At 42.1% G+C, this 144179-nt stretch overlaps 1 pseudogene; it reads left to right on the top strand.

Moving 5' to 3' along the window:
• The first annotated feature begins 18714 nt into the window (after nt 1-18714).
• LOC115326244 lies at nt 18715-100633 on the top strand (annotated as a pseudogene).
• Nucleotides 100634-144179: the final 43546 nt, after the last annotated feature.

Genomic DNA, 144179 nt, shown 5'->3' on the forward strand with positions numbered 1-144179 from the left:
AATTAAGCCTTGTAGCCACTACAGGTACCCTGCGGCGAAACTGCGATAGAATCAATAGACCCCTTCAGGGTCCTAATAAAAAAAACCAAGTCCGCCTTCTCTCGGCGACGATACAGAAAAAGTAGTTTGATAGGTCGCAACAGAGCCTCGTAATTCAAAGAACGATCATCACTTGTCAAGCACCGGTGTTTAAAAATAGAAATATTTTTTGTTGTATACCTTCTATTCGAAGTTATTTCATTTTACAGCTGCTATTCCACACTACCGACACACATTCTAGCTGAGCACAGCTGAGTGAACATTAAAGGTTAATAAAAATGCATGGATTGGTGAATTATCTCATCTCGCGACACAGAACTTACAAAGCTCGCAAGGATGCGCTAATCATTTTCCACACACGAACATCAAAACGCAGGTTTCATTCAAATACAACAACGAGATCTCTTATTTCTGTTACACGGGACAATAATTCTCCGTCAATGCGATAAGGGAAGCACACGTTTTGCATTTTGCGTGAAGATGTCATTACGCTTGCTTTTGAACCAGTAAGATGAAGCTTGTTTTCTTTCCACCAAACGTTGAATGATTTGACGTCGGTCTGTAGCCTTGCGCAGTCGTGGGTAGTTTGAAGTTCTCGGTATATTTTAATATCATCTGCATAATGCAGGAATAACAAATATAACAATATTAATATCAATAACTCGATCTCCTTCTTTCCTGGAAGGAAGCAATGGGTCCTCTTCACGAACTCCACCCTAAGATCGACTCTTTAATATTACTAAAGGAAACGGTCGACTCTAGGCAAACCACCACCAATGAGATGCAGACGTCTCTTAATTTCTATTCGAATGAAAATGATACAATTGTGAACTTCCCTCAATCACAAGACAAACTCATCAAAGATCTGCAGAGTAAAATTACCTCATTACGAGCTATCGTAACAGGGGCTTAGCATTGAAAGGATGTCCAGCTCACCTTTATGTTTCCTACAGATATGCCTTTTCACCGTCGAAGCGTGCTTTTCGCCTTCACCTTCGGAAGCCATGCCGATATCTTCACCAGCTTCGACAGCGGACCGGGAAAGCAATTTCTCGGATTTCACTCGGCTACGCTTTCAGCAGATCGGCATCTGGCAACAAGGGACGCCTGACGCAACAGTATGGCTACAAGAGCAACAACCGCCCTCGCATCACTCGGGGCTTGAAACTGGAAGGATGTCGAGCTCACATTTATGTTTTCTGCAGGTTAGTTACTTATCATGTTCAAAATACCGATTTAGAAAAGTTTCATTGAAGTGCCATGCACCATGGTCTTGCATACTGTACTCTGCTTTGTGTTTCATAATACGTCGAGTGTTCTTGCTGTTATTCAATCACTTTTAATGAGCGAGGGAGATATTGAAGCCAATCCCGGCCCCGACGGGGTTGAAACGTCATATGTTGCTACCTCGAGTAGGGTACCAGGAGCAGACAGCGAAGTTGTGGCTTTTTTTACTAGACTAGAAGCCGGGCAGAAGACGCTTCTGCAGGCTACTCAAGACATTCAGTTAAAACAAAAGAAAGCTGATGACGCGCTCGCCACGATTGGCACAAGGATGGCTGAGATAGAAGAGGAACTTGTGATGGTGCATGAGCTAAAATCTGACGTGGAACAACTTAAAGTTGCTGCGAGTGAAAGTTCGGCACTTACGACCCCGATTTCCAGATCTCAAGATGGCCTTGAGAACAAACTACAAAGAAATAATTTGCTCTTTTGTGGCTTGGCCGATAAGCCAACAGAAACATGGCATGAGTCTGAACTTGCGGTACTGAAGCTCGTTTCTGAGTCACTGCAAGTACCATTAGAGCCGAGTTTGATCGACAGGGCGCACCGTTTAGGTAAATTCCAAAATGGGAAGCAAAGCCCGATTATAGTATACTTCAACCAATTCAAAGTAAAGGAGGCGATTCTTTTAAGTGTTTCTAAGCTAAAAGGACAAACATTTTCTATCAGCGAGGACTACACCCGAAATGTAGTCTGGGCTCGAAAGCGCCCGATTGAGTATGCAAAAAATACGTATGCCACGTTCAGGCTGCGCTTCGACAAGATGCTTGATGGGAACAAGTGCTTTATTTATGATGATGTCAGCAACAGTGTAATAGAGTGTACGCGATGACAGACCAAAACTGCATCTCATCCATATCGGCCTTCTGACTGTCATCGAAATAAAACGATATCTCTTAATTCTACTTCTAACTTTTCGTTTTTACTGTGTAATTTTCGTAGTAAATTGTCTAAACAAGATGACGTTTGTTTAATCATTGACACGTGTAGTCCGCATATAATCATTGGAACCGAAACCTTGTTATCAGAGGACATAGATAATGAGGGACTTGCTTTTTCTGGTGAATACAATCTCTTCCGTAGATACAGAATTCATTCGAGGGGCGGCGGGGTCATGATCGCAGTAGGAAATGTCCTCTCATCTGACATCCTTAAAATCGCATCTGAACTAGAGATAATTTGAATTTGTGTGAAATTAGTATGCTCCTACATTATCATTGGAGTGTAATATCGACCACCATTATTCTCTGGCCAGTTCAGTGAGAAAGTTAACGAGTGCATAAACTGCGTAGTCAGTAGTTATCCGAGATGCCCAGTAGTGTTGGCCGGGGACTTTAACTATTCAGAGATCAGCTGGAGTGACTGTTCGATTCGCGCAGGCTGCCGTGATTCATCTGAGTGTTGAGAGTGTTTGGCAGTCACTCAGTCGTACAACCTTACTGAAATTGTTTTAAATTCTACACGAGGTGATTCTGTTAAGTAATAGATCCTTCAGACAGCGCGGTTGGAACAGAATAACCGTTTATTTCCGTATGAGCGTTTATATGCACTGCACATGTTATGATAAGCGAACGCGGCTTGCGTTGGTGATAGGCACTGATAGCGATAACAACGAATATACATTGTCACTAGATGAGCCTCCTTTCTGCTACGATTAGAAGCACAAAACAATAAAGAACGCTTGCTTAATCATTAATGCCATTGCGTACAACAGGTTGTCGATTGCGTGTTGATCTTCGTGGTGGAGTCGGAGCTTGCGTTGCTGACTCCGGGTTCGCCTCCAACCGCTGCGAGGGTCCCGCTGTGGGTGGGAGCCTGACGTGGTAGTCCACCCTTGTGCTGGCGTCCCCTTGAGGCGCCGTCCAGGCTCGTCTCAGCTGGTTCCGGTGTCTGTGATGGCGCTCCCCGTTGTCCAGTTGGACCGTGTACAACACCGGGCCTCGCACTTCTACCATGGTAGCTCCTTTCCACCGGGGTGCTGGATTGAAAATCTTTGCGTAGACTGCGTCACCCACAGCAGAACACTTTGTTGGCGACGCCTGAACCCCAGCTTCATGCTGACGATCTGGGTGAAATCTGTCCAAGGCTGTCCTCAACCTTCGCGCCATCATCAATTCTGCCGGTGACTTTCCCCGGACAGAATGCTGCATGGTGTGTTGTTTAAACAAGAACCGCGGAATCTTGCACTGAGTCGTGCCTTCCTGCTGTTTCTTCAGAGCTTCCTTGACTTCTCTTACCATCCGTTCGTCCCCCCTGCCATTACTGTCAGGATGATAAGGAGCTGCGAACACCGTTTCATTTCAAGAACGTTTGTAATTCAGCACCAATGAATGCTGCCATTGTCAGAGACGATTACGTCTGGCACCCTGTGAGTCGCAAACATTTTCCTTAAGCTAAAAACGACAGCTGAAGACTTCATTGATGGCATAATGTCTACCTTTGCCCAGTTGCTGTACGCATCAACTACAATTAGAAACACTTCTCCCTTGACTGGCCCCGTGAAGTCTATGTGTAAACGACTCCATGGTTGATCTGGCTTGACCCAGAAATGCACTGGAGCCTTGGGGTCGCCTTGGCGGTTAGTTTGACACGGCTGACAGTACCGCACAAATTCTTCAATCTGGTTGTCTATCTTTGGCCATCACATAAGCCCTCTTGCTGAAGCTTTCATGGGACTCATTCTCGGGTGGTTTGCATGCAGCAACTGAAGTACCCTCTCTCTTGCTACTTGCGGTATGACCACACGGTTTCCCCACAGTATACAATCATGATGTAACGAAAACTCGGACTTGCTTACCTCGTAAGGCGCGAACGCATTGTCCGGTTGCCTTGACGGCCAGCCACTGAGGATCCAATCCTTGACCTTGGATAAGATGCAGTCTTCCTTGGTCATCCTTGCGAGGTCTGCCGCCTGGAGTGGAGCATACTCGACAGCTTCAAGCAGGAGCACGTCCCCCCGTGGTTGTGGCTCGTCTTCGTCTCCCACGATTGGCAGACGACTGAGTGTATCATTGTTGGAGTTGTCTTCGCCTCGCCTGTACTGAATGCGATAGTTATACGTCCCCAACAACAAAATCCAGCGAAGCATCCTGGGCGACAGCACTTTTGGCACCCGCTTCTCAGTGTTGAACAACCCCAACAGCGGCTTATGATCCGTTACCACGGTAAAGTCTCTTCCGGCCAGGTACTGGTGAAATCTTTTCACTCCCATCCTCGTAGCCAATGTAATAGATCCTTCAGACAGCGCGGTTGGAACAGAACAGCGGTTATTTCCGTATGAGCGTTTATATACATCTGCACATGTTATGATAAGCGAACGCGGCTTGCGTTGGTGATAGGCACTGATAGCGATAACAACGAATATACATTGTCACTACATGACATGTTCTTGATTTGCTCTTTTCATCACACCCTGAATGTATTTCTGCCTGCCATATATTAGAAACCATTAGCGACTATAACGCTGTTCTTATCAACTCTACATTCTTTCCGGCTAAGCTGAATATCATTAGAAAAATATCCCTAACCTTTTCCAAGGTGAACGCCAATAAGCTGCAATGCTCTTTTGACTCTTTCTCAAGCCAGTATCTACAATTCTTCGACACTCGTTGCGTATCTGAGAACTGGACGCTGCTGAAGGATAAAATAACCGAAATTGTTAAGGAGTGTGTTCCGCTGGTTTTCATTATTAAGAACTTAAAGAGTCCTTGTTAATATAAGTACCATAAAAAGTTAAACAGGAAGAAACGGTTATTTTCTTTAGCCACGTCAAGGGACACTCCTGACTTGTGGTCTAAATATGACGAAAGCACAAAAACTTACAAGTTAGAGATAAATGAAAGTCGATTGAAATTTTTAAATCGCGACCTGGCTAACATGGTGCTTACTAATGCAAGGAAGTTCTGGCAAGCGGTCTCGCCTAGCAAACATAATCTCTCACCCATTCTTTAGAACAGTAGTGGAACCATTTTGTCATCTCATAATTCATCAACCATATTTAATTCGTTCTTTATTTCAGTGTTCATGGACGAGTAATTTCCATTACCACAGACGTTGTGCCTTGCCAGCACGAGCATGGATGACACAACATTTACACCATACGGAGTAGTAGACGTCATCGAACGTTTGCATGCAAATTCGGCTTGAGGGGACGATAACATCAACTCAAATGTTCTCAAAATAACCAAAGAAAAAATACCAAGTATTTTGTGCCACCTTTTTCAAGCTTCACTTGATTTGTCAGAATTACTGCCAGATTAGAAAGTTCCAAAAGTCATCCCTGTACATAAGGATGGAAACCGCAACGACCCTTCAAATTACAGACCCATCTCTCTGACAAGCATTCCAGGTAAAATATTCGAACATGTCATCTACTCTCAAGTCATGGACTATATTAACAACTTTAGCTATCTTCACCCTCACCCACACGGCTTTCGCAAACGTCATTGAATTCGTAACAGATCTCCACGATAACTTTAACGACTCTTATACTACGGACGCGATTTTCATTGATTTCGCTAAATCCTTTGATACTGTCCCTCATCAACGCTTACTTCTAAAGCTTTCTCAATTAAACATAAATGATCAAATCATCAGCCGGATCTCATCATTTCCCACCAATCGTAAGCAATATGTATGTATAGGTGACACGTCCTCGCCCGCCATTACAGTTAAATACGGAGTTCCACAGGGCAGCTTCTTAGGTCCACTTTTGTTTCTTATCTATATAAACAACTTACTTCACTACTCTCGTCATCAGTGAGGCTTTTTGCTGATGACTGTGTACTGTACCGCCGAATTTCTCATCCTAGCGGTTCGGAGCTCCTTCAACGTGACATTGACATCTTGGGTGTATGGTGCTTAACATAACAAATGAACCTCAATGTTACTAAAACCAAGCTTATTTTTTTAAATTCCTCAAAACACCACGCTCCCTCGTACTAAATTTTTTGCGATCCTATTTTATCCACTTAGTCATACAAGTACCTAGGCATACTTTCACCGAAGGTCTAACCTGCAATGCCCATATCGAAAACATCGTTAACACATTATTAAGAACTCTTGGATTTCTGAGAAGGCATTTATACCTTGCTCAACAGGACGTGAAACTTACTGCATATAAAACCCTCGTTAGATCGAAACTTGAATTTTCTAGCACCTAATGGGCTCCTCATCAATTTTACCTAATTAATAGGCTAGAATCAATTCAGAAAAAGCCGTTCGCTTCATTCATCGAGACTACAGTACGAAAACCAGTGTCTCCCAACTAAAGGTTCTTTCTAATTTAACTTCTTTTGAATCACGTCGGACATTCGCTCGCCTTACTCTTTTTCATAAGTTTCATTACAACATGCCATCATTCATGCTCACTCACTGTAAGCCTGCCTCATACATTTCTTTGGGTCATGATCATTCCTTAAAAAGTGCACCTATCTTCGGTCGCCACTAATAGATACAAATACTCTCCTCTTGCTCTGTTGATTAAAAATTGGAATTCTCCCCCAAACGACATAGTCACTGAACAGAACGAAATAATATTCCGCAAAAAATTTTCGGCTTTGGCACTATGATATGTATTCAGCGCCACGTCTGCTTCTGTTTGCTATAAATTGCGCACTGTGTCCCCAGTTCTGTTGTGCCCGGTTTGTGTAAACTTTGTGTAAACTTTGTTCTGAATTCTGTATAGTTCGTTTCTAGTTTTTATTTTTAACCTTAGTTCTTTGATTGCCATTGTATCATAGCATTTGTTTGTATTTTTCTATCCCCCCCCCCCCCCCGTCATGCAATACGTTAGAACGAACGTCTTTGAGGCGAATAAAACTTGAACTAGAGAACATTTTAATAAAATCCAACGATTAAAATTCGACCAAAATGAATCCGAACAAGTACACCGTCTCTCTAACTTAGAGATACAGGGTAAACCGGTTTCGACTCGCGAGAACATTGTACATATTATGACTCACCTAGCCGAACAGCTAAGTGTTGAGAGCTTCGAGCTCGCACAAGTAGTGGCAGCTCACCCCCTCCCGATTAAGCCTGGCGCTGTGCCTCGTATCCTGGTTCGGTTCAGTTCAGTCCCGCACAAGGAAAGCTGGATTACTTGTCGCAAACGCCTGGGCTTGTTACCTACTGAAGATTTTCATTTAAGGATATACGCCAATAACAATCTCACAGGAGCAAACCGGAAGATTTTCTGGATGGCAGAATTAAGGAGAAAAGAAAGGGGTTGAAAATTCGTATGGCTCGGACACGGTAAAATCTTTGCAATACAAAGCCAGGGCTCTCAACTCATTCGCATCCCTGACGTTGGTGCATTGGATAAAATCGCTTTGGCCACGATGACTAATTTTTTCCAGCTAAAAAACTTAGATTCCTGTATAGAAACATTCAAGCCCACCTCGTCTCATACTTTTACTTTATTCCACGTAATTTTTAGAAGTATTCGGAAGCACTGGGATGAATTTCAACTTGCTATTATTTCTGTCCTTCCAAATGCTGATATTTTTGTTCTGACAGAGATTAATATTCATCAAGACAAAGTAGGGCAATTCACTTTACCAGGCTTCAAAGTGCATTCTACACCAGCGAAAATAAGCGCGGAGGTGGTATTGCGATATTCCTTAAGAACAAGATATCTTTTACGAAAGATCACTTAACATTCCACTCAGCTGAGTCAAAAGCTTGGCATATAATTGCTTCTGCCTAAGGTCTCTGTGAACTTACATTTTATAGACCACCTTCGGAGAAAGCTGCAGATTTTCTTTGTGACCTGCAGAAAGTCTGGAAACTTTGCCTACAACTGCTTCTTTATGTCTCATCGGGGACATTAATATTAACTTACTGAAGCCTTCAATGGTTCCAGTTTGTGAATATCTGACACATCTAGCAGATCATGGCATTGAACCAGCATTCTTTGTCCTAGCAAGCGAGGAACTTTTAGGAAACTAACTTGTAATCGCGTCTATTGACGCCATCAAACTGAGATCGGCACTGCTCAAAACAAAAGCAGCGGTCATTACTCACAAATTATCAGACCACTATTTTGTAGCATGCCATCTAGAATTCCCCCATGATACGCCGACTACAGCTTCTAACAAGATTCATCGGGTTGAAATTGTTAATCAACAAATGTTTGACAACTTTGTCTCTAATACGTCCGGAATGCTTTTCAGCCATCTGTTACACCTTCAGAAGTTTTCCCCCGTTTTGTGCAGCGGTATAAGCGATTTTCAGAGCCCCCAAAGAAAGTTATTTTTCTCAAACAACCAAATTTAAATTTACGTTGGTTAAATAAGGATATATTACCTGCTATACAGCTTAAAGAAATAGCCTGGAGACGAAGCCGGTGCTCACCTCATAACTCTAGCATTCAAGCTGGATTCCAAACTGTTCGGAACAGAGCAAGCGCACTTATTCGCTCGGCTAAGCGTCAACATTTTCAAAAGCTATTCTCCACTTAAAAGTTAAACTTTGCTAGATCTTGCTCGCTGATTTAATTAACTACGCGGACTCGCAAATTTAGTGGATCCGATTCCCTCACTACGGCGAACACCTTCAATACCTTCTTCGCCATATTTTCGGGCAAACCAAGACGAAGTCCAACACCGCCCAGTCTTTTGTCACACTCCAAATTAGCTTCTGAATTTTTCTACTCATGACAATGATCAAGCTGGACTCTATAATATCGAGTCTCAAACCTAGAAAATCACAAGGGTATGATAGAACTCACCTCTACGACCTCCGAAAACATTTTAGGCACATACATGACACACTTCTACTCATGTTTAACGGAATAATAGAGTCATGTGTTATTCCTTCAGGATTAAAAACCTCTATTGTTAAACCTCTTTTCAAGGAAGGCAAACGTGACCGGGTTGATAACTACCGACCAATATCTATTCTCCCGCGTCTTGCTCAAATCTTGAAAAAAATATGGTTATATAATTATGTCTTATTAAAAAAAAAAACACATAATATAGCAATCCCATTATGATTTGTGCCGGGACGTGGGACACAACCTCTTTTTGAAGCACTATCAGACGATTTAAATTATGTTTTGATCACAAGTTTTTTATCTGCGCATGTTTTCTAGAACTCAGGAAGGCGTTTGACACGGTGGGCTATTCTATTTTGCTTTAAAAACATTTCTCTATCGGTTTCTTTGAACCATTAATTCTTATCTCTGGTAAACAATTTTCTACAAGGTCGATCGCAGCTTGTTTGCATGAATGGGATGCAGAGCATCAAAGTTTCCTAAAAAGCGGGGGTTCCACAAGGTTCAGTTCTTTCACCATTAATTTCCAATATTTATGTGAATGACACGGGTTCATCTGTTTCAAACTGTACCATCTATCAATACGCGAACCATACTCTTTTGCTGACGAGCCCTATCTCATATGCCAGAGCAATGGGTTTGCTCCAAGACTGTGCCTCAGAGCTAATGAACTGGTTTGCGAATAATCTAATTAATGTAAATATTTCTAAAACTAAGCTCGTCTGTTTTCACAGTAACCCTTAAAGTTGTTGACCTAAATATACCTCTGTTACAGCATACATCTCACTGTGTCCCATGCCAATGTGTCCCTATTTTTTGTTCACACACTGTGAAGTACCTAGGAATCACGTTTTATTCAGATCTCTCCTGGAACTTGCACCTATCAAAACTATTTTTCAAATTAAGAAGTGTTTCCTGCTTACTATATCATATCAAACATTTCTAACTTTTAATATCAAAAATATTATAGCCCACACATAATCTTGTGGTACCCTTCGATATGGCGTAACAGTCTTTGGCAAATGCTCTGGAGTGTGGCAGGCCAAGATAAATACAATGCTAAAAGGAATCTTACGGAATGTTCAGTATACACCTGCATCCTCAGATCACGATCTTTTTAAGGCTTTGTTCATGCCAGATCTGCAATCTTTGCGTCTTGAATGAGTCGTACTTGAACACTACTGGAAGGAGCATCTTAAAACTCTTCGTCCGAATATGAGGCAAGTACGAAAATTATCGAAGTTTCTTGTTCCCGGTTACCCGTTACCGTACACAGTGTGGTAAGAACGTGCGTCGAAGCGCTGAGCGCTTCGACGTTTTGATATGACCGACCAACCCTTGTGAATATTTCATAATCAGTTTTATTCCCGGCATTTTTGCGACAATAAGCGTGTTTTTTGTCTGTTTTAGTTTGCTTTATGAGTGAGTTTTTTTTTATTATTATATGGGAACAAAGGAAGTCATCGAGATCTTCCGTGTCGAAAGAACTGGACAACATTTTCTGCTACTTTCAATGGCGAAAAGTAACTCCAGCGCCTTGGGTGTGTGTGTTTTTTTAGAATAACTTTCTGACCAAGAAGAATTTTTCTTTTTTTTTTTTTGGGGGGGGGGGGGGGATATGCAGTTGGAACTGTTGTAAAAATTTGGTGAAATTTCAGCTTTTTTTTTTGGGGGGGGGAGTATGCAGTTGGAACTGCTGTAAAAATTTTGTGATATTTCAGCTTTTTTATTTAAAAGTGATGCTCTCATTTTTATGCAATTACATAGCTGGTTCTGCCGCACACGCCCATGATGGCTGTGGCGAACCTGTACTGTGCCTTGATTATGCTATTCTTTCACAAATAAATTTAAAATATATAAATATATATATTTATATATATATATATCGTTATGCTGAACGGCTTCATTCATTCTGACAGCATACCTGATGAGTTCAAGGCTGCTATTGTACGGCCACTTTTGAAAGGAGGAGAACGATCCAATGTTGCCAATTATCGCCCTATTTCGATTCTACTTATTTTAGGGCAAATTCTCGAGAAACCCCTCTTTCTGACAATGAACAGTTTTTTTAGATAAGAACAAAATATTTTCTTCTACTCACTACAGATTCATTGCTTAGAAAGGCACGCCACCGACCCTTGATGATTTTTCTGCTTCCATATATTCAACATTCGAAAGTAATATGTTGGCATGCGCCCTCTTTCTTGATATGTCCAAGGCTTTCGACACTGTCAGCCATCAGTTTTTCTTAGCAAAATTATATCGCTTGGGTTTTCGCGGCCCATTTTATTCCTTACTGGAAAACTTTCTATTTAAAAGGTCCCAGTTTGTCCTAAATGGAAACTTTAAAAGTTCTCGGCTTTCTTTACTGACGGGAGTGCACCAGGGCTCTGTTTTTTTTCCTCTACTTTTCAATATTTTTGTGAACGACATGACCCAGTTAATATTATAATAAAGTTAATTATTTATTTAAAGGAATCCTGACAAGCGTTTCATATTATTCTAACTTTTCCAGCAAGAGTGATATTTTTCGAAGTTTTCAATTGTCTAATCTGCGTTCTCTTTTTATACAAACGGTAGTGCTTCGTAGCTTTTGGAAAAATGAGTTTAAAACACCATTCAGTCGCCCCGAATACTTCGTCGCGTTCTTCCTTTTGTAGCGCCAATTTGTTCGACAAGATACGGTAAATGCACTAGGGATTACTACGTTTCGTGTTTGTTCAACGCCCTTCCTGACGCTTTCATTGATATTACATAACTGAAACAACTGAAAAAGGAACTCAAGTGCACCAACTTCGATTTCATCTAGCAACTCTTTGCTGTGTCTGCATGCTTAGAGCTTGAACTGTAATTAGCTAAGCTAATTTTAACTTAATTTTTCTTTTTCTTTTTTTCCCTCTGTTTTTTAACGATTTTCGTGCTTTTTGTTGCTTTTTTTTATTCGTGCTTTTTTGTGTTTTATAGTTCGAGTTTCTGTCTTACATTGTGGAATCACAATAACAGTCTCGAAGTTTTTATGGGCGTCATCATACTAGCCCTCTGCAGGCATTGATACGACCGTTTTTAATACTTAAATTCCAATGTGTGTAAAAATAAAATTTATTATTATTATTATATCAATATTGTTAATATTATATCGTCATCGTCCCCGAAAGCGGTTGTCCCTTTTCGACAGCTCTGCTCTGATTTGAACCTGTACTCGCTTCCTTTTGAAACATAAGGCGCCAGCCAGCTCTCTGTGACTCAGGAAGTCCCCGGCATCACCGCAAGCACAAGCCTTGGTCAGAATCAGGTGACCTAACTCTTCACTGGCCGGCTCGCACTAAGTAGGCCTAAGCGGCTTCACGGCTTCACCAGACGTCCCTTCAGGGCCCGTTTGCTCGAAGCGCTAACCGCGGCTAAAGTTAGCCGCAGTACCTAGGAGAGGGATTTTGAGATCACGTGACTGGCTCGGTAGGGATGCGGGGAAACATGGCGGTGCCCAAGTGAGTGAGCGCCGGTCGCTTTGGAACTAATATGTCGTTGTAGCTGCAATATCGGGCGCGTTAGTCAGCAACGAATAAGGCAGGAGGCTTTCGCTTTGCCGTACCTAACTTAAACTGCAAAGCATGGGCAATGACATCGCCGCATTTTTTAGATAGTGTTTCGATTCTGGACATTCCTAAGCCTAAATCAACGCAATAATTGTCGGCATGACAACGTCTTTGGAAAGCGGACTGTTGATAGCACACAATAGCAGACAGCGTCCCGACAGACTTTTTATAAATTATCCAAGCATCAAGAGGAGAACGCTAGAAGTGTAATTCTACGGTTCACGCGCGCTGGCCTTCCTCTTATAAAAGATTTGAAGTAAAAAATCATAATAAGGCTTTAACGAACACGCGTGCAAGGCAAAAATTGTTTTATACTTTTTGCTTTAGAACGGCTACAACTGCAGACGCCAGCACGTGCGACGCGTGCAACTGCAGTCGTAGCACGCACCTCGGTGCTTGGATAATTTAGAAAAAAGGTCTGTTGGGACGCCGTCTGCTTTTGTGTGCTATCAACAATCCGCTTTCCAAAGACGTTGCCATGCCGACAATTATCGCGTTCATATAGGCTTAGTAATGCCCAGAATCGAAACACTATCCAAAAAATGCGGCGATGTCATTACCCATGCTTTGCGGTTTAAGTGAGTAAGGCAAAGCGAAAGCCTCCTGCACCATTCGTTGCTGACTAACGCGCCCGATATTGCAACCACAACGACATATTAGTTCCAAAGCGAGCGGCGCTCACTCACTGGGGCACCGCCATGTTTCCCCGCATCCCTACAGAGCCAGTTACGTGATCTCAAAATCCCTCTGCTAGGTACTGCGGCTTACTTTAGCCGCGGTTAGTGCTTTGAGCAAACGGGCCCTGGAACGCTCGTCCTGCGCGAGCTCGCCTGGAACGACGATCTGCACGGTGAGCGAGCAGCTCGCGCCGCCCTGCTCAACGCCTCAGTCCAACTCAAGTGACACGGACGCGCTGAGCTGCATACCGACTCCTACGCTTCTACAATGTCCCCTCCACTCCAGTGGGGGGATCGGTGGCCGAGTGGTCTAGCGCACACCAGCTCGGAGCACGTGGAGCGAAAGCTCGCGCTGCAGAACCCAGGGATCCTGGGCTCGAGCCCCACCCCTGCCCGTTTCGATCTGGATGAGCATCGTACCGGCGTGCGGTCGTGTATCACTACTGCGTGATGCACGTTAAAGACCCCAGGCTAGCGGCTGTACCGCACTGGCTAAATTTCTCATCTACAGCTGGGAGACTCGTCGCCCCTGTGAGGCAGACCAAGTTCTAGGCTGTATAAACACACACACACAACCCCCCTCCACTCCAGTGCGCGCAATGCAAGGAGAAGATTATGAACGACGGTCGGCACATGTCCTGCGCCGACTGTGGAGCATTATACCATCTGGGGAAGCTTTGCTCCGGTAATGCAGACAGTACATTCAAGACCATGGGCGCTGGAAAACGAAAGGCATGGCGTTGCCGCGTATGCAGACAACAGCAAAGCGGAGATGGGTCTCGTAGTGAGGCAGATTTGTCGCAATGCGCATCTCCTGCCACTACGGAACATTTTCAATCTCTTGAAGCTAGGCTGGAGTGCCTTACTTTACTCAAGGCCAACGTTGACACCCTCCTTGAGTTGCCAACCCAAATGAACCAACTGCTAACGCTGAAGCCGGTAGTTGGGAGCCTGAAATCTGCAGTAACGGAGGTTCAGGAGTCCATCGCCTTTCTCTCGGCTAATAACGACTCTGTGCTGTGGACAGCCACGAACAACGCAGCAGCTATAAACGAACTGCGCAGCGAAACCACATCACTGAAAACAGTGGTAACGGAGCAATCTCAGATAATCGAGCACCTGCAAGAAGAGCTCAATGACGGTGAACAGTACAGTCGTCTCTCAAACATCGAGATACATGGACTTCCTCAATCCCCAACTGAAAATTTAGTCTCCTTTGTCAGTGAGTTGGCGTGTAAGCTAGGCCTTGGTGACTTTCGGCCAAACGACATAGTGGCAGTGCATCGTCTGCGTTCTCGACGCGATGGCCCTCCAGTTGTCCTGGTTAGATTGGCATCCGTGTCACTAAGAGAGCAGTGGCTTGTCACACGAGGTAAGCTGCGTACCTTGGCGGCAGACAGTTCGTTGCCAAAACTCTACCTGAACGAGAATCTAACGCGAAGGAACAGGGAACTCTTTCGGATGGTGCGTGAGAGTTCAAGGGTCAAGCAGTATAAGTTCACTTGGGTGAAAACTGGGAAGCTATTTGCGAAGAAGTCAGAAAGCTCGCCTGTAGTGCGCATCTATCGGATGGTCGACTTGGAAAAGATTGTCTAATTTTTTTTGTTTCTTAATGGCTTGAAAATAAGGCGAGATAAGTACCACTTCGAAAAATGGAAGTACAGTTTCATCGATGTTCAGATTTTTCTTCTTTTCAACGTCTCTTGAGCCCAGTCAACGATACTGCCCTTGGCTTATTACATGTAAATATTAGGAGTATTCGTAAATATTGGGACCAGTTTGTAATAACTATCAACAGTGTGATGTCAATAATTGATGTTTTTGTGCTAACAGAGATCAGTGTTAAAGAAGAGTTTTGTAGTGCCTTTCAGATACCGGGATATTAATCATTTTTTCTTACACGACCAATTGGTCGAGGAGGAGGAATTGCGATATTCGTTAAAGATTCATGGTGTACTGAAAACTTTGATGTAGACTTTTTTCATTGCGAGTCTTTGTCATTAAGGTTATGGAATTCTGAGTGGTCGTTGTTGTTATTGGCACTGTACAGACCTCCGTCATCTAATGCTTTAAACTTTTTGGAAGAACTCAGAGATACACTTGGTAAATTTCAGTCCGTCGACATCTGTATGATAGGTGATTTTAATATTGGCACCCTTCAGCCCATTAACTTCCTTGTTTGTGACTATCTGAATTTATTAGCGGAGTTAGGTCTAGAAGAACTGATTCTAGCTCCGACTCGAGAGGAACTTCTGGATGATCATCTCGTTGCTTCATGTCTTGACCATATTAGCGTACGCGCCGCAAATCTCGTTGCGTAGTCAGCTGTAATAGAACAAAAACTAGCGGACCATTACTTTGTTGCGTGTCAACTTACATCAAAACTTAGCGTGAAAACAAAAACAGAAACAACAAAAAGACTTGAAATAATAGATAAAGTAAGGTTTGATAAGTTAGTTAAGGCCTATAATTGGGATAGTTTGTTGTCCATTAAAGACTTCGTTGAAATTTACAGTACGTTTAGAAATCAATTCGGCTGTTTCAGGGAGCAATCCAAAAAGATTATTACTGTCAGGCGGCGTCAAAATGCACAAATGTGGTTAACAGGGGATATCTTGTCATGCATTAAGTATAAAGATGCTTTATGGGCTAAATGCCGACGTTCTCCTAAAAATGTTCAGTTAAAAATAGAATTCCGCGCTACGCGAAATCGTGTAAATGCGCTTATCCGGTGCGCTAAAAGGAAATACTTCCGAGAGAGATTTTTTAAGGTAAGGTCAAATATTCGTGAAACTTGGCGTTTACTAAATCAGTTGCGTGGCTCGGGTGTTAGGAGATCCATTGATGATTCACTTGAGAAAGTATTTGATCTTAATACGACAGTGGCTGAGGATTTCAACAAGTTTTTTGCTAAATTTTCTGGAGTAGCGCCTAACGATGCTACGTTCTCTACATAATATCTAGAGTCTAATGTTTCCTCGGCTTTCCTTCCTCAAACGACCGAGCTTGATCTACGAACTCGGCTTTTCAGTTTCAAAACAAACAAGGCGCCTGGCATAGATGGCATCAGTGCAGAAGACCTGCAACGCAATTATAATTCTGTAAAACACGTGCTTCTTTATATGTTAAATGGTTTTATTTCTTCAGGGATTATCCCAGATGATTTAAAAACTGCGCTTGTAAAGCCTTTATTTAAAGGAGGAGAGCGCAAGAAGCTTGACAATTACCGCCCAATTTCTATTTTACCCTGTATAGTACAGATCTTAGAAAAACATATCCTTGAATCTATGACGGGGTTTCTTGACCGCTTTAACATTCTATCTCCAACTCAATATGGGTTTGTCAGTGGACGTGGGACCCAGCCACTTCTAGAAGACTTTGCTGATGAATTGAATCATACCTTTGAGAAGCATCAGGTTGCTTGCGCACTTTTTATTGATGTGGCAAAGGCATTCGATACCGTGAGTCATAATATTTTACTAACTAAATTGCAAAACATTGGATTCCGCGGCCCATTCCTTTCACTACTTCAGAACTTTTTGTCGGGAAGGACACAACTAGTTTCCATAGCGAATATCCGAGGCTCCAAAGTTAGCTTAAAAGCTGGGGTTCCTCAGGGATCCGTTTTGTCACTTCTCCTTTTTAACATCTTTGTAAAAGATATGTCCAGGGCAGTTTCCTCATGTAAATTATTTCAATACGCTGATGACACGGTATTGCTATCGCAACACCTTGATTATGTTGCAGGAATCACTTTACTCCAAGATGACACTTGTCACCTACATGACTGATTTAGAGCTAATTGTCTCACGATCAATATACATAAAACTAAGCTTGTTTGCTTTCATAACCCACTTAAACTTATAACTACCGATTATCCACTTTATATGCATACATCTCGGTGTACACCTTGCGACTGTCGTCCTGTGTCTTATGTTGATCAAGTTATTTATCTAGGAATACAATTTGAGAGTGACTTGTCGTGGAAAGCCCATTTATCACAACTTTGTAGAAAACTGCGAAAAGTATCTGTTTTCTGTATAATGCCAAATCTCTAATACCCATTTCAACCAAAAAGACAATAACTCACGCTTTAGCATACAGTGTATTACGCTACGGAATAACTATTTTTGGTCACAGCCCAGGACTATGGGGCAAAAAAATTGACTCAGTTTTAAAAGGAATATTTAAAAGCATAATGTACGGTGCAACGTCACAAACTCAAGAAGAAATGCTAACATGCTTGGGTTTGCCTTTTTTTTTATCCTTTACTTGTACACACGGTTGTTCTAAAATACATCTGGAGCGATACTTTTAAGGTACCTCGTGTCTTATGTAGACCTCTTCGGCGTGTTGAGCGGTTTGAAGTGCCTTTCGTAGAAACAAAGTACGGAAAAAGAGTGCGAAATTTTTACGTTCCATTTATTTTCAACAATTTACCAGATGATATCTATGCTGTGGACTCTCTAAAAAAATTGAAAGAATCACTTCAAGGTATTAGGGAGAAGTTGTGACTGCATGTTTCTGTTTGCATATGTTGGAATGACCATCATCACCTACATTGTTCTGCATCTGTAGTTGAATTTGAGCTGTGAACTTCTTGTTTCTTTCAAGCATGAATTGTAGGGTTCTGTCCCACAAGCCGCTTCTGGCTTTGACAGGCCCGTGTATCTGCCTTGTTAAATGCGTGTTTCAATAAAAATTTATTATTATTATTATTATTATTATTATTATTATTATTATTATTATTATTATTATTATTATTATTATTATTATGATTATTAAGGGCAAAGCAGTCCCGCGTTTCCTGGACTTGGGGCGCGTCATCTTCGCACCCGGACAGTACCAGATGAAGTGGACCTGACGCAGCTTTTCGTCGACTACGCTGTTGCTGCCACGTGGTGAGCCGTCATCCGGGAAACTGGATCCGACGCTACAAGAACAGCTCCCACGGCTTCCTTCGGCGCAGTCGGCGGCCCGTCATCGGCTCGATACTAACTGTGTCGTTTTCGGCAGGTGAGAATCTGTATTTGTAACCATGCTTCATTAGTTTTTATCTTCAACTTTGCCGTCGACTGCAACAAGTGCGTTTTGTATCTCTGTATCTTTATTTTTTGTGTTATCAAATTTTGCAGCTGAACGAGCCATGTCTGAGTCAAGTGACACTGATTGTATTGTGTGCTTTAAATCAGTGCCGGGTGATGGAAGTTTCATGAAATGCTATTCCTGCAGTCATGTTTACCATCTTGAGGCGTGCGCTGGAATCGCGGACAGAACTTTCAAATCAATGGGCACCGCCAAACGCGAAAAATGGAACTGCCGTACGTGCAGGCATCGTGAAATCAGGATGAGTGCCGGAGGTTCCAGTGAACTTTTGACACCAGCTGCTAGCGAAATAGTCCCTACGACGCTAGCCGAAATAAACGCCAAGCTCGAAATTCATCATTCACTAAAGGCAAACGTTGATCGACTCTCAGATCTTCCTGCCACTGTAGAAGAGCTCCTTGCCCTGAAGCCATCAGTAGATGCGATGAAAGAAACAATCAGGAGCCTCCAAGAATCTGTGAAGAAGTATGAATCTACCATGAAACTTGTGACAGAAAATGATAAAGAAGTTAAACTACTGAGAACCGAAGTTGGAGCTCTATAGGCCACCGTGTCTGAGCAAACCGTTATGATCGATCAAGTACAAACAAACATAAACTCGACGGAACAGTATAGCCGACGATGCAATATGGAAATATATGGTATTTCTTACGTGAATGAGGAAGACTTGGGGGCCACCATCATCGACCTTGCACACAAACTGAACATCGCGGATTTTAACCCCGCCGATGTGGTAGTCTGTCACCGCTTGCGCTCTAGGCGCGAGGGGGCCCCTCCCATACTGGTTCAGTTCACCTCGGTTCCCTCGAAGGACCGCTGGATGAATGCGCGTAAGAAGTTGGCAATGCTACCTCGGTCAGAGTTCCGTTCAAAGATTTATTTCAACGACAACTTGACAAGAACAAACAAGGACCTGTTCTGGCAAGCCAGAACCAAAGGCAGGGACAAATCCTACAAATTTGTTTGGGTGAAGAACGCTACTATCTTTGGAAAAAAGGACGAAAACTCGACGGCAGTGCGCATATCTAGCACTAGGGATTTACAAAAAATAGTATGATAATGGAAAACCCAGTAGTACTTTCTGGCTTTCCTTCGTTTCTTGACCTTTTCCCGCCTAGTGCTAGTGCGCTCACTGTACTACATGTTAACCTAAGAAGCATTAGAAAATATTGGGATGAATTTCAGTTGATTGCTCGAGCAGTCGAGAATTCTGTCGACGTTTTCGTTTTAACCGAAATAAATGTTCGGGAGGTTTTCGTTTCACAGGATCAGTTTTCTTTACCGGGATTTGACAGCTTCTTTTTGACGCGTGACGCAGGGAGGGGAGGAGGAATAGCCGTGTATGTAAACAAAACATGGTCAGTAGTAGATTTAGTGGTCTCCTTTAATCATGCCGAGTGTCTCTCGCTGAAGTTAAATAAAAATAATTTCGAAATATTTCTATTTTCGGTTTATAGGCCACCTTCAGAAAATGTGAACAAATTTCTAGAGGAGTTAAATACTAATTTAGAAAGTATAGCGTCTACCAGTAAACTTTACATCGTGGGTGACCTAAATATTGACGTAATGAAGCCTTCAAGATCATTCGTATGTGACTATTTAAATATTCTCGCTAACTACGGCATCGAATGCATAATAAATGTACCGACACGAGAGGAACACCTGTCCGATAAATTGGTTTCGTCTTGCCTTGATCATATGAACGTTAGAAACTCTGGTATACCTGTAACATCGGCAGTAATCTTGCGAAAATTGGCGGACCATTACTTCGTAGCGTGTCGCATTAACTTTTGTGGTATTTCAGAAAAACCTATACAACAGCAAAAAGAAACAACAATCGTGGATTCCCGTCAGTTTGATAGATTAATTTCTTCTTATAATTGGAATATACTTATTGAAAATTTTAATCACCAGGATGCGTATCTTAAGCTAATTGATATTTTTTCGGATTTCAAATCCATGAGCGTAAAAACAATAACTGTAAGAAAACGCAGGCAGAATCAACCTTGGCTTACCACAGACGTCTTATCTGCGATCAAAGAGAAAGATATGTTATGGGCACGATGTCGCCGGTTCCCGAACGATAAAGAATTGCTTTTGCAATGCCAAAGTTGTAGAAATCGTGTAAATGCCATAATTCGCTGCAAAAAACGTCAGCACTTTCAAAATAAGTTTCATAGATCACGTTTTGATATTTATAAAACCTGGGCTTTGGTAAATGAAGTTAAAGGAGTTTCAAACAAGTCTTCGATAGACGACGCAATTACCAAGCATTTCGGAACCGACTGACACTTTTAATTGCTTCTTTGCTTCCGTGTCAGGTGAATCAAACGACGAAAATATCACTCCTATTAACTTGAACCGCTCTTGCTCGGCCTCAGCGTTCTTGCCAAGCATGACACCGCAGGATCTGCGTAATCTTGTATTTAGTTTTAAGCTTAACAAGGCTCCCGGAGCAGATAATATTCGCATCAGCGACTTACGGCGAAATTTCGACGTTTTGTCTGGTGTTCTGCTTTACGTAATGAATGGGATTATCGGCTCAGGGGTCATTCCAGTTGGGCTAAAAAGTGCCATTGTCAGACCGCTTTACAAAGGAGGAAAGCATGATAGCGTAGAAAGTTACAGACCAATATCTATTCTCTCGTGTTTATCTTTGATACTTGAGAAGCACCTTTTAAAAGCAATGACGGCGTTCCTGGAAAAGTTTGATCTTTTTTCGCCGTCTCAGCACGGTTTTATCCCGGGACGTGGCACGGATTCACTTCTCGAAGATTTTGTGGATAAGGTACACGACACTTTGGAAAACAACAAATATGCCTGCGCTCTTTTTTTAGATGTTTCTAAGGCGTTCGATTCCATTAGTCACAAAATATTAATCAAAAAGTTATTTGACTACGGGTTTAGGGGTCCTTTCTTTAATATACTTGAAGACTTTCTGACGAACCGGACCCAGCGGGTTTCTGTTAACAATACCCAGAGCGCCAAAGTATTTCTTAAAGCCGGAGCTCCTCAAGGTTCTGTGTTGTCTCCTCTACTGTTTAATCTGTATGTGAACGATCTTGCTAAGGCGATGTCAGGTGGTGACATCTTTCAATACGCAGATGATACTTTGTTACTTTCCCGCCATATAAATTTGCACAGTGCACTTAACCTGTTACAAGTTAACGCTACAAAGGTAATGGACTGGTTTCAAACGAATCTTATCAAAATTAACGTTCAAAAAACAAAACTGATGTGTTTCTGCAGTCCATTGAAACATAAATGCCTTGATTTTCCATTTGTGCTCCACACGTCAAAGTGTGCTAGCTGCAGCTGCTCACCTATTGAATATGTTTTCACAGCGAAATACTTGGGGTTATATTTTGATAGTGACATGTCCTGGAACTCGCATCTTAGCTATGTTGCTAAAAGGCTCCGAAGTGTATCATGCATGTTATATTCCACAAAATCCTTTCTTCCTTTTTCTGTTCGAAAGATGGTGGTCAACTCTTTAGCCTATGGTGTTTTACGTTACGGTATCACAGTCTACGCAAACTGTTCGATGATTTGGCAAAATAAAATTGATAGCATATTGAGGGGAATTCTGAGGGGCGTAGCTTACGCTCCTCTCGATACTCCAAGTGACGAACTGTTTTTATCTTTGTGCTTGCCGCGTTTTTCAGCTATTTTTAAAAGAAGTGTCATTATAAAGCATTATTGGATTACCACCTTTAAGACCCCCCGTGTTTCCGAGCGTATTCTAAGGAACTGTGAACGCTTTATCGTTCCTCGTGTTTATACCAAGTACGGAAAACGATTACGCTCGTTTTATGTGCCTGAACTTTTTAATGCCCTACCCGATTCCTTTTTAGAGTTGAACTCAAAACGTCAGTTAAAGAGACAGCTAAAAGCAATATGCTAAACTTTTAAATACTTATTTTTGTCCCTATATTAGCTCCTTCAAGTGACTGTTAAGTACTATTTTTTTTTTGTCGTGTTTCTGCTTTTTTGATTGACCCTGTCTTTGTAGCTCCAAGACATTCTAGATGATGTACGGTTTTCTTTATTTGTATCATTCAGTATTGTAGTGTTATAGTTGTTCTTTCAGTGTTATAGTGACCTTGTTTCTTTTTAAGAGATCCTTCTTGGTGTTCGGTTTTCTTCGCTTGTATTCTTTTTTTTTTTTTCAGATTTTTTAATATTTTTTTTCTTTTTTGCATTTCAAATAATTCATGGCTTTTGTTTTGTTTTCATGTGAATAGTTTTGGTATTTTCTACGCCGCTGCCGGGTCCAGTCCCACAAGCCGCTATTGGCTTTTGACGGACCCGCATTTGTATATATTGTATTTATATTTGTGCAATAAAATTATTCTTATTATTCTTATTATTATTATTATTATTTTTAATATTATTACAAGTTAAATGCAATTAAAATGATTTATATATCATGTTCATCCGGCTTCTTGAGTAGATATTCCTTCGTTAGTTTCGTTGAGATGCGCTCACGCCTGTTTCTTCTATATTGTTTTGTTAATATTTAGGAGAGGCGCGATGATGAAGGGCAGATAGTTAGAGAAAGTCTGTAAGTAAGGAACGACGATTCTGTATATGGCAGTTCTGACACCCTCAGGCGCTGACGTTTTAATGGGTTTGCTAATATTCTTCCAAACGTTTTTTATCCCTATCCGGACGCGATCAGCCTCGCAGGACAACGGTAAGTACACGAGTGCAAATTTTGAACAAATAAAGAATAAGAACCGCCATCTACCGCTAGGCCGGCCTCAAACAGCAGACATTCCAGCGTAGTCGGTATCCGTGTGCATTAGTGTTCGACCACAGGGCGATGCGTGAACTGTCCCACGGTGGCAGGAGCGAAAGCTACGAAGCGAACCCCGACCGCCCTCAGGTGGTTTGATACAAATCAAAAAAGCTCTACCCCGCAATGTAAAAAAAAAAAAAAATTAAAGAACAGCAATATGGACGTTTGTTGCTCTTTAGGAACCAAGCGTTTCGGTGAATCCCAGTCCTCGCAGTGCCCTCACAGAGCCCTCGTGTCCCATACATGCTCAGCGTACCTGCCCAACCAAGGGTGGACTCTGATAAAGGGCGGAGCGGCCTCAAGGTGGCGCGCAGCTTTTAAAAGGACCTATTAAGCCTCGTGGTCGACTAGATGTTTCTGCACGCATTATGTATCGCCAAGAAGGCAATTCAGAATTCTAAAAAGGTTGCCTTACCCTGGGGATTTTTTTTTATTTACAGAAAAAAACCTGCTTCGCCGTGAGGCATTATTGCAGGGGGTGGGTTTCATACAAACACTTTTGTTCTAGAACATAAGTAATACACAAACAAAAAAAGCAAAACACTTTCTATGGATCAATAATGAAATTAAATAAAAACATACTGTCTATAAAAACACTACACAATTGAAAATTCAAAAAACCAAATTTGCCGGAAGCACATCTTTCGGCAACCTATTCCACTCTTCAATGGTTTTCGGAAAGAAGGAAAAAGCAAAGGTGTCGGTGCGGCAAGAGTACGGTCTAATCTTCTTGGGGTGATCTGCTCTTTCGGACACATAAAACGGTTCATGTAAAAAGGCATCTCTGTTAATTAATAGTCTATTGTTGTAGATATCATCTAAAAATTTCATCCTAAACAATTTTCTACGCTCACTGAGTTTCTCCCAATGTAAGGCATGTTTCATGTTAGTGACACTCGCTCCAAGGTCGTAATAGTTTAGTACAAATCTAGCACATTGATATTGTATCTTTTCAAGTTTGTCTATTAAATAATTTTGGCGTGGGTCCCAGGCAACTGAGGCGTATTCCATACACGGACGGGTATATGTAAAGTATAAAATTTCTCTAATGTTCCTCGGGGCTTGCCGAAAATTTCTCCGTACAAAATTAAGCATTCGTATTGCCCTTAGGGCTATCATTTCAACATGTCCCGTCCACGTTAAATCATTAGATAACATAACACCTAGGTATTTTACATTCGAGCTAGGTTTAATTATTTCATTATTTATCATGTACACGGAAGTAGTGGGATTTTTTTTCTTAGTAAATTTAACATGCCCGCACTTTTTAACATTTAGGTTCATTCTCCAATTTTTACACGATACAGAAATTTTATCTAGATCACTCTGTGAAGTATTAATATCGTTAGAATCATTAATTAATCTATAAATAACACAGTCGTCCGCAAATAATCGAATATACGATTGCATGCCAGAAATAATGTCGTTTATATAGATCAGAAAGAGCAGAGGACCCAGTACCGAGCCCTGGGGGACACCAGACTCGACTTTTACATACTCAGATTTTCCCCACCGAGCACGACACATTGCCCCCGTCCACTTAGGTAATCTTTAATCCAAGCCAGTACGTTGCTATGCAGTGACAGTAAGCTAAGTTTATAAAATAACAAATCATGATCTACAAGGTCAAATGCCTTTCAAAAATCCAAAAACAAACAATCCACTTCGTCTCTAGCGTCAATGGCTCCAGAAAGAAAATGAAAGACATCAATAAGTACTGTGTTACAGGATGCTCCAGTACGAAATCCGTGTTGATCTTGAATAAGAAACTTTTCGACGTTTAGATGAGCAATGAGATTACTATGAATGACATGTTCCATTAGCTTGCAGCAAATGCACGTCAAAGAAATAGGTCTATAGTGAGGTGTATTGAATATTCTATTTAAATTAAAGGGAATACGAGAGAAAAAAAATGAAAGCTGCTTACAACTCCCTGTAACGCCGAATTAGAGCGCAGCTCTTGAGGAGGAGGAGGGAAGGGCACTGGAAGGGGGGGGGGGTTAAACTAACCAGGGGGGTCACGTGACCTTGGGGGTCACGTGACCCCCAATGCCGATAATGTCATCACTGACGTCACTGATGACGTCATCAGTGACGATGACGATGCGGGTACCGCTGACGTCATTAGTGACGTCACTGCTGACTTCACCAGTGATGATGACGATGACGATGCGAATGTCGGTGACGTCATCAGTGACGTCACTGATGACGTCATCAGTGATGATGACGGTGACGATGCGGATGTCGGTAACGTCATCAGTGATGATGACGATGCGGATGCCGGTGACGTCATCAGGATGATGACGATGACGATGCGGATGCCGGTGACGTCATCAGTGACGATGACGATGAGGATGTGGATGCCGGTGGCGACATCAGTGACGTCACTGATGACGTCAACAGTGATGATGACGATGCGGATGTCGGTAACGTCATCAGTGATGATGACGATGACGATGCGGATGCCGGTGACGTCATCAGTGATAATGACGATGACAATGTGGATGCCGGTGACGTCATCAGTGATGATGACGATGACGATGTGGATGCCGGTGACGTCATCCGTGATGATGACGTCATCAGTGATGATGACGATGGCGATGTGGATGCCGGTGACGTCATCAGTGACGATGACGTCTGGGGGTCACGCAACATCGGCGGGGGTCACGTGACTTCAGGGGAGTCACGTGACCGGGGGGTCACGTGACCTCGGGGGTCACGTGCCCCCACGAGGTCACGTGACCCCGGTGGGGGGCTGGCGCGGTGCATTATAGGACATTTCCCATAATGCACCGGGGTCACGTGACCTCGGGGGGGTCACGTGCCCCCCCACGAGGTCACGTGACCCCGGTGGGGGGCTCGCGCGGTGCATTATGGGACATTTCCCATGATGCACCGCGCGGTTACGCCGACGCCGACGCCGACGCCGACGCCAACGCCGACGCCGACGCCGACGCCGCTCAAGCCGGAAACGGGCCCCTAAGAGCTGCGCTCTAAAAAGTGGCGTTGGCTAATTTTATATTGCGGTCCCATGCGAAGCATACTTCCGACTAGAAATCTCGCCGTATGCCTTTCTATGCGCGGAGGCGACGTATCCCAGCTCGGTCTAGTTTTTTTTTTTTTTTTTTTTGCAACATGATGACCGTGTTTGCACGAGTAGTCGGCGGCACAACAGTGCGTCATCTTGTACTCGATTTTTATACCCGTCTTCGTTGCGACCAATGGTGGGCCGGTCATGGGGGAAGTCTACCCGTCGGCGGCCACAATGACACCTGCGTGTGTGTGTGTCTCCTTCAGTGTGGCCACTTTTTTTGCCTTACACCACGCTTAATAACCTTCACCAACTAGCCCGATTACAAGTTATTGTACAAAAGACCGAGTAAATGTCTCCCAGGTGACTCCCAGGGAGATCAAATTAGAATAAACTTCTATTTATGCAACTCAAATCGTTCTAATTCAGGTCGTAGACGCATATTCTCGCCAGTTCCAGCGTTTTACACGCACCAAACACGACGCCAATAAGTAACCGTATGCATGTAAACGAATAGCGGAAGTAGAGTATGCTGTTCATCAACATGGGATCGCCCTATAACACTTTTTTATCTCGCGTGATTACACTGTTAGGACACCACAAGAACGTTCCTATAACGAGGATGGATCCTAAAGGGCTATTGACTACAAAGATCATTGCTGTTCTTTTTTTCAATTTTCTTTTTTTAATGCAGAAAAATCTTAGTGGTTATGTCTAACAAGCCAGGACAGGAAACAAATGGACCCGGTAAAAGATGAACCTAGAAGGAACACTCGGACATTTTTACTATTTATATGATCATTGATTTGCTTTGAAATTGTTGCAACGCGTCAATACATTTGCCTGAGCTAGGGATTTCGATATCAAATAAAAATAACCTTGTTTTCTCAAGGTAGCGAATATACTTTCAGTTTTGGTCCTAATTCTTTGTTTCACCGCAAATCTGTGCTGGCGACACTGAGAAGGTGGCGCCAGCGGCAGCCACACCTCTACAGTTTGGGAAAAATAACTTGCTCAAAAGCGGACACGAAATCTGGCCCTGCTTGTTGGTAAATACGGATATCATTTCGGTTTGTAAAATAGCTGCAAGACGGATTCTTAGGTGACGTAACCGGCTCCGTGGGCAGAAATAACCTAGCTTTCTAGCCGATCGATTCCGCTCAACACAGGTACGCCTTTCCTGCCGTATTCTTTTATTCTCGCTTGACATGACATCCCCTCAGAAATAAACTTACACGCCGCTTCGAGAGTACAGAGATCTATGCCAATTACCATTTCGAGCCTCCTTCACTCCCTCTCTCTCTCTCTTTCTGCGCGCGAAACCGGACTTGAGAATTCGAGGCGAACGCAGACTTAAGGCAGCCATTTTCCTGGAGAGCAAGGTACCTTTTTTTTCTTGTCCCCGCGGAGCCGCTCAATTGACCTCAAAAGTTTACTTGTAGCAACTTTAACCGCCGGGAGAAGCGCCCATATTCACCAGCAAAGTGGCCTCGGTGTGCATTGAATGCTGTTCGACAACTCAACTTTCTGACTTCCGGCCACAGCGGTGGCGCTGCTGTCGGCAACGCGCATGCGTACACTGCATCCCGTGCAAACACGGGCTTGTTTGTAAACAACGTGACAACGTGTTGGTGTTTAGAAGCTTCCTTTAGCACTTGCGCTGCTACGACGAAATAAAACGCATGATATTGTTATTTTAGACTGCCTACTGTTTTCGCCAGTGACGTTGAACCACCGAAAAATACTGAAAAAAAATCCAATGTTGATTTTTGTGGTGAAAGTTACTTTCCGCCTTAAAAAAGTATTTTGAAATTTAGAAGCTTTATAAAGAGCAAGCTGAGATCAGTAAGGCTCGGATATTTAAAGCAATTAGGTTAGCTTTGGTAGTTATAAAACAGTCGGCAGAGTACCACTTTAAGAAAATATGAGCCCTTTGTGCAAGATAGCTCGCGGCAGCTTCCCGTGATATAAAAGAACCTGGTAGTGAAACAAGAAAAAATGCGTAACTCTACGAATGAAGGGACATAGAACAGATAAAGGCAGACATAGTCGGAAATTTGTCTGTTGTTGTCTGGCGTAATTTTAGCTGGATGAAGTGTTGAATCATTTCTATCACAAACCTAAGCATAACATTATTTTACAACACAGTAATTTACATTCCAGTCATTTCATTCTACAGCGTGACTGCACTTCTGTTTAAGCGATCAAATATGAACGAATATGTGGAACTCGTAAACACTTTTAGAAATGTCGTCCTAGTTTAAGTGACTGCTAATTAGTGTAATCGATGGTTATATTGTATTCTTAGTAATGGTGGCCTATCTGCGATACTTGCTCTGGTGACTGATGATATGGCCAAAAACCAGGTTTAGTTCGAGATTTTTTTTCTTTTCTTTCTAAGTCATAATTCTTTTAATGGTACATGGTTTTTTAGGCCTAAAACAATCTACACAAGATTCATCACGCTGAAAAAGACTGTGGGGCATGGAATGTATCCAGCACAAACCACCTATCCGAATTACCTCACAAAAATTGAAGTCACATGACTTGAGAATACATAACGCGGTCACGTCACGTGACATCAATTTTCCCGCAAAATTTAGTTGTGAATTAAACGTCACGGGGCTTTCGATCACATGACATACTCCCACGTCTTCCATTTCCCCGCTCAAATTGTCGAGAAAATTGACGTGATGGTCCTTCATGACGCTTCCTCGGGACGGTTTTCTCAAGCAATTCAGCTGATAAAACGCGTTCTGTACTAAATAGCAACGCGCAAATAAAAACATGTAAGGATTTCGATGTCGTAACATCGTAACGACGCAACTATCAGAGTTATGTGTGCAAGCCAAGAACGTTCAAGATCTCAATTTTGCGAGTTCTTTGCCGTACAAACGTCATTACTTTAGCTGGCACGAAATCGCTAACCGAGTAAAAGCTGCGCAAGCATTCCCTATCAAATGAGGTTGGCCGCGTTCTTCTCGCTAACGTAGCTTTAGGTTAATGGCAGCCATCTCGCGAAGCAGCAAGAAATAAAATTAAGAAAATACGTTCAGTGAATAAATGAAGGTGTGGAGACGTGATTAGAATGGAGAACTTCGAATCGAGTCTATGGTCATTTGGATACTACATACGTAGCATTTTAGGAATGGTGATTACGTTCATGTAGCAGAGAGGAATGTATTGCGAAATGGGGATTTCCGTCCTTTTAACTTTAATAGGCGTATTTTTATTTCGGGGAAGTTGTTTTACCGAAACTACTAAAGGGGTGAAGGAATTTGTGTCAAACTTATAACGAAATAAAGTCTTTCCACGCGCACACAATTCTGACGCAAAAATTTAAACGTGTTTGTTTTAATTATAACTTCGAATGTAATAAACAGAGTGATATTAACAAGAGTAGTTTCCGGCGGAACATAATATCCCTATTGTATAAAATGTATTCGCGTATCTGAACATAGTTGAATAGCGTCCTTTTTCCAGGTTTTACTATTTGTTTAAAAAGAAAGTCGTGCGAGCTATACACATACGGCCTGGGCAGGTTAGTTAAACGGCCATGGAGAAATAATATAGCAGGTGAATCGGCATGACGAGTCGGATCTGAAAGTTGGGAAATGGCTTTTGTATTGGTTAAAAAATGACATGGTTCCAAATATACAATTGCTGAGCGCCGCCAAAACATCACTAAGTAGTAAATTAGTGAAAGATTTGGAGCGTGTGCGAAGCTCGGTGTTGGGCTAAAGCAACGTTACTTAAAAACTCAGTTGGGAAACTGCCATCGAGATTGCTCTGCGAAAGTGGCCCCGATCTGTCCTCCAGAACCGAGCTAATGGCGAACACAACGCTACCATTTCTCCCGCAGCGGCCAATCGAGGAACTGCACGTTACTTCTATTTTGGCTTTAATCGGCCATTTTGGCGTCGAAACAGATACAGTGGAAGAGGTCACAGGGGTGCCACCCCCGTCTCCCCAGCGGACGCGCCGCAACTTACTATCGAAGTTAAAATGCACCTAGGTCGGGACGCGCTACCTAAAAGCACCGCGGAGGCGTGGTTGTATAAAAGCAATATTAATTGTGCCGCAAAACCCTGCAAACCAAAGATTTTAAAAACATCACGCGCCCATTATTTTGTACTAAACTCCAACTAATTTCATACAAAAAGAGTCTTTTCTGTTTGTTTTTACTCAAAAACATGCTTTGTAAAAGCTCAAGGTGACCACAGTACAGCCAAATGATAAAGAGTGGCGCTGTTGTCGTATTTAGCTCGGTCTCGGTGGACGCCAGCGGCCCAAGTTTCGACGGCGAGTTTCCCAACTGAGTGTTTTAGTAACATTGGGCTAAAGTCATACTCCTTCAGCAGGCGCAAGGTGGCGGTGCAAAAGTGCAGGTGATTAAATTTACTTGATTGCGGTATTGATAATAAAAAGCTAGGGACTCGCCAAGCCCCCAGTTTTTTTTAAGCTGTCAGTGACCGCAGTAAACAAAAAGACTTACAAACCAAAATCAAAATAAAATTGCGAAACCTAATAAAATAGATGTTGAACGGTCCAGCCACCTCACCGTTTAAAAAATAAAAGAGCATGTGTATGTCAAGATTGAATATCTACGTGTGCTTTGAAGCAGGATTTTCACAACAAAAAGTATACTTGTTCTGTATCTACGAAGTTAATCTGCAAACATTTTGGAAGACATTTTTTTATTTTGAAATCCGCACTTTTACCCGCGGTAGTCATCCTCGGCCATTCTGAACTACTGCCTTTGTTTAATGGCGGCAGCGTTTGTATGGCAACGGTCTTCAGACACACCTACACTGACGCATCCGGCAACCTGACGTCTCTGGAGATTTGTGCTGGGCGCCCACACTTGTTGGTGCAATGAGTATATCCACGATGCTTAACTATAGGGCAGTTTCTACGAACTATATCGTTCACAGTGACATAATCCTGATATTAGGCCTAGTTATTGCTGTTTCACGCGGGCAAGTACAAAATGAAGACTCTAGTTAGTTACAGGTTAAAAAAAGGTTTCGAGGGAAGGACGTCTGGGGAGGAGGAAGCAGACGGAACGCTGGAAAGAGGAGGAGGTTTCCTCCTCTCCTCTCCAGCATTCCGTTTGCTTCCTCCTCTCAAGCCCTCTTTTCCCTCCAAAATATTCTTTTAAACCTGTAACTGGCTATGGTATGCACTGCCATTCGAAAAGGTGGTTAGCAGATTGTTTTATGGTTATCCTGGAGGGACGCTCTTTATTTGACGAATGAGCGTGAGGCTGAACGGCATCAGTATATACGTTCATGGTCATCCTTCGTGTTTGTACGATGCTCTTTATAAAATTAAAATAAATCGGCTTGTTTTTGCACTCAAAAAATGTATGGCTCTTATTCTTGATGTTCACTGTGTTTGAATAAAAATATAAAAGATGGGCTACATATAATTTAATCGTTCTCTCCGACCAGTAGAACATGGAGCCTAGACCTGGGGTAAGTATAGCGGCTGCAATTCCCATAGCCTGAGAGCGAGGGGGCGGGGTGAGGGCTATAGAATTTACCTATTTCCCCAAGTTCGTAGTTTGAATGCTCTAGGTTAGAAATGTATGTGCATTAGGATTTATCATAAAAACTCCAGAGACGTACTAGGCTGCTAGAGTTCAAAATTGTATTAACACGCGGTAATTTGAGTCACCAAATAAAAAAATATTCTCACGAATTTGTTTTGAAATGACCGTAATCACTTTTTAATTGCTGAAAAAACAAATATGCGTTTTAAAACGTTTGATTTCCAAATTTTATATTCTGAGCAAGTTTATTTGCAATCTTCTTGATTTTATTTTGAAATCTCGAGTCATTTATTATCGGTTATCTAAAGAATTATATTGTTTCTGTAATAATAAAAGAATAATAATAGTAATATTTTTGAAAAAAAACAACATAAATACAAAAGAAAGCGAGTCCGTTAAATGACAAAAGCGGCTTGTAGCACTAGACTCGGCATCGACGTAAAGGAAAAACAGTTATATATAAATATAACATAACAGCAAACACAAGTTACAATAATTGCAGTTAACCCTAAAAAAGAAAGAAAAAACGCAAAAAATAGCATATACCACCACGCATAATGGCATGGAAAATCAACAACGACATAGGCAGAAAACACAATACAGAACATCGCATGAAAAAAATTTTTATTTCAAGTTTACGTTTTTAATTTAATCTAAAAATGACATTGGAGAGGCCGTTAAAAAGTCCAGGGACATAAAACGAGCGCAGTAGTTATTTATATTTGGTATAAACACTTTTGAAGCTTTTTAGCTGCGTAACTAAGGTGAAAGTGTCTGGACCATATCACATAAAGATAAATTCCTAAATACGTATTCGAATTAACATATTCGAAAGGGTTACATCTGCAGCTCGTACGGTTTGACGAGTGTAGCACAAAATGAACGTGGGAAATGATACGTCTTAAGGGACTATTGAAACACATCCGTTTTGTTTTATGAATGTTAATTTTAATAAGATTCTCGTCAAACCAGTTTATCACCGGGGTAGTATTGGCTTGCAATATGTTAATCGCACCGTTATAATTTGTGTGCGTTGACATTAACAGCGTATCATCTGCTTATTGAGATATTTGCCATTCTGAGACAGATTTCGCGAGCTCGTTTACGCAAAAATTGAACAAAAGTGGGGATCAAATACAACCCAGTTGGACTCCTGCTTTCAAGGAAATTTTGGCAATCATGGTATTGCAAACTGAAACATGCTACGTCCGGTTTGCTGGAAAATCTTGAAGTTGAAAAAAGGACCTCTGAAACCGCAGACAAAAAGCTTCTTCAGAACATGGTGGGGAAAACAGCTAAAAAAAAGACGGACTACGAAGAGAATACACAACAGGACAATGCTGTACTCGGAACTGAAGAATATTAATAAAGAAAACAAAGATAGAAAAAAACATACACAGTATCTTTAAAGATCGCACACAAATACAGGACCACTCTCCCCAACCGTGAAGCGTGTCAGTTGCGAGTACAGCATTGTCCTGTCATGCATGTTCCTCTTCATAGTCCGTGTTCTCTGAGCTGCTATCCCCATCATGTGCAACGTCAACTAACTGGTCCAGTTCACTGTCTTATTAATTTTTCAGAAGTATTTTATGATTGATAGAGCCCAACGTCTTAGCAACGTATACAAACAGAGCGTAGGCATATTTGTTTTTTTCAAACGTGCTACGTAATGAATCTACCAGGTATTTCAGTAAACATTCGTTGCCACATCCCGCAATAAAACCATACTGCGACGGAGCTAATAAATTAAACTTACCGAAGAAAATTGTCAGAGTTTTCCAAAGTGTGTTTTTCAAGTTGTAATGCTACTAAGCACGGAAGAATGGAGATCGTCTTGTAGCTTTCTACGTTGTTTTACGTGCCCCCTTTGTAAACTGGTCTTACGAAAGCACTTTTAAGCCCAATAGAAATGATCCCTGAACTGAAAATACACTCTCAGAAAAAAAAAAAAGGTATATTCTGACAGCCACGACACCCCAAATTTTCAGTTCGACCTTCAGCGCACTAACGTCGAACAGACGACGCCAACTTTTACGAGCGGCTTGAGAACGGTGATATATTTTTTTATTAAACAGATGAAGTACGTATCAGAGACTACAACAAGAAAGAAACACTGACGTTTTGCAGTAGGGCCAAGAAACTGTGTTACTCTTTTTCATAGTCAGCGACACGTACATTATCTATTTTAATAAGTTGTACCAGTCGGTTATCAAGCCGCTTGTGAAAGTTGGTACCGTCGGTTCGACGTCAGCCCGTTGTACGTCGAACTGATGTTTTGGGGTGTCGTATATAGGAAAAGAGGTGTAAGAATATACAATTTGTTTCATAGAGTGTACCGTTTAAAATATATAATAAAATATTACTCATAGCATCAAAATTACACCGTAAGTCGCGAGGACGAATATTGTCCGCTTCAGGTGCCTTGTTGGGCTTAAAGCTGAATAAAATATACTTAAAACTTCCACAGTTATTTTGGGCCGAAAGGCGAATGACAAATGGAATATTGCAAATTAATGGCCGTGATAAGATCGTCGGGTGACACACCCCCAACCGAAGCAAAGATGCGATCAAAAGTATTCGCGATTGCCGACGTATCGAAGGAAATATTTTTGTTGGAAATGTTAGCGTTTCTTTGAACGCCAGAGTCACAGAAATCGCGCATTTGTACAATTTATATGACTCTGAAATTGTAATTTTAACTCTGTTCTGTGGAAAATGACGGCATCTCGCCCATAAAACGTATTTTACTCTAACACTGAGAGAATGTCAGCGGTTAACCAAGGTTAATTTTGTTTGACATTTTTGATCCTAATAGTTTTCGTGCTAATTTCCTTAACATTTACGATTAGATCAACTAACTTGGCATAGGCACCATAATATTCGGAATTTTCGATACGCTTATTTTAGTCATACTTAGAAATTAAGATATCAAGTCGACTCGAATCGAATATTGCTGCTGCATGACTCCCATGTTCAGGAGTGTCTGAAATGACATCGAAGAAAATTCGACATCCCACAAGGTATTTGTCTCCCTTTTCGCGCAATTGCCGCTGACATTACTGAAACTCCTGAATTCCTAATGTTTACGTGATGAATGCAAGATATAACTAGATTGTCAGATGAGTATTCTTACCTAGAGGAAGCGTTAATAATACTTTCAACACCGTAGTCTGCCAGGATATTTAAATAATCCCACACAATAGATTTTGAAGGCTTGAGAAGGTCAATATTTAGGTCTCCCACAAAGGAAAGCTGATCAGTAGACCAAACATTTCCTAAACTCCTGCGCAGCTCATTTAAAAACGAAGATACATTTTCTGAAGGTGGTCTATAAAACGACAAGGAGGGATCTTATAAAATTAGATTTACAGATTAATAATAATAATAATAATAATAATAAATTTATTTGAACACGGATTTAACAAGGCAGATACACGGGCCTGTCAAAGCCAGAAGAGGTTTGTAGGACAGCACCCTACAGTTCATGCTTAAACGAGTGCCCACAAACAAGAAGTTCAAAACTCAAACGCAACTACAGATGCAGAACAATGTTGGTGATGATGGCGATTCCAACATATGCACTCAGAAATATACAGTCACAGCTTCTCCCTGATACATTTATAATATTAATTAATTATTAAATATTTAATTCGAAGTAAATAATCATTAATTGCTTGATAGTAATATTAATAATAATAATAATAATTTTAATCAATCAAGCAATCATTCCTTATTCTAGTGTCCGGGAGCAACCTCGTGGTCTTGATGGTACACTTCAAATTACAAACTAATAGAAAACACAAAAACACAATTTTACGCAAGACCCAACAAATGCAGAATGGTAACGAAGTTAAGTATTCTTCTGGTGAGAGTCTTGCGTGCAAGGGAAGGTTGAAGCGTTCAAAGTAAACGCGAAGGAACGAGAAATCTGCAGCAAACCCATATTGTAAAAACAATAAATTTCACACAGTGAGACATTCAGTACTATTCAGTCCTACTAAAGCTGAGCAGGTTTACACTAAATTGATGTAAAGCCCTATAGCATGAGTTAAATATATCAAGCGCTTTCGAGTGACAATTCTAACTTTCAGAAAACATGAGGATTGGGACTAGTTCATAAAACATTCGAGAAATATAAAAAGGTCCCTGAAGACGTGTAGGTGAGCGTGAAACCCTAAAACTTACTAGAGACAAGATGTGCGGTAAATCGGTTAGTCGTCCTCGACCTTAAACAAAAAAAAAACAATTCTGCTTTCTCCCCACGCCGATTCAGGTTAAGTAATTTGATAAGTTTTAGCTCATCTTTGAAATTCTTACGAGGTACATCCACCTCTTGATCGCAATGTTTCGTACTAGAAATGAACGTCTTTTTAACACTCCCAATCCTAACAAAAGAAGTTCTTGAAATTCCATTCCACACAACAGAGGCGTACTCCAGCTGTGACCTTACCAGAGAAGAGTAGAATCTGAGAAACTCAGGCGGGTTTTTAAACTCTTTCATTTCAGGATATGCGGCGCTCAAAGTGCGGAGTGGCGAGTTGACCACATTGGTTACATGTCTATTGAATCTCATATATAAGTCAAGCATGACACCGATATCTTTCATTTCATGGACACGAGACAAGATTTCGTCGTGGATGTCATATAAACAAGACGTATTATGCGTCTTACGAGAGAAAAGTCGTGACTTTAGTTTTAGAACGGTTCATACAAAGATCATTATCTCAGCACAACCCGACGAGGGCCCATGAGTCCTCCTGAAGCTTAGTGCAATCCCCTAGCGTCACTAGTTTCTTGTAGATTTTTATATAATCCGAGTACTGAAGAAACATGAAATCTGAAATTACACGAGAGACATCATTTACAAAAATTGAAAACAAAAGGCGACATAAGAAGATCCCTCAGAAACACCAGAAGATGGCCCATTGTTGACACGGACGTATGCGTTTCTGCTGCACAAATAGCTTTTGAACCACTCAAAGTCAGCTTAGGCTGGAACGAGGCCACGTCCTGTTCTTTGTCCTCTCGTTTTTGGTAGACGACCGGGCGCGTCAGGAGCGCTGCAAGCTACCTTTGTGTGCGAGAAAAGAGAGAGAGAGAGAGTGGGTAGGAGCGGAGAATTTGAGACGCGTTTGGCTCTCTTGGGCAGATTTTCGAAGGGACGGCTGTGTGCGCGTTGTTTAGAGACTAGTTGAACGACGGTGCAAGCGAAGCGGGTTTTGAGGAGACAGCGAACGGCACTCCGTTCAGTGCAAGAAGATGTCGGACGTCCCGACTGAGGCGTCGCTTCGTGTCTTCGAACGTGTGTGTGCTCGTGAATGGTGGTGGTGCCGAGGAGTATCGCCAATGCAATCCAAGCCACACGAATTTTCTCGCCTCTGCCGGCCACGCAAGTTGCCGCTTTGCCCCATCACTGGCGGGACCCAGGTTCGCTTCTCTCATCCATGTAGTATTTTCGTTTGCTATTGCCTGTTTTGGCGTGTGTTTAGTATTTTTCGTGTTGAAAGATAAGCAATCTGGTTTTATTAACATTGTTGGCTTTGCACCGAGAACCACAATCAGTGCGTCGGTTAGTACTGTGTCAGCGCCGAGGATATGTAGCATCTGAATTCACTCGAGGCGACCGCAAGTACAAAAATAATAAATTGGATTTCGAGTTGGCTTTTCTGAAGAGATTGGCTTGTTTATCCTGTGCATTAATTTAAAGAGGTTAAACTGGTTGGGAGGTCTACCAACGTGACCAATTTAACCAGCATGACCAGCATGCCAAACTGGGCATGCTGGGGCAATAACCCAGCTTGAAGCTGGGACCAGATCAACCAGCATGACCAGCATGCCAATCTGGGCATGCTGGGGCATTAACTCAATTTTAAGCTGGGGCCAGATCAACCAGCATGACCAGTATAACCAGATCAACCGGCATGACCAGTATGACCAGATCAACCACATGACCAGCATGCCAAGCTGGGCATGCTGGGGCAATAATCTAGCTTGAAGCTGGGACCAGCTTAAGCTGTTTTTTTCAATAGAGTAATCAATACATCAATCAATCGATCAATGTTTTTATTCAAGTGCCTAGGAACAACCTCGCGGTTTTAGTACAGGTGCATTGAGTAAACGTGTAAGGTATTACAGGGCATAAATCAATAGTACAGAAAACACACACAACGAACGAGCCCTAAAAACAAAAATGCCCTAAACATTTACAAAAATACGCACAAATCCCCAACACACGATAAGCTTGATGGTACTAACGCCACCATCAATCGTTAAATAGAGAAAAAAGGCATCCAAAGTACGGAATTTGGGTGTAATCACCGCAAGTTACTGCATACAGTTCAAATTTAAGTGATGACCTTTAACGTTTTAAAAATCTGCAGTAGAGATCACTATAATAACACTATGATAATAATAATAATTATTATTGTTGTTATTGATAAGTCTATTTTCAGTGTCCAAAAACAACCACAGTATCTTCTCACTGGTGCACTTTATAGTCATAAAAAGCATGAATTCTACTTTACAAGTCGCATTCAAAATTTATTATCTTTATCACACGTTTCTACCAAACTGGTAAATTCCTGTTCTGTATTAAAGTACAGTCAGTGTAAATTAATAATTTTGAAGAAGCACAGTATCATTTAAGGATAAATTATATCTTAGTTATCAACGCACCGTCATCAATCGTTCTCTGAAAAAAAAACTTATTTCTGTCTCCCTATCGACAAAGAGAACCCGTTATTGTCGTTTTTACAAAATTAGTGTATAAGTGATGATTTTTTGTCTCGGGTTTTTGCAGTTTGTCTCCCAATGACCTGGCCTCGCTAAATACTCATTTTCCAATATGACCATGAGCTACGGTGACCTCCATTCGTCCAAGAATTGCATTTGGGTCGTCTAGAACTAAAGCTATATATTTTTTGTTTGCATATAACTTGCTCCTTTTTAATTGCCTTTGGTTTTGAAGGTTTTGCCTGACATAAATGACTATACAAGATGTCAGCTTAATGTAATTCTAATTCAACATATTTTTTAGTTACAAAATAGTGACGAGGGCACCTGACAAAAAAGCTTGGAGCATGACTGCTTCTGGTGCCCGTGCAAATACACAAGGTTGCTCAATAATATAAACAAAATATTACTATATTCGGCTTACAAGTCAAGGAATGCAGAGCGTGGCGGGCTCCAAGAATGCGATTTTTATCGTTCCGCAGCGAATGACTCTGGGGCATTTGCCCATAGCGAAAACAGAAACCACAGGAATAAAATCGTGAACACAGTAAGTGTACGACTTCCGTCTATTAAGCTGTAATTGAATGAAATTACCTGAACAAAATATGCGCACATATTTTCTTGTTTAAACTAAGAACAAAGCGCTCAATATTGAAGTTGTTAGGAAATGCTATACTTTGCACTGTTAGGCAGTGAAACTCAAAGAGAAACGTATATTTAACATCTAAGAGTTGCGAAAATACTTGAATGTGTATTGAAATTAGTCTCGTTGCATAGTAAGTATAATCAATAAAATATACAATCGCAATCAGACTCTGGAGCATCGAAGCACGTATGGATCGCGGAAGTGGCACGGATAAAGATGGATGATGTGGAAGATGGTAACGACTCTATTACCGACCCGACCGCGGCCCAGCAAAAGCAGAAGACGGATTAATGCCCGAACCTCGCCAGCGAGAGGAACACAGCACCAGAAGAGGGGAGCAAAATCAACAGAGCCCTTATTCCTGCGACTCGAATCGACGCAATTACGACGTCTTTGTTTTCCCGACAAACACCGGACCCCAAATAACACGCTTTGCCGCAGAAACAACGATATCGCTGGCGAAATCGGACGAAGATAAAAAGAATGGAGAGATAAATGAGCTGGTGGGAAATCATCGTGGAACGAGCGCGAAAACACGATGACATAGAAGAAACAGACTCTTACGAGCAACCTCTCTCCCGTATTTGTCCTATTTTCTTGTGTTTTCGCGCTGTTTTCGGGAAGATAACAGGTTGACAAGCGGCAATTACACAATATGCTTTTCTTTTCCAGCGTCAAAAAGAAGGGCGTCAACACTAACACAGATGAAGCAGAAGAGAAGGTCTTGCCGGTCCCTTTTGGGAAATGCCTAGCCTGCCGAAGATGAGTTATGTTTCGTGCCAGGGAAACGGCTTCACTGCTGTCTTTCAGTCAGACTTGTTATAAAAAAACAAAAAAAAAAACAGTATTTGCGTTGTAGATTGAAATTGTTCGTAGTAATTTATACAATAATGCCAGACACTAGTGTTAGTATTGTGGGGCTCATTATAACGGATATTTGTTTAAATATCGCGCGGCTTGTTTTAAGACTATGGCATGTAAAGAAAACGACAAATATTTTTAGGTATCTTGATTTTTTTGGTCGTCCTCCATTCTCTGCTATCCACACTACAAAAAGTTCTTAAAATTTTTACTGTTATTTCAAGCAATGATTTGTCAATTTAAGTGAAGTGAAGAAATGGATCAATATATGCGCCATCTCGGCTCATGATGCAGTTTTAGTACTTCTTTTTGTGCTACCTATGTACAATATAAAGCAAATAAAAAAAAAAATAATGCACTCATTAATTTCCAATACACCTCTCCCTTTTTTATGGCATTTCTTCGACCACGAATTGTCCTACACAAAAATGCAATCTAAAGCAGGCAAAAGTGGTTGTGTAGTTAAATTAGAAACATGTTTCAATACGCTTAATATCACCAATGAAAGAAACCAGAAATTGATTGTGTTTTGTACATGTTTAGACAGCCGGACGTTAGGCTTCCTCAATGGGCGACGTCTCTCAGCTATAGATTCACTCTTATATAAAAGGGGCCAAATAGTTCTGATTATAATGCAATTAAATGCAAAGGTGCAAGCGAGCTGGACGAGAATGACGAAAAAATCTTTGGAGAATGGGATCAAGAGAGACAAAGGACAAACACAAACCACCAAACACAGCTAGGTGACTGGTGCGCGACCGAAAAAAATCCGCTTGGTCCGGATATCAAACCAGGGACCTCTCCATAATATCCAAAAATAATCCTCTTTCCAGGGATCAGTTTCGTCGGCTATACAGTCCTCCATAAAGAGGGGAACTCTCTTGACGCACGTGTTCCTTCAGAAAGGAAGAAACTTTCGTCCCTGAAAACTGGGGAGCAATGTTCGTCCGCCGTCTGCATCTCACTATGGCGGCCCCGGATCGAGAGAATCGATCTCAATATTAGGCTTAACAAGGACACTACGTCTATTGTACGGGGCGAGCGGAGCAGCAAATAAAAGCGTAACACGAGTTTTCGTCGAACTGTATTTTTCAAGCCAGCGCAGCCGCAGGTATAGAAACTTGCGTCTCGAAAGCAGTCACTCAGTCTTCTCGCCGTCGGCACTGTGATGTCAAACGGAGAAAACCGATAACCAGTTCCTTCGCTCACTTTACGTCTTACTTTTCCATTCCTCGAGCCGCGATTGCTTTATCTACCGTAGATCACGGAGAGTGGTAAGCCAACCGCAAAACCAAAAGCCGCTCTTGAAAAGGTCAAATTTGAAGCAGACTATTTGGCTGTAACCAGAAACTATCTCGGAGCGTTGAAGGGATACTGAACCGAAATTTAGAGCTCACGAAACAAGGCTGAACGGATAGGCGTCCCGCTTATTTGTCCAGCCTTCACATGAAAACCCAAAAACATCACTCATTCAGCGATATCTCTAACGGATCGCCGTATTTTTAGAAACGGAGTACGCGATTGCACACGGACGACGAGGCCGACGAGACACATCACGCCACGACTCCCATTCTCTCTCCTCCTCGCTACGTCCCGTCGAGCTGGTGAACCGAAGCGAGGAGGTGAGAAGCGACGCCGCTCCCCCTCATTCTCAAACTCTCCCGGAGAACAATGACGTCAAAGACCTCGCTTGGTCGCGCCCTTCTTTTCCAAAATTATGGCCATTCGCTTGAGATATCGATGTATGAGTGATGTTTTTAAGTTTGTAGCGCCCCGTTCGTCCCTTCTGCGGGCTTATTTTTTGAAATCCAACTTTCGGTTGAGTATTCCTTTAAACAATATTAAATCGCTTGCCACCAGATGAGAGGGTCAAGCAGAAGAATTGTGAGTAGCTAGGCTAGGTGGCGCTAAATACTGCCCAAGTCAAGCGCTACAAAAATATCTTTATTTGCTCACGCCACCATTAAGCTCCGGGCCCTTCCATACAGTTATTTCAATAAACACTAGAGTCTCAGGTGGCGTTAGTGTGCTGTTGCATTTTTATGCAGACAGCAACCAGTCTAATTTTGACTTCCGGCAATGCATTTCGATGTGAAAACGCAAATGTGTTTTCTCTTCGGGCTCGATTATAAGAGCAAATGTTGCTTATTGTTGTGACGGAATAAAACGTTGGAAGCGTTTTACTATTGGATCTACAAAAATACGTGTCAGAGCGTGTTTATTTAGAATTTCTGGCGTCGTACACTGCGCTAAAAATAGTCCAAAACACATGTATATTATGCGCTGGCGTTGCAAACTGCTATCATAGGGCACGTATTTACGCATATCGTCAATCCTATGAAGCACACACAGTGAATCAGCTTGACAAAACACCAACATGATGCTAGTATATGCGAAATCAAACAATCAAAACAAACTACAAGTACGAAGCCTGGAGTTATGGAACGAAGAACACGTACTGGACTAGTAACAAACTGTGCATGAATAATCAAAATAAAGCGGTAACCCAGTGTTCTTTTTTTTTGCGTTTTGCTTTTTAATTATTTCTTTAGCTTAATTGATAGCTTGTATTGACATACCATGCTGTACAACATAGACCTGGGTCTCAGTTTTTGCTAACTAAATCATCGCTCAGTTATAAAAAAAAAAAAAAAACATTAACTAAATAAATTACACTTTTATAATATGAATAAAGCTACCCGTTACGAGCAAAGACACTATGGTGATATCTCTTACTCCCTGCCAGGCACGTAGCCAGGATTTTGTTTCGGGGCGGGGGGGGGGGGGGGAGGGGGGGGCGTTTATGACAAAATGCTGTATGAGGGGGAGGTGGGAGAGGAGGTCCCAGCAAAACGGAAGATTTCGGGGGGGGGGGGGGGGGGCGGCATGGGCCTCCCCCCTGGCTACGTACCTGCTCCCTGCGAAGGGAAAAATATCACGTACATTTTCACTTAGGAATGCACGGGAGGACTGGAAAAGTCTACTGCCTGCTGTCTGCTTCAATTTTCAACCGAAATTCCGGAAGACACAAGCGCCAGCTTAGCCTCTAGCTTAGCCCTTTCTGCACTTTAATTATACACAGATGTGAATACATTATACGTAATACTGGCATCAGCTGAATATGTACATTGAGCACACATACAGTCTCCGGCAATATAAAAGACCCACTAGGAGCGCGTGGCCGAGGTGGTGGCTGGCGGGGGCCCTGCGAGCGCTCCGGGCAATATCATTCTGCTTCGAAGGGAGGACGCTCACGGGGGGCTCAGCACAATCTGATAAGCGCGTTTCGCTTTTGCTGAGCCCCCCGTGAGCGTCCTTTCCTCGAAGCAGAATGGAACTGCCCGGAGCGCTCGCAGCGCCTAGGCCAGCCACCGCCTCGGCCACGCGCTCCCAGTGGGTCTTTCATATTGCCGGAGACTGTACATGCGCGGCACATATAAACACCAATACAACAGCACACTAGCCCGATCTCTACATCTGTGCTCTGCGTTTCCGTCTTTATACTGGTCGTTTTGAAGCTACACATTTTCTCGCTGACCACCTAAGCAATAAAAGTATTCCCAGAATGTTGATTTTTTTTCATCCATGTCGTTTATATGAGAGTACTTTGAACGTCTCAGGGGATGAATCTCTTAGTAAGATAAGAAAAAAGTAAACGCTCATGCCGTCATTATTTGAAAGCCAATATATCGAGTCGCTCCACTGCAGTTCCCAATCATGTGTTTGCTTACCCGCACGGCACGTCGTAGCAAATATTTCGATTGCAGTATTTGTTTTTCTAGTTGTGCTGTTCGCGTTCGGCTGCAATTCTCGTCTTGAACTAATCTCTGTAACGAGGGAATTCACTCAGGTTCAAGCGAAGCTTCACGTACAGAGAAATCGCTTTTCGATCAACTTAAATGGAGTCAGAGCCGCTACTTGTGGCAGGTGCAAAGTGAGCGTAACTACGCCATGGTGAACTCGAAAACGTGTAGAGCTCATCCCAGTGCGCTACTTTTGAGGGTAGTTTCTCTAGGAATCTTAGTATATTTAAACAACAAAATGAAGAATCGCTTTTTTTTTTGTCAATTTACCTACTATGTTAAAAATTTTAAACTGTAAATATGCATACTTTCCGTCACATTTCCACAATGTTGAGTCCTTTTCCCCAGAGCGCAATCGCTCTTGGGGACGAGACAACAGGGCATCGCAGACGACAGTCACATTGGCCAGACAAGCGTTCCGTCATTACTAGCCGCGCACGTCGATCGATTGCGCCGTAATCCCTCAAGCTGTCTTAAACTATTTAATGTAAAACGGAATGACAACCTGCGACAACCCGCCCCCTTCAATCACGGCCCGACCACCGGCATCAATACCCGACATGTTTACGTCATCTCGTCGTGTTACGCCACTGATACGCGAACACACAGCAGTAATTTCAGTGTTCTGTTCACAACAAACAACATTGCCATAGCAATGTTACTGCTATATTGGGGACGCTCACAGGTACAAAACCACCTTTATTGCCGGTTGGAACTCGGCATCGGAAAACAGAACCGAAATCAGCACAAAAGTCACCCAGGTGCCCGGCACCAAAGCCTGCCTGTCTGGGGTGCAGTTTCCGCGGTTTCCATAACGTCGTAAACGTCGAAACGTCGTTCCGCTCCGCAGTCGGAGGCGACCAACTTAGACCAGTATATGCAGGGCTGCGGGCGCTGCTCCGGAACTTCGCTGTTTCTAGCGGCTTCGTTTGTTCGTCTGATATAATTAGTGGTAAAATCGTCAATGCAACGGAAATGTTCTGCACGTTTGGACTGGGAGACGGAATTACAGGAGGCCATCGCTGCCGCTGGAGAACAGTCAACACAACAAGATTTATTAAAAAAATGCACGTAACGTGCTCCAAAAAAAAAAAAAATTGAACGAAGGTGAGGCGAAAAGGCCGAACTTTTTTCAGGTCTGCTCGAGAAGGAGAAAAAAGTCTCGTTCATCACTTCTCGTGTCCGCTTGGGGGCGCGTCAGTAAAAGGAAGGAAGACGCACCGTTGCTGAGTGATTCCGCGAGAGATCGAAACTGCATGTCCTCTCAACATTTTTATTTTTTCTGGGTGTCTTATATCTGATGTACACACAAATGAATCGCACGAAACTAAACTCTTTCCTGAAAACGCGTTTTCACTACGAGAAATAAGATGCGTTTGGACCACGCGACGTCCCCGCTCCCTCCGCGGACTTTGATAGTTGCCAACTTTGTGGTGCTGTGGAAGGCAGGCAAAGAGTAGTACGTCAAAAATGTTTCTTGTTTCATGTAACACACCAAAGTTTAAGTCCACTGCGTGCATGCGATGGTGATGTGCTCTATAAATTAAAAAAATAATATATATATAAAAAATTGAAAACTTTAGACCAGGTGAAACAAATGCACTAAATGTGAGGCCTTCTGAATCAATATATATAGCATTAGCATGTTTGAAAACTACACATAACATAGGCCAGGTCATCTAATTTAATCCTGCAAAATATGAACTTCGGGTAAGAATATCAACATTAAAAAATTGTTTTGAAAAAACACACCTTAAAAAACATATTGAAAACAAAAAGAATAAGAAAAATGATTTCGATTTCATTAAAACCCTGGGGCACAACTAACTCTCTTTAGGCCAGGCAAAAACAACACAAAAACATGTTGAACCATTTTCTTGGTACCAAAGTTCTAAGCGGTCAAAGTGGCGGTTGCGATGCGTCTGTTGGCTCCGGCGTTTTCGTTTCACCCCGCTGCTGGTACCCTTTTCTTTTCTTCTTCCGTTCATAAAGAAACGCAACATTCTTCTTTTTTTTTGCCGCAGATAAGAAATTGATGTGTTGTAGCTTGCTGTAGTAAACAATATCCTCTCAGATTGTTTTTTTTTTTGGCTTTTGGTTGTTTACGGGCACTCGTGAAAGTTTACGCTCATGCGTACAGTGCACGTTCTGGTGGAGAACCAGCGTATCTCACTTCTGTGTTCGCATCGGTTTCGTAACTGCCCCAGGCACTTGCGAGGAACATACACACAGGAAACGATGATTCCCGTTTCGGCGCCTGGGAAGCGAAATACGAGCTGCTACTTGATGAACCAGGGTGTATGTGTGTGTGGGGGGGAGGAAGGGGGGGGGGGGGGTTGGCAAGGCAGGACTTCTTGAACTTGATCGCGCTTGGACTTCGCATGTCTCGTTTATTAAAACTGTAGAGAATGAAAGAACGACGCCTTGGGTACAAGGGTACGGGGCGCTTGTGTTGGCGGAGCCAAGGAGCCGTGTACGGTTGCCCCGTGGTAAACGTGAGCTCAAATATCTGACCAGCTCCTGACTGCGAGAGCGACCGCGAACCATGTATACCGCGTGGCAATTGTTAACTTCCTCCTTGGCTCAGCTTTAGTATAAGCGACCCGTTACCCTTGTGCTCAAGGCGTCATGTTTTTTTTTTATTCTTTAGAGTTTTAATAAGCAAGACATGCGAAGTCCAAGCGCGATCAAGGAATGTAAACTTTCAAAAATGCCCGTAAACAACAAGCAAAAAAAAAAAAAAATCTGACGAGATTTTTTTTTTTATTTTGGCAAGCTAGAAGACATAAATTTCTTATTTGTGGCAAAAAAAATAAAACATAACTTTATCCTAAAAAAAATGAAGAAAAAGATACCAGCCGCGGGGTGAAGCGAAAAACACCGGAATCAAGATGCTTAGCAACCGCCACTTCTACCGCTTAGAACCTTTGTACCAAGCAAATGACGAAAGGTTGTCGTACGTCGTTTTTGCCTGGCCTAAGAACAGTTGTACCCAAGAGTTTTATTAAAATCTAGACCGGGATTTTTTTTATTTGAATTTGTTTTATTTTCAAAATAATGTTTTTATACGTTGGTATTTTTCAGTCCTGGGAAGTAACGTGTTACTAGTAACGCGTTACTGTAACTTCGTTACGTTTTGGTAACTTGTAGCTGTAACGAGTTACTTTTTAAAAATGTAAATTGTAGCTCTAGTTCTATTACTTTTTCTGAAGTAACGATGAAAGCAACGACTTTACTTTTGTCGTTACTTTCCAGTTTTTTTATTTATTTATTATATATCATTGAACAAGTGCAATCTAGCTATTTCTTGCATTTTCCAAATTGTCTCTTTCGATATTTTGTGTGAAGTTGGCCTTGCACAAACTTGTGATAACGTTGTTTCTCGCGAGTCACGACCCGAATAGCCACGTGTAGGTATGATAAAAAAAAAATATATATATAGTTATCTTTACGCACGCACTTGTACTTTGCGACTGAACACTTACATCTTAGTATCTTGAAGCACTATCTATTCTGCGGTTTTTCTTTCTTCTGCGCCAAAGCTTTTTATACGGGTGAATCAACTGTGAAACAATACACTCGAAGGGTACTGCGTATATTTCGTATTTTTATTAGCGCCATTACTCTGCACTGCGCATGTTTCGTGTTCGCAATCAAACGAGAGAAACTTTCAGACACTAATTTTGAGAAGTATCTGCGGCTAAGTTGCAATATGAAGTAAACAGCGTATTTTTTTATTTTATGCAAGAAAACTCGATGAGAGGCGTTTCCTAGCGTTTCTCAAATTTTTTGTGCTATAAAAAAGTAACCGAAAGGTAACTTCGTTGCTTTTTAAAGGTAACTATAAATAACGAGTTACTCCTCTGTTGCGGTAACTGTGGCGGTAACTTCGCTACTTTTTTTTTTCTGAAATTAACTGTAACTTTAACAAATTACTTTTTAAAAGTAACATAACCAAGACTGGTATTTTTATCGGGAGCTCATATTTTGCAGGAATAATTTTGATGCCCTGGCCTATATACGTGTTGTTTTAAAGTCGTTAATGCCATCCATATTGATGGGGATTGCTTCAAAGTTTCTTTATTTGTTTCACCTGATCAAAAGTTGTGAATTTTTTTTATATATATATTCTTTTATTTATAAAGCACATAATAATTGCATGCACTTAACTTAAACGTTGGTGTGTTATTTAAGACAGGAAACATTCATAGCGTACTACTCTATGTTTGCCTTCCACAGACCTGCAAAATTCGCAACTCTTGCTGTCCGCGGAGGAAGCAGGGCCGTAACGGAATCTTAAAGGATTTTTCACCCATAGCGAAAACGTGTTTTGGAGAAAAAAAAGTTTAGTATCGTGCGATTCATTTGTGTGTACATCACGTATGAAAATAAGAAAAATAAAAATGTCGAGTGAACATGCAGGTTTGATCTCTAGTGGAATTACTCTGCAAACCTTTTCCTCTTTTTTTTCCTTAAAAGTGTGATAAATTTAGCCAATGCAGCACAACCGCTATTAGGGCGTCTTTAACGTACGCCACGCCGTGCATTGATACACAACCGCATGCCGGGACAATGCTTATCCAGATCGAAGCATGCGGGGGTGGTGATCGAAACCGGGATTCCTGAGTTCTGCAGCGCGAGCTTTCGACCAACACGCGCTCAGAGCTCAGGTGCACTAACACAATCGGACAGCGATCGTCCAAGACCAACCACACAAAGAAGCAAGCACATGATAGCGTCCCAATCACATTGTTGGACTGGTCTAATCGGTGACGGTGAAGGAACTTAAATGAGGATTGCCATGACGATTCCCTTTCGACGCTGCTAATTGACTCCATCGGATTGCGTCGTAGTCTGCGGTCGGACTTGACGTGAGGCGATGTATTGTTCGTTCCTGCCCTGTTTTCCCGATCCAAACCAACGCGGAGAACACGTCGTCTGCTTCTTGCGCTGGAGTTGAGGCGACATCAGAACGACGCCGAGTTTCGAATGGCTTTGATTGAAATGATAGTGCGTAGACCCCAATGCTAGGTGCCTTTGGGGTCTACCCACTAATTTGTTTTTCAATCATCCGATAAGAACTCGGCGTTTTGACGTCATTGCCAACCCTGTGCAGAAAGCAGACGAACTTGTACACGCACACCTTCAAAGCGGCTTGTACAGTCCATTCAGGCTCAAATAAATTATACGATTATGCATATCGCAAGACCGATAGGGTCCTGAACCGTAATAAATCACGAAAATCCCAACGAGGCCAAAGACAAATATCGCAATGACACATCGTTTGGATTCCATTTACAGACGCTCACGACCGCCGTTTTTTTTTTTACTTAATGATTTGCAGCCACTTATGGGCACCGGCCGTATGACTACCGTGGTATTTCTTGAAGCGAGGAACATTAGGTATGGAATATATATACTAAAGATACAGAGCAAAACGAAGTGAATGTGCTTAACCCGTGTAGTATTTTACGCACGACCTCGCGGACAAACAAGCACTGCTGTCAGACTGAGTTGGGGAATGACCAAGATAAGACCCGTCGTCACCGAAGAGTGGTATCTGTGAGGTAAGATGTAATGCATGTTTTAAATCGTGACTTTTCGCAACTTTAATGATGCGTTAACTCGCGCGACTTTAACTTAAAAGAAAAAAAATCATTTGTTTGATTTTTGTTTTTATATAATGAATTTTCGTTCAGAAGCAGCTTGTATAATCAATCAAGATAGTGCATGACTGTATCAGAGGGTCCAAGGTCTCCTTGTAGTTTTTGTTTCATTCACCTTATATGAAACAACTCTTTAGGCGTCTGGTAGTTGGTATGCAATTTATGTAAATACATAAAATATCCGCAACTACGTGTACTCACATGGCAAATATTTTGATTACGCTCCAAAGTAAATAAGTAGGTGTGGGCGTCTAATGAATTTACGATAGGCAACAATATAAAAAACTGACTTCTCAGTTCTTGTTGCTGTTTTTTGTTTCTGACGTAAATGAAGTTTTTGGTACACGCTATGGTCCCGACAAGAGCTATAATGGAGACTTCAGATCTCAATCTGCGTAGTGTTAACAGGTTGAGGTTTAACAAAGCCTTTGGGAGTCGTGAAACTGGGAAGATGAACCGTTCCATTTCATATTGTTGCCGATAGTACACTTTTTAATGCGAAAGCATTAACTGCCTTATGGAACGAACCGGCGTTATCAGCTTTTGAAGTCGCGCGCCAAGGGACACCTAAATTCCCCGTACAAATGGAGCGAAGCCTGTAGTCTGTGGCAACGATTTGATGGAGAGGCTCTCGCTGACTGGTGCGTGGCATAGTTTCAAGAAACGCCACCCCATGGCACTCTGGGTGCCGCTCCGGCAGCGCGCCGGTAATGGGAACGCGGTGGCACGCGCTCGGCCGCATCTGTCCCCCTCAACGCCGACGAACATGGCGGCGCCTCAAGCATCTACATCGTCGGCGGCCGCCACCTCGTCAGTAGCGAAACCTGCCCGTACGCGCAAGTACACAGCAGACGAACGGAGAGAGCGGAATTATGCAGCACGACGAGCGAGAATGCAGGCAGCGAAATTTACCATCGTTGTCAAGTCTCCGAATATACGGCGGGCGGAACGAGCAGCGGTGCAACGCGCTAGGAGACAGAACGAAGTCCTTCGAAAGCGTGAGACGCAAGCGGATCGCGATTCAAAGCGTCTCAGGCGGCAAGAGGACGAGGCCCTTCGACAAAGCGAGGCGGAAGCAATACGTCAGAGGCGGGATGCTTTCGCATTCACAACTCACCAGAAATGCTTTCGCATTCACAACTCACCAGAAGCACGACAAAACACCGTTTTGATCCTAGCGAATCGGTCTACGCGTGGACATCCATAAGGTAGAATTTTATGCAATATTCTACACAAAGTTTGTATCTCTGGGCTGTGGGTCTTCATTTTTTTATTTATTGAGTCACTTCCTAAGGTTAACACGGGGTATTACATAGAAAGGTGTATCAAATAAAACTTACACCTGAGTGAACAAGTACCGTAAGTACAGAAAAAAAAAACAATTGCATGGTACTAATACAAATATGAACGACGAATCCGGAACAAATGTTGAAAAGAATAGTATGGTTTGGCTGTTTAATTTTTTTAGTTTATTTCAGTTGATTGCAGTTATCTACTGGATTGGTGAACCGGTGAAAAGATAGGTAGATAAGAGATTCTTAAAGAGTGCTTATTTTTAGACTCCACCACAGACTTCTGTAAACAAAGGGAATGTCGTGAAAGCTAGAGTTGTACGCTTTGCGCAGGCGAATTATACGGCCAGTCGCATATAAAATAGGGGTACTCCTCTAAATAAATACAATATTTAAAAAAAAGTGAGTTAGAGATAATTTTTAGCGTATCTTTGTCTTGTCAAATTGAATATCACAAGAATTAGACCCAAGTGTATCAATGGACACAAAAAAAACAACAAAAAAAAAACGCGTGGTGTGAAGTTATATTCAGTGGTTTCCCCTGCCTTGTGCGAGCCGCGTGTGAGGCAACGCGTGTAGCACTAAAAGACTGCTCGGCCAAGGCTTGCGGATAGCGAGGAAATGTTCAAATATCTCCCTCATAGGTCATGATTCCCTCCTCGCCCCGAACCCGACAGGAAGGAGCGGCTTGAACACTATTTTGAAAGCACGGTTGCGCCTATATTTGGCGCATCAATCTGAAATATAATTTTTATACTAGTGATTCTGCAGGTTAGATAATGGCTATTTAATTGTTTTTTTTCTTTCTCAAATACAGAACCGTTTCAGTGTCTCTTTAACTAAATTCCGTAAATTAACATTTTATTTAGTGACAATAAAGATGAAGTCCTTAGAGGAAATTTGTTCGTTGTCATCAAAAACTAATATATCAACCAACTTGATTTTAAAAAAAATAAACAAATTCGAGCGCGTGGGAAGTGCGTCACCGCTCTTCTCACACGCTCTGTGTGTCATCTCGCGCTCTCTAATAAAATTACCACGACGTAACCCTATTTTTGTACTGAGACTGTTTTTTGGGCATCTCTCGAGAAGTGCATGTCTTATAAGCTATATAAATGTTCAAGAATGTCCAGTTAAACTCACTATCAACAACTTAGCGCGACAAGAAAATGCACCTAGTAAGGACTTTTTTTTTTACATTAGGCAAATCACATTAACCCGACAGCTTAAGAATTACGCCGGGTGCTGCGACTCCCGAGCAGCTTATAATCGCCTCACGGCCAATGAAGTTGCAGCATTCGCCAATAAGAACTCAGAAAAACCATTCACGAAGCAACAAGCGGGAACAATAAGTCACGCCCTAGGTTCCTCAAGCTCTCTGTGCCTACTACTGAAAAAGTAATTTAAAGCGATTGCAATAATTTTCACAAGTACATATCAGTGTAACTAAATATTCTTGTTTTCGAATCGCGGTCTTGTCCTGCTTCTCAGTCTAAATGGAGTTTTCCTGCCCTAGAAAAACCTTCCAGGACGCTTTTCTGCTGCTGCTGCTGCTGAGGCTCGTGCCAGAACCCAACAGGGACGAGGACGGTGGGCGCCCAGACGGCACGGCGCCGACACAAAATTTGTCCACGGACAACACCTAGAATAGTTTATTTCAGACATACATGTGCGATACATATGTCTGAGGGGCTGCAGCAGAAGAAGGCAAAAAAGCCCTCTGACGAGGCCGCTAGCCCCCCCTCCCCTGCTTAATGAATTAAACCCCGTTACATTGGTGTCAGAGGTGGGATTTCTGGTACAGCACCTTATGCAACCCGGGAAGCACCCTGTCAGGTTGAAAGTCCTCTGCAACGTGGTCGGCACCGGTGTCTCATGGAGCCATAGAGTCGCGAGTAAATTACCTCAAGCCGCGCATCTTCATGATGTACGTTCCATGTACAATTCACCACTTTGCCGTCATTTTTATTACTATTTTGTGGCCGTGAAATGAAAATCCTGCGTTGGCCGATGGCCACTTTTGCATCCCAGAGCTACCAGCGATCGAGGTGCTTAAGTGCGCGCTGGTCTTGAAATCTTTGACGGTCTTTTTGGCCATTCAACGTGTAAGGTCATTAGTGGCAACCGTTGCATTTCACGTTCGATGTTGATGATCAAAATGCATAAATGCAAAGGGTTGTTTGTACAGATATTAATTGTTCCGCAATTAAAGTTATACTCGGACATGTCACCAGGTGTGACGAAAACGAAAGCTCTCTGCGGCTAGGTGACAAGTCTCTGCTCACCAATTTCAACAAGCGCGAGTATGCTGGACTTTGGCGTTCTCGAGGACTGTGGCTTTGGCGTGAAATTCGTGAGCGTAGAGAAGAACATCGGAAACGAAACCTGCGAAAAAAACTGCCTATCTTCAATGAAACGTGGCGAGGTTGTTTAGCAGAATAAACAACACTAGGAAGAAACATCACTAAAAAAAACTCTGAAGGTGAAAAGTGTAGTGGAGCACATGGAGCGAAAGCTCACGCTGCAGAACCCAAAGATCCTGGGTTCAATCTCCACCCCTGCCCGCTTCGGCCTGGATGAGCATCGTACCGGCGTACGGTCGTGTATCACTGCTTGCTTGGTGCACGTTAAAGACTTCAGGATAGCGTTTGTGCTGCACTGGCTGAATTGCTCATCTACAGCGAGTCACTCGTCGCAACTTTGAAATGACTGACCAACTACACGTTGTATAAATATCCACACAACCCCAATTATTATATATCGGTGCAGCTGAGGCGTGTGCCAGAACCCACCGAGGACGAGGACGATGCGCGCGCAGATGGCACAGGGCCGACAGACAATCCGTTCTAATTTGGCCATGGACAACACCTAGTAAATTAACATGCGTAACAATATTGTATTTGCGCGTTCGCTTCTCCGAGTTGGGCGATGTTTACCTAGGGTGTCCAAGTTGGCCTGGACCCTCGGATATCCTCTCGAGGTTCCATATATCTACCCATTCGAAGAAGACGTTTGACGTCAGAGATGGGGCTAAGAAAACAACGTGCCTTCCCCAGAGGCGCGTTTATTGGCTCTCGGTAATCAAGTCCCTTCTCCCTGATACTGTTTTCTTTTTTTTCGTGGTATGGCCGCGGCGAAAAGAAAAACACGTCGGTGCTATTTATAAAGACGTCAGTTTCTGTTTTGCTTTGGCGATGTTGGTTTTGCCACCCGCGCAATTGACTAAAAGACTATGAAGATCCTGGGCTCTTGCTGGGCCCCGTTCGTATATTACAGCAGTGCGTTTCATATTAAGTCCGGCCGAAGCCACAAAACCCCAGCGCCAACCAAGGGGCACCAAAAGAGCATCGTCGTGGAGCTCGTCGTTTTTGCGCCTTTGATATCACAAGCTAAAGCAATCGAGCGGTGAAAAACGTTTCTGCAAAATCGTGGGGAATTTTGTTTTTATAATTGGCTTAGTCGGGGATCCCCCCCAACGCCCCCACGTGATTGGCTAACTCGTTATCACGCGTTCCTGGCGCGTTCCCTATGGCTTCTTTTTAATTGGCCCGCTCTTCCTTGTAGTCTGACGAGCGGAAGACGCATTCAAGAACACTTCCTCGCCGTATGCTGACGCTTCGCCTAGAGTTGCCGTGGGGGACAAACCAAGGCAATGCTGCTTCCTTAGCCCTCACGTGTACTTTAACAAGGTTCCCGATGAAAGAAGTGGATCACGATGAAGACCTATCGACTGGGGAAACACAAAATTGATAGACTAGAGAAAAATATAGTTCTACCATTTAAGATAGAACCACACTTAAAGTGCCAGTCACGCGGGAATCCTAAGAAATTTTAAATAAAAGCGGCCAAGAAATCTCCAATATTATTAAATTGCAAATAGGTAACCGGAAACCATCCGTGTGTTTTCCTCAACATCGCTTCAGCTGTTTTTTCTATCACATTAGTTGGACGTAAATTATTTAATGAGGACACTTGCGGTTACCACCACCTTAATGGGATCGCAATTGCAGTGGCTGGGCTGGATATTAAACATTCATCGCGACAGCTTGCGAGCGCTGTCGCGCCGCAACCATTTTCCTCACAGAAAAACAAAAGTAGAGAGTGCGAAGTTCGTTAAATCTTAATTGCGTAAATTAAGAAAACAACTGCGTGAGACTTGCATTTCTTTTTCTGAATAACACGATTCAAGGATATTTGAATAAACCATTTCACCAAAAGGACGCGTTTTTAGCGTGGTTCCACTGAGGATGTCGAAATTATCCCATACAACATGCAGAACTGGGAGCTTGTAAATTAATGTATCGCGGCGTGCGAGCGATTAAATATTTAGTACACGCTACGGTGTATAATGAAGCAGACAGTCTTACCGAACTCGGAACATTGTATGCGTATTTACTTGGTATTTTTGTAATTTTAGGACACTTATGATCACCCTTAAGGCAAGCCTCCGTGGTCTCAACACCTACGAGTGAATGTTTTAGTTATATCGATCGAAGTAAACATGGCAATGTGCGCTTTTCCGGTTAGTCGTAAAAGAGCATATTTTTTTACGGCGAGTCTCGTTCTCCATATTTAAAGCGCCTTTCTTAGGCTTAAATATGGCTGTCTTGCAGTTTAGGCTGGTGTGTCCACGTGCTACTTGTATGTATAAAGAGGTACGGCTGGCTCGGTATATTATGTCAAGAAATTTCTTAACTAATATTTAGCCACTGATTCGCACTTTCGGCAAGTTATAATTAAGATTCTGTGTTTTGATGTCTATTTTTTTTTAAGACAATGGACGTTTTTTTGTTATAAATATTAGGTGCTTAACAAAACAATTGTGGTTTATGGAGGGTTATGTCGATCAAAATGGGACACGGGAATGAAGTTCCTGAACTTGCGGAAAACATGAGCGTGACCCGAACATTTGAATAAAGATTCAGTACCAATGCGGAAAATATGAGGCATGGTTCAAAAGAAAAAACGGCTTTGTGCATATGTGTACTTGACTAAAATACAAAATATTAGTTAAAAATGTAGTTTGTGTGAAAAATGTTCCAAGCAGCCAGGTTCATGTTAGTGTTCCTATGCATACATGCCTTCATGATGCGGCTCTTTATATATTTTTAATTATCTCTGTGGGTGACAGAGGCGCGTTTTATAAAGGAAGAAATCAGAAGGATTTGAACAAAGGTACAATTACAATCAACAGAGAAATTTCGTTCATGTTGCCTACACTGTGCAGGTGGAATGGAAGATATATGATATTAAAAAGGAATATACGCAAAGAAAAGCATGAACTCAAAACTAGCACGGGATCACATGGACAACAATGGTTGAATAGAGGAAGTATTTTTCCACAGTCAAAAATCGAAGTCTGATTCAAATTAAATGCAATATTTTTTCCCCTTCACAATTTCGGCGAAATGTACCTGACTGAGAGTACACTGCGGCAATATAACTAGAAGGTTGTTCTAAGTCGGCTTATGCAAATGCTGTTCAGTTTACTCCTTCTTTGCATTCTCCACCCCTCTGCAGCAGAAAAAAAAGAAAAAGATCAGGCTGTGTGTTTTCTTGTTTGAAGGAGAACTATCCGTTTGATATAGCAACAGAATACGGCAGACATTTAGTGCATCGCTGTATCAAATATAAATCGGGAATTCTTGTGTACAAATCACGATACAGTATAAATATATACCGCAATAAATAACTACAGAACATAAGATGTATTTCTGAGATTCTCTAACGATACATTTGTATCGAGATGTTGCGCACCTTTTATTTTCTGAGGTGTAGGGTATTTAACTCTCGGTTTGTGAGTCGCGCAGACTTTCTGATTTACCTTTATTTTTAAACCCTGACTGGAGCACTTCCAAGAAGCTACCCTTTCAGCTTGTTCGTATTAGAGTTTCAGATGCATCGTCCAGACTATCTGGGTTATTTGTTTATAAACAAAGGTACACTCCGTCCGGGAGAAATGGAGCAGGACTGCAAACAGAGCTTTGGCCAGACGATCGTAGCCTTTCCTAGAAATAATTCCAGATTTCCTCCTGCAAATGTAAACCATCTATTTTCTTTTTATAAAATGGTAATGCCAATTATAGTACGTTATCACCATTGTTCTCAGGTCGGCTTGACTTCGAAACAGAAAGTCTACGTTGTGTTCCGCGAAAGTAGAGCTTTAGTTTGCGACTCCGTACACTGTGCAGTCGACACCCTTTAGAGTAGTCGAACCCTGTGCACTAGACTGTTGACGTCAGCACAGAAAGGTCGAGCGAAGAAACAGACTGGACACGAGTGCTGCGTCGGCGTTCGGATCGACCACGAATCCAATCAACGCGTTGAAGGACGCTTGGCATCAGGCTCGTGTCCAATTGCTAAGATGACGCCATGTGACTGTGATGACGTTCCACGGAGAAGGAAAAGGATGTCCGCAGGCGTCATATATTCCATGTGGTGTTGGTGCATCCCCGTTCAACTATTTGACCTGACGGTATATCGTAAAGAACGACGGGCAAATGGCTAAGTTGACAGGAGTCCTCCTCTATTTTGCTCCGTAAAAGGCACAGCGTCCTAGGCTTTTATCCGACCTAAAAATGCTACCCTTTACACATAAAGCTTTCTTCTGGTCTAGAGTTTTTCTTGTTTTGTCAATTAGTTTAACAGGCACGCCTCGTTCACTTTCTTGTTAACGCCCTCGTCACTGCTTCCTTGTGCTTGCCAAGAAACGCGTCTCAGAGATACCCCGAAGCAATCCTCAATGTCCTTTTTTCTAAGCTTTATCGTGTCCTGACTGAACGGCGAGCCTAATTCTCAACTTGAAAGACGGGAGAGAAAATAGAAATAAATAAGGGCGCTTCGCTTTCAAAAGTAAGTGGACCACGGGAAACGTAACGAGGAAAACCTCAACCAAAAAGCATCTCGTATCGTGCGCGTAACTCTCCCTTCCCCATGCATGTCCGCCTAAAAGCGGGATCACTTCGTGCCGCAGGAGAATATGATTCACTCTTCGTGACCACAGTGGTGCGAAGTGGTGCTGAGTTCAGCATGGAACTTCTTTGTATCTCAAAGTTTGCTCGGGGGCTTGCGTCACCACTCTGTAGATTTTTTTTTTTTAAAGTGAGAGTTCAAAGTCGTATTCCACTGCCATGTCTACATATTAAATCCGCCTTAAACATTTCTGTTTTTAGAAATGGGGTTTGGAAACGCTTCGTAGAGTTTCCAGGCATCCCTCGTTCCCACCTTGCCTTAAGGGTTTTCGTCGGTAACCTTTTATTAATTTTTTTTACGTAAGAGATGTTGAAGGATTGACGTCAAATTTTTTCACGCGAGTTGGGAATTGAGATTTAAATATCTGACATTCCGCGCGGGCAGCATTAGAAGCTTAATGATATCAAGTTCTAAGGGGAGCATGAGAGCTTGGTCATTTTTGAACTTTTCGGTAGAGCTCGCAATGTGTTATCTTGTGCTTTGGATGGTGCACATAATATTCATGACAATCAGAATAGATTATACAAAGTTGAAAATTTGATATGATTTTTCGTGCCTGCCTTCTTAAAATGGGCGCAATATCAAACATCGAAACCACGTCGGGAAGCAATGGAGCGCGTGCTCTAGGCTAGATGTTCGAAAGAAACGCCCTGGCGTTCTCCTCTGCCTGTGAATATAAAACAAAGCAGGCGATAAGTTACTTAAAAACCCGCGACTATCAAAACTATGTGAGTAAGTGGATCAGTTATCACAATATTTTAGTACCAAATTTCTTATAATTTATTCTTTATTCATGAAACTCCTGCACTGCCTGCTAAAGCACTATTGCTGAGGGCAAACAAAATTTTAAAAAAATGTTTCAGTATTTGCAGCGCACACTATTGTTTTAACCACTGCATTCCAGTTCTTGACAGTCCTGCCATAAACGTATATCTGCAAAGCTCAGTCCTGGTCCAGTACTCACGTATTTCGTGTTCATAATCTTTTTGGTGAACCGGTGCCCCCCATCCTTCACCAACTTCTCCCCAAGGACAGACCGGGAAAAGAAAAGTCCTAAGGCTTTATTTACCGCATCCGGTGCGCGGACTGTCCTGCCGCTTACGTAGGAGAAACCAAGAACTTCCCGGGACTCTTCATTCGCCACAAATACGACGTGAAGAAGAACGACGTGCAAGCCAGCACCCTCGGTGAACACGTAGCAAAACTGGGTCACCGTGTGTCCTTCGAGAAAAGCGAGATCTTGGGCACGGAACGACACTGGCGTCGACGTTTCACCTAAAATCCTAGTACATCCAGAAAACAAAAGGTAGCATCAACAGGTCGTCGGGCACTCTCCCAAGCGTCTATGTATAAGGGCTTCCTCGCCTCGGGGAAAAACCCGGGCGCAGCAACCACAACTGGCCCACATAAGCGGCTTCCCCCTTCGTCCCATCTACAGTCTTCCGTGACCAAGGGATCAAGCTGGTCCCGAAAGGTCGGAGAATATTGTTTTGATTAAACTTTCGTAGGTTTGGATTTCATTCAGTTTTTGGTAAATATTAGTACCTATAATGGCTCTGAAACCGACTTTTGTGGTACACCAGAAGTAGTTCAACGAGATGGGACGTTTTATCATTTAAAAGAACACATTGTTGACTCGCGGACTAGTAAAACTGTGTCCATTTTTGGACGGCCGTTTTTGTTTTTAGACTCTAATTTGTGAAGTAAAAACGAATGCGCTACATTGTGAAACGCTTTTTTTTTTTAGTCAAGAAGTACGCAATCAACCTTCTCCCCCCTTATCGATAGACATAATCAAATCGTAATAGAGCTCGGTCGGTTGTGTAGGGCACAAATAGCCCTTTTTAAACCCGTGTTTAAATTTCAGAACTTTTTTAAAGATTTCGACGCTGCATTATCTGGCCATATAAAATGTGCACGAGTAATTAGCCACAAATGAATGTTAAAGGAATTGGTATGCAGTTCGCAACAGCCTTCTTGGTTTGCATTTCTAGCCTGTGACCACCTAAGCTACTTTCCCGTCGTCCGGTAATGCCCCCTCAAGCAAGGATTTTAATTATTACAAAAATATATGAGACAACCACATCTGCACAGCGCTTTAGTGCTCTAGGCGATAACTGATTGGGGCCAATAGCTTTCATTTCCCTTAAGCTCTTTAAGAACCTTAAGACGCTCTCAATACCAACCCCAACATCGTAGTTCCCTAAAAGTGTTGCGGAAGTTGTATTTTCCGTTGGCGAAAACACCGATTGAAAATACATCTGAAAGAGACGGCCTTTTTGAGAGTCATCTATGATCAGATTGTTATTTACCAATATATCAGGTATCCCAAACTGATGATTTCCTCAGCGCTCTATAAACTTCTACATCTGGTGATTGTTAGCTATCATTCCACCTTCAAGCCACTGCAGATACTCTGGTTTTTATTTATTTATGGTTATATAATACTTCACTGTTAGTTATTTAAGCTAGGCAATGTTTGACTTTGAGTTTTTTCGTTTTATACCGAGCGTATGCACGTTTCCGCGTTTTTTTTTTTTATGAACCATAGCACTGTATTACTTATCTACAGTATTTCGCTTCTTTTTAGTTTACTTGAGTCAATATGCTTAATGTACTTTTGTGTCAGTCGGATTACTCTCTGCTTAAACAGCGCCCAAGCATGATGGGCACCTATCTCTTCAGCGACATATTTAAATGAAAGGAAGGTATTACAAAGTTCCAAGCTCATGCCCTCATAATTTCCCCTTTCGTACAAAAATATTCTTTTATTTGTACTCAACTTTGTGCGTGGTTTTTTAACACCAAGCGTCGTGATTACAGCATCATGATCGCGTATACAAGGTATGACATCAAAGTGTTTAACGATGTCACGATGATTGCACAGAACTACGTTAAGTTTGTTCGATTTACGCGTAGGTACAAGAACATGTGTGAATTACGAACTGTCAATCATGGACTTCGTATCTACATTCAGTCGATTCATTGTCCTACTGGCACAATCTTCCTCGCTCCATGCTGTCGCTGGTAGATTAAATCACCACTTGAGCATCACACACTCATTGGATGTACTAGACCCCAGTTCGTTGAGTGTGTTTATACAAGAATAGTAGTAATTTGGCGGTCTATAGAATACCCATGCAAGAAAATATGTGTTATCGGGTATCGTCATCCGACACCACAACGACTCGACAGAATTCCCAGCCATATCAAGTTGATAAATTTACAATTGTGTCCCAACAAGCAAAAAGACTCCTACCTCGTGTGACGACCTATCTTTGTGTACACGTTGAGAAGTCTAAAAAACACCTCATTTTCTAAAATAGAGTCATCTAGCCATTATTCGGTCCCGAGGATAATATCGGCTTGAACAGATCGAATAAAAACGAACAACTCTTCGATTTTATTTTTATGCTTCTAAAACTCAGGCTAATGAAAACGACAGCATTTTGTTCATGCTTTGTTAATATTGAAAGGATGTCATGTATGCCTCGCGGGTACAACCTCTTTTTTAGTGTGCCATGTAAACATCTTTCCGTTAATTACAATCTTATCATGGGTTATTTTTAATTTGCTGGGATCGGCTCTCCTTCTGTATTTTGCATATCCCCAAGTACGACTGCGCTTTGCTCTTATCTCCAAAGAATAGTCTTGCGACCACGACATATTGCTACCCTTCAGTTTAAATGCATTTTTCGTAAGTGCGGATGACCTAAAACTGAGACTCGGAAGAGTCCACTGAAATATGCCGTTGCCAAAATGGTTTCTAACGCGAGTTTTAAGTCATTGCAGAAGGCCTCTGCGTAGGAATCGTCATATATATTCTGAAAAATGAGAAACGCAAGGTTCGGTTACTGTGCTCCCTCTTCTTGCTTCGTGATTTGTTTTTTCGTCGTTCATATGGTTAAGGCCGCAATGTCGGATTTGAACCGCCTTTTCTCGAAACTTTTTATGGCCTGCACTTTTTAAACTGTGAAGTCCCATAGTCATCAGAGAATTTCAGTATTGCGTAAAGGAGCAAAGAAAAAAAAAAAGAAAGAGCGTTTGTGTTAGTGTGGTTTGCTCCGCGCTGCGCACAAGCATCGTCGCCATTCACCAACTCAAAAAAACAAAATTCGGGTTCCGCGCACGTACGCGCGCGCTGTGTAGAACAAGCAATGCTAACGCAAACGGTCTGTAATTGTGCTCGCTTGTATACGCAATACTAAAACTCATTACTAACAACTTAAGAACCGTAGGGCGTACCGCGTCCCGAGCACCTTATCATCGCTTCGCAGCCTATGAGACTGCAACATTGACCGACAAGAACTCCGAACACGAATCACCAAGAAAAAAGCTCAAACGCGATGAGCCAGCACCTCCGTTCCTTAAAGGGATACTGAACCGAAATATAGAGTTCACGAAACAAGGCTCGAGCGATAGGGGGGACGCTGCGAAGCCCCCCAAAAACGTAACTGATGCAGCTATATCTCGAACGGATGGCCGTATTTTTTGGAAAGGAAGTGCGCGATTAAGCACGGAAAACGAGGCCGACGAGGAACGTGACATCACGATTCTCACTCCCTCTCCTCTTGGCTTCGTCCCCTCAAGCCGGTAAACCTAAGGGAGGAGGAGAAAAGGGAGGCCGCTTCCCTTCATCCTCTACTCTTCCAATGGAGGACGGCGTAGTACTCGCTACATTGCGCACATTTTTTTTTAATTTCAAACACACGGAGTATTGTTTGAGATATCGCTATTAGCGGAAAACGAACAGCGCAAGGACAAGGACAGAGTAGAAGGCGGTAGACACACACAACGCTGTGTGTCAACCGCCTTCTACTCTGTCCTTGTCCTTGCGCTGTTCGTTTTCCGCTAATATGAATGACCAACCAGCCCAATCGTCAACACTGCTGAGATATCGCTGTATGAGTGATGTTTTAGGGTACATAGCGACCCATTCAACGGTCCTGTGGCCTTATTTTTGCGAAATAAGGCCGCAGCCTTATTTGCGAATGCGGTTCAGCATCCCTTTAACCTTTCTGTGACTGTTGAATGTTTGCAAAAAAAGTGGTGTTACCTTGCTGAGAACAAAAAGAACTCCTGCGTCCACGAAAAATTAGGTTCAGAAGTAGTGCACTTATATCAGGTCGCTCAAGTTGTCTTATTGCTCAATAGCACATTCAAAATCAGTTAAATCTCCGCCTGAATCTCCTGCGCATATACGTACATTTTGAACTTGTGAGAAAAGGGGACAAAAGTGGAATAAGGGAGGGGGTTTTATTGTAATAAATGTGAAGTAATGTGCAGAAACTGAAACACGGTTATAATAAATTTGTAAAAGTATTAATAACCTATTAAATATCGTTGAACGTAATGAATGGAAAACGACAATGACGTGTTTTCTGGTTTTACCACTTGCTGGCAAGGAAACATTTGTGTATATATTTCATTAGAGGAATAACAGACCGAAGGCTATATCGTACGAATTTTAAAAGCAGAAATATGGACTTAAACATCTAAGACTGTTCAATTCTTCCCATGCTGGGAGAAGTAGATTACGCATTTATAAAACAAGTAGTACAACTGGTTATTGCCGCAATGCAGTATCAAACAGTGTACCTCCTTACCTTTCCCTCTACTTCCACGCCACCCCCCCCCCCTCCCCCCAAGGGGAGCACAGTGACCACGCCTGAATTCCGGTTCTAATGCAAGGGGAATGCAAGGGGATGCGGAAGACACATTTCCAGGGACATGACCTTAGTTTGTTGCACTCGTTACGCATAGTAATTGCTTAATATTTCAAATTATGTGCACTACATGGTTTCTATACCATGCCTTAGATTTCTGCTCCCAACTGCATTCATTGAAAGGTTAAAAAAACGCAGTGTGCGAATTTTAATCTTCACTCGTGTTGCTTCATGTTTGGACTTGAGATTTCTTATCGGCATATCCCGCAATCGTATTGGTTGCGCAACAATAACGAGTTGTTCGGAACTCACCCGGCCTTTCGTTTTTTTAAGTTGTCAGAGGCCACAAGCAATGGCAAGCTCAAGAGGAGGCAGGCGCACATTGAGCCCCGTCGTTGAGATAAATAGGCTCAAATCTTCTCTGCCTCACAGAGTTGGAGTAAATTCCGTGGCGGGCTTTCAGATGGGTGGGGTCTGACGCCACATGTTTGAAACCTAATTTATATATCACATAAATTCTTTACTAGAGCAGAAATGCTCTAGTAAAGAATTTACTTTGCTTTGAAACAGTGGGTGTGGTGAGCCCAAAAGTACCCTATCAGACTTCGCAGCCGATAAAATTCCGGCATTAGGCGACAAAAACGTACAACAACGAGTCGTAGAGCAATACGCAGGGACATGGGAAGCCTTGCCCTGCGCTCCTTTAAGTTGACAGTGTACAGTAGTTTTTTCTTTCTTATTTGTTTTATTTGTTGTGATCTCTGTATTCGCTGTCACGTTTTATTTTTATTAGATGTACTACCATATAGCACATGTCCCGTCATTAAACGCCGTGTTTTTCATGTTACAATTTTATCTTCTGAAACTTTCTTAATTCTTTATATGATTTATCATTTTTTTCATAAAAATAATTGCTTACACACATTAGCGTAACAAAAGGGCTCCCTTCAACAGGTTGCTTTAAAAACTTTAAGAGCAGCGCACAATTTTTTTTTCTGCAACACACATTCGTAATAAAATAAAGAGCTTTGACTTTGGCATTGACTTTGACTTTCAGTCATAAAAAATAACAAAAAAAAACTACTATTCTGCACTTGCATTTACTCAGCCGTATCTTGCAGATTATTTTTCACCAACAGCTCATATGCTTTTGAGTGGTAAACTTACTTCACATTTGGAGAAAGATTTGAATACTATGTTCACTAATTTCATGCGTGCCCTGTTGCTCTCTAGCTAGGTTTTTAAATACTTAAAATTATCAATGATTATGGAATCATTTTGGCATTGCACTTAAACAACTGGTGAATATTCAAATCTTGTATAAAATATTTTTGACTGATATAAGGCAAATTAAGCTGTAATATAACAAATCGTTCACGCGAATTGTATTCATCGCTCCAAATATATCGGTACTTAAACTCTTTTTGTACTTCTTAGTTATTACACAATACAAGTATTACTCAACGAGAATTAAAAGTCCGTCGGGTTGTGTTCGCACGAATAGATTATTTTTTCTAGTTCACAGCTGTAGAAAAGGGATCAAACTTAGCCATTAAGTGTCATGTTAAAAGTAAAGTATTAGAGAACCCATTCTACGTTATTTTAACCTCTTTCCAACTTAAACATACGTGGTGTTTAAAATACACCATGTGTTAGTGTGAAAAAGGATTCGTGCTTTTCGGTTGGCTTAAACCAACTACAATTAATAAAAAGCTTAAGTTTCGTGAAAATGCAACTCTAGCAATTTGGATAGAACGCGAAAGTTTGAGAATATTTCGTTACTTCTTCAAACAATGGAAGTGAAAAGCGAAATATATCTATAAGCCGACATCTACCTAAGCCTAATGTCGTCAAAACAAGAACTGACATTGTGGACTCATGTGACATATTTATCAGTGAAAAACACCTGACAGCAAGAAGGAAAATATTGTTCTCTTCATTGATGGCACGCATTCATTTTTACTGAAATGAATGTTGCAATTGCTCACTATCTTATTTCTTGTTCTAACGAAATTATGCTTGAGTGTACGCCGATTAGTAGATAAATTTCGTCTCTTTTTTCTTATCTTTTGATCTAGGTAACCTCACCTTCCCAAACTTTCGCTTTCTATCTACCCGCCAGCGTCAAATTTCCACGAGGTTTCAGGTTTCTGTGAAGAGTAGTTTACTTAAGCCGGGTGAAAAACCCGCTTCTGTTCTTTCACAAACTGGCGAGCGGCGAACAGCACTATAAACCCGTGAAGTTCTACCCACGGCAACGAAACAATCTCGCCAAAAGTGGGAGTGGGGAGGGACTGAGCGTCAAAAGTGCTACAAGTAAAAATTCTTGCGAAAGCGCGTTATAAAGGAGGGTTTGCTTTGATTGGAAGAAGAAATATTGCCTAAACTGGTGGTCGCCAGAACCGTCTTAAGTGATATAAATGGACATATTGTGCCTAACTCGACGGCAATATAAAGTGATGGTTGCGCTGAAACTCGCTTTACTGTCCTTGTGCTGGTGTTGCTTTTTTTATCACTGACCTTTTTACCGCATGCTCTAAAACTGCTGCTTTATTTTTTTTTTTTCGTCTCGTGTATCGTAAGATAACAAAGGTTCTAATTCACCACAAGCGCAAGGTTTGTCGGGAATCAGGGTCTTCGAACTCCAGCTGAAGAAAAGATATCGGTTCGGCACTCCTTTCGATCCGTATCTTCGTTATTCTTATAAATGGAAAAAAACAAAGTTTTTTTTCTTTTAATTGCTGAAGCTGAACTCATGACAAAGAGCGATCTCCCAAGCTGCTATGTTTTTTAGTACTATTTTTGCGATGCGTTTTATATTGTATTGTTGAGTTTTTTCCAGACTTTTGACTCGATTGATTATAGTGATTCCATCATAGTTATGTTCATACTTTAGTAAAGGTAAACAGTAACTTTAGTTATATGTTAATACTTTCGTAATTCAGTAACACTACTTACTATTGTCATAATGCAACGCTGACGTTACACCGTTTTTAGAAAGTGATAGATATCAAGTAACTTGTTACTTGTAAGGGATTGATTTCTAAGTACGTATGGTAACTGTTGTACTCTTGAGTGTAACCGTTCGCATATGAGTTATCCAGTAAAAAATTATCCGTTTTTTTTTTTCTAAAAATAACATCACTGCTGTTTCAACCACGCAACTCTGTGACCTTTCATTGCTACGGAGTAAATTATATTCACTGCAGTATTGTTTAAATCCCAAGACTATTCAATCACAGCATCTCCAGTAGCATGTGTGAAGCTCTTGTTAAAACCGTTCTAAACTCGAACATGATAATATTTGTTTCAGCATTGTAAGCGTTAGAACCAGTTAGCTCTGTTTATATCTTGTTTTTGATACTGCTCAAGTGCGTCTATTTAGGTTTGTCACGTTAGTCCTTCTAGTCGGTAGATAAAATATTGACAAGTTTTCAATCATTGTCTCGCAAATCATGCGGTTAATATCATACACTAAAAAATGATGAGTCATTCCACTCTATGAAGGCGGATGATCAGCGAATCTGTTTATCACACGACACAGACGTGACACAGAATTTTTAACAAAGGTACGAACACATTTATTGTCTTGACCGGTCATCATCGTGACGAACGGTACGCAAACGCATGTGATGGACTATTGCCGCCCCGAGGAGCCGGAGGAAACTAGATGGATGGATGGATGGATGAATACGGCTAAGCCCTTTGGATCGGGCGGTAGCTTACGCCACCTAGCCATTTTGTTTTACCATTTAAGCTTAGAATATTTAAATGTGAAATCTATATTCACTCCGCAGTGCAAAGAAAGTGAGGCTATGAAACCCAATTGCCATCAGTGAATAAGAAAATACCTAGTCTTCTCTTGATTTCTGCCACCATTCACTTAATGTTTGCTTGGTAATCTCTACAGTCTTGAAATGAGAAAGGCGTGACGGGACCGCCACCTGGCGGAAGAAAAGGAAACTAGGCACGCAAGCGCTTGTAACGACGACAAAGAGAGAAGGGTGCGCTTCATTCTTCCTCCTCCTTTTCTCCTCCTCTCCTCCTGCCGCTGAATTTGGTCATGGGTGCTGTGACACAAAGTCGTGACGTCATTTTCGCCGCTAAATTTAGTGGGGACACTGAATTGGTATTAAAGTCGCTTGACGTCTATTTCCCCGCTAAATTTAGCGAGAGAATTTCCCCGCCTTATTGAGCGGTAAAATTTTCCCGCTAAATTTAGCGGGGAAATTGACGGCACGTGACACGATGTCGTGACGTAATGTTTCCTGCTAAATTTAGCGGGGAAACTGAATTGATGTTAAGGGCACGGGACGTCAATTTCCACGTTAAATTTAGCGAAGAAAGTGACGTCACGAGACACGAAGTCGGGACGTCACGTGACGCCGGAAAGCTGTGATATAATTTTTGTTGCCGCACACAAGCTCCACGCGGGCCTAGCCATAAAGAGATTCGCTGTAAAAAGTCATGGCAATTCATCCTAATCCTAGTTTTGCAAATAATAATTTTTTTTACAAGTCAACACTCATAAACGTACGTATGAATGCACCAGTAGATAGCACGGGTGAATGAGCGTTAAACTGTACGCCGATGTTGTTCTGGTTCCTTTATATTCTGGCGCCTCGTTCAGCACGTTCAGGAAGGGCGACGTACGCGTCGCTTTCCATCTAAGAATAAAGATGTTGAACATGTAAAGACGTTAGAGCAGAACCGTCACATCCTGATATAAACGACTGAAACAACAAAAAAAAAGTTTAATAAATACCTTATTTATTACTAGCAATACATTGTGTTTACCTTTGTTCAGCGTTTCTTAAACTAAACTGATCAGCTTTAAAAGTCAATGGAGAGGTCAATAAAGTCAACAGATGGCTTTTCTCAGAATATAGAATAAAATGCTTTGCTGGGGGTAACGTGAACTCGCAAATCAACACCAACGCTTGGAAAGCTCACGTTTTATTCAAGGATGCAGTTTAGTTGTAAAGGAATCTACTGAAAACAAACAAAACACAAATGCACCAATATAACTAGGGTTGTTGGTTTTGGTACGTACCGATAAACCCCGAAAATGAACCCTGTAGCCAGTTTTATCCAAATCGAGGAAACATAGAAAACAACAAAAAATTCATGTTTTCCATGAACACGGCAAACTCAAGATACACGGGAAAACGTTTTTAATTCCACATATATTTTGTGTTGACTTGGAACACAGGTTCATATGAAATCTCTGCAAGGCTGCTTCTCCCTTCGGAATCACACACTTTACCTTGTTTTTTGTTTTTTTTTATGGGCACGGGTACGTTTTTTGGGTATTCTGGCTGTGAGCGAATTTCCTGCAGATGTGGAATCACAACCTTGTGCCCTATATTAGGAAACATTATCTGTGATAAACACAATTTTTGTACGAAACAAAAAATTGATACCGATAAACAGCGAATCTGTGGAACAAAATAAACCCCTCAAAGACCTACCCGAATTAAAAAACAAAAAAGCAAAAAAACCATAAGCTCTGAAAATCCAGAACACTAAATATTGCAACAGTAATAAAAACGATAAACTCTAACCAAAGCCTTGATAAAGCGTCCCAACGTTTGAAAACCGACTTGGTTTTTTTAGGGGTGAATTAATCGCACGAGGAAACAGTACAGAGCAGCCATAGCACTCGTGTTTGACAAGAGTGGGTCTTTTTTTTTTCTTTTGGTCTACAGAGGCGGTCTTTTGTATTGGTCCTCGTCAGGTGGCGTAGGCCCTGGGCGTGCACCTACCTCACCTGACAAGGACAAATACCAAAAAAGACCGCGTCTCTAGACAAAGAAAGGACCGACTCCGCAGACAAAAACGACGAGCTGCTGCTGTCCCGTGCTGCTTCCCTGTACAATTCAGTAACCCCTAAAGAAGTAACCCAGCAGGTTTCAAAAGGGTGGGACACTTTTTCAAGCATTTGGTTGGAGCATTTCTTTTTTAATACTATAGTTCCACCCAACCAGACAGATATTCGTCTAAGATGTTTGCGTACCGGTAAATATACCCACACACCATAATATCGTAAAAAAACCTTAAAAAAAGAAATACCCAGAAAATTCAGGAGTTTTATCAGGTGACTATAATGCCAAGCTGCTTAAACGCAATCGCCCATGTCTTACACGCGTATTACACTAATAAAACGCGAAATATCGTCGGTTTGGTTAAATATCGTCATTGCCACTCATGCACTTTGCTTTTATTTCTTTACACTGCTTTGGAAAGGATTTCCTGCCATCGCTTCTTTCAGCTGCCTAAACATAAAAAATCGCGAGGGCGAGGGAGGGTGAATGAGTTGTATGTTTGAAGCGTTCACATTCTATATTCCGGATCGCCTCAACAGTCGAAAGGCAGTATGGTGTCTGGCGTTGCCATGCTGCACCATGGCATCTGAAGTCGGAAGTATATTTTGTTCCCTCCTGATTTTAGGCCAAAACTGATTTTTAGCAGATAAGCATTAAGATAACTGGCAACGTTTACTCCCTTTTTTATATAATGTTCCAAAATCACCCTTGAATATCAACTGGGAAAACAGCTTTGCTAGTCAAAAACGCACCACGGATCGCTGCTTTAAAGCTGTGCATGCCAACAATGGGGTGACTGTGTTTGCACTGACGTTGCTTTCTTCTTCTGTATTTAAGCAACACGCTTGCGCCTGTTCGTCATTCTTTTAACCAAAGAACAGTGGACCTATTGCTATATTACCCAAGCATCAATGACAATGCAGGGATTGGTGTTCCACGCGCCACACGTGCTGGCCTCAGCAGCAGTAACTTTTCTAAAGCAAAGGCCTAATACAAATTGCATCTTGCACGTGCGTTCGTCAACGCTTTATTTTGGTTATTTACTTCGAATCTTTTATACGGCGAAGGCGTGCGCGTGTGGCGCGTGGACCACCAATCCCTGCATTCTCCTTGATTCTTGGTTCTAATGGTCTATTCCTGCCAACTACAAAATCAATCCGACACATTTTCGGAATTTTACTGCACTTTTAGGGTTTTCATCTGAATCGCAGAAGAGTATTTAGTGCTTAGTTGAAATAATCTTCGTTGAGTATAAAGTTGCGACAGCGCTCCCTTTGCGTGAACTGCGTTCATAGGCGTTGTAGTGAAGTAGGTGCGCAGGACAAACCTGTTATAGTGCATACCGTAAACGACGTTGCTGGGCTAGTTGCATAGTTTTAAGTACAAATAAAATAGCGCAAGAAGGACAGAAATATGAGAGTAAACAAGACCGGCGTCTACTCTGATTACTGCAGTAATGTTTGGAGGTGGGCTAGTCGGTGATGCATTGTAAACATAGAAATAAAAACAGCGCAAACGAACACAAGGACAAGTAGAAGAAGGGACACAGACACAGCGCTGTGTCCCTTCTTCTACTTGTCCTTGTGTTCGTTTGCGCTGTTTTTATTTCTATGTTTACAATACTCTGAGTACTTTCATGTTTTTTTGCAGTTTTGGAGTTTTTGTTTTTTTTTTTGTACATAATAGTGCCTACGGTAAAGTGTCAATTGAAAACAAAAATGCGAAGTAACACCGTACACAATGTTTTCAAAAGAAACTAAGGAGTTTCGGTGCATCGTCTAGATAACTCTGACAACGACACCCGATACTTGTCCGACACAGCGTCCGAAGTCGTCGTTCCTCCATTGTTGTCATGCATACGTCGCGAAAAATATTTTAATAATAAATAAAAAAATGTTTTCAGTTTTCTCTCTTGATCAGTAACAAAAATAAGTTTATTACCATGTTCTAATCACGTGCAATAATAATTATGCTAAGGAGATAAGATTAACAAGTGGAAAAATAGAGTTTGAAGGGGGGCTAATCGGTGCTCATTTTAACCGGAGTGCAAAGTGGAATAAGATGGATTTTGGTAAAATGTTACAGGAGCGAGCGTGTCCGACAGGCCACTGTAAAACAAATTTTGCTGGCAAAAAAAAAAAGGAGTCCAATGAGGTTGTCTTAACATATAGTGCCTTACGTGGATTTTGTATTTCGCCAAAACGACAAGTACACAAAAAAGTGCAAAACCGATTTACTGAAAAAATACACATGCAGGAGTCCCCACCTCAAAGCGGTACGCAATCTCATAGCGAAGTTTCGGGGCACTGGCAGTGTTCTAGATGCTTCCGGCACCTGTGGGCCATTCACGGCAGTCCAGACCGTAGCAGATATGCAGTAAAACACACTGTAAAGTCCACACAAGTCATTTTTGAAACCAGTTTAACATAAAAAAGTGTCGTGTTGAGTTCTCACTTAAAAGGAAACTGACGCGGCTCCGTATTTAAAAAGAAAACGTCAAACATATTTTTATTTGGCCTCTAGGAACGCGAATAACGCAATTTATTTCATAGTGATGCGCCAAGAAGTCGAAACAGCACTTTCACAATAGTCGTGAAGCTCCACCTTCACGACGCGCACGGTGGCAGGATAAAATCGTTCATTCCCGCGCCTTCCGCAAGCCTTACCCGAGAAGTCAAAATCGTTGCACGCGTTCCCTCACAAACTGGAACCGGATAGAAGCAGAGACCTCGGGGTATGACGTCACACCCAGCGGTTGGTTTTGGTTTTTCTCGCTCCTATTGATACAATTTGGTTAAATGTTTATGATATTCAAATTCACAGCACAAAAATACGCTAAAAATCACCTCTTTCTCGTTTTATTCAAAAACCTCTTCAACTTACCTTTAGCTGACGGGCCCTGTTTTTGCTCAGGATGGGACAATTGTGAGCGAACTCATGGCTTACAATTGTTTACCTAACCCAGCGGATCTGACCGGATAACAAACGTTTAACGGTGTACATATCTAGCCTTCTTTTGTTCAGCTTCATGATTTTGTTATAAAGAATTCAGCAATAAAAAGCAACATTACATCCACCAGCTTGTGTCATAATAAAAAAATATATATGTATAAAACGTATGTGCATTTTCCTTATTATTGCGTCCCTCTTCTCGAAACGCGAGCGCTGACCCCTTCACTTTTCTATTTTTGCTTTCTTTTTTGCCTTTCTCTTTTGCTTCCTCTATTTTGTTTCCTCTCTTTGGCTTCGTTACAGGGTCAGTATGAACGTCTTCCAAAAGGGGGCGTGTGTGGCGTTTCTCCTTTGGTCGTACTAACGCATTCCCTAAGAATCTACCAATGGATCTTGCTTTAATATTTTGCCACCTACTAGAACTAGCGCTACTAATTGGTTCACACTCCATTTTGTAGCACAAAGCAAGGCACACGGGCTCCGCACACCTACAAGGTCAGACTCGCCCCAGCCTCCGCACGCGCATTGGCTTCCGCCCCATGACGTCAGCTCCCTCTCGCCTTTGCCCTCCACTACTCTCCTCCTCTCTACGCGGCGCACTTCCCTTCGCACTTCTCCGTCTACAGACGGGCGCCATCAGCTTTTCGCTGTCATTTGGGTACGAATGCTTACGCATTGATAACATTTTTTTTCGCACACAGAGATGGCGGTTAGAGATTAAAGAGCGAAGAGCCATGCCAGAGGCCTGCATTATCAACACTTTATTTTAGGCAAGCGCAGGCTTTGCCGCCGGGTCTTTGAACGTTCCCGGCTGTGGCTCTCATCTGTCGCCACGAAATCGACTGGGGCGAATCATTTTCACTTTTCATTTTACCATTTTCTTTATCGGCTTCTCTCCCCTTCCCCCAAACTACAGATGGCGGTCTGGCCTTTTGCTACGACCATGCCTTCCTCCTCTCTTTCTCTCTCTCTTAAAGTTGGTAGTAATTAATCAGTGCCGTCATGCCGACTGCTTGAATGCTCAATTATAATTCCCTCGCTACATTCTTTTGACCACCGAGATTTTTTGTCTTCCTGATAAACGCCTAGCTATTTGCTTTGCAAACTTCATAGAGTAAACATTGGGGCAGGACTCAGGAGTGTTGCAAACAGCCCTCGCAGCCATCTGTACGCCATATTTTCTTGCATATCTTTCCGTCGCGGAAGCGCCCTTACTAAAAATCAGGTTGTTGCCAGTCTCCCACATCGCCCTCAGCATCTCAATACGAGATTCAGAACTCTGAAGTTAAGGCTAGCCGCCCGTACGAGCAGCTGCGACGTTCTAGTTGGCGGAGGCAGTAGTGGGACGGGTAGCAGAGTCAACGAAAGCACCCTTTTGACGTTATCCATAGGTTAATACATAACAACTGTGCTTCGTTTCCGCTTACGTCCAGACGAAGCCGACGCTAAGAGGTGATCGGAACACTAAGAGAGCGTATAAATAAGAAATTAAGGAATACACAAAGAAACCCGACGAAAACCGCGATGGCGCATCGCGGTGTTAGTTGTGTTTTTGTGTGCGTTCGGTCATCTTTGAATCAATCATAAATTGAGAAGTTCCGGAGACTTCACCTTTTGACGCTGCTTTATTGATTTCCTTAGCTCGTAGTGTCGGCAGCGCCTAGACTTAAGCTGACACGACCTATAAATATTACAACGATAATAATTCCTGGAGAAGGGGAAGAAGCAGGCAAGAAACAAACACATATCTCCAAACACAGCAGGGATTAGTATCGTCATTCTGGTCCAGCCGGCTTACACCCTTTAATTAATTGCATTATGATTATAAATACTACATTCCGTAAGAAACTAAGGTGCCATCTCTTTGTGCTTTTTGTATCAATCACTGATGTGTACTGATGAGGTTATCGAGGTGTCTGATATCAAGATATCAAGCTAGAGAAAACTAGGGTTGTTGATTATCTGAATGAACATAACGTGAAGAAGAATCGGCATAAAACTATGGCTGCTTGTTACGCAGATACATTAAAAATGTTGCTGCTTTATGCTGGTAAGAAGCGAAAACAAATTCACAATCGCACATATAGTTTTATATAACAGCATTATCGTTAATTAGAAAGCCCTAGTCCGGCTGCAACTCTTTTTTGAGCGCATGTACAATTGTGTATCCCTGCAATTTTCTGAAAGAAAGGTAAAAATGGTATCGAGTCGACGCTACGAGGCTGAAGCATGCAATGGAGTTGACGATGTAGTGTCACTTGTCTTACCCTCAACGTGCTAGTCCACGTTCCTTGATAACCCTCGCTAATGATGTCTTCGGGTGCGTTATCACGCGCCAAGCGCAGCCCGTGCATCAGGCTGAATGAAGATGTTTGTTTTCACTCCTGTTTCTTTATACACAGCACAATTTTTCACGCTTACGAACTTTGTTAAGACAATGTGCCAACGAAGTAAAACAAAAATCCCATCTTTAATTCTTATATCATAAGAAAAACAACCTTAGCAGGAGCTGACAGAAGCGAAGTGTCGCTCTCGTCTTATAATGACCCGCGCCGTGCTATACACAAAAATGAATATAATTTGACGCTTACCAGACTATTAGGACGCAGTGGGCCGCGTTATTTGTGAAGAAAGTTAGGCATACAGGATAAAGATAAGCTCCCGAAGTGTCAGATCCTGTCGATGAGAGAGAGGGGAGGGGGGGGGGGGGCGGAGTGAGGAAAGGGGGGCGAGGGAGGGCTTGTAATGTATTGAATCACAAAAAAAACATGCCTCGTTTTTTTTTTTATAATATGTATACTTATGTGCCCTTTTAAATGAATCTTGTTCTTTCGGACATCTTTATATGGTTTTGGGGGGCTGATTGCCCGTCCGTGTCGGCGACGAAGTGCGTGTTTTTCTTGTGTTATTTATTGCAGAGTTTGTATTTTCTTTCGATATCTTCTAAGTATCCTTTTAAAAGTGTGAGTCTACTCTTGACAGGTTATTTTCATTTTGAGCAGTTAATTGCCTGTCACTAAAATACGCAAGCTGCTTCTTTTTTTTTACTGATAGCTGAGTTTTTTTTTCCTAAAGTAGCTTTCTAAAAATATGAGTCACTTTCACATAGCATTCGTAAAAGCTCAGATGAGGAAAAACAATTTTTCGTCCATTTTTAATTTTATTTGTTCATACTTCATGCACTAAGTAAAGCGTTGACTTTTGTAATCTTGTTTACTGATCGGCAAAAAAAAAAAAAAACGAATATAAAACACTTCTTTCGCATTTTTGGTTACTGATTCAATATTTCGCTGTCAAAAATCCCCAATCTTTTTACTACTCTGCACACTGTTGTGTGCAGGAACTGATGAACTACAAAATTGAAAACTTAACAGGAAAATATAAACGCATCGTTTTTTTTTCTGTTATTATTCCTTCTTACGTGGGATTCGATGTAAAATAATATAGGTAATGCACATTGTGAATAGATTCCCAAATAACCTCTATGCTTTATGGTGGATTATGTTCACGATCAAATTATTTTTACAATATAAATTCCCAAATGATGCCAATTACAAATTAGTTAGGTAACCAGGGCTAACATGTAAAAAAGAGCAATTTGAAAAAGAAAGATACAAACTGTCATACTTTATAGCCGGACCAGGGTATAATTTAGAGACGGCATATAATGTCATATTATTCTTGGGGTAAAGAGGCGTTTAAAGCTTAAAGTAATGTTGAGAATCTTGTTTATTATATGCACCCAATAGTTGTTAAAACAAAGTCATCAAATTTATGGCGTAAGTTACGAGGCGACTTTTGATAAAAGTGTTGTCTGCACGAAGCGTTTTGAGCAAACGTCAGCATATTCTAATAGACAAGAAGCCCTGTGGCATGTCTTAGAATAGTAAAGATTAAAGTGTATCAAGCTGAGCCATGTCTTTGACTCCGGCATCACTACCACACCCACCAGCTTCAACGTTTTGTGGGAATCAAAATACCTTCAAAACGCAGCGTTATGTTTTTGTTTGGCAAACCATTAAAACGCAATAAAACGCTCTTGGAAACTTTACTAGCTAAATAAGAAAAGCATTTCAAATTTGTTATTGTGTACGAACACTCGCTTTTATGAAGTACGATATTAATATTCAATTTTGGTTCACAGTCGCTTCGTGTTTTAGATTAAATGAATTTGACAGCACAAAAAAAAACGCTCACATTTTACTGGATGTTTGTACTTCTAAAAAATATTAGCGGGATTTCTCCAGTCCGCCGAAGCGAGCGCCACGATATGAGTCGACTTAACTGTTCACGGATAGCGAAAACACTGCTTCTGGGCTTTTACGTAATTTATTCATACGTCTTTTGTAAATCATCATCAAAGTGAGGACGTGCATAAGCAGATTTGAATATGTCATTATCTTCTTGCTAAATCTTCTGGCCGTGAGAAGAAAAATACCGAGGATTGCTTGCTAGTTCTGAGTGTGTCGGGCACCATGCCTAAGGCTGACTTAATATTTTTAGCCATTCTCTTCAATCTTCAAGGGAGTGTTCATAAAGTTCAATAAAGTTCTATGAAAATCGTCCATTACGCGAGAAATTACAGAATTGAGACAACCCGACTGAAAAATGTATATTAAACAGGACGGCCACATGGTGCACGACGCTGATTGAGAAATACACGTTTTTAGGGCACTTCACGAAAAGGAAAGAGATGAGCACCAGACCTGCTGTAGAATCAGCGCACCAGCAGGAAAACAAAAGAAAAAGCGTCGTTATTTGCTATTAGCTGTCGGTGTGAAAAATAAGCTCCTCAGCCCTAAAAAAAAGACCTGACATATGCAAACGAAGCTTTATCTATGCCTTTTTTTCATAGCCAAGATGATTTTCTATTTCTATTTTCGTTCTTTCAACATGAACGCTGCCATTGCTCTTAGCAGTGTTTTATACCCTGTATAAATTCACACGACTGCACAGCAAAGCAGGACAAGTTACGGTCTACTTCGTAAATAGCCAAGTAAAAAAGAAAAATAAACTCTTCTTACTTTCCTTACTTGTAGGTGACATCAAGCTGACAACTTTACGGCAACATGTATTTAGAGGGAAACATCATGGTACGAAAAGCGTTAAAGAAGCCGAATGCATATACAAGCTAAGAAATGAAAAAAGGTACATGATGAAACAGAAATAAAACAAAATAGAAATCGAAACCAGATTTGACGAATATGTTTCTCAATGAGGTTATGCATGAAAATTTTCTATTGCCTCGATATTAGGATATGTCACACTGAGCCGCACTCGCGTCTCGTAAATTGGTTTATTTTGTCTATCTATAGCATAAAAGGTGATAGGCAAAAAACAAATTCAATTTCCGGCCGAAAAAAAAAAACACACACAAAAGCTGAACCAACAAAAGCTGAACACACAAAAATGAAAATAGGCGAAGAAATTATTATACAATAAAGTGCAGTCCTTGATCTTGCAAAAACAAAAAGTGACCTCAGAAAAACAGTGAAAACAAACTATTATGCAACATATGACCTTTATCAGAAATGTGGAAGTCAAGAGGCGTGAAAAGGTTGGTTGTTAGAAATACTGACGTAAGTATGGCTAAGATAAACTACGATAAAAAGTAAACGACTAGAAAAATAGGGCAAAAGCTTAATATTTAATGAAAAAATTACACGTATAAAAATGTAGTAAAATATATCAGGGCTTAAATGAGGCTAAATCAAATAAGACAGGTCAAGCTACAAGTAAGCAGAGAACGAGACGATGAAACGAATTAGAAAATTGTAAACAAAAATAAGAGAATACTTTAATAGCCTACTAAAAAAAACGTTGTTTCACAAAGATGATATGCACGTTATTATATGGTAAATTTTTAACCAAAGGGTGGCGGAACATTAAGGAATTATTGGGATTTTGGCAAGACAGTGTTTGCATAATGGACGCTGTAAAAATAATAAAACCAGACAGGTCACAGTAATTGCAAGGAACAAACAGGAATGAGACGGAATGGTGACAAGAAGAAATTTCTTTAAATGACAATGGACAATAGATGGTAAGAAAACAATTCAGAAAACAAAATAAGATTATGACGGGAGGAGATTAAGATTGAAGATAAACAATATCGGATAGGACATGGTGAACAATGGGTAGGAAGGGATGGAGGGGAATCAGTCACTTCGCAAAAAGAATGTCACGAAAAGGGAAACGACTGAAAGGTTTATACTTTTAAAATTAGAAAATCTTAGTTAATTATCTTACTTATGACAATTGGGAGCTATATGTTGCCCCCTGCGTTGCATAACCCACCTGCGCAACCAGAATTCCTGTAGTTCTCACTATTGATGTTCTCAAAATTTGTGAGCCCTGAAAAGTACCGTGTGAGGAAAATCAGACGAAGCAAGCTTGCACAAAAAAAATCATTGACCTGACGTTCCTTACGTGACGTCGGATGAACACGAGCTTTCTTGCTGACAATGTTCGCGAAGCAAATTCGGTTCCCGGAAGGAGGCCGGAAGTAGGGGCCCTCGGAAACCGGAAGTAAATTTAATTGTTTCTTGTTCGCGTAGGCAAAAACATAAAAATAGGACATTCAATATTGGCTTGTTCTTATTGCTTGTTTTACATTGAGGGCAAGGGATACAATTACAAGCACTATCCGGTACAACGCACGATCCCATCGCGCCCCGGCGGCACACCCGAGAAGCGCTTGACCCAAGATACGCAATTCTAGGGTCCTAGATAGGGCCAAATAATATTTTTCTTCAGACGTTAGATATGGCCAATGACAACACATTGTTCAATAATTGTTTTGTAACTTTTTTTCTGGTTCGCCATAGAATTGTCAAAGTGCTAGACAAGAGCCCAATATGTAAATTGTGATTCCGCGTCAGTTCATACAATGATTGTCCGGGTCGTAATTTTGATGTGCACGAATAATATCTATGGAAGTCGCGTTCTTGGGGGGAATATTCAGCTATATGAAACGCCGTAACAATTTTAGCGCTGAGACATAAATAGAGAAGCCCGAGGTGTGAAAATTGAGAACATTTCACGACGCTATTTTGGACCGTCGCCATAGCTTTTTATTACAATTTACAAAAAAGTTTACGAAACATACAAAAAATATCAATACAAAATTTCTATGCAAAAAAAATAAAATAAAACATATATTAAAACGCGTTTTAGAGACATATATACAATAATTTGAAAACAAACTACCTTCTATAATACTTAAGAAGACATATCAAAATGCACGTCTTCAAAATATCTTTACAAATATATAACAATACTATACCTACCCTTAATTGTGTCCTTGTTATTTAGGCGGAAACGCAGCTGATTTCTGAAAAAATGGAAAGATTGGGTAACAATATCTAAACAAAAAAAAACTTAATCTTTTATTTATTTGTTTAACCTTCCCCTGCCACTTTGAAGCGACTTGAACTAACTTGTTATGGTAAAACATTAAGCAAAATATGACCTCCAAACGGGAAAAGGTACGGAAAACCCGACAGGGTTTGCCGTACCTTTTCCCGTTTGTGGCTAAACGACGTCTTCGTTTAGCCACTTCGCTGCATAACTTCGCCTGCATGGAAGACTAGATAGCGGGACTCTATGGTAGAGAGTGGAAAGTCCCGCTGTTTTGAGCATTGCTTCATCGTTGTGTGACCATGCCCCCCACCCCCTTATTCCCTCCTTCTTTCCCACCCCTTAATCACGAACAAGAAACGTCTCCGAACGTCACCGCTGGCGGCATTGACGAATCGTAAGCACATCTTTTTACATTGAGACCCAAGACTCAAACGAGATGAGTCACTTACGGGATAATAAGGCGAGAGTAATTAAAAGAAGGGAAAGTATGCAAGTCAGTTGGTAAGGAAACATTACAATCTAAACCCTGAGATAAATAGAAATAAAAATAACGGAGGGTGCAAAACGAAATCTCAAACGCGGTTGAGTTTACTCATAAGAAGAACAGCAATAATTGCATGTCCACAAAAAAGAAATAAGGAAGAGAAAGACATGCGACCGCACAGACCTGACCTACCCTGGCCAGACAAATTGAATCCGTCCAAGGTTAAGGACAGCAACGAGAACGGGTATCTTTCCCAGGGACATTAACATATGAGTTTCACCACGCTGTGTGAACCGACCAAGACGGAACCCATAATCCCCTCTCCCATTTTACTCGAAACCCCCTCCAATAAACCCATACACACAAACTACACTCCAAGACCGGAAACCCTCAAAAACATTACAATAAAGAAAACTTTCACAGGGCGATTCAAAACAAGAGACGGCTGATTAAAGCTATGCTAACAGGAGACTCAGTGTCTTTGGTGCTCAATAAGTAAAACCACAAATAAAAAAAATAATAAAAAAACACAGCTTAATTATGTGCAACGCAACGGTTATATCTACAAGGGACGACACAAGTTGATTACCACAAGGACATTTTTTTTCGGAAATCTGACCAGAAATTCGGAGCCGCGAGAGAGGAATTAAGAACCTCTCGAATAGGCGTTTGCGATGACGTTTCAAGTTCCGTCATTTACGAAGCGAGTAAGAGTTTAGTTTAACTCCGAACAGCCATGGCCCAACGATTCAACACCGCGTGTTCGTTCTGTGTGGACTACCTACGGAGACAGAAGAAGAATGTGTATAGCATGACGCCCTCGTACCGTTAAGGCGACTTAACGAAGTGCGGTTGGAAAAGCTACTGGACCGATGGACAAGGAATAATATGACCCATTATAACAACACTGGTATAAATACCTCCAGATTAAGATCGCTTATCCTCACAACGTGTGTACATCAAGCTCCTCTCTCCGAGACTCTGATGAAGTTCTGGCTGAAGTGAGTCAAGTCTTGTGCGCGGTTAGTCCGTTGGTAAATCCGTTGAAACCACGTAAAATCATTAAACAAAAATAGGCGCGAAGCATATTTGAAGAAGAATAAAGGTCATGAGTGTTCTTCTATTAGAAAAAGCTGCCAAGCGTTTATGGCGTGAAAACCGGCGAAGACAGTTGTGAGCACTGCGCGGAGTGGTTTGACGGTTCCGCGAAGCGCTCAAGGCATGCAGTTCTCACCAGGAACGCAAGCGATTGTACACCCGCCGGAAATATGAAGGTGAACACCTTACCTGGTTTTTGCCTGTTTTACGGCTTCCTAAAGCTATATTAACTCTCAACGTCTCAAATGGTACGTGGCTTGGGGGTCTAAACTTTTCGTTCTAGCCCTCTTCTGGAACAGAGCTTGTTCCCAAACTCGCAGGAGCGTCAAAAACAAGAAGACGGATGTCCACCTTCATATCGCTCACAGGTGTACACGCTTCTACCACGACGCATCTCTAAAAAAAATATTCCGTCTGGAGCCAGAAGCGACTGCCTACATAATTGCTCAAACAAGAGAACTGAAGCGTAAAGATGGTGTATGGGCAACCCCTGATTCATACACGGGGAAAAAGGCGAATGCCGAAGACGTGAAGGTTGCACTTGAGTACTACACACGCGACGACATCGCATGCTCTGTTCAAAGCCCCGACAAAGAGGACGTCGTCAAAGCCATATGATCAACGAATAGAAGACCAAAGTCGTAAAAAGCTGTATGACCCGCTCTATTACGGAATCTTACGAGCTGTTTAGGAAGAACCATCTCCATCGAGAACTAGGCATCTCCAAATTTTATTTCATTAGACCTAAATGGGTAAAAAAGGCCTCCGCGCATGAGGTGTGCGCATGCATATATTGCGTCAATTTTCAGTTGCTTATAACGGCAATAACAAATGCCTCGAAGTAGACATTTACTGACGACGACCTCAAGCGCATCTACCTCTGCACCGCCCCACAGAACGATGGCTTCTTGCGCCGTTGCGTAAAGTGCCTAAAAATGCAGACCATCTCGCTGCATTTGCTTCATCTCGACGAAAATGAACATATCTGTTTCGCGTTATGGGACGCCGGCAAACTCGTCAAAAAGGTTATGGACACTTCCACCTTCCTGTGGAAACTGAAGGCATGGAGCGAAAAGTTTATTAGGCATTCTTACATTCGTGTCCTTCTACGAAAACTGATATGTGAAACAAGAACCGCCTTACCACCCAAACAGGGATGTTCATTTTCAATTTCGTGGAAAATTAGACAGTGGTCTTCCCTACCGAATTGCACAGTTTTCATTAAAAAAAAAAACTCAAGTGTCTCTCTTCACATGTCTGGTTACGTCCACGCAAGTCACCCAACGCTTTGCCTTTGTCAGCGCTGACATGATACATAACACAGCTCACACACTTCAAACCACAAAGGTCATGGTAGAAGTGCTTCTAGATTCAGAGGTTATGGTGGAAGTGATTCTTGAAATCAGCGGCGGCTGATTTCAAGAATCACTTCCAATTCCAAGATTTGTCTCGGGAGCCGTTCTCTTTGGCAAGATGGATCTTTTCGGCTACTGGACACAAAAAAAAGCACTTGTGATGGAGTGGGTGGTGTTCTTAAACACCACGCACCACTCACCAGTTTGAGATCTTTGTTTAACTCAACGATTGTCACCGCTAAAGACTTTGTGGAAGTGCTGCGTGGAAAAGTAACACATGTCCACATGTCCTACCTGTCTGCGGAACGGGTTCGAGAGTTTCGTGTGGTGAAGCAAGCAGAGTGGACCACCGTAAAACCTGTGAGAGTACTCCAGGCATCTGATTTGTGGGAATCATGATATGCTGTGGGGCCAGCTAAATACATGGCTACTTGCGTGACTGAGACATTTCAGCTATTGTATGCATAGTTAGCAAATTGGCAGAGTGGTTCCGTTTTGTTTGTTTCAATTGTAAAGTATGCAATGGTATTTCAGCCAAAATTCCTTTTCACGTCAATTATATTCACCGCTTTTGAAAAAAAGATGTAAAATACGTGTCATAACTAAGGCTCAAAATGTTTGGAGCTGTGCGGCAACACCGCTATGAAGAAGACGTCCGCTCGGTCCAATTTTTGTCGTTGCATTTTCCGTTTGGAGGTCATATATTACTTAATGTTTTGCCATCACAAGTTAGTTCAAGTCACTACAAAGTGCCAAAAAAAAAAAACTTAAAACAATATATATCTTTAAATGTTGACTCCCAATTTTGCCACATTTTGAGAAATCAGTTGCATTTTAGTGTTATTAGCAAGAAGACAATTAGCGTTGGCATTTTATTTTTATATACTCATAAATATAATTTAAAGACACGCATTTTGATATGTCTTGTGGAGTACTATAAACGATAGTTTACCTGCGAAAAAAAGTGTGTATTTATCTCTAAAACGCGTTTTTATGCCATTTGATTGTCTTTTTGCATAAAAATATTTCATGGATATTTTTCGTTTAATAAAACGTTATTGTGACGTGAAAGCTTCGATGAAAAAATGACCAATGTGCAAAGTAGCATCGTGATGTATTCGAAATCTCCACGCCTCGAGCTTCTCTATTTTATATCTTAAAAAAAAAACAATTGTTACGGCGTTCACACATAGCTGAATGTTCCTCACAAAGACGTTGCTTCGGTATATTTCTTTTTAACAAAATATCAAAATCCTGACTCAGACGATCATTTTATGAACTGAGGTGGAATCTCCCTAGACTACCAAACAACCCTCAGTTAAGCCTAAATATGGTGTTGTTTGGCAATATAGACGAAAAGCTACCAGGAGAGGAACAAGCAACCAGAAATGAACCCAAAATCTGGCATTTTCTTGGTTACTGAGGCCAAAAAACGCCAGGTGACAACCAAGAGAACAGGCGGTGAAGCCAAACTCTGGCGCTTGCTCGGAAATTTAGGGCCAACATAGCCTGACTTTGACTAAAAAAATATAAAAAAAGATTATATCTTGTTTTTTGGAGAGTTTTAAGGTCTCTAAATCGGCAGAATAAAAATAAAGCTTGAAGAATAACACTGTGCTACCTACGCGGTTATAAGAAAAAAAAAATGCTGCTTCGGGCTCCTAGCGGCAAAATTGAGCGGCTCTGGCCATTATTTTGTAAGTCGATACACCCAGGCTAACGGAGGGGAAATGGATGCCTCGTCGTGGAAAGTTCTAATCTCTACTTTGCACAAATATTCTTCGTGTCCTAATGAGAGCTGGACTTTTCCTTTTCCCGACGACGTACGTTGGAGGGCCGCAATAGACCTTCCTCCTTTTTGTTTTTCTCTAAATTATCAGTTATCTTAGGCAACAGTTAGAAGAATAATAACAGTTTTTGGAAATCGTTAGTTCCATAGTTTGAATATATTACAAACTTTCTAGGGCTTAATGTTTGAATTTATTCTAGTGGATATAACGATTTTGAATTCAAGTTACCGTGATCGATTGAAAACTGGACGGCTACGTTTATAATAAATTAGTGAATAAATCAATCCTTCACAATAGATTATGAATTATTCTGGGTTCACGTAGAAGAACGATCGAGGTACATGGAGCACGACTTTCTGAGAACAGAGGAATTGTGTGTAGAAAATAATTTTGATGTGAAGATTTTCTTGTTTAAGTTTGCGTTGATGACACCGAGTCGGGAAAGGAGTGCCTGTGCAAAAAATAAATAAAATGCACACGCATGTGTGCATTTTTTTTTTGGCAGAGAATGCATGCGCATAAAGTATAGATGTGTATGTTTTTTTTTCTCACATACATGCAATCTCCAGATGGCTAAGCTCTCACATTCCATCGCAACACGGACATAGCCATTTATCGCGAACAGCGGAAACATTTTAGCGAATCCTGATCTCAAAATACAAAAAAAGACTTGAAAGAGAATGTCGTGTGCTTCTGAATAATGAACGATTCAAGCATCATTCGCATTACGACAGCGCAAAATGATATTGTCCTATCTAATCATATGCTGAGCGTGGTTCCTTACTGAGTAATTACTTCGTTTATCGCACAGAATCGCTACCTGGTGTTTCACAGAAAGGTTAACGTACTTATAATTTTAGATTATTTGTATTATCTTTCTTAGATGAGTAAAACAATATTTTTCCAGGTAAAACTCACCTCTCACCTTCTTCTGTTTATATATATATATATATATATATATATATATATATATATATATATATATATATATATGTATATATATATATATATATATATATATATATATATATATATATATATATATATATATATATAGGTGAAATAAGGTAAATATAAAAACAATGGACCGGGAAAAGTTAATAAGTCATAGGTGCGTACTGTCGGAGTTAGTAATTCGAAGTTTATTACGACGTTTCGAGCGGGGACCGCTGTTCATCAGGTAACGAGTGTACAGCCCGTGAATGTACACTCGTTACCTGAATATATATATATATATATATATATATATAAGAGAGTAAACGCAATTCGAAGCTTTTAGAGTAGTTTTATAAATTGGTCGACATTTCGGCCTGAGTAAGGACTGGTTACAAACAATTTATTCGCCGTCGGGGCTCGAGTCCCCCGTGTCCAGTCACGTGACGTGCATACCTCATGGAGAGCACAATAATAGGTGGCCATTTTTTTGGTGTGGAAGGGCAGAAGCAAGCGGCTCTCAGGTATACTCATCACAAGGTCACAAGGCGGAGGCTGGTTCGCAAGATTCAGCGCGAAACACTTTTAAAAGTAAGGAGTGATACGGTATGCAAGTTAAAAGGCCCGCAAATAAACTCACCACAAGGCTAAACACACAACAGGAACTTGAACACACTAATAAAATCCGCACCGCAAACAAATCCCTCCCCCCCCACACACACACACATACGAAGACAATAAAAAGGGAATGCAATCTACAAGCACCGACGCTCTACAGAAGGCAAACATGAATCAAAACCACACGTTACACAAACAATGAGTCGTACCGCGTACAGGTCAGAGCAGCCGGACGGCCATCGCCTCGTCGGCAAAGAACGCACGGTGTCCGCAGAACAAAATACTCTTAGGGCCCCCCCTACCAGGTACTGAATTATTAAAATTATATAAACAAGGTGCGAAACACCGCGGAAGTAAAGCTTAAACCAACGTTGCTAAAACACTCAGTTGGGAAAGTGCCATATAGATCTATCTGAAAAAGTGTCCCCGATTTGTCCTCGAGAACCGAGCTAATGACGAACACAACGCCGCCATTTCTCCCGCAGCGGCCACTCGACGAACTGTACGTTACTTCCATTTTGGCTTTAATCGGCCATTTCGGAGCCGAAACAGATACGGCAGAAGAGGTTACAGGGTGCCACCCCCATCTCCCCAGCTGACGCGCCGCGACTTATTACCGAAGTTAAAATACACCTAGGTCGGGACGCGCTACCTGAAAGCACCGCTGAGGCATGGTTGTATAAAAACAATATTAATTGTTCAGCAAAACCCTGCAACCGGAAGATTTTGAAAACATCACGCGCCCATAATTTGGTACTAAACTCCAATAAATTTTATACAAAAAGAGTCTTTTCGCTTCATTTTTACGCAAAAACATGCTTTCTAAAAGCTCAAGGTGACCACAGTAAAGACAAATGACAAAGAGTGGCTCGGTTGTCGTATTTAGCTTGGTCTCGGTGGAAGCCAGCGGCCCAAGTTTCGACGGCGAGTTTACCAACTGAGTGTTCTAGTAACGTTGGCTTAAACCGTCACAGCTGCTAAGAGAGAGAGAGAGAAAGAGAGAATCCCAAACCACCGAGATTCAAACCGTGAATGAAACAAAGCACTAAATGAACGAATCATTCAAGCAGCGTGCATGAACTTCCGAGCTATACGAAATATAATACCTAGAGTTATACTCGTGTTTTAAGAGAAACCATTTGCTTGTAGGTTTTTTTGGACGTTTCGGATCGCGTAAAGCTTGCAAATGAACGTCTTCACAAAATTCAAATCTACGCTTAATGCTTAATAAAACCCATCCTCACCCACTCAGTTACTTCTTTCTCCGAATCCTTAGATCATTTTTTTCGCTTTCCATCGCAATTTTCATACCAAGCAGCCCAATGCGAAACTAGTACATCAGAGAGATTTTTCCAGTTTTTGTTTGTTTGTTAAAAAAGGCCTAATATTTCCTATCATCCAATCTCGCCTAAATTGATTGAACCACGGCTGACTAAATATTTAGATGCTCATATGTATTTCTTGCTCTCAATTCAATTCTCCTGAGCACCCTCCTATACCTAAGAGGTGTTTAAAGATCTGCCTTCTTCTGTCGTTCGGCGATTTCGGATTTCGGTTTCTCCATCGATCGGAAAAAGTTATGCAATATCAACTGGTGTCTCTTGTCGAAAAGTGAAAATCCTTAGACCCTGTCTATTTGGTGAAAGAGCGGCATTTTAAAATCTTTGTTAAGGTCTTAATGGTGGCCTTCGAATGTTGAGGAAGAAAATCGCAAAATGTCGAATAGATTAAAAAAATGCAAACTAGAAAACAAAATCCTGGAATTAGGTGTTCGAGGTTTTTATGGTGACGGTTTGAGTTCCAGGTTTCTGGGTCGCTCTTTTGGTTTGAAAAGTACTGTGTGGTTTTATTAACTTGCATATTTGAGGTCACACCTGTGAGGCTGCGTTGGGCTTACTTTGATGTTGAAGCTACAATTTTCAAGTAAAACTTCAGTTTGGGTGCAAATTTGCTGTGCTGCCGACTATTTGAAGCTCACATTTAATTAATTTTACGCTTTATGGTTCACATGCGAGAGACTACGTTTCTTAGTTTACATGCATGCTGAATCTACGATATTTAGGTACAGTTTGAGGTTTGTGTGAGATATTCTAGGCCGTGAAACAGAACCTTGGATGCTGGAGCGCGTGGTTTGTAGAAAACGTTGGCTGTGGAAAAAAACGCGCGTAGACGTTTTGCTCTTAGGAAAACGGGTGCCTGCACATGCGCCGTGTTCGCAGCTCCTGATGGCATTTTAGTTAGTCTGTAGTGAGATCTAGGAAATTCGGCATAAGACAAACTTAAAAAGATATGCAGCATGAGCGTTTAAACGACATTTAAGACAGTCTGTTCATAGGAATACAGCTGTTTTATGTGATACGGCCTTGATCCGCATAGAGAGAAACTAATGAATTTCTGTATTAGAGAAAGCAGATGATGGAAAATTGCTAGGCAATTCTGTTGCATAAGCGAAAAATGCAAGCATCACAGACGTTTAGCGATATTCTGAGATTCCAGACGCTAGAGGCCTACGTTCACGGCGGTTTTCATGATATAGTTTAAAGCGTACTATGTGTACACTTGGTAGTTGTTTCTATATTGAAGCGATACTACCGCTAATCGGGCTGATAAACCTCGCAATCCGCGAACTCCCGTCACTCACTGCGTACAGGTAGCCGAGCTCCTCCTTGCCTTCCTCACTCCTCCTGGCCTACCCCTTGGGTCACTTGACCTCCCCGTTAACCAATCAGTGTCCAGCACTTCGCACTTCCTCTCCCACTCGTCAACCAATCAGTGTCGAGCCTCGCGGCCACCTTTTCATCTGGGCTTCACGGAATGCCGAGCACCAAGCAAAGGAACGTTTCAGATTAAAACGATTAAATCATATTTTGACCTCTAGGATCACGAAAATCATTATTATATTTCAGATTGATATGCCAAGCAGCCACAACAAAATATCAAAATAGAGTTGATGTCCCTCCTTGCTGGCGTGTTCGGCTGGAGGAAATCGTGACGTAATATACAGAGATCTAAACATTTCTCGCTTATGTAACTTAACGTCACCTGTAACTCTTTTTTTAAGAACCTCCCTAGATTTCTTTTAACAAAACCCCTTCACCTGCCTAAGAGTTTGACGGCACATTTACTTTTTTGTGTGTTTTCTTGTTTAGGCTAGTTCCTATGTAGGCGAAATTCTTACCCTTGGAACGAGATCTGATTTGAACAGCGAAAAATAGTGGCGAGGGCTTTCGAGGTATTGTCCATTGTTACGAAGCCTACTCAGCTTTTTTGCTAACTCTACTCCACAGTCTGGCACACAACGTTTTGTTATCGGTGCCCACAAAAAGTCAACGTCAGTGAGAGAGTTTTGGGAGTTCTAGGAGTAACATAATGTAAGTTAATTATGTTTAGTGTTAGTTTAAATACAAAGCAGCTTTCGCAAAATGTATATGGTTCTTAGATGAAATGGACATATTTGTCGCTAAAACAAAGCCTGAAATTGTCGTTATTTTTCCAAAGATCGACAACTACGTTCCTTCTAATTGCATATGGCCGATCAGCCTCCGGCTTCAATTTTATTTTGTTCATAAACTCTACTAGCATTCTGTTGAAAACTGAGGCAGGCTACTACGATTACCGTGGACACATTTCAGGCTTCGTTTCTTGTGAAGCGTGAAGTAAATTTTCACTCAATTATTATGCCGCCAAAAAAGAAAACGGGCAGAACAGCAGTAGTTGAATGCTTCTCGTCGATAGCTCTCTTACTCAAATGTGAAGAACACAAAATCAAAAAAAAAAATTTCAAAACGCCAAAAAGGGAGAAGAAATATAAACAACTAAAATAAACAATGCAAAATAATAAAACAGCTACAGTTACAAAATAGGGGAAAATGTGTATAGAGGAAAAAAACTTTGGCATGACGCACGAGATGATACTGAAAACACGGTACTGACAAGTGTAGTAACGCCATGGGTCAATGAAACATATATCTTGTTTGCTCGAGTAATTCCGCGTTATTATAAACATAACCTGTAGGTCTGCTTTCCCGCAGAGCATGGGGATAGTCAATGAACGCGTCGGAAGAAAAATATCAGTGATTTTAGGTTTAGAGATAACGTAGTCACACGAAACTGCTATCTGCTCAAATTGCGATCTCGCGAGAATCGTGCTCTTAACGTTTTTCGCTGCGTTTGTTTTAATGCAGAACATGATGACTGGTCGTATCTGTGTTCTGCAGGAAAGTAGACTCAAGAACCTTGTTACATAAAACGTGCGGCCATTATTCGAGCAAATACGGTATGTGAACTTCACCCACTCTATTTGACTAGAAATATTTAGGAGAAAACACACTCGCACACAAAACAAAATGTAGGCTCGCGCAGCCAGTGAATCTGTGAGGCGTGGAAGACAGAGGATACGATAAAAGATCAGAACGAACACACAGGCAGAGAGAAATGGCGTACTGCTGTACTAGAGCTTCAGTGTGCTTTATTTAAATTAAAAATGATAAATGTAAAATTATCTTCTCCAGTATTCTGAAACTTTTTTTTTTCATTTTTGATTGTGGGTATTAACTTATGCTTTCAAGTGGATTTATATATTTTGGGTTGAAATACCTCTTGTTTTGTAAAGCTTTTTTTTAAATTATTCATAATTTGAGCGAATCGGTCTCAATATAAAGAAACGTAATATGAGGAAAAAAAGTAATACTTGCATATGCCTTTATAAAGAACGGTTCTACGTTCCTAAATATACACAAGCGTATTTAGAATGGAGAAACACGAGTTTCGTCCAGCAGGTGCTGTAAACAAAACGCTCGCGGTTTAACCGATAACAAAAGTCTCAACATAATCACCAACATCATCATATCTTTATATGTGTGCCCATAAACAAGAATTGTCGGTAATGTGGCAAAACTTAATATAATGTCAAATGTGATTAAATAATTAAAATTAACGTATATATGCATACATGATAAAGTGTTGAGACGTACGTGCTACCTGCTCTCGAACACTGAACGAATTAGGAAGATATAGAGCAACGAAGAGGGAATATTGCATGCGGTTGTGAATCAGCGTGGCTGGTGGCGAAGTTGATGCTTTAGTAATACATGAAACAGTGATTGGACCCGCGTTGCGTTTTGGCAGAAACCTTCAAAGCTTGCGTCAGAGATTGGGTTCATTCAGAACGAAGATAGAACGGTTCATCGTTGCGAGAATTTGTATTATGTGGCGTTGTCTGTGTAGTCGAATTTCGGGGTTCCAGCGGATTCTTCGGAATATCTTTGTTTATTTTACACGTCTAAATATTTTCTTCCTCTATTGTTGGTTTTTGTCATTCGTTTTCAGTGTCACACCACACGCATTTACTAAACCTCTTGAACTTTTACAGACACCGCAGCGTTAGTAAACAAAAAATAGAAAACCGAACTGCTATTAGTAAAAACATGGTTAATTGTTATTTTTTCTTTGTTGTTCGGACAAAATTGTGTTACCTAATCGTTGTCTGTGCTATGCCGCCCATATTGACGCACCAGTCTAAATTTGCTGCCTATTCACAAAAAATGCAACCTTAGTCAAATAAACAAAAAGAAAACTGATGATTTGGTATTACTGCAAAATTAATAATTTGTCTAGAGGGTACATAACCTTAAAACAACAGGCGCCTAAAACACAGAAGTGTAGCAGTACAACAAAATACCTCCTCCCGTCTTTTCTTTCCACGCGTTATCGAACAGCATATTTTTAAAGGTATTATCAGCTACCAAAGAGTAGTCAAGTTTTATTTTGTTTTACTGCAAAAGTAATTTCAATATGGGTGCCATCAATCCAAGGAACGTATGTAAAACATTACAACAATAGCGTCTTCGTCCTCTTTTGATTTTTTTCTCCAGGAACACTGAAACATGGCGAAGGATGTCCCAAGAGCTGTCGATTTTCCAAATCGGAAGTGCCTCCCGCCCTTTTACTGATGGATAGAGGCGGGCTGTTAGCTCCGGCCTCCTGTAATTCCGGTGGTCGGCTGTCCCCATCATGGCCACCGAAAAGACCGATGTGTCACGCTGTCTCCCTCCATTCACGTCACTGAAAAGAGCGGAAGCCTGCAAAGTACTCCAACCAGAAACCTTCGAAGTGTAGGCCGTCAGCTGCAACTCAAGCGAAACTTTCTCTGGTGATTTCCAACCTGTTTCTATTTTTTTTCCCTTCGAGGAACAAGAGGTTTTCAGCTAAGTTGTAACACACAATTTACTAAAGTGTCGAGGATTTCTGGTTTTATGCTGTGCGTTATTTTAGAGTAATTTGGGAGCCAGAAAAAGACTGGGGAAGGCAGATACGGATTAACAAAGCGGTTTAATCTTGGGACAGCCTTATTTCCTACTTTAAAATAAAATATCACTCAGCCATATAAACGTACCAGGCATTTTTTGTGAAGTAGGCACATTCTTCGGTAGCTGAATCAACTGGTTTCAACGAAGCTCCTCCTCCTGCGAATTGAAGGAATACTTCGCGACATACACTATTAGGCTTAAGACTCAAATGCTCATTTTACTTCTCGAGTAAATTTAGTTACGGCAATTCTGTTGTAAACGACATAGCGTTAAAAAAAAAAGAATTTTGCGTTGTTTGTTTGTAGTAACTATGCGGTACTCCGTACACTTATAGTTCAGAAATACTTGGCTCGAACAAGCCATTACCAGCTGTTTGGGGTGTCTACTGGGCGTTTTCAGATAAGGTCGAACAACCATGTCCGGTGACCATTTCTAATTTTGATGAAAAAAATATTTTGCTGGCTTCATGCCAAGAAGAATAAAAAGAATCCTTGTTTTAAGAGAAAAAAAATTGTCTTTGCCAAAAACATTTTTAAGCACCCTCCCAGTCACGTGCGTGTTTTGCGTATTGCGCGATGTTGGCATTTCGGGTGGCTTTCCAAAAGAAACCTGTTCTGGCTACGAGTCTAGAAATATTTACTGACAAATTACGCATAGGAAGAATTGACAAAAAGTATTAACCACCGAGAATTAGGGTTGTTATTTTGAGAAACAAAATCGGAAGTACGGCACATTGCGCAATAACGCTCTAAATTAATTTTTTTCTCCGTATTTATAAAGGCTAACATCTTCAAACTTTGTCAGTGTGTTGCTTTGTATTTAGTTCAATTTCGCATTGAATGTCGTTGTCCTGGTTAGCGGCAGAAATTTACAAGAATTGTTCAGACAGGGGTATTTAACTAAAAATGCGTTGTTTTGAAAATCAATTTAAAATAAAGGCATATCTTATTTTTTTTTAACTCTGCGATATTAACATTTATGATATGTAGTAACAGAACCTCCAGAAACATAATGCAATATGTGTGTGGCGTTGAAGTTATAACGCGAGAAATAAGGCCGAATTCGCAATAACGCGGTTGCCATAAATGGGGCGTGCACAACACAATCTTAACGATTTCATGACTATTAAAAAATGAAAGCCGTTTACAACTCCCTGTAACACCGAATCGGAGCGCAGCTTTTGAGGAGGAGGAGGAGGGAAGGGTACTGAGGGTTACCTGCTCTCGGGGCGGGGGGGGGGGGGGGGGGGTCATGTGACCTTGGGGGGTCACGTGACCCCCCAGAAAAAATTTTCCGCTAGCTTTAGCGGGGAATTTTTTTCGCTAGATTTAGCGGGGAAAATTTTTACGCTAGATTTAGCGGAGAAATTTTTCTGCTAAATCTAGCGGGGAAATTTTTGCGCTAGATTTAGCGGGGAAATTCACCCATAATGCACCGCGCGGTTACGCCGACGGCGACGGCGACGCCGACGCCGACGCCGCTCAAGCCGGAAACGGGCCCCTAAGAGCTGCGCTCTAAAAACGTAAAAATGCCGCATGGCAGTCAGGAAGAGACAAATTGACAGCTCAGAGGTGGACGGTAGCTTTTAAGGGATAATTCTTAATACATTTTTGTACAACCGACCCAAAAATTCCTATGGGCCAGAACGATCGAGATGCGCCATTCTGTAACATGCTTCGCGTTGCCTGTTTAAACAGCCGGTGTGTAGCGACTCCATCGATGGGACGTACAGGAAGAAGCAGGAGCGACTTTGCAAACAAATCAGCCTACAACCGTGGCTGTAACATGATGTAGGAAGTAGGGCGCGGCAGAACCTGAACCTGCGCCGTCTGTGACCGCCAATAGAACCGCCGCCGTAAAAAGCCGCAAAACGCAAAAAAGTACTGGAAAAAAAAAAGGAATTGCGATTGAATGTTAATGTCTGTAACTTACTTTATATGACAACAGTTTGGAAAATCGTGAAATCCAATTTGTGTATGCTCATGTGACCCACGTCAGTGATAGTGCAACAAGCCACTTTTAGCACAAATACCAACTACACGAGCTGCAGAGCAACAAGTACACGTCAGCGAAGTGAATTTTTTACGCAACTGAATATGGCAAGAGTTCCTTCGATGGAATCGAGGGTCATGTCAAGCACCAGGCAAAGTTGTAAAACCTCCGACGGCCCACCACGTCGGTGATCAAGTCGGCGCCAGAGATGGTTGCCTCACTGAACACTATGAACACTAAGCTGCGGAACGTAAAACTAATCAACCTCCCGAAAGCTGACGTCAAGGCGTACAGGGACATGAAAGCAAAGGAGTGGAACTCTGTTTCTGTTGTGCATGGAATTCAGTCCTGTCACTTGTGGCAGTGTACGCGGTTGGACATTTCAGAACCACCACTGTTTTAGCAGGAACAGTAGACGCAGCAAGATATATCTTTGAAATTAAAGTCTCCGATGACTGGCGAAAAGTAAATTGATGTCATGAGGTTGTGGTTCCACTTTGAAGAAGCGAACAGTGATCGCTAGAGGCGAAACGGTAAAAAAAGAAATGTGTTCCTGCTCGGAGTCCCAAGACAGCGCCGTGACCGACTCAGGTCACAGTCTGGCTGAAAGAATGCAGGCTAAAAGCGCCAAATGTGCCGACAGGACCTTGATTCCTTAGACTCGGTTCAATTGTACCACTTTAAACACGTGTTCTTTCTTATCACTACTTAAACGTGTTATGATCGCTGTGGCTGATAATATTTCTTAATTTCTTGTAAACATTGCCACAAATCTGGAGATCCTGTGGATTTACTTTTGTTTAAATCATCGTAAATATGTTTTGGGCGTTTGCTATCGTGCTCCTTCGAGAAGTTCTACCTTTGTGTCTGACCTTCATGACGTCGTGAATGCTGTCACAGTCCGTTTCCCTGACGTCCCAGTCTTAATGTTAGGAGACTAATTATCCAAACATTACGTGGTCAAACGACGGCCCCTGTTTAAGTACGTTTTCCACAGAATCCAATGACTTTTTATATCTGTGCGCCGATTTTAACTTCACTCAGGTTGTTGCGCACCCTACTCGGGTTACTTGTTCTTCGGCCACGGTGCTGGACCTTGTGCTGACGACGTCACGCGAGCTTATATCGTCTCTCACGTACCTACCTGGTCTCAGTGATCATTCATTGCTCCACTTTGATTTTGTTGTTCCGGTGTGTCGCTCTCCAGTGCAAGTAAAACGGATATCTGACTATGCCCGAGCGGATTTTGGAGCTATTAATCATGAATTGGGTATTTTTTAAGTGATAATCTGCGTAATTTTTCTGAGCGTTCTGTTGAGGATAATTGGATGTTGTTCAAAGAAAAAGTTGCCTCCCTTACAAATAGATTTGTACCTGTACGAACTGTACGTAATTACACTCACACATCATGGTTCAACCAGACGCTCAGAAGGCTCTCAAATAGAAAAAAAAGGATGTTTCGTGCTGCAAAGCTATCCGTGTTTCCCAATGCAGAGCATCGTTGGGCAGCATATTATTCTGCTGCAGCAGTGTATAAGACGTCTATAAGCGAAGCCAAGCGCAGTTTTTTCGAATGTACCCTACCCACTATGTTGCGCAACAACCCTCAACAATTTTGGAACGTCGTAAACCCTTCTGAGAGGCTTGACGTAGTGCTGAACAACGAGGATGATGAGACGATAGCGGCGAATGACTGTGCAGCTGTGCTAAACGAATTATTCACAAAATCGTTTTCGAATTTAACCACTAATTCCTATCCGGATGTTTATGAATACAATATTTGTGCTATGAATTCCATTGATATAGAATGTGCCGGTATAGTGAAAATCATCGCCAACCTTAAACTATCGTCATCGTGTGGAATTGATAATATTAACTCGAAGTTTCTCAAAAACACTACTATGTATTCCTCTATTATCTTAACAAAGCTATTTCGGCAATCACTCGAACTCGGAAGCCTTCCCGAGGACTGGAGGGTGGGGAAGGTGGTTCCTATCCATAAAGGTGGTGACAAATCCAGCCCAAGTAATTATCGCCCGATTTCCTTAACAAGTGTCCCTTGCAAAATTTTAGAGCACATAATTTATTCGCATCTCGTTAATTTTCTTAATTCCCATACATTCTTTTCTCCTGCTCAACATGGCTTTAGGAAACTGTTCTCGTGCGAAACTCAGCTATTAACACTTACGCATAACCTTCACGCTTGCCTCGATCATTCATCTCAGGTTGACTGCATTTTCTTTAGATCTCTCTAAGGCATTTGAAAAGGTTTCACATAGGCTCCTTTTGTATAAACTCAGTAGACTGAACATTGACTCTCATTGTTTTGACTTGGATCAACGCCTCTTAACTAACCGTTCTCAATTTGTTCATGTTAATGGCATTAACTCGCACCCCTCTCCTGTGACTTCTGGTGTCTCCCAGGGTTCAGTACTCGGCCCTCTTTTGTTTTTAATATATATTAATGACCTTCCTTCGCATATCTCATCCTCAGTTGGTCTCTTCGCAGACGATTGTGTCATATATTCTGAAGTAACTAACGATTTTGACGTTCTTGCACTCCAGTCTGACATTGACAGTATTTCTCGCTGGTGTGAAAAATGGCAAATGGAACTCAATATTAACAAGTGCAAATCCATGAGAGTATCACGTCAAAATAACACCTGTCCCTCGTACCATATAAGAACTGTTGAGCTGGAATCCGTGTCCTCATTTAAATATCTTGGTGTTCATATCACTAACAACCTCTCATGGAACATTCATACTGAGTATATAATTAAAAACGCTAACCGCATGTTGGGCTTTCTAAAAAGGAACTTCTCTCTTGCCCCACTGTCCTTAAAACTACTTCTTTACAAATCATTGGTCCGCAGCAAACTTGAGTATTCTTCCGCTATCTGGGACCCCGGTGTAACGCTTTCATTATCATTAAAAGCTGCTCAAAACCGTTCTGTTCGTTTCATACTGCATAACTATCATCGCACATCTAGCGTAACACCAATGAAACCTACCATAAGCTTGTCTGACCTCTCCCTACGTAGAAAAATATATCGTCTATGTTTATTTCATAAAATTTATCACCACAACGCAAATCTTCGTTAGCGTCTGTTAACACAACCATCATACGTCTCATCACGTTTCGACCATCAACATAAAGTTGGCATCCCTCAGTGTCGCACCTCAAGCTTTCATCAGTCTTTCATACCCATGACATCACTGGACTAGAATCGCCTTCCCGCACCTGTTGCCAGCATAGCCAAGAGTGCCGGATTCAACGCTGCACTTTGCGAATATTTTTTGTATTTTTGTTGACAGTGTTTTGTTTTAACAATGTTCTGTTTTTTTTTTAATTTTTATGCTTACCTGCCTAATTACTGTTTGTCTTTGTGTGCAATTAGATGTGTGTGTCCACTCCCCTATATAATGCCTTCGGGCCCTGAAAGAATGAATAAATAAAAACAAAACAAAAAAACGTGGTCGTCAGCAGCCCAGCCTCCCTACGAAGGGTAGGCTCCAAAATTCACTGATACGAGAAACCTGTATTTAAATTCTTGGATTGCGCATACTTCAAACTCATCCGTAATATTTTGTTTGAATTCTTATTTTTCACGAACTCCTGCTGGTGCTTTCCCTTCATAGACTTCCTAAATTTTTCGAGCACTTTCTTGCCCTTATTCGAAATTCTAAACACTACTGAACACAAAGAAAGGGTTTGTGTTCAGTAGTGTTTTCACCTACGTTCGCCAGGTGGCGGTGGTTATGCTAGAATGTGACCCTTTCTGTGAGTGTCCCACAGCCAAGGTCAAGGGCGATAAGAGAAGGTTTACCCAAGTGTCATTGTCCTCCTCTCATGTGTTTTTTTTTTTTTTTTTTTGTAGAGACGGCGTTGGAGATGGGGAATATAAAGCGTGTTCGAAATAAACTTTGCAGCTGAGTTTCAGACGTTGCCTCCTCTTTTACTACCTTCTGTTGCGTTCTCTTTCTGCCCCAGTCCCAGGTTTACAATCATGTTCAACTTACACCAGCTCGCCTGCACTGACTATTTTTTCGTTTATCTTATATAGACGCGTCTGTTTCATTTCGATGTCACTACGCGGAGCGCAAGCTCGTCTGCTTCTTTTGCAGGAGCCTCTGTGACGTCAGAACGCCGTGCTCTGATTGGGTGTCATTAAAGAATGATGTGTAGACCTGAATGCAGCTTGCCTTGAAGTCTACCCGCTCTCCTTTAATCAGAGCCAATCAGAGCACGGCGTCTTTCTGACGTCACAGCGACTCCTGCAAAAAAAGCAGACGAACTTGCGGTCCGCGTAGTCACCGACTGTTTAGGAAATGCAGGGTGTAGTGAGCCTCGAGCACCTTACTGTGGCTACGCAGCCAATGAGATTGCAGCGATGAACCGGTAAGAACGCCGAACAACGAATCACAAAGCAAGAAGCTTGAACACATTAAGCCGTGCACTGCGTTGCTTCGGGTATTAGTGATCGCAGGGCATTCTTTTATTTCGTGGGATACTTTCTAGCATTTCTGGGTTTGTAGCGCGTTAAAAAAAGCGTTTTTTCACCACGCTCTTAAACTATTTACATTGTTTTGTCTAATAGTTTTTCACGCTATTGTTATTTTGTTTTGTTATTCATGGTGGGAGGCCCTCATTGTACACCATAGAACGGCACCAAACGTTTTGTGCGACAATGGTAAGTACTCCGGCCTGCTTTTCACAGCTCTATGTGGTAATAATTCAATATTTTTTTTTACGAGTTGGGAAAATATACATTTTATTCGTGTGTTAAACCTGCCAAATCAACTAAAAGTGCTTGCTCATAAATAGCACTTTGCATTTATTTCACCGTTAAGAAAATAGTTTAAAAAATCTTTAATTACAGCTTGTCTATCGCATTTTGAGAGACATCTTAGAGTAAATCGACTGTTTAGACATCCTTTTCAATTACAAGGTTTCTTCGAGTGCTCGAATAGTGTTACTTTACCCATAAAACGTGGGTACATTTATACCTTGTCTCGCAATCGCGTTCTTCAAAAAGTACTGGAAGATAATGACGGTTGCTTTTGGAAAAACCATCACCGAGGCTGAATTGCCTTTTACGCGCAACTTTTATATTTACGATAGCGTCACTAAACTATGCTATTTATTGCTTTGTCACAACGCTGTCGCTCAAGCATTAGAGGCTGGCTCTCAAGTACTAACATAATCAGGAGAAGCGATCTCTGTAGGGGGACAGCCATCAATAATTCACGATTTCTCGTCGCACGTCGATGCATCGGTGAGCACTGACCGTATCGCTCGGTTTCAATTCGACCACGGTGTAAGAAGACTTAGGTGAGGACAGAGCGCGCTTGCCCGCGACGAGATTATGTCCCCTCGCCGCTGTAGTTCTCACGGCTGTTCATAGATGGCGCCGCGGACCGGTGCCCGAACTAGAAAATTATCAAGCAAATATTTGGGCGGCAGTGGGGGCGCCAACCAGGAATTACGGGTTAAGAAAAGGATAAAAGAAACAGAAAAGGGTCTGTGGGAAACGGGTATGCAGACAAAACCAGCACTGGAGACGTACAGAATGTTCAAACAGGAAATTTGCAAAGAAAATATCTACGATAACTCTAGGGGAAGCTCTTTGTTGTCTGAGGCCAGGACAGGAGTATTGCGGACTAAGACGTACCGGGTTAAGTACCAGGAGATGAACACTTTATGTAGTGTGTGTGGGGAGCAGGAGGAAACGGCTGAACACTTAATACTTTTCTGTAAAGGGCTTCACCCAACAGTTAACAGTGACCGGGCGGATTTAATCAAAGCATTGGGTTTTAAAGACAGTGAAGGAAAAATAGACTTTACACGGGTAGAAATAACCAAGCGGAGGTTATCAGACTGGTGGCTAAAATCGAGGCAGGGGTGAGATTTAATCTTGGAATCCAAAACATATAATTAGATTTATAATGTTGGCTAGGTGGCGCAAGCCACCGCCCGATTCACAGGGTTTAGCCAGATCCATCCATCCATCCACCCATCGCCCGCTTCGCCTCGCGCTTTTTCCACTTTTTCCTTCACGCTGTGCTCCACAGCCGCTGGCAGCGCGTGAATGCCGGCTGCTCCCAATTAAATTTTCTTACGCGGTATTCAATCGTTTGATGCGTTCGCAGACAAATCTGTGTAACATCAAAAACCCGCGGATCCCTAATTAAGGTATGAATCATGAGGTATGATTCACAGAACTAGCGAACTAATCGACCCGCCCATTTTCAGATGGCTCACATTCGCGGGACGGATACCGCTGCTGCGATTAAATGGTGTTTGCGACGCGGACGAAAATCATGATACGGTCCCTCTTATGAATCTCGATCCTTTTGTTACCTCTTGTCCCACTCCTTCATACACGCTCGGTAACCCTGCACCGAAAACTTTATAGGATAATGTAACAGGCTGATACCCATGTGTAATAGTAGCATGTTTCATGAAAACATGCGATTGTACATGGGGACTCATTATGTGCAAGACAGCAGAACACACTCAATTAGAGTAGAAGTGTTGAAAGGGCATGACACAAGTACATAATAAATTATTGCAGTGCCGAGGGAAACTGAAGCGGTTTTGTATGCGAGTAAAAACGCTTAGATCGTCTTCATTTGGCCTCCAGGATCACGAATATCGAGGTTATTTTTCAATTTGGAGCATAGAGGCTGCAGAAAATAATTTTCAAAGTACCGCTGAAGCCCCTCCTTCCCCGAGTGTTACGTTATAAAAGGAGTTTTCGGAATCTTCGCTCTCACGCAACTTTGGCGCTTATCACGCTTGCTATTTTCAAAAAGGTAAGAAAAAGATATCACGACTGGTGTCAGTGCGGGAGAATATACATGGCAGGCTTGCAATCGCACGCACTGCCCACACCAGCGACACGCGCTTTGCGGCCGAAATATCTTTATTACGTAACGACTGGTCGGAGGTTCTTGGTATTTAGTTAGATCTTCGGAGAAAACGAATGTGTTATTCATATTCACAGGATAAAGTATTCCACAATTCACCTATAACTCGTTTTTTGCAAGAACCGCTTCAGTTTCTATTTAATAATAAATCACGATTGGTTAAGTAGCCTTCAAAACCAATTTGTTCACATTCCACATTACTATCAACGGCCTCTCACTCATTTCAACAAAGGCTTCATAATTCGGAAGGTGCCATAAAGACTTCACACATCACACGTTGCAAAGCCTCGCCTGCTTCTTTTTCTCTTTGGCATTTTTGCCCGAGTCTCTAGCTTCTGCTTTACAGTGCTGCCTCATACGCATACTAACGTAATAGTGCAGTACCTTTGACACTGCCTCATTTTTGTGCTGGCTGCAAGGAAAGGTTAAGTCACAGGATTCAAGAACATAATCGACGGTGTCCCAGAACACATTTAGGTCGTTCATATGCTCCGAAAAGTACTTCTCTGCACAATGAAGGATTCTGTAGAGGTGCACATTCGGGTTGATGAGCCCTCCACGTGTCTTGCAGGTGGTGAGGGATGCTTCCTTCTGTGTTGCCGAAGACACAGACAATGAGTCCTTGCAAATTTCACACGAAAACATCTTGCCTAGTTTTCTGCACAGGAAACCAGTAACATAGTATACAATGCAATCAACCACTTCAGGTTGACTCTCATCACTGGCCACAACCTCATCACACTCCCACGCTTCGGTTGTAATCAGACCGTCGACTTTTTCCTTTAGCCGTTCCAGGCTCGACATACGATACTCTCCTTCTTGGTTCTTGAATGTACTTTTGAAAAATGAGAAGTCTAGCTGTGGTGCTTCTCCGGTCAGTGCTTGACAATTCCCAAATTTTGGAGGCTTGAGGAGGCTGTACACCATTAACATTCTATACAATTGAAGAAAGGTAGGCATGTCGGGATGATCGTTTTCGCATGCTGCTTGCCGGATTTTCCCGAAAAACCTCTCCAAGGGATCTTGATTGAATTTGGCGGTGAGAACGTAATCATAGCCACAATTGTTCAGAAGGTGTTTTGTTAGATCAATTGTTGACCTCATTGTCACTCTGAGGCCCTCAGCCGTCGTTTGTGTCAGAAACATGTCCTTAGATATCTTCCCAGACTGTACCTCGCGCTCCCATTCATCAAACCACTCCATCGCTTCCTTGATGACAATCAGGTCCTTGCCTCTCTTCCGAATACCAACATCTGGGTGTTGCCTGTTCATAGCATCGAACAGATCATTACACCGAAGTGTAAACGCCATTGTACCAGTGCAGTTCCACAAGCTTGGGACTTTTCGGTCACTGTAGTACTCCATTCCCGACTTCATTGCCCTGCTGAAGACTTGGGTAGCAAGTTTTACCCTCATAAGGTCCATGTTCGAGGGGTAAATGTGATGGTGTGTTATCTTGAGGCACACTTTCAGCTCACCAGCATTTCTGCAGTCTTCTTTGTATACTGCCGCATAGTCCGACCAGTTGACCCACTGCCCGTTTACTTTCAGGAGGCGTTTTCTGAGGAGCCGATTCCTTATACATTTGAAAAGGTGTGGGACGTCTGAAAATATGTATACTTTCCTATCCTCGTCCATCGGATGCGAAAAGAAATGTTTGGGATTGTTTATCTTCCCACTGACACCCAGCTGTGTCCACATTGTCCGGTTAGGGCTCGCTCCATCGCAAACTATGCCATCAATAAGAGCACCTGCGCCTTCCAACAAGGTGATTGCCTGAAGCAGAAGTTGACAGAGTACTGTCCCCTTGGTTGCAGATCTTGAAGCAAACACAGCAACAGGTTGCGCATAGCTCTCACCGAAGGGACAAAACATAAAGACTAGGCCGTGATTGGCTAGCTCGGAGCTCTCTTGGTCGGTGTCTCCGTGGTCGACGAGTCCGGTGTAACTCAATGTCTTCGAGTTAACAGCTTTTCTTTCCCTGACCTGGATTTCATCAAGCAGCAGCATGCCATGTCTTTGGAATTCTGATTTACCTTGAAGCTTCCTTTTGAGTACTGCGAAGAAGTTGACATCGAACCCGCACTTGATTCCGACAATGGCAATGTACCGGCGGATGGTTTTCACACACGGCAGGGGCAGCACATCATTCTCCCTGAGCAGTCTGTAACCAGCCGGGCTGCGAATGTGCAGAAGTAGGCACAAAAGTAACCAATCGTCTGTGTAGCGCCTTCCTTTACTTGAAGTGCACTTAGCCGCTGATATGCACTCGCGCAGCAGCATTTGTTGAGGTTCAGGCAGTGCCGACTTCTTCAAAGCATCATTCAACTTCTCGCTGCTCAGCTGTTCCAGATCTTTTTTGCACATAGACAATTCAGCTTCAAGCTCTCTCTTTCTCTTTAGCAACCTGACTTTAGACCTGGAGCAAGCAATACGTTGCCTTCTCAAGATATCAATCTTCTTCTTTTTCGAAGAAGACAGGGGCATCCTCACCCTTTGTTCTTTCCCTCTTTTGTCCAAGCGTGCCTTGTGAATACGGAGGGTGTTACTGAGGCTTGCACAGAAAGTGCACCGCAGCTCTGTTTCATTCACAAGTAGAGGACATCGGTTGTGTCTCCACATTCCCATTTTGTCAGTGGATGCACACTCCGGGTGTATACCAGGAAACCTCTTGTACGCTGGACCCCCCACGCAGACGGGCTTTTGGTCAAACGCATGTACCATTTCGGTGATGTCATGCGCAGTTTGCGATGGGCACTTTGCTTGAAGAAGCACAGAGTTAACTTCGCGATCCAAGACGTATTGGCGAACCCTCAAAGACTTTCGGCACTGCTCCAGAGTGAGGGTCTTGTTGGTAAATGGCGGTTCAATTGCTGACATGCTTTTCATCTCAACGCAACAGAGATTCTGAAGGCCTTCCGCGTCAACCTCGTGACACGCCCATGCCTTACTTGGCATTACAATTGCGCTCTTCTCGGGCAGCACGCTGCGGAGGGGCACACTGTCCTTACTTGGCTTTTCGGGAACCTTGGCTGGGATGTCATTTATGAAGTCGTCTTTCCGTACCATGCGCGTCGAAGGCTCCCCGACAGTATCTGCTTCGGCGTCTCCAGCGGTGCACGTGGCGATCCCGGGCTCCACGCGATCAGCTGACGGCTCTTCGGTCCCCACGTTTGAAGTCGTTCCAATAAAATGGGTGCCTTCATTACGTTCGTCCTGCAGCTCCGTCTTCCTTCGCTTGACAACAGTTGCAGGTGCGCGCTGTCTATTCTTCGGCAATTTTCGTTTTTTCGCTGTCGACGACAGGTAAGGCGGACATCCCGGGAAAATATACGGCACGGCGTCCGGCGCTAGAACAGGCCTCTTTGGCTGGTCAAGAAGCACTTCACCCCCTAGCTCTGCGTAATACCTTCCAGCTTCTATCGCACCGTCGGCAAAGTGTTTTTCGCACAGGTAGTCTTTTGGTGTGAGCTGCCGGTCACTTCTCGGAATGGCACGAGCCCACAAGGCTAAACGTTCCGGATCGGAAGGCGCCCGAAACGCATTCACCTTCTCCTTGCATGAACGGTATCCGCTGTTGCAGTTCGGCGCAAAGCACTTGCGACCCATCTTGGGGGTGTTTGGGTGAAGAGCGAACTTCATAGAAGGTCACGTCAACAGAGTTTGAGGGTCCGGAACACAAACGAAAGAGTCACCCGACTACCCACGTTGTTGTTGTCGAGACAGGCGCGCGCGCGCTGGGGAACAGCGGAGAACCGAGGGGAACCAGAGCCGTGTATTGGGAGAGTTTGGCCAACAGGCGGAGCAAAGGCCGCCGCCAGCGCCGAATATTCCCCCCGCGCTTAGGGCGTAAACTAAATTTGTGACACAGCGTCGACCAATCAGGAGACCGCGACGTCAGAATATTGCAAACGACATTCAAAGCGTGAAATAGAGGCGTTCGATCTCGGCCTCTCTGCTTCATCTCACAAATGTCGGCAGTGAAGACAAAGGTACAGGCGCGTGAACCTAGCTCAGCAAAACGCTTTTGTTTGTATGTGAACTCGTGCGTAGGAGCCACTTTCCAAAGCCACGCGCTCGTGCTCATGCCTTTCTCTGCACTGCTGATGTTGGCTTGTTAGAACAGCGTCCTGGAGACGCGGTGTCCCGCTCGGCTCGTGCGCTGGCTTTGGCAGTGCTTTCTTTCACCGTCTCAGCTGAGACGCTGTTTCTAGCAAGTTGGCCCTGGTTTGGAGCGCACGTTCGTTTATTCTACACTTGAATGTTGGCGTGACGACAACCTCGCACGCACAAAGTTTTCAGTCACTGAGAGTTACACCTTTTAACTCTAGCGACGCTAAAACGGCTTGAATTAGTCGTGTCACAAATTTAGAGCTCACGACCACCGCTAGGGGCTGTTTCGCGGCCTGTGGTTGGCCCCGAGATGCTCGCCTATTCAAACCAATGTATGGCCAAACTCTCTCAATAAACGGCTCTGTGGGGAACGGATCGAAGGCGCCATCTACCGGGAGCTTGGCGAAATGTTTTTGACGCGTGGCCTTATCTGGTCGCATCCTCCTCTCCTTGGCCGCCGAAGTGTCCTCACCTAAGTCTTCTCACACCGTGAATTCGACTAACCGGGTGAAACCATTGAACATTCATTCCATCTCCTCATTCACTGTGTAAAGTCGAAGTATCATTTTGACTGATGCCATTCACTAGACCAACTGAATTGGAGACGTGAGTGATGTTTTCTGTAGAGACAGGATAACTGAAGCTCCTTCTTGCCGTCCTCACCTTGTCCGCGACGAAAGTGCGTGATAAGCGACACGGAGTTTCCTTACTGGGTTTGAGTGGAGTGCACTGTATAATTTTTATTTCGTCACAGCATTCCGAGCAGGGGTTTTCTTTTTTTTAATTTCTTCACTGCTGCAGATGATGATCGCTGTCAAGACTTTGTCAAATGGCAACTATGTCTTCAGCTAGTTGCCTGAAAGCCAAAAGTAAATTTGTTAACAGCAATCAATAACAGCTCAAGAAGAATTAATTTGTCGTGGCGAACTGCCGTTTCCGAAAACCTTAGACCTATTTTTGAAATCGTCAGAAACACCGTGAGATTAGTTATTTTCGAAGTAAAATTAAAGAAAAGACTACTAACATCGTCCTGATTTCAAGAACTCTTTGTTATCATCTCCTGACAGATAATCGTCCCGCCTTAGTAACGGCTGCACAATTAAACTTATATCCTGTGCTATCAACGCATTTAATCGTTTTTTTTGTCCCTCAGGCCATCTGTAACTGGAACAGCGTACAATCTTCAATTGCCACCATCGTAGACCCAGGAGTTTTTCACCAAAGTTTATGGTTCATTTTTCTCGCAATTAGTATTTTGTTTTTTACATTTTACAATTAGCTTATGTTATGCTGAACGTACTAAAAGAACCTGTGTATTTGTGTCTTGACTTTTATTAGTATGTATTAACCCCCGCCCCTTTTCTGTAATGACCGAACTCGATCCTTCAGGTGAAATAAATCAAAAATGAATACAACGATTATAAAAACAGTCATTTGGTACCCCATCTTGTTAAGGGCTTAGAAGGTTTCAGGATTGAGCGATGACATCAAGAAGAGTATATCCTTCAATCCGCTCTAGCAATAAGTAACCCACGTCCATACTTTAAAAAGCGAAACAAAGAATTACCCGTCTTTAGCATTCCCTAGTACCAGCTTCCTCGTCAGAAGTAGACGGCTTTAATCATGGAGTAATATAATTGGGTGCTAAACTAGAACAAACTCTCCCGCCTTAAATATAAACCACTAAATATCAGGTAAAATACGACAGGTGCCCGGACGATACAAATTTGACGTCTCCCACACTGTTCGAAAACCGTACGTGTATTTTTTTTTTAGTCTGTTTACAGAACGTTTTTTGCCTTCGTTCCGCCTCCGTCCTTTCTCTCGTTTTACTGTTGTTCTTCGATCGCCCGTAAAAAAAAAAAAAAGCGGATAGATTTTTTTTTTTTTTATGGATGAAAGAGCATTCACAAATTGCAAAATAGAAGCAGCCTTTTTCGTATAATACAAAAGGGGAAGCAAGGATCGGCACCTCTGGGACGAACAGTCTCAAAAATTGGATTCGCCATTTTTTCCCGAGATTCAAGATTGCACGGTATATTCCTTTTTCATAGGATGACAGAAAGAGTTTGAAAAGTTTAGTCGACAGACCGCGCTTCCGTGTCAATTTTGAGGATATGTCACCGTTACTTCATTGAACCGGACGATTTGTTTTTTGCTCTGACGCGCATTTTGAAGTGCATTTTTAGGATTGTGCGAACTTTTATTTTGCTTAGTTTGCACATCGTCACGAAGGCTGCTGCTTTGTGCGCCGCAACAAAAACTTTTTTTTTTTTGCTAAGAAGGAAAGCGCGCAGGTTCACATTTTCGTCGACTTTATAGTTGATGGAAAATATTTAAAACTTCTCCATTTTTTTTTTTGTTTTGTTTTTTGCAAAGTGGTTTTGGCGAGAGTTTGGTTCATCGTCAACAAAACGTGACAGGACTTTTTGAAAGATCTTCCTGGCGAATTTCACAGAAGATTCTTCACTTTTAAAACAACAACAATCAGCAGAAGTGAAGCATTTCAGTGAGCTTCTAAACACAAGTTGAATGCGCCATGCCACGTTTCTCTTCCGTGAGGTCCTCTTCGTATATTTTAACATAGGCACGTTGTTCAACTAAACGTACGTTGTTTTTTTAGGAATCTAATTTCAATAGCAATTCTCACTCTAATATCTCACCTTACGTCTTATTCGTGCTTTTAGAAATTATTTTCACTTTATGGCAATTATTTACGGGATTTGAGTTTGCTTGTTCATGCTTTGTTTAGCTCCATACGACCTTTTTAATCTCTTTAGGTTTGTTGGTGGGCATGATGTGCAACAATTAGAGTATTTATGTTTCCACTTATTAATAGTAATGTTGTGTTTATATTTACACAACCGGAAATCGGTCAGCCTCAATGGGCAACTGGTGTCTCAAATGTACGTGAGGAATATAATAAGTGCACTACAACTGCTAGCCTCGAGTTTTTAACGTACCTCACGCAGTAGGGATACGCAACTGCACGCTGGAACGATGCTTATGCGGATTTAAAAGGGGCAGGGGTGGGGTGTTGAACACATGATCGCTTGGTCATGCAGCGCAAGCTTTCGCTCCACGTGCTCCGAGCTGGTGCTCGCCAGCTATGTTTCCAATTCAGAATATTGTCTTAAAAAGAAATAGATGTATCACGATATCTGGATACCATGATAATAGCCGTTTGAAACCGTACACTTGAAACTAAATTTAAAAGTTCACGCTATATGAACTCGTTTTTATGCTTATTTGTGCTTAAGTACAGACGCAGCCGACGGTGCCAGGAAATAGGACCAATCACCTGGCATCAAAGGCTATGGTTATTTTTTTTGTCTTCGAACTTACTACTGTTACTAGGAATTTGGCATTGTAGACATAGATGTAATATAGTAAAGTTAAGATCACGTTTGTTATGGAGGCCTTTAGTCATACCCGTACAAAGTAACGTCAGTTTACTGGGGGCTTTTCAAAACATGATAAGTGATTGCGTGAATATATTTTTATATGGGGAGTTTTGTTTATTTGCTACACATTTGTTCGGAAGAATTCTTCAAAACTATATCAATACTGTCCCTACATGAAAGTTGTACGTCCAGGGAGACTTAATAAATAGGGGTAATCTTCGAAATAATTGGAATAATTAACAAATGTAATAAATACAAACAAGGCACGGTTCCGAACGGAAGCTAGATGAACATAATCGAATACTCCTACATGATACATTTTAGAAAACAATGGACCTTTTCCGCATACCGACGGCACCAGGCGGTGACTGCGCGAACTAAAAATCGAGGAAGTGACTTACCTGCGCTACCAATCGATAATTGGAGCTACGCTACCGGTTTCTTCGATCTCTGAGCTGCGGCGCGTGCCCAACGCTACTTTAAAAAGGGGCATCCGTGGCGTCCACCTAAACGTCGTGTTTTTTTTTTTTCCGTCCACTGTCTTTTTTTTTCTGGAGCACAATTATATATATGCTGCAATTCCGTGTTCTACTCACTGATCCAGAGCCTCCTTCCGAATTTCCTCAATTTTTCGTGCCGACTTCCGCCGCTTGGCATCGGGCGCTCGCGCGTGCGCAGAACGCTTCTCGGAAAAGGTCCATAGAGTGCGTGGGAAGCACGGTGTTTGCGCTAATTGTAGCACTTGGGCTGCAGGCTGGCAGTGCCAAAACGTGGACGACAAGACAAGTAGAAAGCACACTGCCGCATAGAAGTTTGGTATGCGTTTTAGGAACCCAGAAAATTAAAGTCCTCCCAACCCAATCCTTTCCACGATTGATGGATTTAGTTGTTTTCGATTACCCGCAACAAGTTTTTTTTTAGATAAACAGATTGTTATAGATTAACACGCCGCTCTAACGCCGTGCTGCTGTGGTGGCGCCACTGGTGGCACTGCGCATGTGTAGGCACTTTGCCTATACTTTTAGTAATAAGAAATTAACAGTCTAATTTAAGTTAAAAAAATTAACCGTGAGTGCCAGCAAGCTAATAATAATTATTCTTTTTTTTAAGGGGGAAAGGTGTTATTTGGTTTTCGCTTTCAGCGTACAAGGTTGATGTGTTCCTGTATTGCCGTCTGAACTCCAAGTTGTTTTTTTAAGAGGGCTTTGTAATTCGTTGTGAAGTGAAGTGTCTCAAGGTCATAGCCATTGTGCGAAAGAATGTTGTACATATTATATTAATCTGTCTACCAGTGCCAAGGCCTCGATGTTAAGATGTCCTTCGGTTGTAGTGGTCACAAAAAGCGCACCCGTGAAAAGGACGGTTACGTTGGGATTGGGTGTATAAAAGGAGCAAGGAAAATTAATGATTTTAGCAGCGTTTAGCACGTTCTCCTTCTGTCGTCTTTTTCTTAGTCTTGAAAGTTTCTTAATTTATTTCCGCACAGCTGTTCGACATCTTACACTATGACAGATTTGATTTACTCATCTGACTTATGGTGATGATTATCCCCCTATATTATATCCACCTGGGCGCAACCCTCACCTGCACAGATTGCATTAGTCTAGGTGCCACAGCTTTTTAGAAACATCTGTAAAGCATAGTGCTCACTTTTTATGAGCTGTGAGTGCGAAAGCATTACGTTCAGTTTCTTAGCGATGCTCGTTCCGCCCGCCGTGTATTCGGAGACTTGACAACGAAGGTGGATTTTGCTGCCTGTCTATTTACTGGTTTTGCTGCGTTCTTCCGCATACTTAGCTCGTATGTGGTGTACTGGCGTGGACGGCCACGTTTCGCTACTACCGTGTTTGCGGCCGTCGACGACATAGATATACCAGGCGCCGCCATGTTCCTCGGCACCGAGTGAAGCAGAGGCGGCCGCTGCGCCGGCAGGGACTGCGGCGGTGCGCCGCGCAGACCGCCCTGCAGCACGGCGTTAGAGCGACGTGCTGAAGTCGCCTCTCCTAACATCATTAACATCGCCCTAGCTGCGGGTGCCGTTTAATGACGCTGGACCTGAAACAGAAACGTTAGGCCTAACGTCAGGCCAGCGCATACCCGCATCCCCCTCACGTCAAACAGCTGCGCTTACCGGTTGACGATGTTAGAACTGAAACCGTAACGACAGACCTAATGTTAGGCTTAACGTCAGGCCAGCGCTTACCCGCATCCCCCCTCACGTCAAACAGCTGCGCGTACCGGTTGACGATGTTAGAACTGAAACCGTAACGACAGACCTAATGTTAGGCCTAAAGTCAGGTCAGCGCATACCCGCATCCCCCCTCACGTGCGCGTACTGGTTGACGATGTTAGAACTGAAACCGTAACGACAGACCTAATGTTAGGCCTAACGTCAGGCCAGCGCATACCCGCATCCCCCCTCACGTCGAACAGCTGCGCGTACCGGTTGACGATGTTAGAACTGAAACCGTAACGACAGACCTAATGTTAGGCCTAACGTCAGGCCAGCGCATACCCGCATCCCCCCCCCCCCCCCCCTCTCTCCCGCTGCACCGCCAGCAGTTCGACTGCCTCCTTCGAAAAGATGAAGCCTTTGCTATGGACCCATATGACGCGTCGCAGCTAATGGGAATTTAGGTGCCGTTATGCTTAGCCAGTGAGAATTTAAGTGCCGTTTTTCGCTGATAGAAACAACAGCTACAGAGAACGCCGGCTTCGCTCCATGGGACAGCCAATGCTTTCATATTTGAAAAAAGATCCTGCATATTTTCAACGCTGATTTCATGCCGACGAATGCTGGAAGCCGATGGCGGGCCGACTGGGTCACCTGCCAAGCGTGCTTTACCTCTAGAGGAGGCTTCATGCGGCGAAGCCACTTACGTATATGTAAGGCGCACTTCGAAGTTGTCTTAGCTGAACGCCTAAAAAAACAATGAGAAGAGGAAGAAGAGACAACACGTTGGCGTACTCACAACTGAAAGTTTAATTTAAAAAAGACACACTCATATACGGTTCGTAGCAGCACGTCATTTTCCTTGCCCTAACTCTTTCTGCAAAAACACTAAGTTCTTATCTTTAAGGGCCAATGATGGTTCGCTGACACATTTCCTTGTGCCCGTTGTTTTTATTTCTACGGCTTTCTGTATTTCTGTTGTTGTGTTTGCACAAATAACAAAGTTGTCTTTAATTCTTGAGAATAAAATTTATATAGGCGCAACTTAGGTAGCATAAGCTACTAAATTTAAGTCATAAAATGAGTTTATCTCTCTTAAATGATCTTTCTTTCATTGACTCACTTTAAAGCTCCCATGACTATATTTAACAAAAGTATTTTATCTGCTTTGAAAGTATCAGGGAAATATAATGGTATCAAGTAATTTATGTCTGCTTTATTTTTCCACGGAAATAGGCTTTTTGTAAAATAATAAAGTTTACACGCACGAACTTCGTGCAGACAAGTACAGCAGCGGTAGCTAAAATGCTATACACTGAGCTTTATAGTACGAGAAATATATAAGTTTCTACATTTTAACGATTTCAACAAATACATTCAAAAACAAGAACACTTTGTTTGAAAACAAACCTGTCTGATCTCATCGCATTTCTTTAAGGAAATGGCAACTGACTTTCAAACATGACTGCGCTTTCATACACATACTACCAATCAATTTTTATAGCATTCTTATATCACAGGACCAACGAGTGTCAGGCTAATATAACTTGAAAGAGTTCGGCTAATTCAGATGTACCTGAAAGAAGACCACTGCGATCCAGTTAACAGATAGCAGCTTACAAGTTGCCCTCCAATGACCCAATCAAGAGCAACCTTTTCGAGACAAGGCGGTTCATGTCATGATTTTAACGACACGTGGCGAATCGACTTTCAAGCATTTTCAGAGCGTAGCTACGAGCACCGATCACAATATTCCCCCCCTTTCCGGTATCTCCTTTCACCATCCTCCTGAGGTCCGCCGGTGCCATCTCCTTCTCGAACCGTCCGTCTGCTTGCGCGTCCGCGTGCTGCGTCTTGTGCAAAGAATGTTGGAGCAACAAACAAAATAAAAAAAGGTTCGCTATTTGCGAAAATGAGCGCGAAAGTAGTTCGACAAAACAGAAAGAAGAAAGCTGTCAAGCAAAAGATGAAATATTTTATGAGAAACCAGATTCACTCAAATGTTTATTTTACAGTAGTGTCTATCCATGTTAGAAAGACACTGAAAGAAGAGCGTTCAAAATCAATCCCTGAGATTATTCAGTCGTAGGGCTAGGCTTTTTGTGTACGTCTTGTCCCGGCGCGATGGATTGTCCACTTCTTACCGTTCATTCTCCTTCATTGTTGTCTCCCCAACCTGACTTCTCTGCGTTTCTTCCGTGTGAATGCGATAAAAACAGAAATGAATATTGAGGGGCAAGCTGGAGGGAACGGACCCAAAGAGTCAGGCGAGTAAGCTTAAAATAGTAGATGGAGACTTAGCATCACGTAGCTTTATAATCAGTAGTTGACGGTTCCATTGCCTTTCTTTAATATTTTGTTGTCTTCCTTTAAAGTTTTCGTTTGTCTGAATATTTTCGTATTATTTCCAATTTTGTAAATTCCACGAGCACATTGAGTCAACTCTTGAAACCTGCAACGAGGTTCAGTAATTGTACATGCCTTTATCCCGTGCCTTGGGTAATGCTATACTTGGTTTATTGGAAACTCAAGAGTTAAGTAGTTTGTTGTAATAGCTAAAGTTGGAGCTTGTTCCGCAAATAATTTAGCAGTTGAATATCAACGGAAAAAACATAATTCTGCAATCTTTTTAGTATTAGAGATAGGCAACTTGAAGTTTAGTGGGCTTTCAAACCGAACTCAAACCCGAGCCAAAAACCGTACAAAAAGTTGTTCTGCAAAACCGGAACGAAACCGAATTATACATTAACATTTAAAAATGAACTCGAACCAAAAACAATGTCATGCGGTGGTTTCCGGCTGATTGGGAAATGGTTTGACGAAACAAAGAGTGCGTCAGTCTTCCAATCTTGACTTCTGCTTATCCAGTACTAATAGCGCTGGGCGACCGTGCATATCAGGCGCACTGCAGCGTTAGCGGATATTGTAGCGAACCGCGTCATTTAGCTTAGTGGGCCGCAGCGGATTGTAGTATTTTAATTGTTCCGAGGTCTGACTTGGCATGAACATCTAAAAGTCTTTGCATTTTAGATATTCGATTTTTGATGAACCAAAACTAGGCTATGGGCCAATCTGTCTTTTCGTATATTTGTACGTGCTTTCTCAAAAATAAAAATAAAACAAAAATTGAAAACTGAAAATGGAGCCTCTGGATTGAGGAAGCTGAAGGAAACAAACTTAGACAAATTTGTGGAGCAAGCATTGAAGGCATAATATAACTAATGTATACAAGAGCATGCAACACGAAATGTCTACCATTTCCGCTGATTTCTGTAAAGTCATGCAGAATGTAACCAGCATAATGCATAGATATTTACACTGTGAAATATACACGCTCTTCATTGGGTGCCAGACATGAAATCGGAAGTAATTCCATTCGATGAGATGACATTTGAGGGGATCGGTGCACACTGATCACCCAGAGAAAAAACAAGACAGGCAATACATATACAAACACACCCCTAAGCTCAGCATGCAGTCTTTGACCGCCTCGCAAGCTCTCTCACCCTTGAACATTACTGCCGTCGTCAGCACGAAGATTGTTGCCCGCTTGCAACACACTTAACCCAAAGCCGTTTCATCGAATCGCTTTAAGTTTTTCGTCAAATGTCGTGAAGGCTAGCATTTTTGTGATGCTAGAAAGATGTAGACGTTGATTGTTTTTATTTTTAAGTCACCATAAATAGTTTATTGCGTTGGTAAATTTATCACTGGAACTTTCGCAAAATGCGAGATACAAATAGAGCGGGCATGGGACAGTTTTAAACTCATGCTGAGAAAAACACGCACTTTAAGCATAAAACTTTTATTAAAAAATACAAAGAGGTGTTTAAATACAGTATGCGATACATTACAAGTGGGACTTGTAATCCCAGCTCTGAGGCATGGAGAGAGGAGAGAGAGAGAGTGCATTCTACAGAAATGACAACGATCTCCGGAAAGCGTATGGTTAACAGCTGACGCTGTAAAACTTAAAGCAAGAACTTTGGCACACAGGAACTGTAGGTATAGCGCATCTGTAGGAAAATCACAAAATTGTTCAAAAATTATTTATATCGTTGTATTTTTAAATTAATTTCAAGTGCCATTGTACTTCTAAATTATATTCATGTATGTCCTTGTAGGTCGCTTGCGAGGAACGAATACACAAAATATATTTGATATATTGAGTATAACTCATATATTTACGGAATATCCCGGACCTTATTTGCTTAACTAAGGTAAATATAATGTTGTAGGTAACAACTAAATCTTTAGCATTGTTTTATATGCATTTATTTAGGGCAATATTTTAAAATACAGCAAATCAAAGATGGAATTTTGTGAAAGTAATTTGTTTCCGGAAGGAATTTTCCTATGTTTTGCAAGGAAGTCTGGAAGCTATATAATATAAATATTAGAAAGAATACGGTACGTGCATGGCCCCTTTTGGCGATATACAGGCATATGAGTGTTTCACCGTACATTTACATTGCTGGTCATTTCTGAATGAGCTTAATTGCCCAGTACTGCTCTCGAAATGTTAGGCTAATCGGCTGAAGAGTTAGGACGTTCACTTCAAATTAATGCCCTTTGACAGTTCCTCATAGCATTTTCACGAAAAATACAAAGATGGAAAGACTAAACTATGCGTATATTCCTACTTTCTGTACATGGCCCCTCTGTGTAGGACGCTTCTCTTGTATGCGGAAACTTGTCCATGTCAAAGTAAAAACTAGAATCGCCAGCAGCATTATCAACAGGCACTACGTTCGCAGTGTACGTGCCACTGATATGCCATACCAACGACTGCTACATGGTGAGTGCTCAAAATTGGTAATGAGTAATCCTTGAGTAGTATGTATATATTTAAAAGTGTTTATTTTTTATTTTACTGCCTATCAAGTCAGGCTGAAGCGTGTGACCCTTCTCGATAACTATAGTGCAAGTATCGAAGAAGAGAAACCAAAAAAACAATAACGAGGAGGTTTACCTGAGAGGTTAGTGACGGCTTGCCAATTTTTACAGGGGGAAGGGGAACAGGTAATGAAAGTATTGGTAAAACAGACACTGTCGTAAATTCCTTGCCATGAAACACCGGTTTGGCGGTAGTTGTCGTCCTTTATAGCCAATCCAGAGAAGGCAACGAGCCTGACTTTGGTGTCACCAAAGAAATGAAGAAAGAAAATATTTCTCAGATCGTGTGCTGGAATCTGGAATCTGGAAACTAGTGGAATCAAATTTTTCTGTGGCCAGGCGAGCAGGTCGCCTGGCCACAGGAAAATTTGATTCCAGTAGTCGCCCTGAAAACAATTTTAACAGAAACGTCGTCAGCATTTTTGTGCGTTTTGTAATGCGCAGCAAAACTTCAGTTTAACCGCATCAAAAGATGAAATTGTTTCCTGGAAATACTTTTCTTAATCGCTCGCGTGCAGGTTGTTGCCTATCTTGCAATAAACATAATTAATTTGAATAAATTGTACAAAAAAATGGAACGTGTAGGAGAAAATGGTAGCCTAGCGGAAAAGAGGTTAACTTGTTTTTCTTGAGGGAAGAGAAGACGTGGTAAAAATATATCGGTACAGGAGGGGAAATAAAAAAAAAGAGTGAATACGGTGCATAAGTTCTCAGGCGGGACGCATAGAGTAATTAGGACAAACGTTCTCCATGTTGCAATATTAACTGATTACGTTTCCATTTTGTTTTTCAGAGTCTAGAATATAGTCCAACGCCGCATCCATCAGGCCCAGCACCAGATAGAGTGGCGCCGCCCATTTGGTTCATGCATTTCTCGGGAACGCGAAATTTCCCGTTGGGCTGGCGTTCAAAACAACCTGGCCGAAGGTATCTATTAGTGCCTTTTGGTGGTTCTCGTGCGTTGTTCACGCCTATGAAACATACTTTATATGTCATGATTGCAAATCTGAGACTGTGGTTTGAAAAACAGAAAATCGTGAGGTAGAAAGAAAAAGGGACAGACGACGTCTCAACTGTCCCTCTTTTCTTTCTACTTGACGATTTTCTGTTTTTCCAACCACAGTCTTAGGTTTTCAATTATCATGTATAACTTACACCAGCTCGCCTGCACTTTAACCGTTTTTTCATACTTTATGTCTTCGGGTTGACTGCAGGAGGTTCGATTAGCTGAGTTCTATTCTCTGAGGTGTAATTATGACCAAGAACACGGAAGTAAAAACTCTCAGGACTTGTTGAGAAAGCAAATAGGCATGACTGGGGTAAAGACGTTTTTGTGAAAATGGCGACGTACGCGAGGTAAGCCGAAATATCAAGAAGTAGTATATCTTCTTCATGAAAAAAACGGTACCACCAGGAATATTCTGAACACCTCAATGAACAACGCGCCGAAGCTGTGTAAATAAGAAAACAAGCTTGGGCATAAATAATAAATAGCGGCGTCGTAGTTTAAAAAAAATATGACTTCAAGCGTTCACGCAGAAAGGCCCAGCCTAACTAAACGGTTTAAACTACACCGACCACTTTGCGTCATTCAGAGAATTCAAACGAGGTGTTCTCAGTGCTAGCAAAAGCCACCTCTCTATGGGACAAGCGAATTGTCGAGACTAATTCAAATGTTTTAAGTTGCAGAACAGAGCTGCTCAGTGGTGCGTCTGTTGAGTTTTCAATAAATAGAAGGACCTCAATATAATTTAAACAAAAAAACACAACTAATAATTTTTGGCACTTTTAAAAAGGAATATTCATAATCTGCGCTTAAATATATGGGTTAGTGGAAAACTACAATCAAAATACCAGATTTTCTGTTGAGATGTAGCCTGGACGCGTGGCAGCCTGGCCTTCACTGTATTCTTAAAGTCATGAGACGCTCGTAGACACCTGAAAGGAACCTCGCGCTGCGTTACCGGCAGGCTTCTGGCACCAAAATGGCGGACGTCCTCTCCAAGCCGCATACAGATATGTCGCTCGCGCTTATTTAATCTCACATCAGTTTATGTCATATACTTCACTGACGCAAACCAACAAAAAAATATTGTAGCCTTTGTTCTTTCTTTTTTTAACTCTAGTGCATGCTGATTATTTTTAATATTACCTTGACCATAAGATATATCTTCAATGAAAGAACAGTAAAATGGCAGCGGAAATATTTTGAATAATGCCAGGGTTCTACCGTTTTGAATAAAGACCAATATTTACGATTTTCGAACCCTCAATGATTTTTATCAAAACCGCGTTCACTGCCTATTTTTTTCTGAAAACTCACTGATCTTCGAGGTGAAAACAAGCCGAAAGTTTGGAAATTAAGAGACATTCTATGATCGCAGTTACATGCGTCCATTAAGTCGCAAGTTTGAAGATCACACGCATTTTCTAATTTGCGTCACGCAAATTAGAAAATGCGTGTGATCTTTGAACTTGCGACTTGAAACTGAATATCCGTCGGCGGCGACCGCCGACGGATATTCAGTTTCAAACGAGCTTAATTGGTACCTGGAGAGTGAAAGCAAGCTCATAGAAGCTAATTGCTAAGCCAGTGATATCTTACCATGGTGCTATTGCGTGATACCTTAACTAATAAAAAACGCAACAACAATATTTAAAGTTATAAGACACCCTGCGCTACTGCAAGAGGAAGCTATATTTTTTTTTCAAACTTATTTTGATTGCTTTCCCACAACCTTGACCTCAGGTCATTTGTGGGTAAATAAAAAGTGGGGTGTACGGTTGGGTAAAAATGCTCAAAAGTGGTGCCGGAGCGGGGCCTTTAGGACCGTCTATGCATGCATTATGTGTAAGCAAAAACAAAATGTGAGAAAAAAATATTGTGGGAGCTTGATCACTATGTTTGTGCGTATTATATGCACATTGATTGACTTTCTATGTGTAATAAAGATTAATCCCCCCAGAAAACCGACGTTTTACAGTAAATATCATTGAAATTACTGATATTTTGTTTTTACTATATGCCTTCAAGACCCGAAATTTCGGCCTCACTCCTTGAACAGTCCGATTTCTTCCGGGTTGTCAGGTATAAGAATGACATCCGACTTTTATTACTAGATTTTTTAAAATATAAAACTCGAGCACGAAGTTAGTAAAAAAACACCCTATTGAATTCGGGAAAAGGAACTTTGTGCTTATTTTTAAGAGTAAAAACAAATGTATGGCTAAATATGTAGACCAAATGTTGTAAATCTTCAGCAATGATGCGCAAAACCTGTTTAAATACGAAATAAGGTTTTAATCTGCGGGTCGCAAGATATATATGTAAATAAAGCATAAAAAAGTATCATTCGTTTACGACTCGCTGGTCCACAATCGCGCCGCGGTGCACCCAAGTCAGCAAGAACTTCAGTGGGTTAAAACCAGGGAGAGCGAAATGCAAACCAGGCGCGATAGCCGCTGCGCCACAACGCGGACAGCCTGAGGGGCATAAGCCTTTCTGGTGGCTCTGAGTGAGGTCGCACTGTCCGGCTCGTAGATGTGTGTCGCGCAAAATGCGTTCACGAACTTTTCAGAAGGATACTACCGTGAATGCACCTGCCTAAAGGAGTCGCGCATAGTTCCAGCTTCCTTAATCAAGGATTATTTAATTCAGGGGTCTGCCTGGATTGATTTATTACCGCAAAGTTCGTCTCTCTTGCGAGATTTCCCAAATATTCTCAGAAAAATTTCAATCCCCCATTTGGAACCACTTTTCACTCTTTTTTAGGCTTTTTTTTATTTTATTTTTTTTTAGGCGATGTCAAAGGCGATCATGAACTCATATCTGAAAACTCTTTGATAACTGTGCCCGGATTCTTACTTTATGTTATAAACAATTTTTTTTTTCCAGTAAAATGTTTACTGTGTAATGGCGGCGTTTGAGGATAGATAGAACAAGTGGACAATGTCCCTGATTGTTGCGAGTGAAGTTTCTGATCTTGTCGGGCGTTTTGTGAACGTTAAGTTTAGGAAAAAAAATATATATATATATAATGGCAGAGGTCATTATAATCCAGAAGTTAGCCGCCTCGGTGGCTCCGAGGCGAGAGCGCCGGCCTACGGATCCCCAGGTAGCGGGTTCGAATCCCGACCGAGGTGCCCGCAATGACGGAGGCTTATTGCGGAAAAGGCGCCGTGTAACCGAGCTTTCGGTTGCACGTCAAAAGATCCCCAGGTGGTCGAAATTAATCCTCAGTCCTCCGCTGGGGCGTGCCAGATGACCGTCGTAGGTTTGGCACGTAAAACCCCCAAATTTGATAATCCAGAAGTTAAACCTTGTTCGCAACGTCTTCCCTAGCGATTTTTTTTTTTTCATTTATTTAATTTGGTGACTCTATTCCGTCACCTCACTGTGTGTGATACTTTGCGATTTTATTTTTAGCTGTATTTTTCTGATAAATGCTCGGGGCAAAAATTGAGGTTTTGTTATATAATCTACTCCCATTTGAACACACGCGCGATGTCTGAGTTCAAAGACGAACAGCCGACGAAATATAAAGACATCATTGTGGATATTCATCAAAGTTCATGAAACAACTGATATGCAAACGTCAAAGGCAGTGGACCTATCAAATAGGTTATTGGGGAGTGCTCTTTGTTGATTATAATCTTATTACATTACATGGGTAATCTTAGCGCAAAAAAAGGCGAAGGTCCTCAAAAGGGCGCGAACACTTTAGTAACCATAGTTACCGACGGAATGAGAACGGTAGGGCGTGCCTTTTGGAGGCCCGGCTTCCAGTCCACGTTCCGTGCCTTCCGCCGTGCTTTAACTGCGCGAGCGCGCTCGAGGTGCACTGACCGCCAAAGCGTTGTCAATGGTTAAACGAACGCCCTGGATGTGGGGTAACGGAAGACCCTCTCTGCCGTTCCAAGTCGCCAGTGACCTTGCTATATTTCATTATTTATTTTTGAAAATAGAAATTGTACATTTTACGCGAGAAATTACTTTGTTTATTTCTTACACCCATATATATATGTAGAGCGGCCATCAGCTGTATTCACAAAGTAATTAAGGATTCTTTGGTTCACACAAACTACATGGTGGACTAAAGATATAACCTCGTGGATTGCGGGAATGAGCTACTCGAAATGTTTGCTCATCGTATCATTCCAAAAAAGCTGCTGAAAAATTTAGCAACTGTCCAAACAACCTTAAAAAACAAAACAAAAATATGCTCTCATATTTCAAAATACCATGTAAAAAGCACTTTATAAATTATACGCTTCTTCTTAGTTAAAACCACGCAGATAATATTGATGCTTGGCCATGATTTTCTACTGCGGATGTACCATTCCTGGCAGACTGCACAAAAAAGAATTGTTTTCTTTCCCTCTCCGTCGACATTTTAATTAAGGATATTTTAATGAAATGAAGAAAGTGCACATCACCGACAATATCGTGTGTGTTTTTGGCATGAAATACGGGTGTAAGATGCGATTCCTATTGTCCTTAACCCCAACAAATAGCGATTGCCGCTATAAGCACTGCTTAATGTCGACACTTTTATGTGGGTTAAGGGTCGTAATGGGGCGCATGTTCTCCTTTCAACGGGGAAGTGCTACGTACGCTATGTGGACATGGGCGTAGATGTGTCCGGAACAGACTCTCCCAAAATTATGATTCGAGTCCACCTGGACCCAGATCGTACGAAAGAAACTTTGATAAGCTATTGCCACGTTTGTGCGAGCCCGTTATTTTCTTAAAAACAAAGATATTCCAGGTACAAATTGGTAGGTAGATGAGATGGAATAAACTTATATTCGTGCGAAGTGTCCTACACGAAAGCCACACTAAAACCTAAAATCAAATTTTTAAGTTCCCAGAGTCCCATAGAAGTTTTCTTCTGTATTTTGGATACCGTGAAGTTTAAAAAAAAAATAACTACAAACATGTAGGAGAAGAACGCAAAAAAGGATAAAAATCTGGGACAAATAAATAAAAACATGAACATATGAGAACTAGGAACAAACCTGCTGAAACCTCCCTGACGAAAAAGTGCCGCAAACAAAGGAAAAAAAATCGTATTGAAGAGCGGCCACCACTTTATCTCGCTGTTGGCTTCAACAAGAAATGGCCATTTATTTCACTTAAGAAGACATTGGGAGGCCGCGGCTTCTGGCGGTTGCTGCTTCCACTCAGGGTGAAGGATACCTGTTCTATATTTATACTATATTTTTTATCCGCAAAAACTTGGCCCGCGTAAGTCTTGCTCTTTAGCCGGACGGTGAAACGACCGTGTGGCTAACGTGGCTAGTTCGCGAAGATAAAGTTTTAAAGTGTTTATAGTGCCGTTCGATGTCAGCCGATTTCACACAGCAACGATGTCGTTCCTTGTAAGCTTTGCAATATGTTACATTATAGCCCCTTTTTTTTTCGCAAGAAAACTTGGGAGTTTGTTTCTACTTTTTAGGCCCGCCCCTTCTATAGAAAACGTTTGTAGCGTCTGATGAAATATTACATTTCCGTGTTACAACATCACTCCGTTCTCCGTATCCTGAACCGTATTGGGATTCCTGAGATTTAGAATATGGGCTGGATAAACGCTTTTTCTACGTACTCCGGAAGAGAGGTATTGAAGTTTTCATCTTGGTAGTTACTCGAGCGGTAGATAGAGGGCGCTGGCGGGCTTGCCGTCATTGGGCGGTTTTAATTTGGTTGTTTTGGTTTCAGTGCTATTGCAGCTGCGTTAATGATTTATGTAAATTTTGCATTATTTTCTGTTGAAACGTGGCGGTTGTCGCACAAAAACTAAGAAAACTGTAGTACTGAGTTTCTTTTGGACGTACCAAATGGTTCGAGTGGTAATTTCGAACTGTTCTAACGACACTTTTTGACGCATATGGTCATGTTCGTCCTTAATATTGGCCAGGTGGAGCGGCGAAAGAGAGAAACTAATGCACAAGGAGGATTTCCGTAGTCTACGGCGGTACTCGATAACACTAATCTCTAAAAAAAATTGGGCACCATTCCAGTTTGGGGAGGCGGATGACCAGCGAAGCTGTTTAGCACAAGACACAAACGTGACTAAAAATATTGGAGAAAGGTACGAACACATTTATTGTCTTCATCGGTGGTCATCGTGATGAAAGCTGCGCACATACACGCGCCGCACGCCGCCGCCGCTGACATTCTCGTTGCCGTTCCCGCCGTTGCTCTCGGGAGTCCGGACTACATGCGGCCTCCCCATTACGGCGAGAAATTAAAAAAATGGAGAACGGTAACTTGTCGTTCTCGTTTTTTAACTACATTCGCGTGAACGAATATCGCCCCTCCGAGGAACCGGAGGAAACTAGACACGCGCGACAGAACCACCACCCGGCGGAAAGTAGACATGCGCGACGGGACCGCCACCCGAGTAGAGGGAAAGGAAAGGAAACTAGGCACGCAAGCGCTTGGAATGACCACAAAGGGAGGGGGTGCGAGTGTAGAGCTTTTGGCCATGCACGCAAAAATTGCTAAATTACCCAAGCTTCAAGGAGAATGCAGATAACGGTGTTCAATGCGCCTCGCATGCACGCCTTCCCGTATAAATGATTCGAAGAAAATCACCAAAATAAAGCGTTGATGAACGCGCCTGCAAGATGCCATTTGTTTTAGGCTTTTGCTTTAGAACCGTTACAGCTGCAGACACCGGCCCATGCGGCGCGTGGGTGAGGGGCGGCGCGTAGGTGCAGTGCGAGCGTAGGGTTTTTGGTCACGCCATAGCCTCCTCTATACTCACAAAGCCTGGCAGTTCGACGATGGAGCCATAGAGTGACGGTCGCATAATAAGAGCGCAAGGGTCTGGTAGCACCGAGCATCAAAGAGTCATTTCTCGGGGAACCTGGACATCAGCACACAGCTTGTACGCAAAACACACTTGTTCGCACGGGAGAAGTGTGTTTCGGAGACTCGCCTCAGCGCGACGCCAGTCACGTGGGTCTCCTTTCATCCGTTGTCTGCCGCTAAACCTTTTCCATTTCAGTGGCCGCTTCGCGTGGTGATCTGCCAGGTCTTGTCAGTATATAGGAGGCTATGGTGTCGCACACAAAAAATCCACGGAACCCTAGCCACAAACCAGCTTCGCTGTAAAAAGGAATAAACTAATGACATAAATGAGTGGTGAGGAAAAGTCAACAACCTGATTGACATCGTACTGAATAGCAAGGGACACATAAAATTGCACGTTCACTGATCACGGCTTGCTTTTCATAGATACCAGATTTTTTATGAACTACAAGTACTAAAAATGTGTCCTATTATAGTGTTCGAAGTCCGCGCAGATAGGAAATATAGAATCGGGATTTTTATTGAAGATATTATGCGTTCAAAAAATCTTTTGAGTCACCATTCTAGGAAATATAAAAAAAAAATCTTTCGCTATCGGTCTTGCTAAAGTACTCATTAAAAACATTTCGCAATATTGACGCTAGGTAAAAAACTGTTCGTTTTATGGACAGTTTCTTACGGCGTACTCATGATATGCACGAGAAAACTGTTAGGCCCGTCAAATCAAGTGCAGTCTGGCATTGTCTTGCCCAAAAATTGCCAAATGAAATTAAAGGGAGATAACTCCCGGCAAGTTTGGCTGAAGTCGAATCCTAGGCACAGCTTCACAATCTTGTGTATTAGAGCCAAATATTGAAATGGATGCGCTTTGTACAGTTCGGCCTCACCCCCCACATAAAGGAAATCGCTATCAGGCATCGACAACACCGCGCTTGAGTGATTTCTAGGCTGTCGGCTTCCTTTCAACATCATATATTTCGGGTCCTAAGCGTTATCATACTGCTGCCTGTGGCAGTTTTTTTTTTTTTTTTTTTTTCTCGGGGCGGTTTTTGACTTGTGCTAAAATAATAAAAATAAAAATAATTCATAGAGATAGTGGAAAATTTCAAAAGTCTTGGCGTTATTTTTAACCAGTCTTGGGACAACCATGTAAGCTATATACTTCCTCGATGGTCCAGGGTCATCGGATTAGTCTCACGAAACCGTTTTATTTTACCAAACAACGTTAAACTACTTATTTATCAAACTCTATTTGCATCCCATTTAAACTACTGCCACCTGGTATAAGGTACAACCACCAGTTCAAATCAACAAAAAATACATCTATTACAAAAAAAAAAAAAATTTGTTCGCCTCATTGCTAATGTTTCTTATATTTCAAGCTCCAAGGGCTTGTTTAAAAAATATAATTTGTTGCGTCTTTTCGATATGTATACATATAAACTTATGGTCCGTTTTAAGGTAGAAAAAAAAAGAATCCTGGATATTTTGGCCAAACTTTCTAAACTAAGGGAACATGTTACCTCCTATCCAACTCGTTCGGCGGCATGTTGGGCTGTGCCTCTTTGACATAACAACTATTCCATGCAGTCTCTAAAGTATATGCTACCTACAATACTAAATTTCCTCTTAAACAAAAACGTTAACATAATGTCTGTCACAATGCAAGATTTATTTTCTTATTTGAATTGAATACTAGTATATTACTTTTCTGCGATAGGTTATAATCTATTTTTGTATACAATGTTGATATTTTCGCTGTTGCTTTGTATTTCTAATCTGTCATGTGGAACTGTAAGGGAGCAGGGGGCTTCGTCAAGCTGTTAAACAGCTTTTTTCCTCTATTTCCTCCATTCCTGTATCGAATGGAAATAAACTTTATTATTATTATTATTGCATTCCTTATGATATATGTCATAAAAAATGCACCTGAATAATCACAGACAATGGGAAAGTACGGTGAACATTTTTTTTGTTAATTCATAAATAAATATTTTAAGTCAATGCGCATGTTTTAGAGTAATGTTTTAAGCAAAAAAAAATGCCTTATGTTGACGTATTCATTATTCTTATGATCAAATAAAATATATGTTAGATACTCGTTATCTACGCAGATGATTGAGCTTGTTGGTTTCTAATTTACGATAACAAAAGAGGGGCATTAAAGGCAGACAACACAGGCTTTCAACTTTCAACAAAACGTTTACTAGCTTGACTTCGCCTCCCGGAGCTCGACGGGGTGCGTCATAAGGTAGAGAGGAAGGGTGCTGGATGAGAGAAACGTGAGCCATGCGGCCCTGCCTGCAGCTATGTGTGCACGCCGGAAGGTAGTGGTCCGCCCTGTGTCATTGGACACGTCACTGTTACATGGAGCCCGGAGTGCCGGCGGTGCCTTCATGGGGAAAGAAGAGAAGAGGCGGAAAAGGTGCGGAGATGTGACTTTTTTATGTCTTTGGATGAACACGTTTGCCTCGCAGAAAGCTTATCTCTCGAATAGAAAGAGAAAGGGAAGGGCTGGACAGGTTTGTGACAGAAGATTTTATATGTAGACACTCAAGGATTTCTCTGCCAAATCGAGATTTGTGCCCCCAGAGAATTGAGCGTGTTGGTTGCGTTTTTACCACCGTGGTAGCAAAGCATCACGGTCGCCACCCCGACAATGTCCTGTCAATCACTCTCCGGGACCCTCGCGTTAATCTTCAAAGTCAAAGTCAAAAGTCTTTATTTTCTCTCCGTTTGGAGAGGGGAGGCAGAGAAAAAAGCAACTCAGTGTTGCTTGACGAGCCTCTGCCCCCCTCCCTACAGCAGCAGAAAAAAAAATATGTACACGCACACAAACTCATACAAATTGTCAATCTCTACACCAATAAAACGAAAATAAGTGAGCTAAATCCCCTCCCTACCGCAGCAGAGAGAGAAAAAATATATACACGTACACAAACTCATACAAATTCACAATCTCTACACCGCTAAAAAAAGAAAAAAGTGAGGTAAATCGTACAATCGATTCATACTTTAACTATTCCAGAACGTGTTTAAGAAAATCATTAACAAATACAGAAAGCACGTCCTTCCGAGTTCCACTTAAAATATTTATATCCAATTCACTGCAACAATTTAAAAGGCGCGGTAGTGCATATCTCAGCATTTGATCGCCGTAATTGGTCCTGGAGTGCGGTACTGCCCACGCATCTTCAGAACGAGTGTTGTAGAGCGTTTCCCTGAACTGAAGATTTGAGATCGATAAAAGTAAACGGTTGGTACAAAACGAATTTTTATAGGCAAGGGCTAATTTGTAACTATAGTGACTGGTAATTTGCACAATATTAAATTTTTTAAACAATGGTTTCGTATGACTGTCATAGCTAGTATGACATATCGTACGAATCACTCTCTTCTGAAGAATATGCATTTGATTTATATTAGTCAAGGTCGTATTTCCCCATACCAAAAAGCAATAGTTATATTGAGCGTAGAAAATAGAGTTGTAAACGAGTATCATGGCCGAACTAGGAATCATATGGCGATATAGAGGGAGACCAGCTGGTCCAATCTTGATGATGGCGCAGGCGGCGCGAACTTGGGGCCTTTTGACAGAAGGGCAGTTACCTCTGCCGACAGCTCGGTGTCGGACAGATTGATGGGGGGATCCTGGCCTTACTTGCAACTGGAGGCAGAACCCGCGAGAATGCCCTGGGGAACGCGTCTCCACGACGTCTCCAGGAGGTGGTCCGAGCGTTCTCAATGAAAAACGAAGGCGCAGTGTGTGTTGAAGCATATACTGAAGCATCCAGTCATCAGAGGGCGTAGCCCAGTCCTCATCACAAGGATTTTCCGGGATATCTTCTTCCTTGTTATTTGCATAACTCTGTAACTGGAAGGCCAACTTAATGGTTCGAAGCCTAGGAGACAGTTAACTGAGGAATGGGTCATGTTCTCTTGAAGGCGGACTCTCGCGACCCGAAGGTGCAAGCGAAGAAGACTAAACCTTGACAAAAACATGGCGGCCCGGAAGAACCAGGATGGGTCAAACTCCAAGTGAATTAGTGGCTTAATAATAATAATAATAATAATAGTTTATATACCATATACATGCATATGGTAAATAAACAAGCAGGAAATCACATTACATGAAGCTCACGGAAGTATAATGCAAATGGTTGAGCATGTTGGTTTCTAATTTACGATAACGAAAAAGGGGTATTGAAGACAAACAGACAACACAGGATTTCGACTTTTAACAATACGTTAAAGGGCTTGAATGCGCCTCCCGAAGCTCGACTGGGAAGGAGGAGGGGGGGGGGGGGGGGGGGTGGAGGGCTGGGGAGGTAAAGAGAAATGTGGTGGATGAGAGAAGTGTATGCCATGTGGCCCTGTGCGCAGCTATGCGTGCATGGCGGAAAGGGGGAGGGGGGGGGGGGAGGTCTGCTGTGTGTAGGAATCGGCACGTCACCATTACACACAGCCCCGAGTGCTTGCGGTGCTTTTTTAGGGAAAGAAAGAATGAGAGGGAAAAGCACGAAGAAGAAAAGGACAAGGTACTTTTTTTCTCATATCTTTGGAGGAACTCTTTTGCCTCGCAGTAAGGGTATCTCACTCAGAAACAAAAAGGGGAAGGATGGACAGATTTGACAAAGAAGATTTGATATCTAGAAACTCGAGGGGAGATTCCTCTGCAAAATCAAGATTTGCCCCCCCCCCCCCCCCGCCTCCCCCTTCCGCCCAAAATTTTGGGTTTCAATATGTTACCAAGGCAATGCACATAGTTGCTCCATTTTCTTACTCTATTTACCTTCCTTAATATTCTAAATGCGCTATCTACAGTACATTTGGGCTTGTTATTTCGAATGTACGACCATAACCAGAGAGCGAACTTGAGTTGTTATAAGTGATCGGTTAAGTGTGTGCCAGGGCCAACGCTGATCCCTGTGCTTCCCCTCTCTCCTCCCAGGTACGCCGACGGTGAAAGGGTCCAAACGTGTAACGAACTAAACCGCAGACGTTGTGTACACAATAATGCCATGCTATTAGGTAGTTCATATTGGACAACACTTTGCAATCTAAGGCGAGAAACGAGGCAAAACGGGACGAAAAACATGATAACAACGCCGCCTTGACCAAGGAGCGGAGGGGAGAGCGGAGCGATGAGTTGAAGGCATCTTATGTCCGCCCTGTTACGTGATTCCAAGACAACTGCGCCCATGCCACAAAAGTTGGAAAGGTCTATAAATATGTCAAAGGTGGTTTAGTAAAAACAATATTTGACTTCTCGAGCGTTACCAGATCTAGCCTTGGCTTCTGTGTGGTATTCTGATTTGGGTTCTATACTTCCTTTAAAGTAACATGACATTTCGTTTAGAAGAAATGGTGAGAAAGCATTTCGATAGAAAAGATCAACATGCAGAACAGAAACTGCTTTCAGATTCCATAAAATTAGTTGCAGTTTTAATGAACAGATTATGAAATTGTATCGAATTGATTTCTTTAAATATATCTGCAAGTCTTAGCGTAATTCGGAGTTCAAACGACTGAGAAAATGAAGCAGCGCCAAAAATCACAGCGTCATGGCTTTCTTCCTCATTTTCTGCGTGTGCTATCATTGGCTAAACCAATTGGGCTGAATGAATGCGCGGTCACCTAGAGCATTTACCATGTGTGTGCCTGTGTGTGTGTAATTCTAACATCGACAGCATTTTGGCTTTTGGTGAAACCACATATGAAAGTGCGTAGTATCGCACTTCCGATATCTTATCCGCTGTTACTCAACGAAAAGCTCAAAACATTATTTGTGATATAAACTGCTAGTATAAGGCCATTATTTCTTGTGCCTGCCATTATTTTGTGTTTGACGTCCGAAGAAACAAAAATATATATTTTTAACAAATTGCGTCGATTATTTAAAGAGATTGATTGATACTTTTTATTTAAGTATACATTTTTAACCGTGATTAATTGTGTAGCCATTTATCTGAAAACTGACTTCAATGACCCTGTGGTACAATCTTTCTTCTTTTGTGAACACTTTTATCTCCATGACAGCTGACGCAATGGTGACCGTCTTTGTCCACAGATGTTCTGTAGTCTGACTCCGCGTTACTTTTTCAGTTCCCGTTAGTCGGACATGCTATTAAGAAATTTTTGAAAGCAGATCGACCATGCCAGCCGAGCCATGTAGGAGATCCTGGGATATTGTGTTTTGCAAATAACAAGAGTATATGTACTTCATACTAAAAAAGCAATATATTAGTGCGTTTTGATATAATAATACGTAATATTGTAAAATCAAATATTGCACACTTCCAGAGACCTATATAGTTATAAAAATAATTTACTTAATTACAGTAAATATCAAGGTGTAAGCAATATCACAAGCAATAACTGTAGACAATAGCTCAGAAACGAAGCTTTTGATGTGAATTTTATAATTTTTAAAAGGCTCGGTTGCATGCTTGCTTTACTTTAATTCTCATCGTAAAGTAGTGTTTCCCCCTCCTTTGGAAAAAAAAAAACAAAAAAAACATAGCAAGTCATTTAGATATATATAAAAAAACTCTCATAAGAAAGCGGTGATTTCAATAACCAGCCTATTTGTTTTCCTCTCTTTTATTAAAAACAACGAACAGTTCGGTTTTTTTAATTGGCACCTATTCTCAAAATTACACGTGCCAGCAACGTCTAAAATTAAAATATTAAAAATAAAAAAAATAAAAACTTTTGAAACCGTTAGCCTCGAGCTAACACTAGAATACCGCGCCATCTCCGTCCCTTTCCTTTCTTTTTCCGGATATGAGCCAAGGCTCTTTATTTCTTCTTTGGGCCTCCCAGTGCCGCTGTCTCGCTCATGTCGGACCGAACGCCACGAACAATATATTGCCAATCACAAGCCTTCAGCGTCTCACATGTTGTTCTGGCAGGACTCGGCAATACGGTGACCAAGATGTCACTTCACACGGTCTCTGTTTTCAACTGGATAGAAATAACACCAGTATTCGCAACGCTCCGCAAGAGAGCTTGGAGGCCGCAGCGCCCTTTGGGAATTAGGCTCGCCATTCAGGCACGAGGCGACGAAGCCGTCGCAAAGCGAAAACTTCCTGCTCTGCGGGTGTCTCTGGAACACGGGTCACACCGAGCGTCTTTAAGATTTTGTGGTTTTATTTTTTTTAAGGTTATTTTCGAGTTTTATTGCGCGAGTTGTTTTTGTGTGCGATTCGGCTTGTCTTGGCATTGCAGTTCCTAGTCCACTCAAAACCTTTACTCTTTGCTCGAAGTAATATAGTATTTTGGAACACAAGACCTAGAAGAGATGGTCTGCCCCAAGAAAGTAACGCTTCGCCCAATGCCTACTTCGCTGTAATATGCGTCTGTTTAAATATTGTTCTCCAGGAAAACAGCCTAGAAACATTTTTTTCTTGCCCTTTGGAGGGGAATTTATTTATTTATTTATTGTGTTTTATTCTACCATATGCATTGTCCTAACCATGAATCTGGCGTCCTGAAGCAAGGAATTCGTGGATGTACAGGGAAGTGTAACGTTCCCTGTACTTGTGTGTTGTAGCCGCCCCTATACCGTTCACAACTAAAGTGAAAGTGTAATGGTAGCTACAACCTCACTAGACCAAACGACACCTTCCCTTTCCTCACGTGACCTCGCTCCCTGCGCTTAAATATGATCAGAAGCGCGATCGTGTAGCGAAAGATGAACGTTTGACTGCCTGAACAAGCACGTGTCTTGCACCGCACATAAGCGTACAAGTGAACGGAGTACATAAACCCGGTCTCAACAAAAATAGAAAAAAAAAATTAAAAAAAAAGAGGACAAGTGCATCTTTACTGCCGAGCTCAGGACACTTTCATTTCGGAGTGTCGAGTTTCTGGAAAAGATCCTGGTTCGTGTGTATTTCGCTTATTTTATTTTATTTTATTTTATTTTTTGCGGTTTAGTAGTGTTTTTGCGAAAATGAAAGGCGAGGAAAAAGGACATAAGAAGCGAGATGAAGATGGCGGCTGGTTTATCGAGAGACTGCCACTCGCAGGGATCGCGGTTTGTACACTTTCGCCGTCGCAGGGCCGTGAAAGAAAAATGTATTTGACGGAGAACAAAGGCAGTCCTCGCGTGCTCTTTTCAAGGGCCGCTTCTTGGCGCCTTGTTCTCCGTCGCCGAGTATCGTGTTCATGCTCCGTCGCTATTTCGAGAACAAAGAGCTGTCTTTTGGAGGCGTCGTCGCTCCGTCCCCTCTATTCAGCGAAGGGTGCCCGAAAGTAGAACGTACTGTATGGGAAGTATTCCTGAATAACAAACTAATACAGTTAAAGCGGCAGTTCTCCTCAATGTCGAGCTTTGTTCCACTCGACTTTTGAGAAGAAAGCCTCGACGAACGCAGAAAGACCTCTTAGTTGCAGTATTCTGTTGCTACCAAGAACCAAAATATCACACTTCATTTTGATTTTCATTTTTTGGCGGTTAGGCTTTCGATGAGTAGTTTTTGTAAGTATGAACGTACTATTTAATTCTTGTCATACGCCGAGATTCTGCTGAAACTCCAGTTATTGTCTTTGCTAGCGCTTTACAGAAACAAATACACGGTAGGTTTTCTCGTTGAGTCAAAGAAGGCAATATTGAATCCCAAACATGATCTTCATTTCTCAGACATGTTTTTACACGAGCTAATAAAAGATACGTAAATATGTCATATTTTAGTAAGAATTAAGTCACCACTGCTGGAAGGGGAGCAAAGACCGACGACCAGTTCGCGCTTTCTACTTTTCCCCCCTCTTCCTCCTCTCCCCCTTTCTACACTGTCCACCGTCGGCTATTTTCTCCTCCCCCGTGGTGAGGAGGATCTTCTGCCTTGCAGAATCTCGAGTCTGGTCATCGGCCTTTAACAGAAATAGAGACTGCAATTTCATTGTCATGTTCAGCGCTCTATTTTGTTTTGTGGGAATAAGGCTAACCGCACTGGCTCTCTATAGAATCCAATTTGTGCTGCATAAACAGTGTGTTCATGAATGCTTAACTTTTTTTCGGGAGTTCTCCCGTGTTAACGCTTCAATCTAGGTTCCGTTTATGCTTCCGAAAGGTCTTTAATTTGCGGGGAAATAAATCAAGGTTGCAAACTAAAACAACAAGACGAACGGCTACTCCTACATGGAACCTAAGTACTGCAGATTAATGAAATATTCAAAGCAGCATTTAGGCATAAAAATTTATATTTACGTGAAAATTTAAAAAAAAATGATATAAGCGTGTTGGTAAGAGGAATGACACGCCGATAAATGTAAAATAAAATATGTGTCGTTTGAAGTATGTTTCATCTGTATTTTTTGGCGATATGTTCTTCAGTGTGTAATTGAATAAGAAGTTATATCATATTTGTCAAATTTACACGCCATGGAAATGAATGGAATCTGACTCGCCCTAGCGAAGGACTGAGGATGAATTCCAACCCTTTGGGTATCTCTTGACGCGCCACCAATATATTGGTTACAATAGACCTCCATCATTCTCTGGCGTACGACGGCCAGGATTACAAACCGCCAAGTGGGGACTCGTAGGCCGACGCTTTGTCTCGAGGCCACGAAGGCGGCTTAAATGGAAACGTGAAGGTAAACATTAAAGCAAAAAGCAGGCGCCGTGAGTGCATGCAATTGCAGCGAATGGAAGAAAAGCAAATGAAAATTACAATCCGAAGGTTAACCTGATACTTTCACAAAAAAGCGCGATAGCTGACGTAATTTCACGTCATATCTTAAGTATTTTTTTTTATTGTCTTGACACAGTGTTTTATTTGGTCGTCTTAGGCAGAGAACATGTTTTGTGTTTATCATCTGCACCGGTTGTGACCAGAATTCTCAGTGAAATATGTTAGATAAGTCTACTCTGTTTAGAATGATCAAGGCCTACACACATCTGCCTCTTCCTTAGTGAAACTTCATGACCGTCGGATGGTACTAACTCAGCATATTGACTATTGACCAGAGCCCGATACCGAGCGTTCTTCATGGCGTTGACTGAAGATGAGTCCCAGCCGAACGCTGGCATAGCACTCGTCTCCAATCAGCGTCTTCGCTCGATTTCAGTGCGATGAGGTCAAATTCTTAGTGAACAGTCTTTCTATATTCTAGGTTATGTTGGCTTAGTACGCAAAGAATAGTAAAACCAAAAACATTATAAACGCATATTTTTTTTTAGTTAGAGGTTACCCAGAGTTATCCTATTACCTCCTGGGCTCTGGGAGCGGTATAGAAACCTTAAATACACAAAAATGATAGGTTTTTGTTTTATTATTAAAACAATGCAATTTTTCTTTGTTAGCTGTCAAGTGCTAAAAGCCGATTTTTTGTTCGTTCTGTACTTTAGAACCTCCGCATCTGGATTAACCCTTACAATATGTCAGCCCATCGTGGTAGACGATCATTCGCTTCGAAAGCAACCCTACGAAATGCAGCACCCAAAAAAAAAGTTACTTTTTATTTTAGTTTTGTTGCACATACCGTCCAGCTGGATTCTTTTAACTCGTCATATCGGAAAACAGTCGTTTGTCGCCGTAGTTAAGAATCGAGTCACTTTTAAGCTATATGTATTAACTGTAATCTTGACAATTGTAGGCCTCGGCCCTAGTATAGGGTTAAAACTCTTGCTGGCTGATTTCTACTTTGGTGGTCTTGTTCCTTACAACTCGAATGTTATTGGCTACAGAGCGGCAATAGGACAATCAAAACTCGTCACGCTTGCGTGTCTTAATCTGGTAGGGACTAAAAGGTGGGCAAGTGCTCCAAAATGCGTCAAAACGCCCGATGACGAGGCAGCCAAGTGTGCGCCGCCGTCATTGGTTGAGGTCAGGGGTAAACAAGACCCACGTGGGCGTGTCTGGGGGGGGGGGGGGGGGGGGCAAACGCACGAAGTGCGCAAGGAGCGGACCAATTTGCACGCCGTATGGTTTGCTTCACTTTATGTGCGAGCGAAGCGAAGAGAAAGTTGGCACCTCTGATTTTACTCTTGCAGCTTTTGCTATTGTCACACATAAAGTAAAACAGCGTGTATGTAACGATTTTTTTTCGTCCACTTGAGCACGTTCCAGAGGACGACAGTTTTCCAAGAACCACAGCGGCAGCAGAGTTCATCGAACGGACTCATTATTTTTTTTCTGGTTTGTAAGCAGGGAAGATTTCACTAACAAAGAATATAATGTCTTTGGGAGCAACCTTTTGTTGCGGCTTTCTTGCCTAGAAAGATACACGGTGTAACTAGGGTGGCATCATCACTCAAGTGACCTCGCACAATCCCGTCAAGAAAGCGCGAGGCAGAAAAGGCCCTCTATCTTTTGCTGACGCCGATGGCTGCCTCGATCTTAAGTAGTAGAAGTATATCGGTTGCAGCGGCTTCATTACAGGTAATCGATAAACATGCCCCGGGGTGAATCGATAGCGTTTTCTTAGCACTCAGCCTCCCCACGTTCGCGTTTTCCGGCTTCGATTGGAAGGAGCAGGAAATACAGAGAACCTCGGCACGCTCTGTGTAAACATCCGCCCGCGTTAGGGGGGGGGGGGGGGGGGGGGGTGGAAAAAACACAACACGGGAAAGGGTAAGAAAAAACCATATAGATATTGTGACAACGACAGGGATAACCTGGGGAAAGTTGTAATAAGCGAACAAGGCGACTACGTTTTAGTTCAAGAGGAAGTTTGATAGATTTGATTGGCATTAACACGTTATATATATTACCTAGCGCTCTTCAAAACCAATATGACTATTTTGTGCGCCAGTATCATTGACATATGGTTTAATGTTAATATTTTTAGAGCGTACTTGCTAAAAAAAAAACTACTGCTGCACTTTCTTCACCTTGGAAGTATTCGGCCCGGGAAAGTAAAATAAAAAAAAAATGTTAAGGTAATGGCAAAAAAAATTGATGGATTTTTTTTACTATGCCAAACACGTTTGAAGCTTACAGTTTATTGGGTAGGGGGTTCGCTCAGTTCGGGCAGTGCCTAGGGCAAGATGACCGTTGGTCTTTTAGTGCCTGCGGTGCGTCTTGCTCATAGCTCGGGTGATGCCTAGAGCAGGATTTTGTATTGCAAGAGAATACGTCATACCATTATCTCTTTGTGACACTGCGTCTGCTTCCTTGAAGGCACTGATACGTCAAAATAGTATTTTTTTATATTATACGAAACAATTCAATATGATGCCTGGACGTTACAATCAAAATTCAAAGCTTGGGAACTCAGGTTTTGTGAAGTAAAAAAAAAAAACAATTTCCAAAAGCCGAATGTGAAGTTCGTGCGTGATCCGCGCCAGTGGAGTGACGTCAAAGATTGAGTCGTCCTGTCTCTCAAGTTTCTCTCACGCCCCCTAACTGAACCCCGACCGAAGGTGTCGTTATCGCCCGCGTCTCGCGGCTTCTCCGTGCGTGCCACCTATCGCCGTTGTTTTGACCGTTTGACGATTTTCTTTTCGAAGTCTGAGAGGTGGTAGGGCACCGAATGAAGAAGCTCGTCCGACTCTTCGACTCGCCGATCATCCTCAGTGCCACATGTGCCGAACGCAGCCATGCTTTCGTAGGAAGGATACAAAGTCAGAAGTTGACATCACTTCCGGACTCCGATTTTTGTCATTTCAAAAAGGGCCGTAGTGAGATCGCAATTACCCTGAAAGTCATGTTTTACGAATGTCCTTATTAAACATTAGAGAAATGTCGCTTACAAGCATTCTAAATTTTATAATCGATTAAGTGACAAATAAAAAAAATTAAGGACGTTTACAACTTCCAGTAACGCCGATTTAGAGCGCAGCCCTTGAGGAGGAGAAGGGGAGGGCACTGAGGGGAGGGTATGCTCCTCCTCCTCATCCGTGCAGTCTCCTTCTCCCCTCCGCCTTTCTTACGCGCGAAACGCGCGTCGTCACGCGACATTTCGGCGCAGTGCCGAAAGGTAACGTGACATTTCCGTAAAGTCACGTGACCTTTCAAAGCAGTGAATTATGGACGTTTCCCATAATGCACCGCGCGGTTGCCCCGACGCCGACGTTTCGGCAAGGTGCATTATGGGACGTTTCATATAATGCACCACGCGGTTACGCCGACGGCGACGCCGCTCAAGCCGGAAACGGGCTTGTAAGAGCTGCGCTCTAAAAATGAAAGACGTTTACAATCCCCTCTAACGCCCAATTAGAGCGGAACTCTTCAGCAGGAGGAGCGGAAGGTACGGAGAGGAGGGTATGAACCTCCTTCTCGTTCGTACCCCCTCCTCCTCTTCTCCCGCTCCTCTCCCATTCAGCAGAACATTTTCGCTAAATTTCCCGCTAAATTTAGCGGAAAAAATTACCCGCTGAATTGAGCGGGGCATTGTTTCGCTAAATTTAGCTCGGAATGATTTTCTCGAAATTTAGCGGGGAATTTTTTACGCATAATTTAGCGGGGCAATTTTTCCGCTAAATTTAGCTCGCAATTCTCTCCGCTAAATTTAGCGGGGAGGATTTACCGCTAATTTTAACGCCGAATGTCCTCTGCTAAATTTAGCTGGAAATAATTTCCGCTCGATTGGTGGGGAATTTTTTCGGCTAAATTTAGCGGAAAATTTTTTACATTAAATTTAGCGGGGAAACATTTCCGCTAAATATAGTGGAAAATGTTTCTGCACATTTTAATGGGAAAATTGTTCCGGTAAATCTAGCTGGAAAATTTTTCCGCTAAATTTTGTGGAGAACATTTTTTGCGAGCTTTAACGGGGAAAGTTTTCCACTAAATTTAGCGGTGAAATTTACCGGTAATGCAACGCGCGGTGATGTCACTCGTGACATTCGTGACGTCACACGTGACGTTACGTGTGCCGTCCATCATGAGAAACGTCCCAATAATGCAACGCGCGGCTACGCCGACAGCTACGCCGCTGAAGCCGGAAATGGGCGCCTAAGAGCTGCGTTCTAAACGAAGCTAGAAGAGGGAGAAAAAAATCAAAGATAAAAAGGCGCGCGCGCGAGTGGGAAAGTTCTTTTTATTTTTTTGCGTTGTGGTATTTTTTTTTTTTTTGCGTTTCTATAACTTGCATCGTTTTAGACACAAAAAAAAAAAGAAAAAAAAAAGCATGGGGTTCGTAGAACACCGGCCCTTCTGTAACTTCCTTGTAAATTCTTTCAAACTAACTATCTTATTCGGCACAATAATTGGAGACTTAAGCACCACCCGGAAACATAACCGTTGCGCTGAATTTTCTGTCACCAAGAGTCAGGATGTGCGCTTTCCCTCTCTTTCTACTCCTCCTCGCTCGCGCGCTCATCCTACACCACCTGTTTCTGCTCCTTTCTTTCTTGTCCTTTCTACCCCAGCTCTGTTCCTCGTGCTTTCTCACACCACCTGCTTCTGCTCATTCCGTTGCTGCATGTTGGGTCCGTAGCTCAGTCAGCAGCGCACTGAGATTCAACGCCGGTGATTAGGCTTCGATCCATAATACCGGCTGCCGTTTTATTCACGATTCTTTAGCGGTTACGGACAGACCGGCATTCACAATTCCGCCTTACGCTGCTCCCGAAGATGGTTGGCTCTTGAAAGCTACCGTTTTGAAATAAAACTCCGTGCCCCTTTTACTCCCTACAATATTTGGGGCGATCGATACGTTATGAATCAATATGAACAGTTCGTTCCATGAAATCATTATCTGCTGATATTTTTCTCATTTTAGCGCATTTTAGAGTGCATAGGCCTTTGGGCAACATAGATACTAAAAAGCAAATTGCTTCCAAAACAAACTAGCAAAAAATATTTAAAAAAAAACTGAAACCGAGGAATAAAAATAGAACACCAGCCCTTCTGTAACTTCCTTGTAATTTCTTTCAAACTAATTATCTTGTTCGGCAAAATATATGCAGACTTTTTTGTAACTTGTTCCTCACTCGCAAACTTCCTTTTTGGTTGACACTTCTTCAACTGTCTGAAAAGGAAGTAATCGCATTTTCTCTATAGAGAAATATAGGGAGCGTAACGAGCAGACACTCGAGCCGTTTCGCAGCCCAGTAGTTAGAGATCCTACCGGCAGTTTGGAGGCGCATCAGTGCCAGTTCATTTATAAACTTGCTATATATAAACAATTAATAAATATATTGAATGTACAGAGTAATCTTTAAAAATTATTATTGGCCTTGACCTCTTTAAAAAAAGTTTGAATGGCTGTCTTTGGCGAGACAGTTGGCTTTGGGGCGTCGACACGGCGGACGGCGGGACGGGACGGCTGCGCTGTTTGGTGTGTGTTATCCGATACGGTACGCCTTAGGCAGGCTGTAGGCCCGTGAGCGTCTTGTCTCGTTCGGGTTATTCTTCCGTCGCGCTGAAATAAGGCAAGACGTGCGTTTTACTCTTTCCGTGTTTTCTGTGCATTTGTTTCGTTCTGGTTGCGTGAGCGAGCAATGCAAGCTAGAGTTGGCCTCGCGCACATGACGCATGTGCTTTCACGCGTAAAATGCGCACTAGCGACTAAAGGCTGCTTCGCACGGCTTTGCTTGCTGTGCTGCGCTACACCGCTCTGGGCAGGTACGCGTCTAGTGTAACAGAATTAGATAAACCGGTACACACTGAAAATCGCTTTAGTCTAATCATATTACAATATCGGCATATCTCCCCAGCGCAGCACGACTCGCGGGCCAAAATATTTCTATTACCTTGTGAGTGTGATATGCAAGAAAGGTCTCTAGGCGGGCCATGTTTGTTTACCCAAACTTCGAATTTATTATCTGTGTGTGTTGCATCGTGACAAAACAGTGTCAACTAGGACAGAGTTGATTGTCACAGGAATCATTTTTTTCAAAAAGTTAAGAAATGAAACCAAGGCACTAGGGCACTACGTTTGCTGCAATATAACGATAACAGTTGTGTTAACTTTGCTACCTAGCTTTTGCCGCCGGGATGTTTGGCTACGGCAGCCACTGCTGCGTAGCCAATATTCATAGAGGCCAGAGCAGAAATCCGTTTTTGTTTTACAGCCTCCATTTTCGCACAAACAAAAAGATGAAATCTTACGTCCGCTTTGCTTCTCGACTCGACCGGACTCGGCCACCAACATGTGAGATTACGTGGCCGTGACGTAAATTAGGTTTTTAAACGGGAAATGAAACTTCTTCCAGAGGAGCGAGGGAGCCACCTTGGATATGAGCCTTGTCTCATAAAGATGTAGGCGCTCGTTAACAATCAATCCGTCAACGAATAATTGAATTCGCTTTTGTTACCACTGAGTGCCGTATACAGATATGGTCGCTTGCGAAATACAAGTTTCATGGTGTGCATAAGATGGACGGTGGAAGCTTGGAGTCATGGTGCCGGTGCCCAAGCGCTTCTTGACCACGTGATTTGCCATTCCGCTTTTGAGTTGAGGAGGAAGGCTAAGGAGCTAGAAGTTAAAAAAAAATCAATTCATGTTTCAGTAGAGTTGACGATTGGGCCGGTTGGTTATTCATATTAGCGGAAAACAAACAGCGCAAGGACAAGGACAGAGTAGAAGGCGGTAGACACACACAGCGCTGACTTACAACTGAGCTTTATTGGCACTGACAGAAGGACATTGAGGCACCCTAGCACTGACAACCTGTATAAATACAGAATTTTCCGGCCCAAAAGCCAAGAAAAGAAACAACACAAGAGGAGGACTACACGTGTTCTTAGAGTCATCTGCAGGCGCCGTTGTTCTCCGATCTGAGTAGAAAAATACACTCCTTTTCCGTCAAGGCAAGTGACGGGGCACTAACACACTCAGAGCCCGATTGTCCAATGGCGCGGGCTTCTATAATCTCACGTGTCAGTTTATCTTTTTGTTTTCTGATGACCGTGCATCGTTCAAAAAACGGAGTACATCCGCAATCGCGGCAATGTACACCAAGGTGCCCCGACAGAACCTGAGACACATTGTAACGATGCTCTCTTAAACACTCATTAAGACAACGTCCTGTCTGCCCTATGTATCTCCGGCCACAGGACAGGGGAATAGAGTATACAACACCCGCAACGCATGTGACAAACTGGTTTTGGTGTTTCTTGGTGCACACCTGTCTCTCTATTACATGAGAGTTCACTCTTTTGCACATCATGGTTCCTTTTAATCAGACTACTGCTCTCAGGGCTCGGTCTACTCGTCAGTTCCCGAGCCTTTTAGTACCGTCCCTAAGAGAATGAGGTTGCTGCATCAGTTTATAAGAACGCCATTGAACAAGTGGCGAAGCAAGGAGAGAAACTCTATAATAGCTTACGCCCTGCGTATCTGAAGATATCAATGAGTAGTGACTATAAAAACTTCAGAAAGGCGGAGCGCTCGGATTGTTTAGCACTTTATCATCACTCCGCGACCAATGAGGGTTACCGCTTAGTTGATTAGAGAACCAATTAACGAATTAGGAGGCAAGAAATGTTAAGGTAGTCAGCCCTTTACTTCTTGAGATGTCAAAGTTTTATAACATATGTTCTACCTCGTTTTACAAAAACTTGTTCTGCCAGAAAACAAAATGCGACGCCGATGGCGAGATACAGAATTGCCCATAGGCCTTTGCGAAAATCGCCTTTTCCGAGCTGCCATTTTCGTCCGCTAGGCTGTGGAACGCCTTCTGAGCATGCGCCGTTTCCATGCTGTGCGGAGTATTATACGATGCGCATGCGTCCATAGCTCGGTGACTCAGCTTTTTTTGCCAGGGTGATATGCGCTGGAAAGATTGATAGGTAACTGACAGCTTTAGAAACGCAATGTGTGACGAGTTTACAGCTTCTTGTTATTGCCTTGTTGGGTTTGTGAGTTGGGCCTTACGAGAAAAGAGGGCGGTAAAGCCATTAACAAAGCAAAAAGCGTGAACATGCTAAGCCACCCACTGTTTTCTTTTTTTTTTATTTTGTCAGGGACTCTACCTAACATTATTACACATACTTTAGCCGAACAAGCATCAGGAAGAAAAAACAGAACGTAGAGCAACTCAGCGGAACCCATTTCCTGGCTTGGTGATTCATGTTTGTCCTTCCCTGTTTGTGTCTACGTCAATATGTTTTGTTTTTCATACGACATAAAATATGAGTTACAACATTCCTCCTTGTCAATTAGCCACTGCGTAAGCAAGAAAAGCCGCCAGCAATCCAAATATTTCTTTAGACCAGTGTGGATTGTTTGGGCGCTGAGTGCGTGTGCAGGCAGCCGACGACAACGTTGACACTCGGTTGTTCCGTTTGCTTTATAGAATGTTTTAATGATTTTGTGTTTGTGCGCAGCTTTTTTAGACCCGATAGCTATTATGAGTGGAGGCGTGCTGTACGGGGAAGAGCGTCCAATGAAATATATATTGTTTTAGAGCGCAGCTTTAGGCGCCCGCTTCCGGGTTGAGCGAGCGTCGGCATCGGCGTAACCGCGCGTTCCATTATGGGAAGTTACTTATAATGACGTCGTAGGTGACGTCATGTGCGACGCCACTAGAGTAAAATTTTCCTGCTAATTTTGCCGGGAAAATGTTTTTCTAAAATTTGTGAGAAATTTTTCTGCTAAATTTAGCAGGGAAATTTTACGCTAAATTTACCGGGGAAATTTTTCCGCAAAATTTAGTGGGAAGAGTTTCCGGCTGAATTGAGCGGGTAAATGGACGCCACGTGACTTCACCCCAAATTCAGTTTCCCTGCTAAATTTAGCGGGAGAATTTTGCTACATTTTCAGCTAAATCTAGCGGGAAAATGATGGTAAATTTCCCACTAAATTTACCGGGAATATTTTCCCGCTTAATATAGCCGGAAAAATTTTGCTTAATTTAGACAAAAAATTAGCAAAATGTCCTCGCTAAATGGGAGGGTAGCAGGAGAGGAGGAGAGGAGTGTACGAAGGGGGAGCAGGGGTATACCCTACCATCCGAACCCTCCCCTCATCCTCTTCAAGAGCTACACTCTGGTTCGGAATTACAGAGAATTGGAAGCATCTTTCATTTTGGGGAACACTTGAGCTAAGTGTTTATTTGTAAAAATAATTTAGTCCAGGTATGCTCTTTTATATTGTCCTATCCTACAGGGATAGGACAAGCCGTTATTAAATTAACCATACGCGAAATCATAGCTGTCGTCAGTTATTGTCCTTGATTTGTAGAATTAAACTTTGGTATCGTTTGTTTTCTCCATCAATAATATTATCCCGAAGAGGCTAAGAAACTTTTCGCACATTAATTTTGTACGAATATATTAAAACGTTAGCAGTGGACTAACCTTACCAATCAATAAGCAAAGCTAATAAGACCTAATAAAAAAAAAGCAAACGTGGTCGACTGTCAACGATGTTAAGAGCTGTCTGGAAAAAAGATAATTTCCACGAAATTAGTTTGTCATGAATAAGCATCCAGAAGACGGATTACAATTGTTGGCAGTACCTAATTCCGTTGGGTTATGGAACCAAATGAACCAAATATAACCTCTGAATGAAACACATGTTCGAAATGCCTCGCCACGGAAACGATGCAATCAATTTAATTTTACATATACGGAGAGAAACTGAGAGAGAGGAGGATATGAAGACGCGAGGACGCCAAAGCACAGAGCTCCGATTGTAATAATACGTGAGTAGACTAACAGGCTAGCAGCCTTTGTGTCTACCCGCTGTCTCCCTCTAATCAGAGTGAACAATAGTGCCGTCTGCTCCCCGCGCGGGTTCTGATGTTCGAAGATCGAACGTCGACCGCCGACTGCTGGCGTTCAAATCTTTAACGCCAGACCAGACTCCTTTAATACTCTACTGGTCATAAAACTTCGGCCGAAGTTTTGAACAGGGTCTAGCACTGTCGCTAGGTTGTGGCGGAGGGGGCGATGTTCTGGGGCCACCCCGGGGCTCATTGAGCCACCCCAAATGCTCGATTACAAGTAGTTTTATATAAACAACTTCTTGTGCACTTACATTTTTAGCGTCTGTAATTGATCACTGTATGCAAAAACCGGCCATTCTTTATTAATCTCTACCAATAGAACCGAGATATAATTAGTTTCGGGGCGCCCCAAAGAAAAATCTTTGGATTCCTAATCAGTTCTGATGGAGTGAGAACAAATCCAGAAATATTGAGGCGCCTATTTACTTTCTAGTTCCCAAACTTCTTAAACGTATACGTACATTCTTCAGCCTCTGCATATGCATTGGAAACTGCATTCCATATTTTGCTTATAATGCCGGGCCTCCTAGACAGCCTCTTCCGAAATACCGTACCGTTGCAATGTACGTTAGGAAGAGGTACTGCTTTCCGGGAATTATAAAGCGCATTGAGCTCCGTCACATTCTAGACCACTTCGTTTAAGGTGTTGATACACAGCTTAGAACAGACACCAGTGAACATGGCATCGGAGCAACTTTAGCTCAAATTATATCTGGTATCGAACGTGTAATTGCGTATATGGCAGTTAGATTCTTACGAAGTGTGAACAGAATTAGACAATAACTGAACAGGAGTGCTTGGTTGTCATATAGGCTACTACTAAATCTCATCCTTCTTTTTACTGCACCCAGTTTACAATAGTTACAGATCATCACGCCTTCTGCTTACGTGCTGTACTAAGGACCACTGTGGTCGCCTTCGTCGCTGGTCACTACAATGTAAGATTATAATTGTACAATTAGGTACACATGTGGCAAACGACACGTTGATGCAAACAGCC

Source organism: Ixodes scapularis, unplaced genomic scaffold (assembly GCF_016920785.2).
Source record: "Ixodes scapularis isolate PalLabHiFi unplaced genomic scaffold, ASM1692078v2 PGA_scaffold7__128_contigs__length_106722199, whole genome shotgun sequence".
Lineage (NCBI taxonomy): Eukaryota > Metazoa > Arthropoda > Arachnida > Ixodida > Ixodidae > Ixodes > Ixodes scapularis.